This window comes from Pinus tabuliformis, chromosome 5_1 (genome assembly GCF_031772625.1).
Source record: "Pinus tabuliformis cultivar Carrire ecotype Pingquan chromosome 5_1, CPIR1, whole genome shotgun sequence".
Taxonomy (NCBI): Eukaryota; Viridiplantae; Streptophyta; class Pinopsida; order Pinales; family Pinaceae; genus Pinus; species Pinus tabuliformis.
Window position 1 is genome coordinate 36,471,155 of NC_142305.1, and position 144,179 is coordinate 36,615,333.

The window sequence follows — 144,179 nt, forward strand, 5'->3', positions numbered from 1 at the left end:
CCTTTTTTTATTGTGTTTTAAGTAGAGTTTTTAAAATGAGGAGCTCAATATGAGTCTCCTGTAGCAGATGATGCTTAGCAGGGTGGTACTTGGATTCCCCAAGCCACTAGAGTACACAGACTCCCCCTTACCAAGTCTCGACCTCAACTGATCTTAATGGGATGAGTCCAATCTGGTACTCAATTCCTAACCGATATCCTCACAGGGATTTGCTCAAACCTCTCAAGCCTTCTCAATTCTATCTGCTCGATGCTTCCTTAGCTCTACAGGTCAGCTTGACTTCTATTCTCTGCTTCTTGCTCTTCTCTATTCCATCTCTTCTATCCTCCTCATCTGTTCTCCGTCTGTTCATGGCTTAAAGCCAATCTATCCCTTGACTATTCACTTCCTCTCCTGTCCCTTCGGTTTTCCTGCCTCTGTTCTCTTGGAATTCCCTACTTCTGTGTCATCGCCATTGTGTAACATTTCATAGGAGGTGGCCACTTGTCCTCACACAAACTGAGCACCAGCTCTTCCTTGAATGGTTTGTTATTTCAATTACTTTGCGAAATTATTCATCCACCAGCTCAGTGGTCAAATCGAACTTCAAACTTTTATATGCCTTAGCTTATTCTCCCCTCCAAATGCAGTTTCCCATCGGGTGCAATCTCCGCCATTAGATATGGGGACTCCAGATCCGACGGTTATCGCTCTTATCACACTGTTGACTTGCTCAACCGTTAGCCTACAATGAGGGTGTTTTTCTCTCTCATCTACCGGACACGCATCATCCAATGTATGGAATCGCTCATTCTCCTGACAAACCCACTTACCACCCGAAATGCCTCTGATATTCTGTCATTTTTGGAGCGCAGGACCCGCCTTCAGTTTTAGCGCTTCTCCCACGTTCTCCAGCTTCCTTTGTGACTGTACGCTCGGGGATTTTCCTTCCCTAGGGGTTTTACCCAGCGATGCATGATCATAAACGGCCTCCATTTTCTGATCTGGATTTCCCAATTGCCATTTTGTGCCATTGTGTGGTCTCCATGGGCCTCGGTCAGCATTCTTTGACCGAGGTCCTCATCATTCCGTGCCAGCTACAAACTGCCACTACCAGAGATCTTTCTTGGTAGCTCATTGTTCACAAGTTTTCGAAGTCTATCATGATTTGATACAGTCATAGAACTCTCATGATTTTCATGGATCCAATTCGGATCAAGAGCTCTATTATAACTGTGTTGCACACAGGGAAAAATCTCATCCCACGTTTGTGGATGCTTGGAGTTGTACATGCGGAGTATGTGCACTACCATCCTATTGATGACCTACATTTGACCATAAGTCTAGGGGTGGAAGGCAGTCGACTTGGTGAGCTTGGTATCCAACAGTGTCCAGAGGCTTGACCAAAATGTGCTCAAGAACCTTCTATCCTGATCTAATATATTTCCCAACATCCAGTCAGAGTTTGGGCCAATAAAAATACTTTATAGTACAACCATAGTTTTCTCCACACCAAAGTGTCCTACTACCCGACGGTAGTGCGCCTCCAAAATCAGCTTGGGGCGCTCACTTGAAGGAACATAAAGGTGGCCCAAGTAGCATAATAATGCATCCTGGAGGTGGAAATCAAGAACTTTCTTTCCATATACTAGCATTTGGTATGTGGAGGAAAACTTTGGATCATTTTTGTATAGTTGTGACCACTCATAGGTCTCGTGGTCATAAGAGTTGAGAACAGTAGTTAGTGTAGCAACTGGGGGTTAGCTGAGGTAGTCTGCAACATTATTGGTGCTTCCCTTTTTGTATTTAACGTCCAACTAGAATTTTTATAGATATGTAGACCACTTCTGATGGTGATCATTCTGCAACTTCCCTTATGTCTGTATAAACTGAAGAGGTCGGTGATTGGTGTGGATGACCATCTCCTTCCCCAGAATGTAATTATTCCATTGTCAACAAGCTTTCACAATGGAATACATCTCTTTATCATAGGTGGGGTACTTTGTAATTGTATCGAAACGTGTGTCACTATGATAGGCCACTGGATGTCATGCTAGGTGAGGACTTCCCAATAGCATATTTTGAGGCATCTGTCTCAATTTCAAATGGCTACTGCAGGTCTGGCAATGTGAGTATCGGTGCAAAGCAGAGTCGATGATTCAACTCAACGACCGTCTTCTGTTGGGACTCAGACCAGTAAAACGTTTCTTTCACCCTGCCCTTAGTAATATGATTCAAAGGCCAAGTGATATGGGAGAATCCCAACATGAACCTCTGATAAATATTTGCAAGGTCCAAAAAGCTGCGAAGCTCCATTAGAGTGGTTAGGTCTAGCCAATCCTGAATGACTTAGATCTTAGTCGGATCCACATGCACACCACACTCATCAATGATGTAACTCAAATATTGGACCTGGCTCATGCCAAAGGTGCATTTCTCCAAGTTGGCACACAATTTGTGTTGCTGAAGGGTTTGAAGGACCTCCTAAATGTGTTGCAAGTGTTCTTCCCAACTCTTGTTGAAGATGAGGATGTCATCCAGATAAAAAGCCATGAATGAGTTGATGAAGGGCACAAGATGTCATCCATTATCCTCATAAAAGTAGCAGGGGCATTTATCAACTTGAAGGGCATAACCAACCATGCAAGAAGGTCTTCCTTGGATCTGAAGGCAGTCTTTCATACATCTGTGGGCTCTATTAGAACCTGGTGATAGCCAGACTTTAGATCGATCTTGCTAAAATACTTGGCCCCCTTGAGTTGGTCCATAAGGTCATCAATCCATGGGATTGGATACTTGTTCCTGACAGTGATTTTGTTTAGTGCCCGATAATCAATGCAAAGCCTCCAGATCCCATCCTTATTCTATAAAAGTAAAATTGAGCTCCCACAAGGCGAGGAACTTGGTTGGATATGCCCTTTTTGCAGCGACTCCTGGATTTTCTGCTTGATCTCTTCATTTTCCATAATGGATAGAAGATATAATGGCCCATTGGGTAGAGGTGCTTCAGGTGTCAGATTGATCAAATGCTTGACCTGACAGTGCAAGGGTACCCCTGTGGGTGAGGAGAAGATGTACTTGTATTCTTCCATGACCTTATCCACCTTCTTCTACTACGTGGAGGAACCCTTCCTGGGGCCATGGATGTGGTTACAATCTTCCCCTTACTTTAAGAGCGAATCAGAAAGAAAAAAAATCCCAATCTTGGAGATGATCTTACTACATTTCTTAGCAAAGATCAAAGAGATGGTGGTAGGCGGGGATACCTTCGGTACCCTATATAACTTACTACCCAAAGATATAACAACATAGTGGGGTCTAGACTCATATACAACATGCCACTTCCAGAAGTATGGTTGTCCTAATAATACATCATCCATGAAGGAATTGATGTTGTAGGGAAGGCGACAATGCTGGCTGACACGAAAGTCTCGTCCTTAGTGAAGCCACCCGATCATGTACGTCTATGGATGTACGATAGTCGGTAGACCTAGCTACTTCATGACCTCTACTGAAGTGAGGTTCTTTTGGCTCACGTTGTCGACAATGAACTGTAGCGGAGAACCCTACACCCACATCTGTGAGTGGAATAGGCATTCCCCCTCCTCTGGATCTTCAGGCTCAATCTTATGGATCTTGGTTGTGGCCACAGTGGCACTGGAGTCCATGTCAATGATCTTCTTCCCTTTCTGATTCCCCCTGTTGGGTTTTGACTCAGAGTCGGAACATACATCTAACTCGGAAGCCTTCAGCTCGACCAACAGTGACTACTTGGCCAAACACTCAATTGTGTTGTGACTGGAGCTCTTATGCAACTCACACAACTTTCCCATGTCCTTATTTTATTGTGGCTTCGTCGGGTTATTCTGGGTCACACCGCCTTGGATTTTCCCTTTTCTCTGCAGTTTGGGGGCACCTTTCCCTTGCTTCAGATTAACAAATCCAAAGTCTCTCTTTTTTGTTTAAACTTCTGCTCAATCTTGACAACATATTGGTATGTCATTTCAAGTGAGGAGATGTCCAAGAACTCCACCTCATCATGGATGTACCTTTGTATGCAGCCATGGTATTTGAGTACCCAAATGTTTCTCAGAATTTTTTATACCTAAATTCATGCGAAGGGTATGAAAAACATTGGTAAACTTTGGCACGTCTTGGTCCCTTCCCTACCACAGTGTGGTCGACGTTATGTATTTATCCTCATAGCTCCCCACTAGGTAGTACTTCTCCTTGATGGCATCCAGGAAGGAATTCCAAGTGGGTGGGGCCGAAAATAGTGAGGGTGTACTTTCATCCTTCTTCTCGGATAGAGAACTGTAAAAGTAATATTTTCCGAGATGGAAAAATCATGAACAGACAAAATATCCTTCTAGCAGATTTAACCATTTATCTACGGTGTCCACATCTATCTAACCCTCAAATATTGGGATGTAAAAGTTGACTTGTACCTTAAAGGGTGTGACGCTTCTAGAGTAGCTGCTGGAAGGAGATGTGTCGCCCTTGGGTAGTTGTTGAAGGATTTGGGAAAATTTTTCCATCATCATGTTACTCTGTCACTCTAGGGCTTCTTCAAGATGGATTTTGAAATGATATCTTGCTCCCTCATCTTTCTTCTCTTTTGCCATAGGAGGCCATCGAGTTTTGTGAGGCTGCACTTGCAAAGGTTTGACTAGTTCAAGCCCTAACTCCTTATATCTCGACCTCATTGGGTACATGCAAAGAAAAACAAAGAAAGAGAAGACCACTCTGTGGGAATTTACAGGGTAAGTTCCTCAGAAAGAACACCAAAGGACACCGCTCACAACCAGATCGCAGATCAATACACCAGTATTTTTGACGTGGTTAAAACCCTCAAAGAGGGAAACAGTCCACGGCCTGAGCCAACGCGGCCACTTCAGGCAATTTATTAATAAAAGAATGAAAATTTACATATGCTTCTCTCATGCACGGATTACCCTACAAATGACCCTCCATGCGCTTTAAATAGAAATCATGGACCAATCGGGTGTCAAGCCACGAATCAAGTGTCGGTAATACCGAGGAGAGAATGAACCGTCTGATCACTACATATCATGACCGTGGATTGTAAGTTACAAAATGTACAACGGTAAAGAAACACACTTTACCTAACTCTATACCTAACTCTATACTAGACCAAGTTGTACTTAACTATTTCCTATGTGTCGGAATATCCTAACACACTCTAATACCACTAATCCAAACTTAAACAAGAATGAAAGAAATTATAGATATAACCATAAATACAAAGATGCCACAAAAATAACACTTCATTTCATTAATATCAAATATTGAAATATGCTTACAAACAGAATGGAAATAAGACTATCTCAGGTGATCGTAGCTTATTTCTGAGAAGAGATGTGGCGGCTACATGCCTCTAAAATGTGTTACAATGAGGCTCGGAGGCCTATTTATTATTGAGAAGCAATGGAAAACCCTTAACATCCAAAACCTAACCCTAGGAGATGAAGCGCCAAAACTATGGACCCCATTTGGGTAAATTGGTATATCAACTTCCCGAGGACGTAACTTTGGCATAAAATCTTTGTTTGACATGCACAATAGCTCGTTAGAAATATCTATCCAAGGAATACAAATTTTGACTCGTGAACATTGGTTCTGGTTCCATATTGGCCACGTTTTTCACAAAAAAACGTCGTTTAGGGCCTCAAAACGACTTCGAAAGTTCAGGACCTGAAAAACTACCAAAAATAGTAAAGTGTGCTACAATTAAGGAAACTAAAAGAACGAAAGAGACAGTGGTGCCCATCCAAGTGGAATAGGTGGGTGGCCACCAACATCTACCTGTATCAGAGAAACTCATAACGATGAGCAAAGTAATTAGAAATAATGAGAGGCAATGGGAATAATGTACTATCTATGACTTAATGGTGGTAGAGGTTTACCACATGGATACCAGTTGCATGCTTGGTGATGAGGTCCCACTTCAAAATGGAATTGCTCGGTGGGAATAATGACCATTAATTGAGATAAACCCCACATTTCCTTGGAGGGGCAAACTTACATAATAGTCAACTTGGGTTTTATTTAGGTGGAGGATGAGATAGAACAAGAGTTGGTTTGGTTTTTCTAGGATCAATTGAATTTTTGTGAAAATAAAGTGCATTCTGGCATCAGAGGGAGAAGTGCCTGGGTATAAGTGTTGACTTGTTTTCTTGTCTCTCCAACAAAGGTTTTGGATGACACGAAAAGAGACAAGGTTTATTCCTTAGTACAAGGCACAGGCTTTGAATTGACTATTATAATCTTAGGCTAAGGTTTCAAGAGAAGGAAAGCTCAATATTCCTACTAGGGTCAAAGAGCACCCATCTCTCACTTGCCACCCTATTTATAAAGAAGGGCATAGGGGTGGGAATTGATTCGGTTATGTGTGCATATATTTCTTTCCCAATGTTATTACATGTATCAAATGAATGGCTCAAACTTTCTTCTCTAGTATTGAAATACCTTGCATTGATTTGGGTTGAATATGCAATAACAAAAAAATGTTCACATGATATCCCCATTGCTTCTTGTTGATTCTTCTAGGATTTATCAATCCAAATTCCTGTTAATTTTTCTTGTGCATCTTTTTCCTTCGCCGCTCAAATCTCAACAAAGAATCTAGAAATCTATGGATAACATAAATAGCTACAGTTTTAGGTGTCCCTTCTCTATTCAACTATTTTCTATCCTCTTCATAGAATGGAAATGTATAGGTGGTGGATTTGATGTTCACATTAAGAAATAAGTAATTTTTTGTAGATGATGGAAGATAAGTCTATAGCTTGATGCATCATGTTGAGTGGACTAAATTCCATTTTGGTCATTGTTTGTGCATTACCCTCCCCTACAACCTATGACATAGATTCAACTACAATTATGTTGGTAGGCATTTAATTACATAGTTTCAAAACCTTTAAAGTGGCAAAAAAAATTCCCTATTTTTATTTTTAAATGATTGGATATTGGAAATTAGGGAAAATAAATCACATACACTGGGGTAATAAAATCACATCACTTTGTTATCAATCAATCAAAATTCTGATTTTTAAAATTTTATCAATAAAAAAGCATATGAGTTAAAAATGTGTTAGTGTTGTTTGACTCCTCATGGATAGCTATAGTCCATATCTCAACATGGACCAATAATATGAAAGAGGGATTTAATAAAAGCTTCTTATAACATTCACAAACCAAGTTTAATATTGATGTAGCTATCATCATGTGAAGTTAGTCACACGTATAGAATAGCACAACCATATAAGCTAAATAGTCGATATCAATAACCTCTTTAATCCCATGAATTTTTGTCCAATAACAATTAATAATCAGTGGTGGAGTTCACACATTCATAATCAATGGAAAGAAAAAGTGTTGGGTGTGGAGCCTGATTATCTTCTTGATTTAGAGGTATCACCACATTGGAACGCAGTTCGTAATGTGGTAGCAATGCCGCCCGTAAAATGTTTGCCGCAAGGGGGGTCCAGGGGGGGCAGCGCGACGACGATTATTTGGAACCCCCCTTGGTGGGGGATCGGGGCAGCACCCCTGAAGCTAAAAATAGATGTAAACTTTCCTTGTAAAATGTTGTAATTTCGTAGTCAATCTGGGTTGTTTATTAGGCAGAAATCTGACAGTAGAATTTACGTTTAATTTAGGGTTTTTTCCCTAGAAGGCAACCCCTCGCAATATATGAGGGAATTGTATTGCGTCTATGTATATTTATATTCTGAGTGAAAAAAAGATAGGAGATTGTGTAAGAGCGAAGAGGGAATTACAATGGATCTGTTGTAGGTTGTATCTCTTCAGTTTGCTAGATAATATAAAAAGAAAGACTGACTGTTTCTCCGTGGACGTAGCCCAAATTGGGTGAACCACGTATATTTGTGTCTCTTGTTTTATGTGTTTTCTGTGTTTATATTTTTGCAATATATTTTATGTGTTCCATTTCTCTGTAATATATAATTTTCTAACAAAAAGTCCAAATATTTAATTTGTTTTTTTTATTATTATGTTATTTAGATTGACTCTAAATTTTTTTAATCAAAACTATGACTTTTTTTATTAATTTCAAAAAAATAAAACCAATTAATAATTTGTTTTATTTTATTTTTGTTTTATTGAACCCATAAGTTTTTGAATTGATAATCTTTATAAAGGAACATTTTAATAATAGATTTTATCACTAATTATTCTACACTTGAAAAACAGTGAACATTAAAATTTAATATATATAATTTTATTAATTTAAAATATTATTTTCATATTTTAAATCATTTTTTTAATTAGATATAAATAACCATTAAAAAAACAATTTATAACACTGATACACAATTTCAAACCATCCCCCAAAAACACACCACCCTAATAAATTGTCGATCAAATACAATTTTTGAACTTTATATGAAAATATGATAATAATTATTTTTATAGGAAAATACTGTTCATCCCACCCGATAAGCTGCCACATGGACGGTGTGACACCCTAGCGTCTCGGGCAGGGCGTGCACGATGGTTGACACGGAAGTGGAAGGAGCGCGGGTGGACCGGGCGAAGTAATCGTGCACGGTGACCGGGCGGTTGAACGTAAAACAGTTGGGTGGCGAGCCGGGCAGAGGCGCGCCCACCCTTCGGGCGAACAGACGTCGTGCAAAGGCGCGCCCAGGAGTGAACGGCGGGTCGGACAGGCGAACGTCGTGCAGGCGCGCCCGGGTGTGAACGGCGGGTCGGGTAGACGGACGTCGTGCAGAGGCGCGCCCAGGTGCGAACGACGGGTCGGGCAGACGAACGTCGTGCAGGCGCGCCCAGGTGTAAACGGCGGGCCGGGCGAACTGAACGTGCAGATGGTTGGGCGGCGAGCCGGGTAGAGGCGCGCCCACCGGGTGAACAGAAATGAGTGGCGAGTCGGGCAGAAACGCGCCCACCGGATGAACGAACGGAGGGTCGGGCGGCGAGCCGGGCGAAGGCGCGCCCGCCCGCCAGGCAAAAACGAAACAGAAATGAAACGGCGAGCTGGGCAGGGAGCGCCCACACGCCGGGTAAACAAAGGCACAGGGCGACGTGCGAACCGGTTGGCAAACCGGCGGGTCGACCCGAGGGCGCCCAGCACCAACCGGGCGGGCGACCCAAGGGCGAACCCGCCCAGGCGCGAGTGACGAAGAAGACAGCGGGCAGACCATGACGAGTTGGCAGCGAGCTGGGCGAAGGTCGGCACAGGAGCGCGGGCAGCAAGACACAGACACGAAAAATAAGAAGTAAAAGGACCGAAGATTTATAAGGCGTGGTCGGCCTTGCCTTAAAGCAAGGGCCGACCCGCCCATCAAGGAATTTCGGGGTTTCGTAGAACACAAGTATGGGCGTTGGCCGAATTAATGGAAGCTCCTAGAGGATGGAGGATAAACTATAAAGGCGAGCTCATTGTGACATTGGAGGATCATCGAAGAGTCTTGGCGTTCTCTCTATACGCAGAAGACTGTAATAAAGGATGCGCACTCTCTTGTAGTGCGAGGTTGAAAGTGAATGCAAGTTGGGTTATTAAGGAGGCCGAACAAGATTGAAAAGGAGGACTGTCTTAGCCACCAGCAGCAAGCGTCCAAGCCGAGTAGACAGGGAGGCCGAATTGATAACAGCTCTTGGTTCGGGTGAACAGCCATCGGGTGAGGATCGGGTTGAAGGCGGACTCGGGCGAGTCGCCTTAGACGATCTATTGTGCAGAGGCAGCACCGTGTAACAGTCGGGCGGCGAGTGTGAGCTCGGGCGAGCTAACTCGGCCGCAGTCCAAAACTGAACAGGCGCGACCTGTGGTAATTCGGGTGACAGTGAACGAAGTCCCGGGCGAAGATTGCCGCGGGCGGAACAGGCAGAACCGGACGGAGTTCGGGTAAACGACGAGTCGGGCGGGAGCAGACTCGGGTGTGTTGCGGGTAGGCACACACGGACCAGCGAGCCGCGGTTGGGTGAACCGGCTCGGCTGTGTCGTGCGGTGGTAACCGGCGGACAGTGCAAACGGACGACGCGGGTGGGTCGTGCAGCGACAACCGGCGGGCAGTAGTAAACGACCAGCGGTGGTCGTGTGGGAGTAACCGGTCGACAGTGGATCGGACGAATGGTAAACGATCGTGCAGCAGCGAAACGCCGTGCGGGCGGTTGCCCGAGTTGGGTTTTGTGAACGACGGTCGGGTGTTACCCGACGTCCATTGTAAAATTGTCAAGGGTGCGGCCGAGACTTAAGACCGGCGCACGGATTGTAAATCTGGTGATTTGGTTATAATATAAATCGGTTGGGCAGACTTTTGGGAGTTGCCCCTCCCACATATTGTTGTATGGTTTATTATTGTGGCATGTTATATGTTGAATGTTGAATTAATGTTTAACAGAGTTTAAGTGCATAATAATAAGTTGAAGTATAAGTGGAAGGCGTAGTCCATAGGCGCGCACTTGGGAAAAGTGAGCGCCCGTTGGTGCCGCGCGCTGCCCAATTAACAAAAAAAATATTGGGGGCGTGACAGGTGGTATCAGAGCTCGGTCAGCGAGCTGGTTCAAAATTCTAGCACGGACAGGGTTGTCCCAGTTAAGGAATGGAAGGAATGGTAGTCAATGGCCACAACAAGGTTGAGGCCCTCCGACAGGAGATCATGAAGCATATGAAACAGCGAAGTTCTGATTGGGTTGCGATGAGGATGGTGAATGTACAGATCCGAGAGAGCTGCTCGAAGTTACAGAAAGGAATTGAGGAGCTTAAAGGTTCGTACAAGAACACAACCAGCGTCGCCCCCGAAGTACTCAAAGAGGTCCGACAAGACGAACTTGGGATCCAAGGGCTCTTCGACGAGAAGAATCGGCTAAGGGAAGCAAGTGTCAAAATAGAGGACGAGATCAAGCAAATTGAGGAGAGGATACAGGAAAAGCTTCTTGCAAAGAAACCGGTTGTGATTAATCAAGAGGATTTCGACCGCATTGACAGACAAGGAGCTCATTTCCGGGAACATCCGGAAGAGATCCGGAAATTCAATTCAATGGACGTAGTTGGTGAACACTTGGACAGAGCAATGGAGCGAAGCACGGCAGAGGAGAAACTTGAAATTGTTCCAGTTAGACCTGAGCCGAGCGCTTCAAAAGGACCAAGCGAAGAGATCAAATATCTTAAGAAGAATGTCGATATAAGACGGGAAGTTTATGGCCCTTCAGAGATCGAATTCTTGAAACAAATTGCAGAGGTAAGGCACAAAACGAAGCCGGCAGAAGAAGACGGTTCTTTAAAGCTAAGTTTCGTGCAGACTACCGTAAAAGGAAAAAAATTTGCAGCCTTGATCGACACAGGAGCCACTCACAGCTTTGTGAGCAGGAAGGCGGCACGATCGTTTGGGAGAAAGGCGAAGGTAGAAAGTGAATACAGCGCCTTCAAGGCGGTTAACTCTTCCATCAAAGCTGTCGACGGTGTAATAAAAAACACGACAGTGCGGGTTGGATCATGGTTCGGGAAACTCGATCTAAGAGTGGTAGATATGGATGACCACTCCATGGTGTTAGGACTAGATTTCCTAAGGCTCGCGCAAGCCATACCGATGATGACCCGCGACCTCCTCTTAATCACAGTTGGAGGGAAAAACGAGACGGTACCCATGACCAGAAGAAGCTGTTTGGGATACCGACCGAGAATGGCATCTATGACCCTATATCCCAAGGATCCAAATGTGAAGCATGAAGACGCCGAGCTAAGAGGATTTGGGAGTATGGTCCAAACAACAAAAGAAAGGAAGCTTACGGATTTCGTGGCAAAAAACAAAAAGGATGACAGAGGAGGCGGAGAAAAGATGCCGCGAACTTGGAGATGCTTACTGGGAATTCACCCCACTAAAGATCCCCCTCAAGAAAAGATAGAAAAGAGTTCGGACATCACCCCAGAAGTCATGAGTGATGAGAATTATGAGGGCAGGGACCCTGGAGGGATAGTCGACTTTTGCAGATATGCTATGGGCATATATGACTTCCAGTTAACAAGAAATAAACTTGAGGAAATCGGCTGTACAGGCGAAGAAGTTAAAGCTGTGCATAATTACTTAAGAACCCAGCATCGGTCCGATACGTGGGTTGAAGAAAGTCAGGGAGGGAGCTTCCTGGCCTTTCTATCTTCTTAAAAGAGAAAAAAAAAAGAAGGCGGGCTCATTGTTGGCTGTTCAAGGCAATGAGCCCTCACTTGAAATTGAACAGGAGAAGGAATGTGCAGCAGGAAACGAGAAGGGTTCTCATAGACCTGGGCACGAAACAACACAATGCAGTGGAAGTGGACTCCGGGTAGGAGGTGAACAAAACTTGGCCGCGGATGAGTTGTCGGGTCGACAACGTCTTCGGGTGGGGGAGAATGTGACGCCCTAGCGTCTCGGGCAGGGCGTGCACGATGGTTGACACGGAAGTGGAAGGAGCGCGGGTGGACCGGGCGAAGTAATCGTGCACGGTGACCGGGCGGTTGAACGTAAAACAGTTGGGTGGCGAGCCGGGCAGAGGCGCGCCCACCCTTCGGGCGAACAGACGTCGTGCAGAGGCGCGCCCAGGAGTGAACGGCGGGTCGGGCAGACGAACGTCGTGCAGGCGCGCCCGGGTGTGAACGGCGGGTCGGGTAGACAGACGTCGTGCAGAGGCGCGCCCAGGTGCGAACGACGGGTCGGGCAGACGAACGTCGTGCAGGCGCGCCCAGGTGTAAACGGCGGGCCGGGTGAACAGAACGTGCAGATGGTTGGGCGGCGAGCCGGGTAGAGGCGCGCCCACCGGGTGAACAGAAATGAGTGGCGAGTCGGGCAGAGACGCGCCCACCGGATGAACGAACGGAGGGTCGGGCGGCGAGCCGGGCGAAGGCGCGCCCGCCCGCCAGGCGAAGACGAAACAGAAATGAAACGGCGAGTTGGGCAAGGGAGCGCCCACACGCCAGGTAAACAAACACAGGCACGAGGGCGACGTGCGAAAGGTGGACGGTTGACAAACCGGCGGGTCGACCCAAGGGCGCCCCGCACCAACCGGGCGGGCGACACAAGGGCGAACCCGCCCAGGCGCGAGTGACGAAGAAGACAGCGGACAGACCATGATGAGTTGGCAGCGAGCTGGGCGGAGGTCGGCACAGGAGCGCGGGCAGCAAGACGAAGACACGAAAAATAAGAAGTAAAAGGACCGAAGATTTATAAGGCGTGGTCGGCCTTGCCTTAAAGCAAGGGCCGACCCGCCCATCAAGGAATTTCGGGGTTTCGTAGAACACAAGTATGGGCGTCGGCCGAATTGATGGAAGCTCCTAGAGGATGGAGGATAAACTATAAAGGCGAGCTCATTGTGACATTGGAGGATCATCGAAGAGTCTTGGCGTTCTCTCTATACGCAGAAGACTGTAATAAAGGATGCGCACTCTCTTGTAGTGCGAGGTTGAAAGGGAATGCAAGTTGGGTTATTAAGGAGGCCGAACAAGATTGAAAAGGAGGACTGTCTTAGCCACCAGCAGCAAGCGTCCAAGCCGAGTAGACAGGGAGGCCGAATTGATAACAGCTCTTGGTTCGGGTGAACAGCCCTCGGGTAAGGATCGGGTTGAAGGCGGACTCGGGCGAGTCGCCTTAGACGATCTATTGTGCAGAGGCAGTACCGTGTAACAGTCGGGCGGCGAGTGTGAGCTCGGGCGAGCTAACTCTGCCGCAGTCCAAAACTGAACAGGCGCGACCTGTGGTAATTCGGGTGACAGTGAACGAAGTCCCGGGTGAAGATTGCCGCGGGCGGAACAGGCAGAACCGGACGGAGTTCGGGTAAACGACGAGTCGGGCGGGAGCAGACTCGGGTGTGTTGCGGGTAGGCACACACGGACCAGCGAGCCGCGGTTGGGTGAACCGGCTCGGCTGTGTCGTGCGGTGGTAACCGGCGGACAGTGCAAACGGACGACGCGGGTGGGTCGTGCAGCGACAACCGGCGGGCAGTAGTAAACGACCAGCGGTGGTCGTGTGGGAGTAACCGGTCGGCAGTGGATCGGGCGAACGGTGAACGATCGTGCAGCAGCGAAACGCCGTGCGGGCGGTTGCCCGAGTTGGGTTTTGTGAACGACGGTCGGGTGTTACCCGACGTCCATTGTAAAATTGTCAAGGGTGCGGCCGAGACTTAAGACCGGCGCACGGATTGTAAATCTGGTGATTTGGTTATAATATAAATCAGTTGGGCAGACTTTTGGGAGTTGCCCCTCCCACATATTGTTGTATGGTTTATTATTGTGGCATGTTATATGTTGAATGTTGAATTAATGTTTAACAGAGTTTAAGTGCATAATAATAAGTTGAAGTATAAGTGGAAGGCGTAGTCCATAGGCGCGCACTTGGGAAAAGTGAGCGCCCGTTGGTGCCGCGCGCTGCCCAATTAACAAAAAAAATATTGGGGGCGTGACAGACTGCCTCTGCCAGCTCATGGAAAATCTGTCGTCATGCACAACAGTTCCGAAAAGATACTATGGACTCTTCGTCCCCTCGCTTGATAGGGGAGGGATTCCTATTCTTGTGCAGGGACCAGTAGTTGATATAATACTGGTCCCACCAAACCACCAGTGATTAAGACTTGTGAAACCAAATTTTAAACAGAAATAAATAACATTATGTATAAATAAGTTTTAAATTATGTCCAAAAATCACCCATACATTGACTGGGCCCACAACTGTCCATAAATAGTATTTTACTACTTAATATTGCAAAACATATTGACCCAAGTAGAAAACAGCTAGAGCCATAAAGGCTTCCAAACTGGTCTATTCCAGAAGTACAAAACAGCAGTCACTTCAACCCCCACTCATGAGAACTCCAACTTTGCATCCCAAATAAATATGCCTACCTGCACATAACAAAAGGAATGTATGTCAGCCATAACTGCTGTGTTGTTCAACAACTAAGCACCCTATGTTCAATAAATGACACCCAACCCAATAACAATTAAATCCAATTTGTTCAATAAATGACACCCAACCCAATAACAATTAAATCCACTTTGTTCAATAAATGACACCCAGACCCAATAACTGCAATAAATGACACCCAACTCATTGTATTTCTCATTAAAACAAATCAAAGCACATGGATCAACAAATAAACAATTCCCAACCATTAGATCACAGCAAATTAAATCCATACCACACATTCAAAATGAAGCCATTGCAATCCATGTGCATCCATGTCCACCAATTAAAATCAAGTCCCCAAAACTATAAAACAAATCCACCCACTGTTGAAGTTGCATCTTATGCTTTCAAACTATTCAGCAAACTTGAAGACAACATCACAAAACAGTGGCCAATATATTCAAGTTAGTTATATCTTCTTACAGTTCTGTTTTCATTTATCAGATTTTTCTTACATTACAGTTCTGTTACAGTTCTGTTTTCATTGTTTTCATTTATCAGATTTCTTACATTACAGTTCTGTCCATTCATTTATCAGATTTCTTACATTACAGTTCTGTCCATAGGGTGGTGACAGTTAACCTATACAGTTACAATTAACCTTTTTATACAGAGTTTATAGATCATTTTTTCTAGGATTACAAACAAATTAGTGCAGTAAGCTATCAAACATATTGCTCAGAAAGACAACAAATCAAATAAGAGGACAAGATGCTATTAGATTTTAAGTCTGCTTAATAAAACAGGTGTTTTTAAGTTTAAAAATACTTGGGCTAGGGGAGGGACGCCATTACCTGTGCGCCCTCCCCTCCACCTGGCGGACAAGCACGTTGCAGGCACGTGGCCTCGTACGACACCACGCCAACTCAATCCGCCACCTGTTAAGGAACGTGTCAAGGGTTTAGTGTTTATTTAACGACCATGGAGGGGCTCATTTCCGCCTTTACCGCGCGATGTATGCTCCGACTGTGGGTTATTTTTAAGTCTGCTTAATAAAACAGGTGTTTTTAAGTTTAAAAATACTTGGGCTACATTAGTAATCCAGCTCGCTATTAAGCCATAGCTGCAAAACTCAAAACTTTAAAGGTGCCAATTTCAGAAATACTAGTTTAAGTTCAGTTACATTTTACAATGGTCGCGCTTAAGTGGTATACCAGGAAAAACAGATACTGAAGAAACCCGTGAACTTACATGATTACGAGAGAAAATTTCACAAATATATCAAAATATAATGAAAAGTGAGACCTCTCAGCGGAATTTTAAGTTCAGTCACATTTTACAAAGGTCGCGCTTATTTTTGCTCATGCAACAAGCACATGGAACAAACTAAATAGGATTTTAGTGAACTATCGGTGAAGTAATATGAGGAGATGCAAGCCATTTGTTTCAAAAAGCCTAAGGACAAATTAATGGAAAGAAGAGACAGAGTAACTGTAAAGGAAACAATCAAAACAGGGCACTGAATCCAAATTTCCAGTAAGCATGGTAAACACCAATAAAATACTAAGCACTGAAGCAATAATTTCAACGATTCAAATTTCCAGTAAGCATGGTAAACACCAATAAAATACTAAGCACTGAAGCAATAATTTCAACTCTTTTGAAATTATGTAAAGATAGAGAAAAAGACTCATTTAGACATTACATGAAAAACTAAAATCAAACTCACAAATTCCATATCAGTCAAGTGGGAAGCATTTCTAAGTTTTTGTAACCAGATATGCGAAGCAGAGGAAGACATGTCCCAATAATGTAAATAAAAGCACAAGTTTACCTCCATCGTAAAAATCTTGTTTTGACCTTATTTGTTGCTTACCTTACAGGAAGCACTGAAGCAATAATTTCAACTCTTTTGAAATTATGTAAAGATAGAGAAAAAGACTCATTTAGACATTACATGAAGAACTAAAATCAAACTCACAAATTCCATATCAGTCAAGTGGGAAGCATTTCTAAGTTTTTGTAACCAGATATGCGAAGCAGAGGAAGACATGTCCCAATAATGTAAATAAAAGCACAAGTTTACCTCCATCGTAAAAATCTTGTTTTGACCTTATTTGTTGACCTTATTTGTTGCTTACCTTACAGGAATTGAAGGTTAGCTTACAGGAATTATTCGATCATCAGCTTCATAGGGATAATTTTTGCAGAAGTAATAAAGCATAATTTAACATATATTCTAATGTCTAAATGCATGCAATAATTTTATAGGTTGTTGCATCTATGGCAAAAGGAAGTTACTCTGCTCGTACAAGGAGAAGTGGCAGGAGAGTGACAAGGGGTGCGCAGCTGCGATGCACATCGTCCGATGATGACAGGCCAGCTGATGTCGATGCCAGCAATGCACCAGGGAACATTGTTGAAGATGACCATGTGACAGCTGCTGATGTTAACACACCATCAGCCACAGAACCACCATCAACAACAGTCCAAGGGGCAAGCTCAACTAAAAAAATCAGTGCTATAAGAGGATGGACAAAAGAACAAATGTTAGTTGCAATTGACGACATAGAGTTTAATGGATACTCAGTTCGGGCATCTGCAAAAAAACATGGTATTCCTCCCTCATCAATACATTATTGGATAAATGGACTGACTCATACAAAACGTAGAGGGCCTCTTACAGTTATGACTGAGGATGAGGAGGCCGAGGTGGTTGAGTGGTGTAAAGAGATGGCCCAACTGGGACATGGGCTAGAGTTGATACAACTCAAATCAACAGTTGCTCAAATCTGTCAAGGGAGGCCAAACCCATTCAAAGATGGGTTTCCTGGTAAATCATGGTGGTTTGGGTTTAAAAAAAGGCATCCAGAACTTGTATTGCGTACTGCTGAGGGCCTTGACAGAGACAGAGCATTAAATTTGCGCCCTGCAGTTGTGCAAAAATTCTATGACACACTTTCTAGTGCTTATGATAAACATTCTTATGGAGCAGACCATATATGGAACTGTGATGAAACAGGTTTACAGGCAGGGAGGAATTGTGGCATGCGGGTAATTGCCAAGAGAGGGAGCCGAAATGTGCCAAAGATTTTGCCCAAGAGCAGGGAGTGGATAACTATTTTATGTTGTGTTAATGCAATTGGTACTTCAATCCCAGGATTTTATCTATTCAAAGGTAAAAATCAACTGAAAAACTATATACAGAACTGCGAACCAGGTGCATGCATGGCTGCACATCCCCATGCATGGATGACTAAAGAACTGTTTCTAAGTTGGCTTTTTCACTTTGCTGCATCGGTACCAGGTGGCGTCTCGCCTAATAACAGACACCTTTTGATATTAGATGGCCATGGGAGCCACATGGCTGTACAAACAATTGAGGAAGCAAACAATTTAGGCATCGACCTATTGACATTGCCAGCTCATACCACTCATAGACTGCAACCCCTTGATGTTAGTGTGTTTGGCCCTTTCAAGAACTATTTCAGGTCGGAGCGTGCTGCATGGATGGCAAAGAATCCAGGGGTTGAGGTGAAAAGGTTTGAGCTAGCAGAGCTTGCAAGTAAAGCTTTTAAAAGGGCTTTGACACCATCAAATATCAAGGCTGGCTTTAGGAGGACAGGAATCTGGCCACTGAACTATGATGCTCTCATGCATGATACTGGTTGTAGCCAAGCGTTTCATGTGGATGGTCAGGAAGAAGGGAATGCCCAAACAGGTGTTGAAGTGCAAGAAGTAGATGACCAAGATGATGTTGTTGCAGCTGGTAATATGATTTCCTTGTCTCAAGGACACTTATATGCTGAAGATGATGAAACTGTATGTGAAACACAATATAACAATGAACAAATTCGCAGTAACATGGAGATTGTTCCACCAACTCAAGAACATGAAATTCCTGTTGTTGATATTGTTAATGTTATTGCTGAACATGCAGTTGACAATGACCAATTGACATTGCCAAGCCAAGTAACCCCACCTTCATGGCTAGCAGAAGCAATGATCAATATGAATGCACATAGTGTCTCAGCAACCAATGAAGAAAGCATGAACATGCCCTCACAACCAGCAGAATTGAACAGTGAAATTGTTCATTTTTTTGTGGACAATATATCAATGGAAGAAGATGAAGGACATAATGAGGCATCAAATGAAGATAATGATATAGTTCAATCAGTTCCAACAGAAACTGGAAGGGAAGTACCAAGCAATGACATGCAGGTGGGAGGGGTGGAGAAGACACTTGGACAATTCCTAAAGCTACCAGTACAGAGAGTATCAATGAAAAAAAAGCAAGGTGCACCAGGTAGTCTTCGTCTGGGCCGAAGCTCACAGTTACTCACCTCAGAGGACTATATAACCCTGTTAGTTGAGTCTGAAAAAAAGAAATTTGAAATGCAAGAATTAAAACAGAAAAAGAAGGATCTAGTCAAGGAGAAGAAGGCAGCAAGGATTGTTGCCGCACAACATCGAGCAGATGAAAAGATTGAAAGAGATAAAGCAAGGCAAATTAAGGACCAACAAAAGCAAATGGCAAGACAGGAAAAGGAAAAACGAAAGGCACAACAAATGCTTGAAAAGGAACAAGGGATGATCAATATGGTTGACAATGATACAAGAATAGCTAATGAAACCAGAATTATTTTAAACTCATTGGACTCCATTGCAGATAATACACCATTATTCCAAGATCTCATAAACATTCAAGTGCCTCACTATACTACTGAGGGTTTACCCACTTGCCTTATTCCTACCAGAGTTGGTGCCAATTCTATGTATGCTCATTACACACCTCCACTTAATGCAGGGACCAGTAGTGCAAATGTGAGGTATGGGTACTCAATACCTCCATGGTTGGAAGCTGCAAATTGGAGTCAATCATATGGCAGCAATCAACCATTTCCTAATCAACCCTTGACAGGTAGGCCAACCTACTTGGCTCAAGAAGGTAACTCGGGGAGTTTTGGCACTCAAGATTCTCAGGGCCATAAAGAATAGGGGTGTCATATGTTTTTGTTTGTAACCACATTATGATGTGGATTTTGGATGGATTGTGTCTTTTTCTTGTCACAAAAACATTCTGGCTTACAACCTAGGTTGTTTTATTGCTTTGAAACACTAACAACATTATGGTGCTATGCATTCACTACATTGAAAAGCCAACAGCAGCTTGGTTGGTTGTAAAGTAGTTTTATTTGCGAGTTAAGCACAAATGATATCAGTCCACAAAAGACACTACAATGATAACTTAGATACTTATTTCCCTTTTGAAATTGTTATGTCAATTCATATTATGTCTTGGGGCATCTTTTTCCACTGCAAAGATGAACTATATTTCACAAAATAAATCACTTAATACTTCACCATTAGCTTCAAAATGATGCTCCCAACACTGATAAGTGATTTCTTATGGATATTAAACCTTAGCAAATTGATTTCTTCTTACTAAAACAAGTACACCAGATCTCGAAAAGCATATTTCAGATATCAGAAAACATATACCAGACCTTAGATAAACACTTGGAAAGTCACCAACAGAAAAACATATGACTTTATTAGTCTCTTATTGTCAATGTGCAGTGGTCTTGGGCTTATTATTATTGTCTTATGGTATTTATGCAGTCACCGTAGCAATATGCTTTAGATCTAATTATTCATTGCAGTCAACAAGTATCATAGAAAGCAGGCCACTGTAAGCAGTTTTTCAACTTTGAAAGAATAACCTAGATCTAAGTAAGCTTACCTACAAGCACATACTTCTGTAAAATATCCCAACTCTCAAACACATCCATCTTCTATTGAATACAGAAAGAAGTCAATACACAACAATAGCTCAAAACCAAAACTGAACTAAACTTAAAGCCTACACAACATATTTACTCCACAAAGATCATAAAGAGTTACAATTGGAACTACTGGACTCTTTGAAGTCATTTTCTTCATTTTTGAAGTAATTATTATTTAAATTTGTTGAAGAAAACCTGAAACACTGAGATAATAAGACACAGAGCTGCAAATAAATTCTCAACCATAAATAAGTAAATAAATCCAACAAATCTGATTTTAATATAATCAAATATGTAGTCATATATAGTTCTAAAATAATTGAGCTAAGTATTTTTCCAAGGAAACGAACAAAATGCATGTGATAGACAAAATTGAATGGCATAGGCAAACATGGGAGATAGTCTTTAGGAACCTAACCCAAACTACTGCAAGCACTATATCGGTATTCATCAGATTAGTCCCATGGAAGTGAGAAGCTAACACAATGCTTGAATAAGAGTACTCATTGTAATCAATTCAATGGGAATCAGAGCCATATGTGTGAAATAGTTATAGGTATAAATGTATTACAGCTTCTACTAATATGGAGTTTAAGCTTAGTCAATTATATATGGTACATCAATTGATCCCGTGTAAGTGATTAGACTATACGCTTCATATTCCATATCCTTACATTGAGCTTATATCAGTAATATGTAAGAGTTATGATATCACTGTAATCAAGCTATACTAATACAGGAACAAGAGCTTATCGTAATTAAGGCATGTAGATTATGTGAACACTGTCCATAAGGTTATGCATTGTGATTACTAGTAACCAATACAGAGAAACAAGCTATCATAATATATGAATAATACGTAAGCTGCTTACACCATAGGCTCTAGTATCCTTCAAGAAGCAAACCAACATTCCGAAGAAGGACAGAGACAATCTGAAGATGGTCTGAGACATTAGCTTAGAAGGACTGAGGAAGCTAGATCTTTGGAATGAAACACTAGACCTTGAATCCTTACAATACCTGCTTAGGAAGGAATCCGCATACCTTCTTATCTGTATAACTCCCTTCAAACCCTCAGAACAAGACTAGACGTAGTAGAACCCTAGAAACAGCTTAGCCACCTTAAGACAGTCTGACAAACTTCCTACAAGCAAACAACCTTACATCTCATAGAAAACATAAGGTGGAAAAACAAAAAGAAAACATCCTAGAGCATGCGTTAAGGTCCCAAAATATTGTGAAAAAAGAATATAAGAAAGTGAAACAATCTAGTAGTCATAAGTTAGACTACTCGTAAGCTCAACCACGCTTCAAGAAGATCCATGTAATGATAGTGTAACTTTACCCACTATTTATTACTTTATGGTTCCATATAAACATCAATTCAATTCTTGTATTGCGTTATGGCCTTGGGCAACTCCTCCAAAGTCTTTGATATTTCTGTAGACTTTATCCCTATTCAACTCCTAGTAGAGTAAATGTAAGAGAAACAATGTTAGAGCTACTTGTTGTTGGAGATACTTTCCATCTAGCGATACAAACAAAATACCACAACAATCTTTATTGGACAGAACTAGCGATAAGAATAAAATACAACAACAATCATTATTGGACAGAACTAGTGGGGTACTCAATTAACACTGTTCAAAGCTTAGGTATGATAGTGTTAACACATATAAGATGTATTCAAATTAGTAGCAGTAACCTTGTTCAAATCATGATATCAAAGAACTAGTGGTTCAATTCCAATACCTGCTTAGGAAGGAATCCGCATACCATCTTATCTGTATAACTCCCTTCAAACCCTCAGAACAAGACTAGACGCAGTAGAACCCTAGAAACAGCTTAGCCACCTTAAGACAGTCTGACAAACTTCCTACAAGCAAACAACTTAGAACACCACCGGCTTAGGAGTCTTACAATTCATGAAGTATGCCTAAATTATATGGAATGGTACAGAAGCTCGAAAGGCAGTTGAAACATTCTCTGTTCATGCTCCAATATTGAAAGGCAGCCTATAATATGGCAGGGACCTGAAGCCTCACAATCTCCTGGTGGATACGCGAAGAGGTGTAGTAAAAATAGCATATCTTGGCCTCGGAAGAGCATTTACAATTCCTATTAAGAAATATACACATGAGAATCCAAAACCCTAAACCCTTCAACAAAGCAGCTAATAAATTATACCTTCAACAAAACCAGAGGGCTACCATTATATCAGAAAACCATTATATCAGAAAAAAGCACAAGACCTTAACACCGAAAAGCTACAACATCATTTCCGTATGTTCCGAGTCTCACACTAGCTGCAAGCTTTGGAGATGGCAACCAAAACCAAGCTGCCATTAGAATCCAAAACCCTAAACCCTTCAACAAAGCAGCTAATAAATTATACATTCAACAAAACCAGAGGGCTACCATTATATCAGAAAAACCAAGCTGCCATTAGAATCCAAAACCCTAAACCCTTCAACAAAGCAGCTAATAAATTATACATTCAACAAAACCAGAGGGCTACCATTATATCAGAAAAAAGCACAAGACCTTAACACCGAAAAAAGCACAAGACCTTAACACCGAAAAGCTACAACAAAACTTCCAATAAGCGAGGTGAGGTGTTGAGAAACACACGGTGAGAGGTGTTGAAAAACACTTCAGAAAATGGCTGGTAGGATAAAAATCCTATCGGATAGAAGCCATCAGTCCAGAGCTCGCCACACATTCGGCGGACCTTCTCCAGTGCTCGCCGGACCTGCCACACCTGCAACAATTGGAAAAAATTAACAAATGAGCAAATGCAGAAGAAAAAAACCCAAAAAACCAGTCAAATACCACCGAAATTTGCAATTACCTGTAAATTGGTACTGGCTCCTCCCCAAACAGCAAATAGCACGAATTAAACCACCGACGGTCCTGGCTGAACAGCAATTGGCGGACATGAGCTCAACAATGGCGGACCACCCTAAACCACCGACGGTCCTGGCTGAACAGCGATTGGCGGACATGAGCTCAACAATGGCGGACCACCCTAAACCACCGGCGGTCCTGGCTGAACAGCAATGGGCGGACAGGAGCTCAACAATGGCGGACCTCATGCACAGGTAATGGAGCCCTCCCGCGCCATCATCGGCGGAGGGCTTCGAACAACCACCAGACCCGAACAGAAAACCCACAGTCGGAGCATACATCGCGCGGTAAAGGCGGAAATGAGCCCCTCCATGCTCGTTTAATAAACCCTAAACCCTTGACACGTTCGGCAACAGGTGGCGGATTGAGTTGGCGTGGTGTCGTACGAGGCCACGTGCCTGCAACGTGCCCGTCCGCCAGGTGGAGGGGAGGGCGCACAGGTAATGGCGTCCCTCCCCTAGTAGAATCTCGCCTCTGAAGGTAAAAACTAGCCTCACCGAAGACCCCACAAAATTGGCTTGGATGCTTCCTCTCCTGAACATCTCGAAACCATGATACTTGGGGGAACCTGCCCATATATCAATACCAGAGTTGTGTGTAGAGGGGACCTGAAGAGCCGAAGACCGAGGTAGAATTCACCGCGGCAATGCAAGCCATGTTAACAATCTGCAGATGTTGTCGTTAAAGTTTCCGAAGATGGTAAACTTGGTTGATCCCTTCGGAAACCTCCTTATTCTTGTTTCCCTGTCATAGGAGCTCTGCAACGGTAATACATATTAATAAATAACACCTTTACTCCTTTCAATTCAGTTGAAGGTCTCGCTCCAAGATTTTTAGGCGTAGTTTATTTCTATGAGATCTACCGTGAGCATTTTAATAAGCATTCCATCGTTTCATATCAAACGAGATTTTGGAAAAAATCGAGTTGTCTACTGCATCAAGACTTCTGTGAGCAAACGCAACACGCGCACAATCAATTATTTTCTGTAATACCAACGTCTAAATTCCTGAAAGAGTGTAAATTCCTTAGGATCAAAGAATTATATATCATTTACGTCGTCAATTATTTCTTTATGTCCCCATAAGACTTGGGGATAATTATGGAAGTCACTGTTGTCGTTTATCCATGAAAAACAAGAAAAGGTTCTATTAGGTCGTCGTTCATCCGAACATACGCTGGTTCAATCATATATCCTTTGTGTTTTCTGTGATGGTGGGGTTCAATATTGTATCCCATTTGAGGTGGGCATCCAAAATGGTGACTGATCCCAATTTCCAGCGGGTGGGTCGTCCAAGTATACACCAAGTGCTGGCGTATATCACTGATTCATGAACTTGGTAATGTGAAAAGTAGTGACTGATTCAAGTCCACTCGTAGCATTCAAAGTCCGGAAATGCTATAATATAATATTGATTCTATATTGGTAATTTTTAAATAATTTTTTCTGTTCTTATGATTTAGTACTTATTAAGACTCGGACTAGTGCTGTTCATGTTAGGTTGACTTGGTTTGATTTTTTTTTTTTTTTAAATCATTTTGAAGTCCTGGTATAGAATAAAATAAAAGAAAATTGAAGTGGCCTCATTTTAGTTATATATTAAATTTAATAAAATATAAAAATTAAAATAATCAGAACTACTATATTCTGACATTTATTTAATAAAATAATTAAACTATTTATTATAACATTCGTTTAAAATTTAAAAATATCCCAGATTAGGTGACTAGCGATCTGGTAAGAAAGGACGTAGTGGGCAATGATAGCTTCATGCAAGGTCAGGCCATGTAACACCCACTACCAAACTCATGGAATGCATGAACAAGATTTACTTATGGAAAGATTTCGTCTTTGTATATGAGTTTTTCTGTTAGGGTGACACCCTAAATATTTGGTTATTAATGTTAATTTTACGAGAATTATGCAAAGAAATGAGTGAGGCTTGCGTACAAGTTAATAATTCTCGTTGTGGGTGTTGGAAATTGTAATTAGTTTTGGTCTTCATAATTGTATTTGAAGTCAAAATGTAATATATTTTTCAAAAGAAAGCAAAAAGATTTTTTATTATTGATTTAATTGACTTGTTAAAGCATGAGTTTCATGGTTGGGTCAATTGTTATAGGTCAAGCTTCCATTGTAGGCTTTAGGATTATTTATTTGGGTCAAATTCAATATGTTTGTTTGGTCAAAGACTCCTCCATCAAGTCTCCTTCAAGTTAGCTTCAAATAGATTATGTTGAAATCGACTTCACTTAACAGAACTCAAATTAGCGTAACCATAAAATGGAGACACAATTGTTCATAATGATCATGTCAGCTCATTCATTATGGATGAACCACTATATATACTAAATAAAATAGAGAAAAAAAGTTTGGATTCAGAGATCTATTTTGGTAATTTCAGAGGCAATATTTTGGTGATACCACAAGGATGTTTTCGGTGCAATCATAAGAGTTCGCATTACAGAGAGGAGGTCTCAGAAACGATTTTTCAATGTCACTGTAGTGAGTATTTTGGTACAATCTCAGAGAGGATAATTTTAGTATCATTGCAGGAAGGAGCTTGAATAAGTGACCTCAGTTCGATGCTATAGTAGATGCATTTCGGTGATAGGACAGTGGACACGTCTCTGTTGAATTGTAGAAGACAAGATCAGCATACCTCTCTGAGGTAATGCATATTACAATGGAGAATTTATGTGATACATTGTAGTAAAGGTTTCAGTGCTACCACAATGTGAAGGATTCACCATAGTCAAGGTCTTTGTGTTATCAAAATTTTCAAGGATGACTTGATGGAGGATGTCTTGGGTCTAGATTGTAAGGGTCTTGGTCATCTCATCTTTTGAATCTACTGACGGAATAATTTGTGACTGGGTTTTCCCCTCGATAGGGGCTTTTCCGTGGCAACATGCCTACATCTTGTGTTCTCATCTATTTGTTGTTTGGAATTAATATTGATGATAAGAAAAGATAATTAAAAGATATAATACTAATAATTAAAACATCATAAGTTAATTTCATAATAAGCAAAATTGTTTAACTGCCACCTCTTTGGATTTCCCAACATGAGTTCAAAGCTATGGTCAAGGTCAAAGGAAGTTTGAAAAACACTTATACATATTTGAAGCATTCTCAGTATGAAGTTTTGTTTGTATATGTCTTAAAGATCTATTGTAGCAGCTACAACCACCCTCCAAAATTTTTCCTTAGCCTACTTTGGAGTCTCCCTACCATCCTTCACAACAGCTTGCCTTGCTTCGTCAAGTCCTCAAGCTTCAATGTATTTCTTGCTCAAAGGCAACCTGTCGATCACAATTTGATATTTTCCCTTCACAGGCTGCTCACCCAGACTTGGTTCAGTTGCAGGCTAAGCAGCTTCCCCTTGAAAATTGTGCATTTCTGGAGGGCAACCAACCTTCTCTCTAGAAATTGCGCAATCCTCTCTGACACCCTGTTGGACTCGAGGATTGCGCAATCCTGCCAGCCAACCCTCCCAATAGGATTTGCACAAATTTTCCCAACAGCAGGCTATTCAACCCAGGAATTGCGCAAATATGGGTAGCAATTAGCTGCTTTGCCCAGAAATTGCACAAATCTCTTGGGCAGCCAGCGCAGATCCCAGCCAAAAATGCTTATTTTTCTCTAGCAGTCGAGCAGTCTCTTGCATGTGCAATTGAGTTGACCGGTTCCCTTCAGGACTAAGAAAAATAGACTTGCATGCATGGGTTGATTCTCCCAAGGCAGCATGCAAAGGCATGCTTTGTTTTAGGGATCTATTTTTAGTAGTTGGAGGTTACATCCAATGAGCAGTTATGAAACCTCCCACCAAGTGTCGCTTCCCCTAGATTCATGGCATGCGCATCACAACCTCGATGTTATCAAACCTCATCAACCAAATGCTTCAGAGTTCATTCCTCACATTGACCTTGCAACTCTGACATCCCACATCACATCTAGCTGTAGTCAGCACATTTAGCTCAACTATCTTGGGGTAAGCCCACTTCCCATGCCTTGTGCTACATTTCTATCACTTTTTGTGTCTTCTCTTGTGGGAGTATTGTTTGCTTGATTTCTTTTAATGCTTGTTGTTGTTTACATATATGCTAGCTTGTCCTAGCTTTGTTTCAGTTTTCGTTGCTATTTCACTGCTGTGACATGCATGAAACTGTTTTACACGGACATTTTCCCAACCGGTCAACTGCCTCACCCATATGCATGTTGATCTTTTTTATGAATCTTTCATTCATGTTTAACATGCACTGTTAATCACCTCTGCTATCACTTAGTGTCACCACGCATTCACTGACTTACTTTCTTTCAGTTTCCCATCAACGAGTCGGGCATACCTTGTCCCGGACTCTGCCTTCACTAAGGCTGCATTGCGCAATCTAGGGAAGGAAGGCTCACCTTCCTCTCCAAATTTGTGCATTCTTGCCCAGCATTGGCCTTAAGGAATTTTTTGCACATTTCTAGAGGACAGTGGCTGCTTGGCCCAAGAAATTGCCCAAATTTATCCTTGGGCTAGCAGTCCTTCCCAGCTGGCATTGCGCATTGTGGAATCCCAGCAGCTAGCAGCGAGACTAGACTATTAATTGCACAGTTGCAGTAGTCAGTTAGTCTCCCAGCAGCCCAGACTATGCCTTGTGCCGTCTTGGCAGTCGGTCTCCTAACCTCCCAACCGAAATCACGCAACCTTCATGATCATTTACCCAGGTATGTTGCAAGTTAGTTCTCATGTTCATTTTGGTTTTTGACTGATGGATTGCTTGCCATGAGTGTTTCCATGTCTCCAGATATCACAGATATTCATCTGCCTCTCAGCAGTACAGGTACAATGGTTTCTAGGAGAGCAAAGATGAAGACACTGTTCAGAGCATACTTGGGGATGCATTCGATCAAGTGTCTATGGACTTGCCTACCCATGAAGACATTAAGTTGTTTGTAGACAAGGACATCAAGGTATGACAGTAGCAGCATCACAACGAGCCACATCATGAACAACAACTGAAGACATCATACCAAATACAATGAATGAAAGAGGAGGGTTGTTGACAACATGGAGGCAGAACAAGGTTGCAAGCTCAAGCAGATCCATTGATGATGAAAGCAACTTTGAAGACTCCGGCTATGAGGTGATGGCACGACATAAAGATCATGCAAAGAAAGAGAACGAAACAAAGAAGGAGTTGCATGTGTTGAAGCCTCAACTCAAGGAAGAACATGAAGTTGCACAGATAGACGAATGAGTTGCAGCAGGATCAGGAACAACAATGGGCACATTGTTCACTCATGGATGAAACTGTGCCTGTACAAGTAAAATATCCATCCTAGCAGCTAAAATGGAGCATACATGGTGAGCAGTGTTGGTAATCACATGTAAAGGATTCAGCAGCATGCATTTCATTGTGTGCACACATGCAATCCAATCCATTCAACACACTCAACAAGGTGAAGACAAGAAGACCATGTGCATGTTAACAGACGAGTTGGATGAAGGGGCCAAACCAATGCATTGGTTGCAACAAAGGTAAGAGTTCACTTCAGACATATGTCACCATGAGGTGCATGCACACCATCACGGACGACCAAGTTTGGCATCATCTCATGCGGCATGTCAAAGAGTTGGTATCATGCAGCGAACCGAGTGTCAGTGATGTCTTGCATGGCTCGCTCAAGCCATGTTGTCTCACATGAGTACATGTGCATTGTAACATTGAGTCATGTCAAGTGTAATTCAAGTGTCAATAGTTGGATGTAACAGTCATAGAGTAGGTGAAGAGTCATGAGGGTAGTTGAACTGTCACAAAGGGGGAATGTCAAGGGTCACCCCACCCTTTGCTATCAATAGTCCCTCATAACTCATTGAATAGGCTTTTGGTTAGCCAAGCTTCTACTATGACTATCTTGAAGAAGGATTGGACATTATTGTAATGTGCCTTGGCTTCTCCACTGCACGGAGCTAGTATATCTCTTTGGAGGAGCATGCGGATGTGGGTATAACGTTCCACTGTTGGGGCTAGCAGGTTTACATGGTGTATTGTATGATTGTGACTTACACTTCTTTAATAATAAGAGCCAACAAATTTTCATGCATATGTTTTTATTGTAGTTGGACTATTCTAGCTACCTTAATGATATATGTTGTTTAACTTACATACGTGTATATGAACTAATTTGTATGAAATTATATGAATCTTGTTGTTAATATGTTGCATATGTTGTTAATTTTATCACCATTTGTGTCAATTGCTCTGCCAGACATCAGGCAGACCTTTCTCATGAACCTTGCTATGTCAACCGTCACACTCGTCTCGGACTGATCCTTGAGTGTTGTTCATGTTATCTTACCTTGTTGTTGTGATTGCGGCATCCGAGTGGACTGCTCCACTGGAAGCTGTGCATGTCCTTTGTGTGGTGTGTTCCTAGGCGATTTGGGACTGATCCATTTCAACCTGGAACTCAACTTCACCTTTCTCTCCCTTTGAAGTGTTGGGACCTTTCAAAAACATTCCTTGACACTCTGCATCAGCCACACCCTTGCTACTGACATAGTTATCTTACTTGACTATGTGCGACATCACGGTCAAGGCATTACCTTATGACCCACTGCTGGGACTCCTACACCAAACGGTCTGAGGTCTAATTGGGACTTCTTACCGGGGAGATCCCCTTGACATGTTGGCAGGTCCAGCACCATCAACATTTCTGGCACTAGAAGGAGGACTTGATGACAAGCAGTGTCCTCTCATCTAGTTTTAACCTTTGCATCTCTTTCATGGAGTCTTTCATTCTTCTTCCCCCGAGGTGTTTTTCAAATTGTGAAGATGTCTCCATCTCGAGGAAGATTTTCAATCTCTTGTCCACTCACACATATGATGGTGAAGGCGAAGTGGCTTGGCCTGAGCACTTACATAACTTTCTTTCCATGATTTATGAGGAAGATGAGTTTACTAACAAACAAGCCACTCTGTTGCTTGCATTCACACTTCACGAATCTCCATTTCGTTGGGTGGTCAACCTGTTGGCATTATGATGCATGTGTTGTACTTGATGGCAACCCTCTCATAGAAGAATATCTCACTTATGTATAACTGGGTGAATCTTCAGAAGAGATATCAGATGTGACTGATGGAGGACAGCTCAAAGGAATCAGATGATGAATCTTCAGAAGAGATATCAGATGTGACTGATGGAGGACAGCTAAAAGGAATCAGATGATAGTTCTAAGTGTGACAAGTTAGCTTTGCCATCAAGTCCAAAGGGGGAGATTGTTGGCATTATGAGATAAGTGTTGTCCTTGATGGCAAACCTCACTGATGACAAATCATAGTACAGAAGGTCAGCAGCAAGGAATTGATGATCAGACTATAAGAAGAAGAGAAAGTTCATACACGCAGGTTCGTTAAGCCCAAGTCGCGTGTACACGCTGGTTGGCTTCATTAAAAGCGCGTGTATGTGGAAAAGTACCTTTGGTCCATGGCGGTTAGTCCTTGGAAGTTGTGCCTATGGTTTCGGACCATTGTGTCTCGACGGGCGTGTCGATCCCTAGTTTTGAAGTTGATGGTATTGTGTTACTATGGTTTTGGCTCTTGGTATTGAGCAAGGCCTAAGGCTATATAAGGAGAAGGAAATCATTAGGCAAGGGCATCTGAAATGTCTTGAATATCTGATGAAGCATTAGATCCAGTATGCAGGGTTATGGGTTGATGATGCATTGCTTGATCTGAGCTAAGGAGAGATCTCACCGGTTGATGGAGAACTAGATCTAAGGAGAGATCGGGATCAAATGGTTTGAAATGAACTATCTTTATGATGCTTATTCTAGATCTACATACTGACGCATGTATTGTTCTATAAATGTTATGAGTATGACTGATGTCTGGTACAGCTGCAAGTTATGAGAAATTATTTTTAGATCTGTACGCGGGTTGTCTTTGGCAAAAGCGCGTATACACGCGGGTTTTATTCATCGAAGTAGCGTATACATTGTAAATCTTAATATTTGAAGTTGCAGATGGATCTGATGGTTATTACAGAGTTCTGTGTCTACTCTGTGTTCTGGTGACTGTTGTTAACAGGGTTTCAGTGATTCAGGGTTTGATGATTGTTTTGAGCTTCAATGATAGTTATGGGTCCAGTATGAAAATTGGATGAAAAGTGGCCTTACAGATTATGTGTTGTGCTTCAGTGTATCCAGTCTGAAAATTGATGAAACGTGGTACCTGGAGGTGAGAAGATTGTAGGCAAGCACCTACGTACTAGTATCTAAGCTAGTACAAAAGCTAAAGGAGATCTTTGGAGCATTGTAGCAGGTAGTAGCCTGCGTACTAGTAAATGGATCGGCTAGTACAAGAGCAAAAGGGGTTGTAGCTCCCGTACTGGTATAAGACTGCACCAGTACAAATATTGTAAAAGGATTTTCTTATTAAGAAGAAGATTGAGATGACTTGCAGCAGGTGGTTTTCACCCACATTGGGTTTCCACCTTATATCTTTGTGTTCATGTGTGTGGCTTTTGTGTGATGATCTGTTCTATTATACTGCACCTGTTTACTGATAATATGGTTAATAATGTTCTGATGCATTTACTGAAGATAAGCTAACTGAATCATAATATTTCTGGATATACGCTAGTTGCTTTAAACACAGCGGCGTGTACACGCGGGTTCACTTAACTGAAGTAGCGTATATGTTTCTGAGTATGAAATTGAAAAAGTTTTAATGATCTGATAATACTGATTCACCCCCCCCTCTCAGTATTATTTCCAACAATTGGTATCAGAGCAGGTCCTTTGGTAGAAGCTTGTGTCACACGGAATCTGTCAAGGGTGCGGACACGACTGACCTTCCTAGAAGTCTAAGACATTCTAATGACAAACAAGACAAAATGGAATGATCTTTCTCTAAATACACCTTTTACAACATGAAAACTACAAGTGTTTAGGCTTACCTTATTCCAAAACGCTGTTGTTGAAGTCCGTTCTTGACGATCCGGATGAGCTCCTCCTTCAAGTCAATTCCTGCAACCACAAACAATCAAACAATTACCAAGCACTTGCATTTCATATAATAAAACATATATTCAACATGCAGACCAAGGAACACATGAAATAACTCATTAACACAAGCTATTGAGAAAAATAAACCAGTTTGTATTAATAACGAAACAAAGAAACTCTTACAACCTGGCCTTGGTGTTGTGCAAATTCCTCCCAGGGTCCATCAAGGGTTTTCCTCTACTTTGACAAAGCTCACCCTCTCCCAAGTAGAATCAAGTGAAGACAATCTCTCCTCACAAAGGCTCTAATGGAAGACCTAAATCCTGCAGCATTTACCCAAAGAAAATGTATAGCTCCAACCTCCTCTCCTTCTGGCTCAATGCCTTCATTTATAGTGCTGTAAAGAGGTTATTCAGGTCCACTATCAATGGGATCATCCCCCTCTATGGGTGGGATAGCTCCCTTATTGATGGGATAGGTTCCCCCTTAATAGAGATACATGAACCAACTGGAGGCGCATCCATTTCATCAAACCGACCTCTAGAATGTTCTAGAAGTAACCACAAGTAACTTTTTCAAGATAAAACTCGCGCATTTTGCCTTTTACAGAGGGACGCACCTGTCCCTTAACATACAGAGCGTCCATGGACGCATATTTTGTGAACATGGTCAGCGTCCCCGCAGGTAAGGCTAGAGAGAACCTGCGACCCCAGAGATAAACATGATTTTTACAAGACTTTCTCTCTTCTTTGAGTTTGAGATGGATAACAGAGGCATGAGACTTGCCTAAGAGGGTAGCATGACTTGTTGATTGGAGCCATACTAACTGTAAGTAGTCAAGGTGACATTTTTTAGTGTAACAGATTGCCCCCTAAAGTGCGAAGCCTGGAATAGAATAGGGTTTTGTAATTCTAGGAAGGGTGAAGCGCTTTATCATTTCAAGGATTGCCTTGTGGATGGCCTGGTTGGAACCTGCAATTTTCAACACAAAATACATGGATAAGATTATATCATCACTGAGGTAGGCATTCCCATACTCAGATTCAAAACTTTAACTAATGGACTAACTATTCTGATACAGGAATGATCTTGCAGTACATCATTTTTATAGACTTTTGTAGACACAGTATGGACGCAGCCATCTGTTTATGATTAGTCTACATAGATAATGAATACAAAACTCCTCGCAGCCTGGATGGTAGAAACTAGATCCAGGGTCTTCACTTCTACTTCCCGAATTGGTACGATTCTAAGCATGTGATTAAATGATTCGATGTCGAACATGTTAGAAACCACTTGATTACCAGTCAATGATGTAAACTGTTAACAAGCGTGAGAGAAACCACCAGTAATGTCAATGGTCCTCAAAGTACCAAGCACAACCCGTGAAATGTGAATAGATGTTTTGATGTCGAACACTTCACGGAATCCTTTGATCGAAAGTCAATGATGTAAACTGACGTCAAAGGCGAGAAACCTGCCATTGATGCATGCAGACTTCAAGGTACTGTCGATTCCTAAGTCATCTTTCTAGATAATGTGTCGATGTCGATAGAAAGCGACCCGTTGCAGGCAAGCCTGCAACACGAAATCATTGTTCAAGTTGAAGAAATGTTGCTGTAAGGACTGACTCAGGGATGGTCAATGGATGACAAGTATTTTGCAGATGAAAGTTTTGCTTGCAGACCTCTTGAACACATAACGACACAACAGATGGTTTGGTGACGAATAACTCAAAGTTGATCCCTGAACCCGGTTAAAGATTTTCAAAGTGATTTAGTCAACTGTGAGGTAAAAGATTTCCCAACCCAGGTGAATGAAAAGTGTCGTGTTCAAGAGCGGTAATAAAGTTTCTTCTGAGGCAAAAGGTGACAAATAGGTTCATTCTTCTCTTTTTTCCCCCACCATTTCTGGCAAGTACCTCTTTATTTTTAACAAGCTTGAGGAGGATAACATATGCTTGATTATAAGCTCATCCTTCGGACGAGTCCAACCTAGTTTAAATGCGAACCCTAGGAAGGAGTGGTTCGTTCCTGTTTGTAATTGAACAGGTCCTTTACTGTAAAAGTTTAACGAGCCCAGTATAGGAGAAACTCGGCGTTTTTCATTTTTAGAGAGTCTGAAAAACTTAAGGAAACTCCACGTTGAACTTTTTCGTATATTTGTGTCCCTCAAGCCCGAAAAAGTATAAAATAATACCTGGGGGAACCGCTTGATCTTGCGACCAAGGAGTACTTTCATAATAGTATCGTTGACCTGAAAAGTAAAAAGCGATCAAAGACACGTCGTTTTATTTCCTTATCGAGTTTGAAACGACAAAAACCCGGCAATCTTTTCCTGATTTTACGGTCAGAAAAGAGCTAAAAGGGGACCGTCTTTTAATTCCGTTTTAACGAGTGAAAAAGAAACACTCGGCGATCTTTTCATGTTTTAGGAGTCAGAAAAGGGCTTAAAAGATGACTCTGAAATTTTGTTTGTGAAAAATTACAATTTCCCTTGAAATCCCTTCGTCCTGCACAAAAGCGACACATTACTCATACCTGTTTAAAATAGGCAAAAATACATTTGAAAACATCTTTTCATGGTAAAAAATGAACTAATTCATCCAAAAAACCTATAAAAAGACCTTTTACCATGTCATTTTTACCGTTTCACTGTTGAGGTTGAAAAAGGAGCTTTTGACAAGAAACTTCCCGTGGTTGCTGCGGAAAATCTGACCGTCGGAATCGAACGCCGCTTCACCGAGGTATTTTACACATCCCACTCTTCATTTTTATCCGTTTAGTTTTTTGTTTTTGGTCTCTGTTTCATTTTTTGGGGGGGTTTTGGGTTCAAAATGCGCCCCTCGGCGGACGCAGGTGCCCTTCGGGTGAGCCGCGTCCCCCGACTTTTTCTCACACGGGAAAAAGGTCTGGGGACGCAGTCCGCCTTCAGGCGAGCTGCGTCCGGACGCCCTGTGCTAAAAAGCCGGGGTGCGTCTTCCGCAAAGGGCGCATTTCAAAACCCTAACTCTCTCAAAAAACCACCAAATTTTCTCAAATTAATTTCTAATTGACTCTTTTGATGTGCAGGGCCAAAACATGTTAGACTGGAGAGAGAGAGAGCACGTAGAAGACGATGAAGCTGCGATTAACCACCAACCCTCTCTGGATGCCTTAAGAACATGTGGATTGTACAAATATTGGACCATACCGGGCATGAGGGGCCAGGTAAGATTTTTGGAATGGCTAGTTGAGCGATGGAACGTTCAAGATCAATGCTTTTACATTGGAGGGCACCAGCTCGAGATAGAGCCCTCGGATGTATACTTTCTCACTGGCTTGCCAAACAGAGGTGAGCAACTCAACCTTGCGGGGACCAGGCCGGGTGGCCAATCCCTTGATGATCTCCGCGAGGAGTGGTGCAGACCAGGGACTCACCATAAAAAAGGCGTGGAGATAAAGCACATCGCTCTGGCGGAACTTAGAGTTATTGCATTTACGGTCACTAGGATTTGTGGCGCGGCCGCCTTGCACATTGCTTCCGGATCCCAAATGCGGATGGCAGTTGACTGTTACCAAGGCACCATCTTCAACTGGTGCGAAGCTGTGTCGGCTCATATGAAGAGCCAACTAACCAAGGCAAAGAACGGACGACTAAAGACTTTTGGATATGGGCCTCTAGTCGTGAGCTTTGCCTTGGAGAGAGTTCCTATGCTGATCCCTCAGCAACTCACTGTTGATGACTTGGGTCCTCGGGAGCCAAAGCTTGTTCGATGGGTTGCGGTGATGGCCCGGCATCCTGACGAGGGTGCTGCAGTGGTTCGATTCTCAGACAGTTACTTCGACTGGCTAGAGGGCCAGCTTTTTGTGATACAAGACTTTCCATATGCCGGAATGGATTTCAGAGGTGATCCGGACATGGTTCTTCCACAGGGAGAACAATGGGATGACAGAGGTACTTTCATTTTCACAAGTTTTCTAATTATGTATTTTTTATTTTTCATATATATCGTCTCAAAGTAACAGTAAAATTTTAAAAATGCAGATGTTGGACCACAGCGTCCAGCCAATCTCCGGCCTTACGACAGACGACATCCAGCTGCACCGGCACCGGCCTTACAGGATGCGACAGCAGAAGTACTAGCCGATTTGGAGCATGATCTAGAGCGTCTCACGGCAGATATACCTGAGACTACTATGGATGACATTCCAATGAGGCTTCAGCGCTTCGTGGTTGCAGTCCCTGGACCGTTTAGGAGATTTCTGCGCAAGATAGCCCGCGCAGTGGTGTCGTACAGAGAGCACCACCAGTGATTGACTAGTCACTTTTGTAGTCACATGTGACATTTTTGACTTTTTGCACTATCATTTTGCCGATCATAAGGTGTGTTAAACCTATGATCGAAGACGATGTATATATTTTTGGACACACTTCTATCTATATCTATATATCACTATTATCGGCTTATCTTGTTTAACATGTATGATGAAATGTCTTTAAATTTACTTGCATGATTATTATAAATGTCTGTCCAACACTTGAGAAGCAATTGCATCTGCTAATGTATTCAAAGACCTTGGAATATGTTGATATTCAATGTAATCAAATTCACGTTCCAAGAGACGCACTCTCAAAAACAACCTTAATAACACAGGATTTCTAATGGCATAAACTCTATTAAGCTGTAATACAACAAGTTCAGAATCTAACCTCACTATCAAACGTCGAATTCCAAATGAAATAGATTCGGATAATAATTCAACCACTGCACTGTATTCTGCAATGTTATTCGTTGTTTGACCGAGGCTTACCCCATGCATAGAAACTAACTCGTCAGAGGGCGAATAGATAACCCAAGCTGCGGAAGAGATATTCCGTGTACTACGACAAGCACCATCAGCAAATCCAATGTATGTTTGGAGAGGCGTCGACATCTACAATATCAAGAGTAAAACCAAGATGAGCCAAAATAATGACGAAAAACCACACTTGCTAAGCTAAGCACACTGACTAAACTAACACACTTGCTAGCTAGAAAGGAAATCTAACCTATCTAAAAATTTCTCCATCCACCATTTTAAGCATAATACCTCTTTAGGTAAAGTCCATTTCTGGGTTTGCCCAAAGAGTCCCCATCAAAATCAACTAACTCATAAGCCCCTTTTGCTAGCTTTCGCTTTACAATGTAGGGCCCATGCCACATGGGAACGAATTTTCCAGCACCTAGCTTATCGTTAGCTTGATCATATAATAGTACTAGGTCTCCTTCCGAAAAACTTCGAGGGGTTACATTTTTATCGTACTGAGCTTTCATTCGTTTCGCGTGAGTCTCGATAGCTAAAGTAGCGTCACGTCGAGTCTCATCTAATTTAGCTAAGTATAACAACCGTTTCTCCTCTTCGGAAGTAGCTGGAAGTAATTCGACAGCCATTTGAAGTGATGGGATTTCGCACTCAATAGGTAACACAGCTTCTAAGCCATAAACTAGCTGAAAAGGGGTGAAACCTGTTGAATTTTTCACTGAAGTTCGATATGCCCATAGTGCCGAAAATAACATGTTATGCCAATTCGTTCGATGGATACCAATGATCCGTCGAATCATGACGACTAGAACTTTGTTGATTGACTCAACCAAACCGTTGGCTTGCGGATAATAAGGTGTAGAGCTATCGTGGCGCAAACCAAGCTGGCTTGTAAGTTCAGTCATCATGACATTTCGAAAATGGCTTCCATGGTCCGTAATGATTGCTTGTGGGACACCAAACCTAGTTATGATATGATTGAATACGAAAAGTGCAGCTGTCTTGCCGCTTGCGTCGAATGTAGGCATCGCCTCGGCCCACTTAGTAAAATAATCAACCGCAAGGATGATATACGCATGCCCCCCGGCCGAGTGAGGGTTACAAGTAATAAAGTCAATGCCCCATTTGGCGAATGGACCAGCGGCAATTATAGGGTGGAGAGGAGCAGGTGGAGCGCGCATCTTGCGATCAAACACTTGACAGTTGTGGCATTTTCTGACGGCAAGGATACAATCTTTAAACATAGACGGCCAGAAATAGCCAGCGCGCAACACCTTCTGAGCTGTGGCATACCCAGACATATGACCGCCACATGCTCCAGAGTGACAATCATTCAAAACTCTCTCAGCCTCATCGTGAGTTAAACAACGTCGAAAAACTAAGTCTGCCCCCAGGCGATAAAGTGTATCTCCAATAATTCTGTATTGCTGGGATTGAAACCGAATTTTTCGACGGTTTTCCTTGGAAGCTTCAGGCCGAAAGGTTTGGGTTTGGAGATAGATGATTATATCCCCATACCACGGATCTACAGTGCTAATAAGAAACAAAGATTCGTCCGCAATGGACTCCTCTGCCACAGTCTCTGTGTCAGCACTCGGGAAATCACACATCAATTCCGCGAAGACTAAAGATTTCTTAGACTTGGACTTCTCAAACTCCAAGTCGAACTCTTGCAGGATGACGATCCATTTAGAGTACTTGCCCCCTAGCAGTTGTTTTGTCAAGATATAAATCATAGGGTTGCAATCCGAAATAACAGTAGTTTTGCGGAGAAGAATGTAGTGACGAAAACGCTGGACAGCTTGAACGGCTGCCAGGGCCAATTTCTCCACATGCGAATATTTTAACTCAGTTGGATTTAAGGTTCTGCTAAGGTAATATATCACATGCTCTGCCTTGAATTCATCTTCTTGAACTAACACCATTCCAATGGTGGAATGCGAAGCTGCGAGGTATAAGAAGTAGTCCTGGTTGTAGTTGGGAGGATGCAATAACGGTGCATGGGTCAACGCGTGTTTCAGTGCATCAAAAGATTGTTGAGCAATCTCGTCCCAAAAGAATTGTACGTTCTGTTTCAACAACCGTGTAAAACCTTTAGTGACCTCGGCGTAGTTAGGGATGAATCGGCGTAAAAAGTTTGCTTTCCCTTGCAAACTTTGGAGTTGGCGCAAACTCGAAGGAGGAGGCAATTGGATGATAGCCTCGACTTTCGAGGGATCGACGCGAATGCCGGTTTTGGAAACAACAAATCCCAGCAATCGACCTGTTTCTATACAGAAAACACACTTGTGGGGATTCAACCGAATTCGATAATGCCTACACCTCATAAAGATTGCTCGTAGGTGGACAAGGTGATCAGCTCGGTGTAAAGAATGAGCAGGCAAATCATCGAGATAGGGTTGCACAATGTGCTTGATGTCATGAAATGCATAAGACATGGCCCGTTGAAAAGTAGCACCGGCATTCTTAAGGCCAAAAGGTAATTTGCAATAAGCAAATGTCCCCCATGGACAAATGAATGCCGTTTTTGGTTGATCGGCAGGTAGAATATTGATTTGATTATAACCTGAGAAACCATCCATGAAGGAAAACATCTCACTTCCGGCACAATCATCAATAATTTGATCGATATAAGGCGTAGGATAGTTGTCTTTTGGACAAGCTCGATTGATATCCCTATAATCGATACAGATTCTTATTGTTCCTTGTTTTTTATTGACGGGAACAATATTCGATACCCAATCCGTTAACGGGATCGGATAAATGAAACCTGCTTTCAACAGCTTTTCGACTTCGGCTTTGATTGCAGCTGCTTTTCGAGGGTGAATCTGACGCAACCGTTGCCGAATGGGTTTAGCATCCGGGTAGGTTTTGATTTCATGAACAACAATGGCAGGATCGATTCCTGGCATTTCTTCGTAGGACCAGGCAAACACGTCGCGGAATTCTTGGAATAGGGCCTTGTAAGTTTCAATTTCTTCGTCAGTACATGCGGCACCTATATGAATGTTCTCCTTGATTCCGGGCTTCACTGAAATATCAATGGGAATAGTACGAGAAATATTCCCTAAATTCAGCTCTGAATCAGAATGTTTCGTTGGATCCTGAGCGTCTTTGACATATTCAGCGGTAAAGATAGATGAAAAATCATTTTCAAAGCATCATCCTTAGGTAAAAACGAAGATCTGTGATGGAGATCTTCCCATGGTAGATCATCTACACTTAGGATTTCGCGAAGTTGTTCGTCAGATGACACTTCTTCGGGAAACGTTATCCGTTCTAAGGGTGAGGTGAAAAGTGACTCTTCACTGACCACATTCATTTGGTCGGTTGAATGAAAGTCGGTAAAAGACATAAGAGCTTCATAAGCAATCTCATACGGACTCAACGGCATAACATCACCGAGTGAGTCTAGCTCAGAGTCAGAGGGAACATACCAAGGATCATCATAAATAATGTTTTCTGACGTGATCATATGAATTGTTGCGAACGAAGGGTCTGCATTGAGTGGAGGGAGAGGAAAAGTTCCCAGTAAACCGGAATCCTTAACTAAACCTACACCAATGTCCCTATAAGGGATTGTCGTTTTACCAACATGCTGGATAGTTTCTAAAGAGGTTGGGTCGGATGAAAAGTATGTCAGCTGATCAATAGTCACGATCTTACCGTTATGTGGAAACTTAATGACTCTGAAGACCGATGAAACGACCGCTGTCATAGCATATGACCAACTTCGACCCAAAAGAAGGTTGTAGTCTAGAGGGGCATCAACCACTTCCACATCCAGACTAACGGTTTTACCTTCGACCCCTATAGGCAATTCTTGTAGAATACCAAACGGACGGAACCCACGGCCATCAAAGGCCTTAAGGATGGTGGGGGATTGGTTCAACGAAGGAGAACCAAGCGATCTCCAACATTGAATCGACATAATACACGTAGAAGCTCCCTCATCAATCACAGTCCGATGAATAGGCCTGTTTTTGACTATCACTGGAATTTGGAAAGCCATTTGATGGGGGAGACGCGGTGTACTACTTTCTAGATCAAAGATCATTAGGTTCGGGTCCTGAACATCGACAGCTCCAATAGCCGACAAAAGCAATTTTCGTTGCGCTGGACATGATTGCAGCACTTCGAGTGCCGACATTGCTGAAGGTGAAACAGCTAAGTCTTCAACAATGTTGTAATTCTGGGCTGCTCTCGCATGTGGATTGAAAGCAGACCTTCGAAGTACACCCTTGGCGGGCGGCTTAATCACTAAGTCTGGGTTAGGTTTTTCGATCTGTAGTGGATCGGAACCAGGAGCTGAGGTTGATGGGTTAGAGTTAGAAGATTCTGCTTCTTTACCATCAACAGGAGCCTTACTACCATAATCTTGCGATCGAGTCGCAATCCTGACATGAGACATCATCAAAATGGGTTCTTCACTGGCATTCGAAGAAGAACCTATCATCTTATTTTCCTGCTCGGGGAATGGATTCTTTAACACAGCAGGAGTCGGAGAACCTTTAACTATTTTCACTACCTCGGCCCGATGAGGGCAGTCTCTCGTAAAATGATCTTCTTCACAAATGAGACAAGGATAACGAGGTTTGCGCTTTTCGTCATTGGTTTCCGACTTTTCCGTTTTCTCCTTTGGAGCCTTGTCTGCTTTAGCCTTCTTCTTTCCTTTCTTCTTTCCACCGTTTTTGGATTTGGCCGTAGATGACTCTACAGCGTGAATGTCGGCGGTAAGTTCAGGAGGAGAAGACTCTCCTGTCGGAGAATCAGGCAAAGTGATAATTGGAGTATTGGAGGTCTTGGAAGACTTCTTCTTACTCTTCGTAGTCACGATACCGATCATACCATCAGCGGCATGAGATCCCGAAGGAGCAGCAGCGATTTGGTTTGACTTTGGAAGATCCGGAATTTTCTCGTGTAACGTACCCGACTGAGTGTAAACTAAGTCAAGGTATTGTGCCTGAGCAATGACTTGCTCCTCAGTAACTACGCCGGCCTTAGCTACATCTTCAGTAATTCTTGGTAATAATGATTTTACAAACCATTCAGCTAAAATTTGGTCCGGGATAAAAACTTTCACTAATCTCCTTCGACGTCTCCACTCATGGATGTGATCAGAAATGTACGTGGATGTCGATTGTTTTAGCGAAGTTAATAATTCTGTACCATTATCGTATCTGACTGGTAACTGAAAATGAGTTAAGAATGAAGTAGCTAACTGGCTAAAGTTGTAAAAAGAAGCCCGTGGCAACTCAATGTACCACTTGGCTGCGAGACCAATGAGTGTACGCTGGAAAAGACGTAAGCGGATAGAATCATCTGAGATGGAATTTGATGCACACCAGAGGTGGTAAGTCATCACGTGATTAGACGGATCCTCTCCAGACTTACCTTCGAACTTGGGTATATCGCTGGGCAACTTATTTGGCATTGGCGGCCAGAACGGAAGATATTGAATTGGATCGTTCGTTAGGCGCGTCAAGTCGGGTAAATCTAAAGTCGCAATAAATGGTAACTGCCGGTTAGGATCTCTGAAACTCTGAGTCACAATACCAGCCCCAGGAGGAGGATATCCAGGATAACTAGGAACAGGATTCGCATTGGGGATATTATATCCTCCTGGAAAACCAGGATTAACCGGACCGTACTGGGGTTGTTGAGGTGGTTGATAATTGTACCCAGGATACGGTTGATACTGGTAAACCGGTTGTTGGGCAGCTTGACCAGGTTGATACTGTCCCTGGTACGGAGGTTGAACAAATTGAGGTTGAGTAGTAACAACCGTACTTGTACCAGGTTGACCTGCAGGCATCTGGACTGTGGTTTGAACCGTGGGTCCAGACAACGGTACAGATGTCTGAGGAACGGTTACAGGGACAGTAGAAACCGGAGCTGCCGATACTCCAGATGTAAGCATGGTAGATGAAGCGGTAGTTGCTGCAGCCGTGTGAGGTGGAGTACTCGGTGCAATTGGCGGCTGAGTAACTACAGAAGTTACAGGGGTCTGAACACTTGACTGGACAGGTTGCGGTTGCTGGGGTGGACCAGGAACTGCAGGTTGTCCTGCTTGAGGTACCGACTGTATACTTGGTTGCGACATCTGTTGACCCTGTGACGGATCCCATGTTAACATTCCAGGGTATTGACTCGTAACAGGTTGAGGATACTGAGATCCATAGCCGTATTGAGGATAGGGTTGATAACTGTAAGGTGTAGTCCCATATGATTGCCCTTGAGGTGGTTGATAACCTTGACCAGGGTATTGACCCGTAGGTTGATAACCTTGAGGTAAATACGAATACTGGGGTTGACCTTGACCTTGAGGTTGGTATCCTTGAGGTTGATACCCTTGGGGTTGATACCCTTGGGGTTGCCATCCTTGAGGTTGCCATCCTTGAGGTTGCCATCCTTGAGGTTGATACTGATACTGAGGTTGACTTTGGGGTACGTATTGAGGCTGGGGTTGATACCCTTGGGGTTGATACCCTTGAGGTTGCCCCCCAGTCACAAATGAAGTACCTTGAGGTTGCCCCCCAGGCATTAACGAAGGTTGCCCCCCAGGCGGTAATTGGCCACCTTGAGGTTGGTTAATGGGAGTTGAACCTGACATCATATAAACTTCACCTATACTCAATGGTACATTACCACTGTTTCCAACTAATAACCCATGATCAACAGGTTGAGGAGATGCTCCCGCAAAGGTACCAGAAAGTGACTGATACCCAGTAGGAACAGAAGGACCGCCATGTAAAAATGATTCAGGACTTTGCGAAAACACAGACGACTGACCAGACATATTTACAGGAGAATGAATTCCTCTAGGTGGAACCGGAGTACGAGGTGTAGAAAAACCTACTGAGTTGTCTAAAAAATTGGTTAATGCAAGGTACCAAGACTCACTTCTAGGAGGACTGTAAAAGATGGATTCACGCTCCCTTAGATCAAGGGTAATTAGATCTTCAGAATCAGAAACGCCTATTTCTTCCTCTGGAACAAGTTCTTCTATAGCAATTAATCCAACAGGAAGATTTTCGGTGATAATTCTTTCTATTCTTGGTGAATCAGGAACACTAGGAGTTGGAGTAACAGGTTCTGAAATTTCAGGTTCTTCGCCTGTTTCACTGGCAGATGAAAAACTACCAGCAAGCTCGGAAACTGTAACAGCTTCGGGATTGTAACCTGTTTCTAATCTTTGGTAATCTGGATGGACTACCAAAGAAGATTCTCCTTCTTCAGGTGAACCTACTCTACTGCCACTAGGAGTTACAAGGACCTTTAAACCCTCTAAATAACTGGGGTCGTCTCGAGGAGGTGAACCCCTAAGTTCACGGGATCTTCTCAACAATTCGGCCACAGATACAACTTCAGGAGACTGGCCCGCAATACGACGGGACCTTCTCGGTAATTCCGCCACAATTAAAGATTTTAACTACAACACACGAAAACAAAGTAAAAAATTTCAAATCAAACCACCTAAAGTCTTCTAAAGAACCAATCAAATTTGAAGCACACGCCTAAATAATCTAGAGCGTCAAACCACACACAAACAGTAGTCTTCCGGACCAAAAGCGCTAGTTGGTGATTAGGCCCAACCTCGCAGGATTCAGTACAGAAATAGTGGGTGGAACAGTTACCCCGGCAACCTGCTTAATGAATAGACTGGACCAAGTTCCTCCACTTTAACCGTCTCGAAGTGAAGCGAACCCCCCAGAAAATCCAAGTGAGTATAACCGACGTCTGCTCCAGGTACAGTGGGACCTTCCCTCCACCGTCACCTTGGGTAGAATCCTAGATATTATGGCCACTAAGGTTACCAATCACAACAATTACACCTGGGGGAACAGTCTAAACTCCGACAGCACGCAAGGGCAGAGTAGCAAGCTCCAATCCCCTTACCGGCTCCTTGACAACAATCCAAGGTTTACCGATAAGTGACCCCTGGCTCCTCGACAATGGTTAATCCGAGGTTTACCGTTTGTAATACGTACTGCCTGGCGTCGTTCCCAACGAGGGAGGAATGATCCCCTCACTGGTTCGGACACGAGCTCGTGTTTCTCCTTTAAGAGGAGCTTTCCCAGAATGTAACTGAAACAATTGGATTTGTTCTACTCAAGATAGACTATCTGTTTGGTTTTGTAGTCTTGGAGAGTTAAGTACTCACCTACTCCAAGACCCTAGCCTAAGCTATGTTGGTGCTTCAGAGCCCTAGAAAAATAAAGATTACTAGATTGATTTTAATTTAAGCGTTACTTTTAAGGTTGTTTCTTAAGTCAAAAGGTGATGGAAGTGAAACTAGTGGTGTGTTGACTCGACTCGAAACCACTACAAAATGCACCTAAAATGATTTATCCACTACTTTACTTTTTCGATGAATTGCTTAACTAAAAAGTTGAGAGAATGCAATCCTTATAAAAGCAACTTCTTAATTGAAGACAATCAAAGAAACAATTCGTTTTTCTTTTCCAAGCATAAAAACATAACTTCTCTTTACATGCACGAAAAAACTCTTTTCTTCTTTTGAAAACAAAAAGCTACTTGAAACAAGACTTTTAAGAAGATGTTTTTGTATTTTTCTTTTAATAAAGCAAATAAATCTAATATAACCAAAAATCAATCTTAACAACTCTTAAAATCTATGAAAATGCACTCATAAGCAAACTAAAGGCAAATTTACTCTAAGCAATCTTAACGAGGCCAAAACTAACAATGATTATTTCTAAGGTGTTTTACTTGATCACAATCAAATCAAGGACTAGCTTATTGCAGAACCAAAAACTAGTCAAAACAAAATTCTAATCTTTTTGTCCTTTTTGAAAATGGAAATCAATACTTTAAAAACAAGCAATTCGAAATTTGACCCAAAACAACTCAAATGACAAGTTGCTCAAACAAGGAGACTTTACGGCAGGCTCAACTTCTAAGAAGGTTGACTAACCAGAGATATCTAAGGCTGGACAACTTTCTAAGCTCAAAGTCACTACAAAGCCTTTCCAAAAATCAAACCCTAGGTCTAAACTTCGTTGAAAACCACTAAAACACTCAAAGCTCACAAAACCAGTTCAGGTAAGAATTCTTGACAGGGTACTAAAGGATCTGGGCAGAAAACACTAAGAAAAAACAAAATCTAAAAGTAATTTAAGGCAAAAATGGAATTTTCTTAACTTTTACAGGAAGACGCAGGCCAGCAGTTGTCACAGGTGCGGCCCCGCACTGTGCAGTCGACAACAGCGCGTCCAAGGACGCACTGTGCAGCACACAGAGACTGCGTCTTTCTGGAAAAAGGAAGAAAAACTAAAGCCAACTAAAGCTACAGCTAAGCCACCCAAATACTAATTCTCACAGTCAAAAACCAGAAAATAAAAATGATTTTCTCAAAGCAAAGTTCATATAAAGGAAAAGACTCTCTCATTAATGGATTCCCCAGCGGAGTCGCCAATTTGTCACACGGAATCTGTCAAGGGTGCGGACACGACTGACCTTCCTAGAAGTCTAAGACATTCTAATGACAAACAAGACAAAATGGAGTGATCTTTCTCTAAATACACCTTTTACAACATGAAAACTACAAGTGTTTAGGCTTACCTTATTCCAAAACGCTGTTGTTGAAGTCCGTTCTTGACGATCCGGATGAGCTCCTCCTTCAAGTCAATTCCTGCAACCACAAACAATCAAACAATTACCAAGCACTTGCATTTCATATAATAAAACATATATTCAACATGCAGACCAAGGAACACATGAAATAACTCATTAACACAAGCTATTGAGAAAAATAAACCAGTTTGTATTAATAACGAAACAAAGAAACTCTTACAACCTGGCCTTGGTGTTGTGCAAATTCCTCCCAGGGTCCATCAAGGGTTTTCCTCTACTTTGACAAAGCTCACCCTCTCCCAAGTAGAATCAAGTGAAGACAATCTCTCCTCACAAAGGCTCTAATGGAAGACCTAAATCCTGCAGCATTTACCCAAAGAAAATGTATAGCTCCAACCTCCTCTCCTTCTGGCTCAATGCCTTCATTTATAGTGCTGTAAAGAGGTTATTCAGGTCCACTATCAATGGGATCATCCCCCTCTATGGGTGGGATAGCTCCCTTATTGATGGGATAGGTTCCCCCTTAATAGAGATACATGAACCAACTGGAGGCGCATCCATTTCATCAAACCGACCTCTAGAATGTTCTAGAAGTAACCACAAGTAACTTTTTCAAGATAAAACTCGCGCATTTTGCCTTTTACAGAGGGACGCACCTGTCCCTTAACATACAGAGCGTCCATGGACGCATATTTTGTGAACATGGTCAGCGTCCCCGCAGGTAAGGCTAGAGAGAACCTGCGACCCCAGAGATAAACATGATTTTTACAAGACTTTCTCTCTTCTTTGAGTTTGAGATGGATAACAGAGGCATGAGACTTGCCTAAGAGGGTAGCATGACTTGTTGATTGGAGCCATACTAACTGTAAGTAGTCAAGGTGACATTTTTTAGTGTAACAGCTTGATCGCTTGAAGGAGATCCGTGGAACAATGGGAAAGAAGCTTAAGAAGAAAGCTCATAAGAAGAAGAAGACATCTCAGAAGGACTATGACAGTGGGAGAGTCGATTGGGGATTAGGTATAAGAAGCTCCTCAGATTCAGAATCAGATTCAGAATCAGATTCAGAATCATTATCAGGTATGAATGTGTTATCCTCTGATGTTCCTGCTATATTTCCTTGTGAAAGTGATGGAAGTGATAGTGAAACTACTGAACATGCTTTTATGGGTGAGCAAGAAAAGTGTCAAATAGAGGCAGTATTCAGAAGGCTTGCAGACAAAGTTAAAGATCAACAAGATCTATTGAACAAAAGGGAATGTGCTTTCAAAGAAGAAGTTACCAAACTAAAGGCCCAACTAGAAGAAGGAAACAAGGTAAGAAAGCTACTCAAGGACAAGGAAGACCAATGTCAAAAATTGCAGCATGAAGTGACATCATTAAGAAAAGAAGTCAACGAAAGAAGCACAACCATCAAGAAACTCAAAGATAGATCCAGCTACTATGAAAATCTTGAAGCTACAATCCCCTCACTAAAAGGAGATCTTGAAGAATCAAAGAAGCAGAATACAGATCTACTCCAAGCTATTGCAAAACAAGAAAATGAAGTCACCAGCTTAAAATCTCAACTAGAATGTGCCTTCCGAGTTCGTCAAATGCAGCAAGATCTGAATGAAGAACAAGAAAATGAGATTCTCAAATTAAGGCATCAGTTGGAAGAAGGAAGGAGAGATGGAGAAGACATGAAGAAGCAATGTCTAGAAAAGGAGGAACAACTTCAAGTTGAGGTAAATATCTTGAAAGGTAAAATAGAAGAAAAGGATAAGCTTTTACGATTTCAAGATAGTTCTAAAGTCTTGGATGATATTCTTAGTAGTCAAAGGTCTCCTGCTATCAAGACTGGTCTTGGTTTCCATGAATCTGTTGAAGGTGAATCTAGTTCACAAGGTGAGGCAAGGAACTCTACAGACAAATCCAAAATGATCAACAAGGAGATGAATGGACAATCTCATCATCAACCAAGGAAAGAAAGTCTTCAAAGAAAATCTTTTACTCCTCCTATGAATAATGTTGAATGTTATGTATGTCACAATCTTGGACATGTTGCAGCTAGATGTAGAAGAAGAAGAGTTCAAGACTATTATGCGGACAGGTCATCTCAATCAAGGTACTTTAATGGATATTGCTTTGCTTGCAATATGTATGGTCACAAAGCTGCTGATTGCTACAGGAGGAATATGAAACATGTAAGATGTTATACATGTAACAAGCCTGGACATATAGCAAAGGAATGCAGGAACAAAGGATGGACATCACATCAAAAGGAGAAAACCTCATCACACTTGAAGATATGGAGGAAGAAGGAAGTACAGTCAGCACAATGTACTGAGACACAGCACAGCACAGACATATCAAACTCAGGGGGAGCTGAAAGTGTAAAACTTCAGCATTCTGAATCTCATACGCAAGTTCCTTAAAGGGAAGTCGCGTATATACGCGAGTTAGACACTGCAAAGTCGCGTATATGTCAGTCTGAGGAAAAGCAGTGGGAACAGGATCAGAAAAAGGATCTGATATGATTCAGTCTGTTATTTGCTCTATTGGTTACAGTCTGCTGAGGATGTGTGGAAATGTTTTGTTACTTGTATGATGTCTAGAAGTGTTTTTGATCCTAACTTGAGGATGATGATGTTTTGATGCTTATTGCTGATATATGTATGATCAGATCTAACATATGGCACTGGTTGAGGGGGAGCATATGCCTTTAGTAATTCATTGTTGGCATTATGGTTAATAATCCTTGGTGATGATTCTTATATGGCTAAATGATATATCTTGCTATGATGTGGTTGTGAGTTGTCTATGATAAACTCTCATATGATTCTTGAAGATACATAGAAGATGTTCAGATCAGATTTATGGTTGATTCTTTGATGATGCATGTATGGTGCTTACATGGTGATCTTCATAAGAACAAGGAGAAGTACAAAGCTTGAATACACATCTTCCTCACTTGATGATGAGTCACTTATATACTGTTGTTGTCATATGCATAAAGATCATACAATTATAATTCGGGCACTCTTGTGAATAAGGATTGTTGCTGTTGATGATATCAAGAAGTTTTGTCAAATGAGCTTGAGCTCAAGATACATAGTTCTGATACATGGATGACTACTTAAGGTTGCTTTGTTGGAGACATGGTGATGAGTTCTTATCTATATAATGATAGGTTGATATTTGCATGTGTTGATTGATGCAGATGTTCCCAAGTAATGATACTTGGATCATGTAGAGCTTGATGAAATGGCTATGGTGGTTTCACACATGTGAATGACTCTGAATTCTGTTCAAAGGGATGAATTGATGCAGTCATACCTTGTTAAAGGTTGATGACTTATTCTCTACAGGACATTTACAGGTTGCTGATATGGAAATTGGTATACGCGAGTTGGATAAGGACTATCTGCGTATATACGCTTGTTTATGAAGATACAGTCGCGTATATGATAATTTGAAGGAAATCAGTGGGTCAAACTCAGAATGAGAAGATTCTGATATGGGTCTGACAGAGACCATCTGGCACAGGTTCAGAGGGAGCAGATAATCTTCCAATGACGCATTGTTGGCATTATCTTGGAAGCCTTTGGTTCTAGTTCACAAGTTGTTGTTGATTTCAGGTGAAACAAAGTCAGAGGAAGAACAAAAGGATCTCTTGGTTGCTGATCTGAATGATGATTATCAGATGCTGCTGGTGACTTTCATAAGTCTTGGTCTAGTTCTTACGTCTCTATGTCATATATCTCTTTTGTGGTATCTCTTTCATGGTGTCAAGGTCATGTAACGGCCTATTTTGGTTTCCCCACTATGCCTGGGATGATTGATGCAATGTGTTTGGTTGTCATATGTAAATTTTTGATGTATCCCCACTTGGTTGGGTGGATGAGTCATTTTCTTGTTTATCCTCACTTAGTTGAGAGATGGATGTATGTATGAGTCCTAAGTGATAGGAAGGTCTTTTATGATGTATAGAGTCATGTTCTTCTTGAAGAACATCTTTTGTAGACCTTGCTTACAGTCAGGGAGAGCATGATCAACACACTTCAGCAAGAACAGAGATTCAGCATGTACTCAGAGGGAGCATGGACAGATTGGTACACCTTGGCATATACAAAGGGGGAGACTATTCAGAGATTTCAGCAGGTACTCAGGGGGAGTATGGACAGTGGAATGATTCAGCAAAGGAAGAGAATATCTTGGTCCACCCTTTGCCCTTGATGTCAAAGGGGGAGAGTGATTTGGTGTTGTTGCCATCAAGTCCAAAGGGGGAGATTGTTGGCATTATGATGCATGTGTTGTACTTGATGGCAACCCTCTCATAGAAGAATATCTCACTTATGTATAACTGGGTGAATCTTCAGAAGAGATATCAGATGTGACTGATGGAGGACAGCTCAAAGGAATCAGATGATGAATCTTCAGAAGAGATATCAGATGTGACTGATGGAGGACAGCTAAAAGGAATCAGATGATAGTTCTAAGTGTGACAAGTTAGCTTTGCCATCAAGTCCAAAGGGGGAGATTGTTGGCATTATGAGATAAGTGTTGTCCTTGATGGCAAACCTCACTGATGACAAATCATAGTACAGAAGGTCAGCAGCAAGGAATTGATGATCAGACTATAAGAAGAAGAGAAAGTTCATACACGCAGGTTCGTTAAGCCCAAGTCGCGTGTACACGCTGGTTGGCTTCATTAAAAGCGCGTGTATGTGGAAAAGTACCTTTGGTCCATGGCGGTTAGTCCTTGGAAGTTGTGCCTATGGTTTCGGACCATTGTGTCTTGACGGGCGTGTCGATCCCTAGTTTGAAGTTGATGGTATTGTGTTACTATGGTTTTGGCTCTTGGTATTGAGCAAGGCCTAAGGCTATATAAGGAGAAGGAAATCATTAGGCAAGGGCATCTGAAATGTCTTGAATATCTGATGAAGCATTAGATCCAGTATGCAGGGTTATGGGTTGATGATGCATTGCTTGATCTGAGCTAAGGAGAGATCTCACCGGTTGATGGAGAACTAGATCTAAGGAGAGATCGGGATCAAATGGTTTGAAATGAACTATCTTTATGATGCTTATTCTAGATCTACATACTGACGCATGTATTGTTCTATAAATGTTATGAGTATGACTGATGTCTGGTACAGCTGCAAGTTATGAGAAATTATTTTTAGATCTGTACGCGGGTTGTCTTTGGCAAAAGCGCGTATACACGCGGGTTTTATTCATCGAAGTAGCGTATACATTGTAAATCTTAATATTTGAAGTTGCAGATGGATCTGATGGTTATTACAGAGTTCTGTGTCTACTCTGTGTTCTGGTGACTGTTGTTAACAGGGTTTCAGTGATTCAGGGTTTGATGATTGTTTTGAGCTTCAATGATAGTTATGGGTCCAGTATGAAAATTGGATGAAAAGTGGCCTTACAGATTATGTGTTGTGCTTCAGTGTATCCAGTCTGAAAATTGATGAAACGTGGTACCTGGAGGTGAGAAGATTGTAGGCAAGCACCTACGTACTAGTATCTAAGCTAGTACAAAAGCTAAAGGAGATCTTTGGAGCATTGTAGCAGGTAGTAGCCTGCGTACTAGTAAATGGATCGGCTAGTACAAGAGCAAAAGGGGTTGTAGCTCCCGTACTGGTATAAGACTGCACCAGTACAAATATTGTAAAAGGATTTTCTTATTAAGAAGAAGATTGAGATGACTTGCAGCAGGTGGTTTTCACCCACATTGGGTTTCCACCTTATATCTTTGTGTTCATGTGTGTGGCTTTTGTGTGATGATCTGTTCTATTATACTGCACCTGTTTACTGATAATATGGTTAATAATGTTCTGATGCATTTACTGAAGATAAGCTAACTGAATCATAATATTTCTGGATATACGCTAGTTGCTTTAAACACAGCGGCGTGTACACGCGGGTTCACTTAACTGAAGTAGCGTATATGTTTCTGAGTATGAAATTGAAAAAGTTTTAATGATCTGATAATACTGATTCACCCCCCCCTCTCAGTATTATTTCCAACACAACCTACCGGCTGACACCGTGCACTCATTTGAGCACTTCTATGATCATATTGAAGACACATTCTATCATTCTGATTTATATCATCTTGACTGGAAACTGTTATAGCAACAGAGGGATCTGCATGAATCCGTTATTTATTTTTGGAAGCGCTTCCATGACTTGCAGTTTCAAGCTCCGAGGAGCCAAATGAAGTTTGCTTATATTTGGGACCAGTTCAAGTACTGTCTTAAGAAATTTGCCCATTCCAAGAGGAAGCTTGATTTCAAGCCTCACTCAACCTTCTTCGTTAATGGAACTGTGCAATCCCATGTGGGAGGAGGCACTGCCTCAATGGACTGTTTGCCTCCCTCTCATTCAACAATTCCACCATCACCCAGTGATGCTGAGGATCATGTTCACACATTTGTTCATCCTTCCCACCCTTCCAACATCACTCCACTCAATTTTCTCGCAGAGTTGGTTGTGAGTCCTTCGAGTTCCCATATGCATTCCTTTTTTCGACCTTCGTCTTCGCACCTGGGTGTTCCTTCGGATGATGTTTTCTTATGTTCATCCATTCTGGACTCTTCATCCACGGATGCACCCATTGTTGATCTTTCGTAGGATACACTGTATGTTGGCCCATCATCCAACGATGGGGAGGACCAATTATTCATTGAAAATCCACTTGATCTTTCATCTGCTCTTTCTGAAAACGCAAAGGGTGAACATCCTTCCTTCTCATATACCCCTCTATATCATTCATCAAATCATGAGGATGCCGACCAACATCTTGAATTTTCTAATCTTGGTTGTCGTGATCTCTTCACCTCATCATTTAATCATGATGGTGATTCACTCGTTGTTAATCTGTCTAAGTCACTGGTCTACGAAGCTCCATCTGTCAATGAAGTTGAAACCCCACAGACGATCTAGGAACTTTAGCCCGAGCTAATGGTTATATCAGGTCCTCACTTTCCTAACGTTGGTTTCACTGGTTTCACTTCCTATCAGGAAATTGTTCAAACACTCAAGGCTCCTCATCACTTATCTGTATGCACTCAAGATCAATCTAACACTTATATTTTACTTCCTCCACTCGAACTACATGATCCCATTACTTATGCATTGGAGGAGTCTTACATTGCAAGCACTTGTGCACGATGCAAGTTATCTTTCTTTCTGTCGTTTGCTTGCATGTCATAGTCAAGAGTGTGCTTTTGCTTCAAAGTTGCACGTAGTGTCACACAACACCACGATAATTCCACAGACTATCTGTCATGCACAAGCACTCACTTATGTCACGTGGGCACTTTGAAACACGAAGTGTGGTTGTCTTCATTGTTATCTCTTTCTTGTTTGCTGGTCCACACAACTAGGTTACTCGCGGACCATGCCTTCACCAACATGGGTCTACCAATGCGCCAATGGCTACAATGGAAATATCACTTCACGTGATCAGGCCCATGCACCATTAGTGTAGGAGTAGCAGTAGTGTTTGCTTTCAGTTGTTTTCTTACATTCTTGTTTGCTTACATGCTTTGTTTGCTTGTTTTTTTACTTGCTTTGCTTTCAGTTTTGCTTCTCCTCTTGCTTTTCTTTGTTGATTTCTTAGTTCGTTCGCTCATTTCGTTCGTAGGTTAGCTTGCATGAAACCATGTGTAACTCATGAAACGAGATGGTTAAAGTACAAGATGGCTTATACAACTATGACTACTTGGTTATCTGTCATCATGCCTCTGTATGATGAGCTTGTTACTCTTAGTCCATGATACATCAAAGGAAAATATGTACTATTTAAAGTGAACCTTGGTGAAAACACAACGCTTGCATGCTAACTAGTGTCACCTTCTCTTGTCAGTTGTTTTTGGGTTAACTGTTGTCATCTCAGTCAGGTAGAGTAAGGTGAGCAGGAAAACCTTAACAGGCACGTCAGAGATGCAATAAACTACTTCTCTGCTGGAACAACCTCTTCTTCTCTCAATAAGTCGGGATCCCTCTTCCACCTCTGAAATGAATAAGTGCTATGCACAATGAAAAATGAAAAAAATGAAAAGTCAAAAAATTCAAAATGAAAGATGAATAAGGTGAAAGAAGGTAAATGCTTCCTATGCAGGGAGGTGATGCAAGTAACTTTGTCAGGGTACTGACCAGGCTCACTGGCAGCGGAGCCATGCTTTTGTTCCTATGTGACTCCACCGGGGTACTGTCCAAGCTTGCTGGCAATGGAGCAACACCAAAGATGAAACTTAGACTCTGACAACTATACTACTTGTGCACCTATATATCCCTCAACCCCAATTGAAACAACTGTGTTTCCCTGGCTTGGAATGTCTGTCAATCCACCGAGAGTCTTGCAGATGCTACATCTTACAATCAAGCTAGTGTGAAGCCAAGAAGCGCTGAGAGCTAAATAATACTTCCGGAGGTGTTAGACTTGATTTTCATGAACAAGGTCCATTTAGAGAGTTGGAGTTCTACCAGTGTGTCGCCAAGTGTTGTAGCGGCTACAAACACCATCCAAAATTTTTCCTTAGCCTCTTTTGGAGCCTCTTTACCAACCTTCACAACAACTTCAAGTTCTTTCTTTCTCAAAGGAAACCTATCGATCACAGTTTGATCTTTTCCCTTCATAGGTTGATCACCCAGACTTGGTCCAGCTGCAGGCTGATCAGCTTCCCCTTGAAAATTGCACATTTCTGGAAGGCAACCAGCCTTCCCTCCAGAAATTGTGCAATCCTCTCTAACAACTTGCTGGACTCCAGGATTGCGCAATCCTGTCATCCAACCCTCCCAGCAGGATTTCCGCAAATTTTCCTAGTAGCAGGCTATTCAGCCTAGGATTTGTGAAAATCTGGGCAGCAGTCAGCTGCTCTACCCAGAAATTGCACAAATCTCTTGGGAAACCAACCTAGCTCCCATCCATAAATGCACATTTTTCTCCAGCAATCAAGTAGTCTCTTGCATGTGCAATTGAGTTGACCAGTTCCCTTCGGGACTGAGCAAAACAGACTTTCATGCATGGGATGCTTCTCCCAAGGCAGCATGCAAAGGCATCCCTTATTTTAGGGATATATGTTTAACAGTTGGAGGTTACATGCAAGGAGCAATTTCGAAACCTCCCACAATGTGTCGCTTCCCCTAGATTTGTGGCATGTGCGTCACAACCTCGATCTTATCAAAACTCATCAATCGAATGCTGTAGAGTTCATTCCTCACATCAACCTTATAGCTCTAACATCCCACATCACATCTAGGAGCAGTCGACACATTCAACTCAACTGTCTTGGGGTAAGCCCACTTCCCATACCTTGTACTGCATTTTTGTCACTTTTTGTATTTTCTCGTGGGAGTATTGTTTGCTTGATTTCTTTGAACGCTTGTTGTCGATATATGCTAGTTTGTCCTAGCTCTGTTTTAGTTTGTGTTTCTATCTCATTGCTTTCGCATGCATGAAACTGTTTTGCACATATGTTTGCCCAATCAGTGAAATGCCTCATCCACATGCATGTTTATCTATTTGCTAAATATTTCATTCATATTTCGCATGCACCATTAATCGCCTCTATTATCACTTAGTGTCACTATGCATTCACTGACTGACTTGCTTTCATTTGCCCGTCAACGAGTTGGGCCAACCTTGGCCCGGACTCTGCCTTCACCAAGGCTGAATTGTGCAATTTGGGGAACAAAGGCTCACCTTCCTCTACAAATTTGCGTATTCATGCCCAGCACTGGCCTCCAGGACCATTTTGCACATTTCTGGAGGATAGTGGTTGCTTGGCTCAAGAAATTGCGTAAATCTGTCCCTGGGCTAGCAATCCTTCCCAGCTAGAATTGCACATTGCGTAATCCGAGCAGCCAACAGCTAGACTGGACTGTGCATTATGCAGCTCTAGCAGTCAGTCAGTCTCCCAGTAGCCCAGACAGTGCCTTGTGCAACCTTGGCAATCGGTCTCTCAACCTCCCAGTCGAAATGCGCAACCTTCATGATCATTCACCCTGGTATCTTGCATGTTAGTTCTCATGTTCATTTTGGTTTTTGATTGACATATTGCTTGCCATGGGTGTTTCCATGTCTCCAAATATCGCAGGTGTTCATCTACCTCTCAGTAGTACATGTACAATGGTTTCTAGGAGAGCAGAGATGAAGACATAGTTCAAAGCACACTTGGGGATGCATTGAATCAAGTGTCTATGGACTTGCCTACCCTCGAAGACATCAAGTTGTTCGTAGACAAGGAAATCAAGATATGATAGCAGCAGCATCACAGCGAGAAGCATCATGAACAGCAACTGAAGACATCATACCAAATGCAACGAATGCAAGAGGAGGGTTGTTGACAACACGGAGGCAGAACAAGGTTGCAAGCTCAAGTAGATCCATTGATGATGAAAGCAACTTTGGAGACTCTGGCTATGAGGTGACAGCATGACATGAATATCGTGCGAAGATAGAGAATGGAACAAAGAAAGAGTTGCATGTCCTGAAACAAAAACTCAAGGAAGGACATGAAGCTGCATAGATAGAGGAATGAGTTGCAGCAGGATCAGGAACAACAGTGGGTGCATCGTGCACTCGTGGATGAAATTGTGCTCGTACAAGTTAAAGATCCATCTCAACAGCTAACATGGAGCATACATGGTGACAAGTGTTGGTGATCGCATGCAAAGGATTGAGCAGCATGCATTTCATTGTGCGCACGCATGCAATACAACCCATTCAACACACTGACCAAGGCGAAGACAAGAAGACCATGCACAAGTTAGCAGACGAGTTGGATGAAGGGGCCGAACCAATGCACTAGTTGCAATGGAGGCAAGAGTTCACTTCAACAAGATGTCACCATGAGGTGCATGCACACCATCATGGACGACCAAGCTTGGCATCAACTCATCACCTTCACCATCACAAGCATGTCAAAGGGTTGGTCTCATGTAGCGGACCGAGTGTCACTGATGTCTTGCATGGCTTGCTCAAGCCATGTTGTCTCACATGAGTACATGTGCATTGTAACATTGAGTCATGTGAAGTGTAAGTCAAGTGTCAATAGTTCGATGTAACAGTCATAGTGTAGGTGAAGAGTCATGAGCGTAGTTGAACTGTCACAAAGGGGGAATGTCAAGGGTCACCCCACCCTTTTCTATAAATAGTCCCTCATAACTCATTGTATAGGATTTTGGTCAACCAGGCTTCTACTAAGACTATCTTGAAGAAGGCTTGGACAGTATTGCAACGCGCCTTGGCTTCTCCACTACACAGAGCTAGTACATCTCTTTCGAGGAGCAGGCGGATGTGGCTGTAACGTTCCACTATTGGGGCTAGCAGGTTTACATGGTGTATTGTATGATTGTGACTTACACTTCTTTAATAATAAGAGGCATCACATTTTCATGCATATGTTGTTATTGTAGTTGGATTGTTCCGGTTGACTTAATGATATATGTTGTTTAACTTATGTACTTGTATATGAACTGATTTGTATGAAATTATATGAATCTTGTTGTTAATGTGTTGCATATGTTGTTAATGTTGTCACCGTCCATGTCAACTGCTCTGCCGGACATCAGACAAACCTTTCTCATGAACCTTGCTATCTCAACCATCACACTCGTCTCACACTGATCCGTGAGTGTTGTTCGTGTTATCTTACCTTGTTGTTGTGACTATCGCATCCGAGTGGATTGCTCCGCCAGAAGCTATGCATTTCCTTTGTGTGGTGTGTTCCTAATCGAGTTGGGACCGATCCCTTTCAACATAGAACTCATCTTCACCTTCCTCTCCCTTAGAAGTGTTGGAACCTCTCATACACATTGCTTGAATCTATACATCAATCACACCCTTTCTACTGACAGAGTTATCTTATTTGCCTCTGTGCGACATCGCGTTCAAGGCATTACCTTACGACCCACTGTTGGGAATCCTACACCAAACGGTCTGAGGTCTAATTTGGACTTCTTACTGAGGAGATCCCCTTGACATGTTGGCAAGTCAAGTACCGTCAACATTTATGGTGCTAGAGGGAGGGCCTGATGACAAGCAATGTCTGCTCATCTAGTTTGAACCTTTGCATCTCTTTCATGGAGTCTTGCATTCTTCTTTCCCCAAGGTATTTTTCGAATCGTGAAGATGTCTCCATCTCAAGGAAGCTTTTCAATCTCTTGTCCACTCACATGTATGATGGTGAAGGCAAAGTGGCTTGGCCTGAGTACTTACATAACTTTCTTTCCATGATTTATGAGGAAGATGAGTTTACTGATGAACAAGCCGGTCTGCTGCTTGCATTCACACTTCACGAATCTCCATTTCGTTGGGTGCTCAACCAACCGGCTAACACCGTGCACTCATTTGAGAACTTCTATGATCCTATTGAAGACACATTCTAACATTTTGATCCAGACCATCTTGACCGGAAACTGTTATAGCAACAGAGGGCTCCGCATGAATCCATTATTGATTTTTAGCAGCGCTTCCGTGACTTGCAATTTCAAGCTCTGAGGAGCTGGATGAAGTTTGCTTATCTCTAGGACCAGTTCAAGTATTGTATTAAGATATCTTCCAGTCTCAAGAGGAATCTTGATGTCAAGCCTCACTCAACCTTCTTCGTTGATGGAACTGCGCAATCCCATGTGGGAGTAGGCACTATCTCAACAAACTATCCGCCTCCCTCTCATTCAACAGTTCCACCATTACCGAGTGATGCCGAGGATCATGTTCACACATCTGTTCATCATTCCCACCCTCCCAAAATCACTCCACTCAATTTTCACGCAGAGTTGGTTGTGATTCCTTTGAGTTCCCATATTCATTCCATTTTTCAACATCCGTCTTCGCACCGGGGTGTTCCTCTAGATGATGTTGTCTTGTGTTCATCCATTCTGAACTCTTCACTTGTTGTGAATGAGGAACAATCCACTAACAAAGTTGGTGTTGCACAACCAACGTGCACTGTCATTCATGAAGAGTATGAGTGGGAGCTTGAGCATCAACACTCGGCGAAGGATGACTCCCTGCCATTCGAGCCCCCTCTGTTCTTTCCTAACGTCATTGGTGGACCTGCCATCCATGATTTTGCATGTGTGTCTTCATCTGCGGATGCACCCATTGTTGATCTTTCGCAAGACACACCGTATGTTGGCCCATCATCTAACGACAGAGAGGACCAATCATTCATTGAAAATACACTTGATCCTTCCTCTACTCCTTTCGAAAACGTAGAGGGTGAACATCCTTCCTTCTCATCTACCCCTTTGTGTCATTCGTTAAATCATGAGCATGCTGACCAACATCCTAAATTTTCTGATCTTGGTTGTCGTGATCTCTTCACCTCATCATCTAATCACAATGTTGATGCACTTGTTGTTAATCCGTCTAAGCCATTGGTCTATGAAGCTCCATTTGTCAACGAATTCAAAATCCCATAGACCGTCAAGGCACTTCAACCCGAGCTGATGGTTATGTCAAGCCCTCTTTGTCCTGAGGTTGGTTTCACTTCCGATCAATAAATTGTTCAAACACTCAAGGCTCCTCATCACTCATCTCTATGCACTCAAGATCAATCTAAAATTGAGATTTTACTTCCTCCATTCGAACTACATGATCTCATTGATTATGCATTGGAGGAGTCTTACATTGAAAGCACTCGTGCGCGATGCAAGTTATCTTTGTTTCTGTCGTTTGCTTGCATGTCATAGTCAAGAGTGTGCTTTTGCTTCAAAGTTTCACATAGTGTCACACAACACCACGATAATTCCACAGACTACCTATCATGCACATGCACTCACTTATGTCACGTGGGCACTTTGAAACAAGAAGTGTGGTTTTCTTCATTGTTATATCTTTCTTGTTTGCTGGTCCACACAACTGGGTTACTCGTAGACCACGCCTTCACCAACATGGGTCTACCAATGCACCAGTGGCTACATTGGAAATATCACTTTACGTGATCAAGCCCATGCACCGTTAGTGTAGGATTAGGAGTAGTGTTTTCTTTGAGTTGTTTGCTTACATGCTTGTTTGCTTACATTCTTTGTTTGCTTGTTTGTTTGTTTTCTTATTTGTTTACTTTCTTTTCTCATTTTTGCTTCTGCTCTTGCTTTGATTTGCTGATTGATTAGTACGTTCGCTTGTTTCATTCATAGGTTAGCTTGCATGAAACCATGTGTGACTCATGAAACGAGTTGGGTAAAGTACAAGAGGGCTTGTACATCAATGACTACTTGGTTATCTATCATCTTGCCTCTATATGATGAGCTTGTTACTCTTAGTCCATGATACGTCGAAGGAAAATACGTATTTTTCAAAGTGAACCTTGGTGAAAACACAGCACTTCCGTGATAACTAATGTCACCTTCTCTAGTCAATTGTTTTTGGGTTAACCCTTGTCAGCTCAGTCAAGTATAGTAAGGTGAGGGGGAAAACCTTAACAGGTACATCAGAGATGCAATAAACTACTTCTCTATTGGAGAAACCTCTTCTGCTCTCAATAAGGCAGGATCCCTCTTCCACCTCTGAAATGAATAAGTGCTATGCACATTGAAAAATGAAAAAAATAAAAAGTAAAAAAATTCAAAATGAAAGATGAATAAGGTGAAAGAAGAGAAAGGCTTCCTACACAGGGAGGTGATTCAAGTAACTCTATCGGGGTATTGGCCAGGCTTACTAGTAGCAAAGCCATGCTTGTGTTCCTATGTGACTCCAACGGGGTACTGTCCAGGCCTACTGGCAGTGGAGCAACACCAAAGATGAAACTTAGACTCTGATGACTATACTGCTTGTGAACCTATATACCCCTCAACCCCAATCAAAACAAATTTGTTTCCTTGCCTTGGAATGTGTGTCAATTGACCAAGAATCTAGCAGATGCTACATCTTACAATCAAACTAGTGTGAAGCCAAGATGAGCTGAGAGCTGAACAATACTTCTGGAGGTGTTAGACTTGCTGTTACACAGTAATTTATCACTGCCTTCCTGTCAGTCACCCTGCTGTGTCCAAGAAGTCACAATCACTAAGTGTTTGATCCCTGAACTGGCTAAAAACCCATTTTTCCAAAGTTTTGTGCATCAGCGCGTCTGTTCCTAAAATAACCGCGATGACCAGCGCCCCACAGTCTATTTCGTGCGCTGCCATCGCGGAAGAACATCACTTTTCCGCGATGACGCACAGCGCGGCTTTCACGTGTCCTTCCGCGCTGACATGGCTTGTTCAGTTATTGTCATGTGCTGACAGCGCGGCAGTCTCCATATAATCCGCGCTGATCCAGTTTGGGCGAATTTGTTCAAACAACCAGCCTTCCAGATCTCTCCAGGCTTGGTTGTTAGCTTTGTGAATGTCGACTCCCTTCTATGGCATGTCTGTTCGACCCTTTGCAACTACTCCCCTTGAAGATAAGCTCATCCTTCCACCTTTTTAGGAGACTCCTTCTCCTATATAAACTTCCACCATTACCATGAGCAGCTGGTTAGAAACTAGCTAGACTTAGCTTGGATTGTACAGAGCTTGTAGTGCTCAGATTGCTGCTATAAGTGTGGTGTGTTAGGAGTGGAAGTGATTGATTGCTTTGGGAAGTTTGTTTGTGACATTTGTGTGAGAGAGAGAGAGTTGTTTGTCTTGGGAGAACCATCCTCAAAGGTGAATGCTTGAGATACATGCTGACTGATCCCTCCTGAGGAGTTTACCGACGTCAGAACATTTGGTTGTACTCTTCTCTATTCTGATTAATAATAGATGACTGCTATTATTGTTCCATTCTCGTTTGTTTATGCAATGGATAAATGTGAATTATGTCTTTTCTGACTGGCATATAGTTACTTTTACTAGATTTTACGCTTGCGTTTGCCTTCTCTTCGTGTGTGCAGGTGTCCGTTCGCGGGGATCGCGGAGGACTGTGACCAGCTGAAGCGAAGGAGCGAAGGAAACATCTCTTCGTCACACGACAGCGCAGGAATCCAAGTAGGTGCTCTTTCTTCTTGTTTAATTGTAACTAGGAACATGCGTGGCAGCATTGTGTGATTGTTGCTAGACCCCTATTGGGCTAGTAGGGATCGCCTCTACCCGTAGAGGGGATTTACCTTCCCAACAATTTGGCGACTCCGCTGGGGACCAGCCTTTTTGTCTTTTGAGTCCACTTTTGTGTTTGGCTTTGATTGATTTCTTTGTGGGTTTTTGGGATTGTCTTTTGTGGCTTATGAACTTTCTGGGTGTTTCTGGAAAGCGTCTTTATTATTAAAAAGCTCCTGCCTTTGGTTTGGGAAGTTTTTGTTTTGGCTTTCCTTGTTTTTTACTCCCAGCGCGTTTTATTTCGGAACAGTCGCGCTGACATCGCGGCCCTGTTCTTTTGGTTTTCTCTTCATCGCGCCTGTACGTCTAACAGTCGCGCTGACCTCGTTTTCAAGGGCAGCGCGCTTTATTCGTGTTCTTCCGCGCTGACATCGCGCCCCCTCTTCTTTTCGATTTCGGTCATCGCGTCTGTGTGTCTTATATCCGCGCTGACCTCGTTTGTCCTAGGGCAGCGCGCTTTTTCCCTGACTTTCCGCGCTGACGTCGCAAAGTTGCTGAAGGCCTCCCCCTGTCAGCGCGAAGTTGCTGAAGGCTACCCGCGCTGAGCCTGAAAAACTCTTTTTGTCCAAATCGACCTCCTGAACCTCTTGCTGTGACTTTCCCTTCTTCTCCCCGCTTGTCTGATGACTTGTTTTTCACTCTCTGAACTTTGAACTGTTTGATTACGGAGCTCAACTCCATAGGGTTTCGTTTTGCTTGGTTTTAAGTTTGCAAACAACTTCCCTTCTAGCTGCTTGGTTCACGTTTTCATCCTTACTTTTGCGATTACTGGATTGTGTTTGGGTCTCTAATTGACTGGTTGCGACTCTGGTCCGTCGGATGTTTGCTTTTCTCTATTTGATTTCACGCTCTGAACCCTAGGACATCTAGCGGCCGTGTGTGTGTCAAGCCTCCCGCAAGGATCCCTGTTTGCTTGATTGACCAGCTCGTTCTAGACTCGCTTTTCGCATTTTTTCAGTGATTGTTAGAGTGTATTGGTTTGTGCTTCCAAGTGATCTTTTCCGCTTCCTCCTTGCTTGCAATCCTTGCTTGTTTTGCAGAGCTTAGATCACATAGCTCGTGCATTGCCTTGTTTCCCTTTGATTTCGAGACTTTGGTTGAGTGTTTTGGGAACTTCGTGTGCTCTCATTAAGTAGTTTACTTGGTGTTCAAGTTCCTCCAAATTCCTTTAGGTGTGTTATGTCACTAAAAGAAAATGAATTAGTAGCTTATTTTAAAATTCGAGAAGGAAAAGAACATTTCATTGATTTCCATTTTCAAAAGAAAAGTTTCCTTTCCTCGCTTTAGTTGCATTTAGCTACTTGTTTGTTTGTTTTCGTTTTGTTTAAAAAATTCTTTGCCCTCTCGTAGCTAGAATTCATCGAACGAAACGAAATTCTTTTGCATATAGATTGCATCTAAGTAATTGTGAGCGAACATACGATAGAGCTTGAAATCGAAACTTAATCTCAAGATCAACTATAAAATGAACCAAATGAATCTAAAAACGCATTGGAACTAAACGCAAATATTTAGAGGTCTAGGTTAGAGACGTGTTCCGGCGTCTTAAAACATAGTCACTGTTGTTTCACATTAGGTTGGGTGATTCCTCCTTCTGTGACTCGATAGTGGTCTAATACGGACTGCGCTCCCACGTACCGTCGAGTATATAGGGAGACCCCACTAGGTTTTTATCCTTTATCCATAGGAAGCCGAGTCGGCCGCCCTACAATTCGCAATGCAGTGAACACAGCATTCACGAAGATTGACCACCCGTACCCTAAAAAGTATTCTGTGGTTTTGCGAAGAGTTTGGCACACCCTCTACCTAGAGTTCCAGAGCAGTCACTTTTGATCCTTTTCAGACTCCCTAAACGAAAAGGTGCCTGTGAGCGTCTTGTCACTTCGTGCTCATTAAACATTCGAAGGAGACTGGAGTCATCTTTGTCCTTTTCTCGACTCCTGAAATATGAAAAGGTCAAGTTTGGTCCTTGCGTCTTAAAAATTAATTTGGCCACGATAACATCTCCTTTTTTTAGGTCTTGTGTGCGATAGTTTTGAGTAGGCTTTTATCGATAGTTTCCTTTAAGAGTTCTAAGGGGTCTGGTCATCCTGGCTGACCCATCAACTCCCGGTATAAGTGACCAAGGTTCTCAATCCTCTGTTGCTCCCGAGGTACCAGTTGAAGGCGGTACTCTTCCCATTGTTCCGAGTATCCAGCCTATTAACGTACGGTCCCCAGGCAACCCAGATTACTTGGAGGATTGGAATCCCGTCTGGGAAGAAGATTGGGATACCCCCCAAACCCCCCGTACCCCTTTAGGTATGTCATCTCCAATGGAGGGGGCAGCTTCCAGCACGGGTGAGACACCCGCAGTCACAGACATCGAGACACCCGCGGTCACAGACATTGAGACCCCGATCCCGTCTTCATCTCCCCTCCCTCCACGATATCAATCGCTAAGGGATAGGTATGATGCTAGAACAACTTCTACCACTATATGGGATCCTACTCTCGCTGCCTCGATCGGCCCTTTTGTTTCGCAGCCTCTTTTCCCACCCCTCACGTCAGAACTCAACCCGCCCGTCACCTCAGTTCCCGCTCAACCTACTGTTTGTGTAGCACGTTCGACTCCGGTCGTCAGTGCTGTACCGATTCCCTCGTCTGAAGTTCCTCAAGCTGGTTCTTTTCTTGGAGGCATTCCAGGATCAGGACCGTATGATGCTTATGGGGAACCTATAACAGACCCAGATTACGATGGTCCTGTTTTCTTCTTCGATGCAAATGGTGAGTTCCTTGAGGAAATCTCAGGTCTCCCTCGTCACCCCTTCGAAGAGAACGAGGAATCTTTGAATGTCAGGTATGACCACACTACTAAGTACTTTGGAAACCGAGACCCTCCTCGGCAGCCCATAGGACCACCCAATCAGGACCCGTCATTCTACGTGCAGCCCCCTCAAGGGCAACCATTATATGGCCTGCCTGACCCAGGACAATCTGGGCACCCACAAGGTCAACCTTACCAGGAACAACCTATGGACATGGGAGGTCCGCCATACCCATATCAGAATCAACCTACTGGGCAGCCAGAGCAACCGTCTTTTCAAGACCAGCTTGGTTTCCAGCCAGGGTACCCCTCTGGACAAACTGGCTCAGTTTACAATCCCTCAAATCAACCAGCCGTCCAGCAAGGGTATCCTTATGGCCAGGGTGGACAACCCTATGTTCAACAGGGCCCACCTACCCCTCGAAACGCAAATCCTTCTGGGCAAGGGGGGCAACCCTCTGCCCAGCCTATATACCCAAGAGGGCAGCCTGCCGTACAGCAAGCCCAACCCTCTTCCCAACCCGGTTACAGTGGGGGACAAACGGGCCAACCGTCTATACAGCCAAATCAACCCGGGGTCTACCCTCACCGTCAACCTGGACAAGCTGGCCAGCCTCAGCGTCAACCAGCTATCCAACCAATTCGACCACCCGTTCCGCGAAGACAACCCTTGGTGGCACATGGGCCACCTGGCGTTCAGCAAGGCTATCCTGCTGGCCAACCAGGCCCATCTCGAATCCGACCAAGTCAACCTTCGGGACGTGTAGTCCAACCTCAACCGGTTCAAGGACAGTACTCTGGGCCTCAGACTCAAACAGGTTATCAACCTCCATATCAAACGCAGCCTGCCTACCAGGCTCCGTATGCGACCCAGCAGTCACATGGCTACCAGCAACCCCAGGGACAAAATCAGTATGCTCCTTACCAAAATTATCAGCGACCACAGGTCACTCCCTATCAAAATTATCAATATGGTCAACCCGGCGGGCAAGCTGCTAATTCATGGGGAGCTGGGGGGCAAACACAGGGACAGTCGTCCGCACATGGACAAAACTCCTACAGACAAACTCCCTATGTGCCAGGTCCTTTCGGACCAGGTCCATCGGGACAAAATTCCTATGCGGCCGGTCCTTTCGGGCCAGGTCCGTCTGGACAAAGTTCGTGGGGGCAACCCCAATCTGGGTGGAACCCTAATATCGCCTCGAACCCTCAGCCACAGATGTCCTTCAACCCGCAGCTACCATTTTTGGCTACGTTGGAACTACCCGATGTGTCCAAGTTAACAAATGATCCTATTTTGCATAACTCATGGTGGCCACCGGTTCCGACCAAAATACCAGGTGACTGTCCAAAGTTCGACGGCAAAGCCGGAGAGGATCCTCAAGCCCACGTAATGACCTATCACCTTTGGTGTTCATCTAACTCATGGCTTGATGATTCTATCCGACTGCGCCTCTTCCAGAGGACCCTCACTGGTTCAGCCGCAAAATGGTACATCGAACTTCATCGCGGTATGTTTTCAGACTTTAACTCGTTGGCTATGGCCTTTCTTACTCATTTTCAGTTACCCATTCGGTACGAGACTGGGACCCATTTGCTCACGTCTCTAAAACAGGATACGGCAACGCACATCTCTGATCATATACATGAATGGAGAAGGCGCCGTCGTTTGATTAAATTTTGGATTCCCGATCAACTCCTGACCGACTGGTTTACCACGTCCTTTGTTCCTAAAATTGCCAAAGATATTGCAATGGGGGCGTGTGTAACTGAAGAGCAAGCGATTGCGCGAGCTCAATACCTTGACTTAGTATATTCTCAGTCAGGTACTTTGTATGACTATTTGCCAGATGCCCCGAGGCACGAACAAACCAAAGCTCCACCGAAACCGTCTGTGGATGGAGTTATTGGCTCCGTGAATTCACCAAGTAAGAAATCAACCGCAAACTCTGGGAAGCAGAAACAAAACGCCTCTAACGAGAATGCTTCTCAGAGCCCATCTATTCCTGGGAATACCTCCGAGGTAAATGCCGTTCAGTCCACCGCGGCAGACAAATCCTCGAAAGGCAAAAAGAAAGGAAAGGCCAAAGAAAAATCCGGACAACCTAAGCAAAATTCTCCTAAACCTCCCACCGAGGACGGAGCCAAGCGGAAGCCTAAGTATCCCTGCCTCATTTGCGAGGAGGATCACTACACCAAGGACTGCCCTAGGCGGTCCGAGGTTAGTCGGCTTTTAAAAGGTGCTTCAGGGTCCCCCGCCGTGCTTAAAGAGCCTTTCCCATCCCAGCAGACGCATCAGGTGGCAGACCCTTCTCAATCCTCTTCCTCGTTCGGTTCTCAAGTATTCATGGCAGGAACCATCCCCGTCCACGTCACGACTCGAACGAAAGAATATCCATCTTCAGCCGGGAAGGAGCCGGAGGTCCCCTCCAGCGCTCCCGCGTCTAGTTCTGGCCCTCTTCACATTGAACGGCCCAGCACCGAGACGATCCCCCGACCCCCTCCCAAAGGTGTACTCAGGAAGTCATCTTATAACCCCAATGCTCGTGCCGCACAGCATTATAGCATTGTCGAGGACTTAGCTCAGGCTCCGTCTGCTATGTCCGCGTTAGAAGTCCTCCAGAGCTGCCCCTCCCAGAGGAAGTCCCTGCTATCAGCAATTGGTGGCATCGACCCGGCAGATTCGGATCTCATTTCTTTCGACCTCGAAGGTTTCACGCAGAGATTACCTCATCAGGTGGCCTTCCTTATACAAGTTCTCATCAAAGGCAAGACGATTCACCGTACTGTCATTGATGAAGGAGCCTCAACCTGCATCATGTCGGTTGCTTGTTGGAAGGCTCTTGGTTCGCCTGCTCTGAGCCAGTCTCCCACCACCCTAGAGGCGTTCGATGGAAGAGAATCTCGTCCACTTGGTATCCTCCCGCGTTTACCTATCTCTTTAGAAGGGAAAACTGTAGAAGTCGGGGTTGAAGTCGTTGACGCTAATCTCACTTACAACCTCCTTCTAGGACGAAGCTGGACTTATGCCATGCAGGCCGTGGCTTCCTCTTTATTCCGTGTCGTTCGCTTTCCCCATCAAGGAAAAATCGTCACGGTGGACCAGCTGTCCTTTTTTGCTTCCTCTTCTGAAGGGAATGTACCATTCGTGGAGCATACCTTCAAATCGCTCGAGAGTGTGGGTGCCGGATTATTTAAAGATCCCTCCTTGATGGGAGTCTTTCCCCTCCCGCCTCCAAATCTCGCCTCCGTTAACATGATCATGACGCATTCTGATCCATGGGTTCTCCCTCCCGTGAATCAAGAAGACTCATGGGGCGAGATGATGCCGTTGAGCCCAGCCGAGCTCAACTACATCGAAATAGTTGCTGCATCGGCTTCAACCTCCGGACCTGCTATTCCGAGCAGCGTTCCCGATTCACCTCAAACCTTCCCCTGGTCGGGAGAGAAGGCCACCTCGGACCCCCTGAAAGAATCATTCCCATCCGACGAGGCTATTATCGAGACTATGTCTCCCGAAGAGCTCCCATGGTTTGATCACCACCATCGCTCTTCATTCCTCCCTCCTCATTCGGAAATGGCCACGTGTCTCGGAAAGTTTGCTTCATGTCTCCCACATATCCCTCTCCAAACACCTATCCAGTTATATCAAGTGTCCTCGGAAGGGAACATGGGTAACATTACACAAACTTTGGCTATCGACATCTCTGTCAAAACAGGAGTTGTCGAAAATATTCATATTGGAGTCACATGTACTCCCGAGGAAATTCAAATCTACACAGATCTATTTCGTGAATTTCGTGATGTTTTCGCATGGTCTTACGAAGAAATGCCCGGCATTGACCCCAGTATCGTGGAGCACGAAATCCCTACCTATCCTGGGGCTAAGCCTGTTCATCAGCGTTTACGCCCGGTGCACCCTCGAAAGGCTGCAGCCATCAAGGCCGAAGTTGAAAAGCTTTTTCGAGCTGGTTTCATTTATGCCATTCCCCTCACGGAATGGGTATCTAATATAGTTCCTGTCAATAAAAAACAGGGCACTATTCGGGTTTGTGTTGACTATCGCGATATCAATCGCGCCTGTCCAAAAGATAACTTTCCTACGCCTTTTATTGATCAGCTTATCGATGATTGCGCAGGAAGCGAAATTTATTCGTTCATGGACGGCTTTTCTGGTTACAACCAGATCAACATAGCCCCCGCAGACCAGCACAAGACTGCTTTTATTTGTCCTTGGGGCACCTTCGCTTACAAGAAGCTACCTTTCAGTCTTAAAAATGCCGGCGCCACTTTCCAGCGTGCGATGTCGTATGCTTTTCATGATATCCGAAACATCGTACAACCTTACCTGGATGATCTACCCACTCATTCAGCTAAACGTCAAGACCATCCATCTCATTTACGCGAAATCTTCCTTCGCTGTCGACACTATCGTATTCGACTCAATCCGCACAAGTGTGTCTTCTGCGTGGAATCTGGCCGACTACTCGGGTTTATCGTCTCCCGAGAAGGCATCCGTCTGGATCCCCTTAAAGTCGAGGCCATTGTGAATCTTCCTCCCCCTGCTACTCTACAGCAATTACAAAGCTTGCAGGGAAAAGCCAATTTTCTCAGACGATTCATCCCAAATTATGCCGAGGTGGCCAAGGGTTTCACGCGATTACTAAAGCGAGACACGCCCTTTCATTGGGACGCTATCGCTCAGCAATCTTTTGAGCATCTTAAAGACCTTCTGGTCTCAGCTCCGCTCCTAAGACCTCCAAATTACCACCGTGACTACACCCTTTATTTGGCCGCTGCCGATACCACCATCGGCATGGTTTTAGTGCAAGATGATGACGATGGCTCAGAGCACGTTGTATACTATCTTAGTCGCAACCTCCTTGATACAGAGACTCGCTATGCATATGTCGAAAAGTTGGCATTGGCTGCTGTATGTGCCGTCCAACGTTTCCGTCATTACATCCTGTTGCGCACAACGACCGTGATCTCTGACTGCAACCCCATGACCTATATTTTATCACGTCAGTTGCTGGGGGGCAAATACTCGAAGTGGATCGTAATCCTCCAAGAGTTCGACTTGGAATTTACTGCCGCCAAGTCCAAGAAATCACTGGTCTTTGCTGAACTGCTCTGTTCCTTACCATCTCAATCTGCACCATCTCATTCAGAGGAGCAAATTCCGGATGAAACACTCTTTCTCATCAGCACTCTCGACCCATGGTACGGGGACATCATTGTATATTTACAAACGTCTTCGTTTCGTCCCAATACATCAAAGGAAGCCCGACGACGGATACGTCATCAGGCTCAACCGTATCGCATTTTAGGCGACACCCTGTACCGCCTCGGCGTCGATTCCCTTCTTCGCCGATGCTTAACTCTCGAGGAAGCTGAGCGAGTCATGAATGACTGCCACTCCGGCGCTTGTGGAGGCCACATGTCCGGATACGCTACCGCTCAAAAGATCCTCCGCGCTGGTTATTTCTGGCCTTCTATATTCAAGGATTGTATCCTTGCTGTACGCGCATGCCATGAATGCCAGGTTTACCACCGGAAGATGCGTGCACCTGTTGCACCACTGCACCCTGTTGTAACCGTAGGTCCATTTGCCAAATGGGGCATCGATTATACGTCCTGTAACCCTCGTTCGGCCGGGGGGCATGGGTACATTATCGTTGCCGTGGATTATTTCACCAAGTGGGCCGAAGCAATGCCTACATTAAACGAAGACGGTCACACAGCGGCGCAGTTTTTATTCAATCATATCATCACTCGCTTCGGAGTCCCTCAGGCTATCGTTACAGATCATGGAAAGCATTTCCGAAATCATATGATGACAGAATTAACGAACCAGTTAGGCTTGCGTCAAGATAGTTCGTCACCCTACTATCCTCAATCTAACGGTCAAGTTGAAGCTGTGAACAAAGTTTTGATCACCATGCTTCAACGCACCGTCAATACGCACAAGTCGAACTGGCATCTAATGCTTTTCCCAGCCTTGTGGGCCTACCGGACTTCTGTGAAGGATGCCACCGGTTTCACCCCGTTTCAACTGGTCTATGGACTGGAGGCTACCCTTCCTGTCGAATGTGAAATTCCTTCATTAAAATTAGCTGTCGAGTTGCTTCCCAACACCACTTCGGTGGAGGAACGACTTCTTTACCTAGAACGGTTAGACGAGACTCGTCGTTTGGCCTCTCTGGCTATTGAAGCGCAGAAGAAGAGAGTCAAGGCTCACTTCGATCAGAATATTCATCCTCGTTCCTTTGTTGAGGGAGATTTAGTACTGCTCTACGATCAAGCTAAGGATAAGCTGGGGGCAGGAAAACTCGAATCCATGTGGTTAGGCCCCTACATCGTGAAACGTGTTTTACAAAAGGGCGCATATGAGTTGATTGATTATGAAGGGAATCCTCTTGACAAGCCCCGAAATGGGCTCTATCTGAAGAAGTACTATGCATAACTGCTCACAGTCACTTTGTATATACGTGTGTTTTTGAGTTTTTACTGCATGAGTTTCTTTTGCTTTGGTGTGAAGGCGTGTTTTTGCCCCTTATTATGCTTTCTCTTTCCTGCGCAGATGTCTCGTACTCCTTATCTTGGTTTCGCTGATGGTGCCTGCCGTAGTACTTGTAATTTGTCTTCGGCAGCGTGGGTGATCTACGATCCTCACGGGGAGTTGATAAACCTGCAGGGTGTGTGCCTAGGTTGTACCACTAACAACGTTGCCGAGTACAGTGCTGTAATAGAATTACTTGCCGAAGCAGTTGACCTCGGCATCCGAGAGCTAGTGGTGAACCTGGACTCCCAGTTGGTGGTCCATCAACTAAACAGGCGATATTCCGTCAGAGACCAGCGCATATTAAGGTTATACCTACGTGTGAGATTGTTAGAACGAAGTTTTGATTACATTACTTATCAGCATATTCCGAGACGATTAAATACGTTGACTGATGCATTGGCAAATCGTGTATTAGACAGACATTTGCGAAACAGATAAACATCATACAAGGAAGGAAAGAACAGCATAGTAAGACCATAAGCATCTGTAAATAAATCATTCCAAGCATAGTTTGCACGTGTGTTTTTAAGCTTGCATTAAACATATAAAATCCATGAGTCAAGTGTCATGCAAATCCATACATAAGATCACAAATTGTACTGAACAAACGCATAACACAAGATAACACATCATCACATGTAACAACGACTCATCCAAAAACCGGTATGTATATATATATATATCGTGTGGCGCACTGAGGCGCTCAAAAATAGAAGTACGTGTCCAAAAATCTCAGTACATCCGAGTCATAATGTCTCAAAATAAACAGTGGAAATAAAACCTAGGTGACTAATCGGCTGGGTGGTGCTCTCTGTAGTACACGGCCGCTCGTGCCACCCGCCTCAGAAGGCGGTGCACTCTGGGTTCCACACCCACTGTGTGGATCTGATGCTCCACAGGGACCTCCTCAACCCCCTGGAAATCCGGCACCCCCTCCAGCAACCCCTCAAGGTTGCGAGCCACAGCCTCTGGTGTGTTGGCCCCTGGAGGGGCTAAGGCCAAAGCTCCGGCTCCTGGGCCCTCTCTCCGTGCCGTGACAGCCAGGCCAATCGGTCTAGTAGGCCCCACATCTGCATGACAAGACATTTATTAGGACATGTACATAATAAATAAAAAAAATATACAAAACTCAAAAAGACAAAAAGTGTCATACCTGCATCATCCCACTGTTCACCCGGAGGCAGCACCAAGTCAGGATCATTGCGGAAATCCATCCCCGCATATGGCCAATCCTGTACGAAGATCTCCTGTTGGTCCAACCAGTCTCTGAAGTATACCCCCCAGCTATGTGGTCGGCCGCCACCCCCACGTGGCATAATCCGAGCCCATCGAGTGGCCCTCGTCTCTCGAGGATCTCTGGGGGCATCCACAGCCATAGACTGCAGCCGCATGGCTGGTACTCGCTCCAGAATGAGCGGGACCAGGATCGATCCATACCCGAACTGCTTCGTCTCTCCGCGACGGCAGTTGCTCAACTGCCTTTTCATATTGTTGCACACTGCAGTGCACCAGTCGAACACGATAGGCTCGAGGCACTCGAGGGCTAGTAGGAGATGAGTCTTGGACACCTCATGGTTCGCCATGCTGCCCGCTGCCCGGGTCACCATGAACAGGATGGTGCGCAGCACTATGTCTCTCACTGTGGGGATCGAGCACTTCCCACTCCGCGTCTTTACCGCCCCTGGGCAAACCTCGGCCATCAAGTCGTCCAGGGTACCACCGCTAGGTCGCTGCCCCTCTAAGATGGGCCTCCCACCTCGACGCGACAGCCCAGTCAAAAAGAAGATATCCATATGATCAAACTCGATGTCGTGACCGCGGATGGTGAATTTTTGGTCCACCGGGTTCCATGCCCTGATCAGCAGCTCCAGCAGATCATGTTGGGCCCTCAGACGCGGCGTAAGGAAGAATTTCATGAATCCACACGCCCGCATGGCGTTGCAACAATTTACGTCCCCCCAAGCAGCCACATCCTCTACATCGTGAACTCTCTCTTGCCATTGAAAGGCCATGGTGTCCTGCATGAATAATAAAACCGATCAGAAGTGCTTCCAGGTAAAAATTCACGTTCATTTTCAAAAACAAAATTTTTTCCGCGCCAGCGCGGCTGTTTTAGAAACAGCCGCGCTGACAATGGCAGCTCTTTGTAAAAAATGCGAGGTCAGCGCGGAAGAACACGCCTTTTCCGCGCTGACCCGAAGTTGGTTACATTGACTATTTTTCGATCAGCGCGACCCCGTGGGCAATTTCCGCGCTGACCGAGGGCGCACCCATGCAAATAAAAAGTGCCCAATTGGGCCTATTCGACCGTTAAAAAACTCCTCAAATAAACCAGAATGCAGGGCAACGGAATGGGAACCTACCTGGAGGAAGCAGATCTGAAAATGGTCTCCGGATGGGCTGAAAATCGCTCCGTCAACTTTTTGGTTTCTCCACGTTCTTCGCACTCCAAATAGTAAAATGGTAAAAATGACTTATTACCTTCCTCTATTTATAGTAAAATTCCTAAATTATCATATTTTTTGGGTTTTTACCATTTTTAGCCATAAAACTAGCCTTGGTTCTGTTTTTTAAGCATGTTTTTTTTTTACGCATATCGAATGGATTTATGCGGGTAATGCCCTTGTGCAGGTACAGGTATCGCAGCTTGGTCATGACCATTCACGATTCATGTGATTCCCAAAGTGTCGTCTCTAAGCTCTTTTCCGACGTTAAACAAGAGAAGATGGCCGAGCTCCCTTTCAGCTCGTTAAAGGGAACGAAAGGCGGTCGTTTTTAAGCTCTTTTTCCGACCGTGAAACCAAAAAGATCGCCGGGTGTTTGTCGTTTCGCACTCGATATTGGCTCTAAAACGACGTGTCTTCGACCACTTTTTTACTTTTTCCGGTCGGCGACACTATTTATGAAAAGTACTCCTCGGTTGTAATGACCGGGCGGTTCTTTCGAGCACAGTTTTATACTTTTTCGGGCTCGAGAGACACAACTGTACGAAAAAGGACCCCCCTGGAGTCTCCTTTTCCGCATTCTTTTCAGACTCTCTAAATAAGAAAAGACGCCGAGTTTTTCCTTTGTCAGGCTCGTTAAACACTTGATGACATCGGACACCGTCGACATGACACTCTTCAAGCATATGCTATCCCCGTCAAGCTTGTCACCCAAAAATAATCGGGGTACCTGCCTGCAAAGGTGGGGAAAATGGAACTTTGATTACAGTCGTCTCGGCAGTACGTCACTTTTGAACATGGCACTCCGCTGTTTCGTGTCTGGGTGGGGTCATCTCATCCCGTTTTCACTAGCCTCCATGGGTTTGGGACATCCTATTTGACCTCTCATCTGTTCATTGCCGTCATCATCCTACCCGCTGCTCGTTTGATGTCAAGTACTGCCAAATCCGTTACAGTGCCATTATGTGTTCAAGAGAAGTTGTCCTCTGCCACAAAGCAACCTCGTTCGCTATCTCATCACAAATTATTATACCTCTGTCTCGTGTCGCTGATGTGGGAATCATCATGGCCCACCTTCGATCAAGGCCACTTCTCGTCGACTTCAACTCATTATCCGAGAAAGTGACTTAGAGACTCCTTCCAGGTGCCTTGGAGCCTGCATGCCTCAATGGCAGGTTCCTCGTGTTCGACGCGAGGTTTACATCATTGACCTACGATCGAATGATTCCGTGGGTGTTCGACACCAGCTCATTGATTCACACGCTACGGATTGTACCTATAGTACCTTGAGGGCCATTGTCATTATTGGTGGTACCTCTCGCGTCTGTTAACGGTTCTCATCATTGACCGGTAATCAGGCGATGTTCATACATGTTCGACTCCAACCCCTGTATTCACATGTGTGGACTTGTACTCTGTTCGGGTCGAGATGGAGCGCAAGACCCTGGATCCTTACTCACTGTGGTCCAGGTTGCGATTTTGTGGATAATCATTACATGACTCATTGATGGATGGCTGCGCCCATACCTGAGTCTTCATGGATGGCTGCGACCATACCTTATCATTATTATGGTCTCTTTAGCTGGGTGGCTGCGTCCATACCATAGACCAGTCTTGCATGTCTTTTGGATGGCTGCGCCCATGCCTAGACTGCGTGTACATGATTGTCAGAGATTTTTCGGTACTTCCGGGTGGTGTTCCAGTTCGGCGTGTGTTGTAAAGCATTTCACCCCTCCCACTCTCTCGGTCTTCATGCTTTAGGGGGCATCTGTTACACAGTAATTTATCACTGCCTTCCTGTCAGTCACCCTGCTGTGTCCAAGAAGTCACAATCACTAAGTGTTTGATCCCTGAACTGGCTAAAAACCCATTTTTCCAAAGTTTTGTGCATCAGCGCGTCTGTTCCTAAAATAACCGCGATGACCAGCGCCCCACAGTCTATTTCGTGCGCTGCCATCGCGGAAGAACATCACTTTTCCGCGATGACGCACAGCGCGGCTTTCACGTGTCCTTCCGCGCTGACATGGCTTGTTCAGTTATTGTCATGTGCTGACAGCGCGGCAGTCTCCATATAATCCGCGCTGATCCAGTTTGGGCGAATTTGTTCAAACAACCAGCCTTCCAGATCTCTCCAGGCTTGGTTGTTAGCTTTGTGAATGTCGACTCCCTTCTATGGCATGTCTGTTCGACCCTTTGCAACTACTCCCCTTGAAGATAAGCTCATCCTTCCACCTTTTTAGGAGACTCCTTCTCCTATATAAACTTCCACCATTACCATGAGCAGCTGGTTAGAAACTAGCTAGACTTAGCTTGGATTGTACAGAGCTTGTAGTGCTCAGATTGCTGCTATAAGTGTGGTGTGTTAGGAGTGGAAGTGATTGATTGCTTTGGGAAGTTTGTTTGTGACATTTGTGTGAGAGAGAGAGAGTTGTTTGTCTTGGGAGAACCATCCTCAAAGGTGAATGCTTGAGATACATGCTGACTGATCCCTCCTGAGGAGTTTACCGACGTCAGAACATTTGGTTGTACTCTTCTCTATTCTGATTAATAATAGATGACTGCTATTATTGTTCCATTCTCGTTTGTTTATGCAATGGATAAATGTGAATTATGTCTTTTCTGACTGGCATATAGTTACTTTTACTAGATTTTACGCTTGCGTTTGCCTTCTCTTCGTGTGTGCAGGTGTCCGTTCGCGGGGATCGCGGAGGACTGTGACCACCTGAAGCGAAGGAGCGAAGGAAACATCTCTTCGTCACACGACAGCGCAGGAATCCAAGTAGGTGCTCTTTCTTCTTGTTTAATTGTAACTAGGAACATGCGTGGCAGCATTGTGTGATTGTTGCTAGACCCCTATTGGGCTAGTAGGGATCGCCTCTACCCGTAGAGGGGATTTACCTTCCCAACACTTGCTTTTCATGAACAAGGTCCATTTAGAGAGATGGAGTTCTACCAGTCTGTCACCAAGTGTTGTAGCGGCTACAACCACCCTCCAAAATTTTGCCTTACCTTGTTTTGGAGCCTCCCTACCAACCTTCACAACAGCTTGCCTTGCTTCATCTAGTTGTCAAGCTTAAGTGTCTTTCTTGCTCAAAGGAAACCTATCGATCACAGCTTGATCTTTTCCCTTCATAGGCTGCTCACCTGGACTTGGTTCAGCTATAGGCTGAGGAGCTCTCCCTTGAAAATTGTACATTTATGGAGGGAAACTAGCCTTCCCTCCAGAAATTGCGCACTCCTCTCTGACAGCCTGCTGGACTCCAGGATTGCACAATCCTGCCAGCCAATCCTCCCAGTAGGATTTGTGCAAATTTTCCCAGCAGTAGGTTGTTCAACCTAGGATTTGCACAAATCTGGGCAGCAGTCAGCTGCTCTGCCTAGAAATTACACAAATCTCCTGGGCAGCCAGCCTAGTTCCTAGCCATAAATGTGCATTTTTCTCCAGAAGTCAAGCAATATCTTGCATGTGCAGCTCAGTTGACCAGTTCCCTCTGGGACTGAGAAAAATAGACTTGCATGCATGGGTTTCTTTTCCCAAGGCATCATTCAAAGGCATCCCTTATTTCAGGGATCTATGTTTATCAGTTGGAGGTTACATGCAAAGAGAAATTCTGAAACCTCCCACCAAGTGTCACTTCCCCTAGATTCGTGGCATGCGCATCACAACCTCAATGTTTTTAAAACTCATCAACTAGACACTATATAGCTCATTCCTCAAATCAACCTTGCAGCTCTGACATCCCTCATCACATCTAGGAGCAGTCGGCACATTCAACTCAATTGTCTTGGGGTTAGCCCACTTCCCATACCTTATGCTACATTTCTGTCGCTTTTTGTGTTTTCTCTTGTGGGAGTACTGTTTGCTTGATTTCTTTGAATGCTTGCTGTCATTTACATATATTCTAGCTTGTCCTAGCTCTATTTCAGTTTTCGTTGCTATCTCACTATTGTCGCATCCATGAAACTGTTTTGCACGGACGTTTTCCCAACCGGAGAACTGCCTCACCTACATGCATGTTGATCTATTTGCTGAATCTTCTATTCATGTTTCACATGCATTGTTAATCACCTCTATTATCACTCAGTGTAACCATGCATTCACTGACTTACTTGCTTTCAGTTGCCCATCAATGAGTCAGGCCAACCATGGCCCAGACTCTACATTCACTAAGGTTTCATTGTGCAATCTGGGGAAGGAAGGCTCACCTTCCTCTCCATATTTGCACATTCCTGCCTAGAACTAGCCTCCAGGACTGTTTTTCTCATTTCTAGAGGATAGTGGTTGCTTGGCCCAAGAAATTACACAAATTTGTCACTAGGCCAGAAGTCCTTCCCAACTGGAATTGTGCATTGCGCAATCTCAACAGCTAGCAGCCGTAATGGACTGTGCATTGCACAGTTCCAGCAGCCATTCAGTCTCCCACCAGCCCAGATTGTGCCTTGTGTAGACTTGGCAGTCGGTCTACCGACCTCCTGACCCAAATTGTGCAACCTTCATGATCATTCACCCAGGTATATTGTAAGTCAGTTCTTATGTTCATTTTGGTTTTTAACTAATAGATTGCTAGCCATGATTGTTTTGATGTCTCCAGATATCGCAGGTGTTCATCTGCCTTTCAGCAGTACAAGTACAATGGTTTTGAAGAGAGCAGAGACGAAGACACCGTTCAAAGCACACTTGGGGATGTAGTCGATCAAGGGTCTATGGACTTGCCTACCCACGAAGACATCAAGTTGTTCATAGACAAGGACATCAAGATATGACAGTAACAACATCACAGTGAGTAGCATCATGAACAATAGCTGAAGACAACATACCAAATGCAATGAATGCAAGAGGAGGGTTGTTGACAACACAGAGGTGGAACAATGTTGCAAGCTCAAGCAAATCCATTGATGATGAAAGAAACTTTGGAGACTCTGGCTATGAGGTGACAACGTGACATGAAGATCGTGCGAAGATAGAGAATGTAACAAGGAAGTTGTTGCATGTGCTGAAGCAGCAATTGAAGGAAGAACATGGAGCTGCATAGATAGATGAATGAGTTGCGGCAGGATCAGGAACAACAGTGGGTGCATTGCGCACTCACGGATGAAACTGTGCCCGTACAAGTTAAAGGTCCATCTCAGTAGCTAACACAAAGCATACATGGCGAGCAGTGTTGGTGATCGCATGCAAAGGATTCAACAGCATGCATGCGATTGTGCGCACGCATGCAATCCAACTCATTCAACACACTCACCAAGGTGAAGACAAAAATACCATGAGCATGTTAGCAGACGAGTTGGATGAAGGGGCTAAATCAATGCACCGGTTGCAACGGAGGCAAGAGTTCAATTCGGCAAGATGTCACCATGAGGTTCATGCACACCATCACGGATGACCAAGCTTGGAATCAACTCATCACCTTCACCATCACAAGCATGTCAAAGAGTTCGTCTCATGCAATGGACTGAGTGTCAGTTATGTCTTACATGGCTTTCTCAAGCCATGTTGTCTAACATGAGTACAAGTGCATTGTAACATTCAATCATTTCAAGTGTAAGTCAAGTGTCAATAGTTGGATGTAACAGTCATAGAGTAGGTGAAGAGTCATGAGGGTAGTTGAATTATCACAAAGGGGGAATGTCAAGGGTCACCCCACCCTTTGCTATAAATAGTCCCTCATAACTCATTGTATAGGATTTTTGTCAGCCAAGCTTCTACTAAGACTATCTTGAAGAAGGCTTGGACAATATTGCAATGCGCCTTGTCTTCTCCACTGCATGGAGCTAGTACATCTCTTTGGAGGAGTAGGTGGATGTGGCTGTAATGTTCCACTGTTGGGGCTAGCAGCTTTACATGGTGTATTGTATGATTGTGACTTACACTTATTTAATAATAAGAGGCATCACATTTTCATGCATATGCTGTTATTGTAGTTGGACTGTTCTGGTTGCCTTAATGATATATGTTGTTTAATTTACGTACTTGTATATGAATTGATTTGTATGCAATTATATGAATCTTGTTGTTAATGTGTTGCATATGTTGTTCATGTTGTCACTGTCCATGTCGACTGCTCTGCCAGACATCAGACAGACCTTTCTCATGAACCTTTCTATATCAACCATCGCACTCGTCTTGGACTGATCCATGAGTGTTGTTCATGTTATCTTACCTTGTTGTTGTGACTGACATATCCAAGTGGATTTCTCTGCTAGAAGCTCTGCATGTCCTTTGTGTGGTGTGTTCCTAGCCGAGTTGGGACTAATCCCTTTCAACCTGGAACTCACCATCACCTTCATCACCATCACCACCCTTGCTGCTGATAGAGTTATCTTACTTGCCTCTGTGCGATATCGTTGTCAAGCCGTTACCTTGCGACCCACTGCTAGGACTCCTACACCAAATGGTCTGAGGTCTAATTGGGACTTCTTACCGGGGAGATCCCCTTGACATGTTGGCAGGTCAAACACCGTCAACAATATCATGATAGTTAAATCAAGATCCCTCAAGGTGACAACACAGTGATATTTCAGTGCTGCCATAGAGAGAGATTTTCAGTACCTACACAACGAGACAGTGTGGATCCTTCCAGAGATTGGGTTCTTAGTATTTTGGTGAAGATATAGTATCATTATTTCAGTGGAGGAACATTTTAATCAAGATACCAGTTCGCTATATATTACAGAGATGATTTTAGTGAAAAAATAAGCTTGCATAATAATAAATGAGAAGAAGTTCTATATCTCTAAAACGAAACTCGGATGAAGTTCAGATACCATAGAAATGCAATACGGATTAGGGTTTGGTGTGATAATATTAAATGTCTTGATTCTCATTACAATTTTGATGCTACTTTTGTCTCGGTATAATTATAGTGATAAGGCCTCAGTGTTACATCAGTGTAGGTCTCAATGCCTCACACATTTTTGATGCAATCTTTGTCCCGATGTAATTAGAGTGATGAGGGTTCACAACAATGAGAAGGATTCAGTGTCTTCATAGCAAGATGGTCTAGGTGTCACCATAGAAAATGAAGTCTTGGTGTTATAACTATGATGAGGTCTCAGTACTATCACAGTGGTAGGATCTTAGTGTTGGTGGCATTGTAGTGATGATATATCGATGAAACTGAGAGACAAATATTCGATGCAAACTCAGTTACAAGAATTCATTGACATGGATCTGTTGAAAAGTGTGCAACAAGAAATGCTTGTTGAGATTGCAACAAGATGATGGAGCTTAGTGAAAAGAGTCGCCTTCACTAAGTGGGCCCGCAGGCTATTTTTGGCGCAAGTCTATTTTTAGACTATGTCTATTTTTAGACATATGGATCATGTCTATGGATGATTGATCAAGTTGGGAAAAATAGATGGACTTCTATTTTTGATGAAAGTGTGAGTGATCACAGTGTGAGTGATTACAGTGTGAGTGATCACAGTGTGAGTGATCAAAGTCAAAAATAGAAAAGTCAAATATTATTATCTCACAATAATATTTGGACTATAAACTTAATCTTATTCTCTTGGAGCACTTCAGTTTGAGCTACGGAAGTGGCACATGCAGCTGTCAGAAGGAAATTCGTTTTTCTTATGAGTTAGTTGAGTTGTTGCATGCATGACTTCAGTTAGAACTCAAGTGAGTTGAGTTTAGTGGACTGGAGGTACAGTTGATGGAGTTGTGTTCAGTTTAGCTTTGTTAAACTGGTTGTATTTAGTCTAACTGATCAATAGACTAAAGATGAGTTGGGTGAATTAGTTATTAATTAATTCACAAGTTATTAACTCATAATGCAACTATAGAATACATCAGTTAACTCAGTTGCATGTCAGTGCATGTTCAGTTCAGCAGGGACAGGTGTTAGAGGATCAGATTGCTATCAGTTGTGACTATAGTTGTGCATGATGATTTGCACAATCAAAGGATTGAGTATGCCAATGAGTTTGCTCACGTATCTTCATGATATTATAGCTGTTGCTCACGTCCAACATAGTGTGGGTGACTATTTTGCAGTGTAAAATCGAGTTTGGGAAGCAATTCTCATCAGTTCTCGAGCGGGTTTGAGCAGTGGAGGCAGGCAAGCAGTGGAAGAGATTTGGAGATCAAATCTGAGTTGTATTGTGTGTAACAGGTGGAGATACTTGTGAGAAGTATTATGCTTTGTATTGTTACATGATTCAATCAATATAATATACAGATAGTGTGGGGTTTTTAGTGAGATGCTTTCCCCGGGATACATACTGTGTTTATGAGTTTGATTGATGCTTCTATGTGTGCCTGTGGATGTTTCTGCTTCTGTAAATTGATGATCAACGTAGAGGAGATTATGTATTATACATGTTCCGCTTATAATTGTATGATCAGGATAATCTCTGTGAATATGTGTTAAATTATTCAAAATTTCTACATGGTATCGGAGCTAGATAATTGTAGAAAAAGTTTCTACATGGTATTGGAGCAGCTTGATTTGTAGAAGAGATTTTTACAGGATATCAAGCGAGGATTGATCATCAGATCTACTATTCTCACGAATTCTAGATCGGAAGCAGTTGAGTTTTGTGCTGGTGGAATTCGAATTTAATTCCAAAGCGAGAGATAAAACTCAGAAACATTCAGTTCGAGAATGGAGATAGTATGCCCCAGTATCTCACGAGGTTCACTCAGTGTCGAGATGAGCTGGGAAGTGTGGGGGTTACTGTTGATGATGAGGATGGTGAGTCTAGGACTCCTTGACCTTCCTAAGAGTTGGCATAGCTACCAGGACTCGGTGAATGGAAGGGAGAAACTGCTAAATTTGGAACGACCATGGTCGGATTTGATGCAGGAGGAGATTAGACGGAGCATCAGAGACGGTTCTTCATCCATGCAGGATGAGGAGAACTGTGCCTTAGCGAGTAAGGCGAAGAAGGGGAAGGAGAAGGTTTCTCTTTTCGAATCTTGTTCTTCCAGTGATGGGAAGAAGGTTGACAAGTCGAAGGTGAGATGCTTTCGTTGTCACGATATTGGTTCACGGGTCAGGAACTTGTATGCTCTTGAGGTTCAAGATGCATGCAAAGCCTTGAGCAGCGAGGCAACTGATGGAGACTTGGTTGTTGAGAGGGAGCGTATATTACCTGTCAACATGCAGAGCCAGAAGAAGTCTCAGACGATTGTGGAGGAGCCATGATTGGTGCAGCAGCTTCAGGAGGTTGTGGAGGAGCCACAACAAGGGAAGCTGAGAGGAGATAGAGTAGAGACATCTACTCATCCAGAGACCTCCAGTAGGGGGAAACTTCAAGCCAGGTGGGCTGAGGGATCGCATGCATCCATACCTCCAGGTAGGAGGTGGGGTGATGTGGATTGATTGTCCCAAGGAGGAGGGGCAAGATCCTTGAGGTACCCAACCTCTTGGATGAGACCTTGCTATGGGAGCCCCGATGTGTAGTAGCAGGAACTGACTGATTGGGTAGAGACAGATGCGGATGGAGCGGCAGAGAGAGCGACAGTGCAGGGAATCCCAGGACAGCGCATAGCTAGCAGGCTGTAGCAATGCGAGAGGCACAAGTGTTTTGCACAGTGTTAGGTGGCACAGAGAGGTGTGCAATGGTGCGAGATGCATGGAGATGTTGCAGTAGCACAGATGTCAGAGAGGGAGCACTTGTCAGCAGCAGGTAGAGCTTCAGCATCAGAGGATGTTTCTATCCCAACAGGGAGGTCAGTTGGGAGGTGCAGTGCGGATGCAATGCTGGGAGATAGAACCAGCAGCAGCACGGATGCAGTCAGAGATCAAAGTGACAGAGGCTAGAGCAGTCAGATACTGAAGAGCACAGAGATGCAGAGTTTCAGTTGACAGAGGCAATAGCAGTCAGAGACTTTGATGACAGAGCAAGTGGACCGGCCAAATGTGTTGCATGGAGAACATTCCAGAGTTACAGGATCGGGTTTGAGAGGAAGCCTTTCTTGTTGAGAGGGAGTGTTGAAAACTGTGCAACAAGAAATGATTGTTGAGATTGCAACAAGATGATGGAGCTTAGTGAAAAGAGTCGCCTTCACTAAGTGGGCCCGCAGGCTATTTTTGGCGCAAGTCTATTTTTAGACTATGTCTATTTTTAGACATATGGATCATGTCTATGGATGATTGATCAAGTTGGGAAAAATAGATGGACTTCTATTTTTGATGAAAGTGTGAGTGATCACAGTGTGAGTGATTACAGTGTGAGTGATCACAGTGTGAGTGATCAAAGTCAAAAATAGAAAAGTCAAATATTATTATCTCACAATAATATTTGGACTATAAACTTAATCTTATTCTCTTGGAGCACTTCAGTTTGAGCTACGGAAGTGGCACATGCAGCTGTCAGAAGGAAATTCGTTTTTCTTATGAGTCAGTTGAGTTGTTGCATGCATGACTTCAGTTAGAACTCAAGTGAGTTGAGTTTAGTGGACTGGAGGTACAGTTGATGGAGTTGTGTTCAGTTTAGCTTTGTTAAACTGGTTGTATTTAGTCTAACTGATCAATAGACTAAAGATGAGTTGGGTGAATTAGTTATTAATTAATTCACAAGTTATTAACTCATAATGCAACTATAGAATACATCAGTTAACTCAGTTGCATGTCAGTGCATGTTCAGTTCAGCAGGGACAGGTGTTAGAGGATCAGATTGCTATCAGTTGTGACTATAGTTGTGCATGATGATTTGCACAATCAAAGGATTGAGTATGCCAATGAGTTTGCTCACGTATCTTCATGATATTATAGCTGTTGCTCACGTCCAACATAGTGTGGGTGACCATTTTGCAGTGTAAAATCGAGTTTGGGAAGCAATTCTCATCAGTTCTCGAGCGGGTTTGAGCAGTGGAGGCAGGCAAGCAGTGGAAGAGATTTGGAGATCAAATCTGAGTTGTATTGTGTGTAACAGGTGGAGATACTTGTGAGAAGTATTATGCTTTGTATTGTTACATGATTCAATCAATATAATATACAGATAGTGTGGGGTTTTTAGCGAGATGCTTTCCCCGGGATACATACTGTGTTTATGAGTTTGATTGATGCTTCTATGTGTGCCTGTGGATGTTTCTGCTTCTGTAAATTGATGATCAACGTAGAGGAGATTATGTATTATACATGTTCCGCTTATAATTGTATGATCAGGATAATCTCTGTGAATATGTGTTAAATTATTCAAAATTTCTACATGGTATCGGAGCTAGATAATTGTAGAAAAAGTTTCTACATGGTATCGGAGCAGCTTGATTTGTAGAAGAGATTTTTACAGGATATCAAGCGAGGATTGATCATCAGATCTACTATTCTCACGAATTCTAGATCGGAAGCAGTTGAGTTTTGTGCTGGTGGAATTCGAATTTAATTCCAAAGCGAGAGATAAAACTCAGAAACATTCAGTTCGAGAATGGAGATAGTATGCCCCAGTATCTCACGAGGTTCACTCAGTGTCGAGATGAGCTGGGAAGTGTGGGGGTTACTGTTGATGATGAGGATGGTGAGTCTAGGACTCCTTGACCTTCCTAAGAGTTGGCATAGCTACCAGGACTCGGTGAATGGAAGGGAGAAACTGCTAAATTTGGAACGACCATGGTCGGATTTGATGCAGGAGGAGATTAGACGGAGCATCAGAGATGGTTCTTCATCCATGCAGGATGAGGAGAACTGTGCCTTAGCGAGTAAGGCGAAGAAGGGGAAGGAGAAGGTTTCTCTTTTCGAATCTTGTTCTTCCAGTGATGGGAAGAAGGTTGACAAGTCGAAGGTGAGATGCTTTCGTTGTCACGATATTGGTTCACGGGTCAGGAACCTGTATGCTCTTGAGGTTCAAGATGCATGCAAAGCCTTGAGCAGCGAGGCAACTGATGGAGACTTGGTTGTTGAGAGGGAGCGTATATTACCTGTCAACATGCAGAGCCAGAAGAAGTCTCAGACGATTGTGGAGGAGCCACGATTGGTGCAGCAGCTTCAGGAGGTTGTGGAGGAGCCACAACAAGGGAAGCTGAGAGGAGATAGAGTAGAGACATCTACTCATCCAGAGACCTCCAGTAGGGGGAAACTTCAAGCCAGGTGGGCTGAGGGATCGCATGCATCCATACCTCCAGGTAGGAGGTGGGGTGATGTGGATTGATTGTCCCAAGGAGGAGGGGCAAGATCCTTGAGGTACCCAACCTCTTGGATGAGACCTTGCTACGGGAGCCCCGATGTGTAGTAGCAGGAACTGACTGATTGGGTAGAGACAGATGCGGATGGAGCGGCAGAGAGAGCGATAGTGCAGGGAATCCCAGGACAGCGCATAGCTAGCAGGCTGTAGCAATGCGAGAGGCACAAGTGTTTTGCACAGTGTTAGGTGGCACAGAGAGGTGTGCAATGGTGCGAGATGCATGGAGATGTTGCAGTAGCGCAGATGTCAGAGAGGGAGCACTTGTCAGCAGCAGGTAGAGCTTCAGCATCAGAGGATGTTTCTATCCCAACAGGGAGGTCAGTTGGGAGGTGCAGTGCGGATGCAATGCTGGGAGATAGAACCAGCAGCAGCACGGATGCAGTCAGAGATCAAAGTGACAGAGACTAGAGCAGTCAGATACTGAAGAGCACAGAGATGCAGAGTTTCAGTTGACAGAGGCAATAGCAGTCAGAGACTTTGATGACAGAGCAAGTGGACCGGCCAAATGTGTTGCATGGAGAACATTCCAGAGTTACAGGATCGGGTTTGAGAGGAAGCCTTTCTTGTTGAGAGGGAGTGTTGAAAACTGTGCAACAAGAAATGATTGTTGAGATTGCAACAAGATGATGGAGCTTAGTGAAAAGAGTCGCCTTCACTAAGTGGGCCCGCAGGCTATTTTTGGCGCAAGTCTATTTTTAGACTATGTCTATTTTTAGACATATGGATCATGTCTATGGATGATTGATCAAGTTGGGAAAAATAGATGGACTTCTATTTTTGATGAAAGTGTGAGTGATCACAGTGTGAGTGATTACAGTGTGAGTGATCACAGTGTGAGTGATCAAAGTCAAAAATAGAAAAGTCAAATATTATTATCTCACAATAATATTTGGACTATAAACTTAATCTTATTCTCTTGGAGCACTTCAGTTTGAGCTACGGAAGTGGCACATGCAGCTGTCAGAAGGAAATTCGTTTTTCTTATGAGTCAGTTGAGTTGTTGCATGCATGACTTCAGTTAGAACTCAAGTGAGTTGAGTTTAGTGGACTGGAGGTACAGTTGATGGAGTTGTGTTCAGTTTAGCTTTGTTAAACTGGTTGTATTTAGTCTAACTGATCAATAGACTAAAGATGAGTTGGGTGAATTAGTTATTAATTAATTCACAAGTTATTAACTCATAATGCAACTATAGAATACATCAGTTAACTCAGTTGCATGTCAGTGCATGTTCAGTTCAGCAGGGACAGGTGTTAGAGGATCAGATTGCTATCAGTTGTGACTATAGTTGTGCATGATGATTTGCACAATCAAAGGATTGAGTATGCCAATGAGTTTGCTCACGTATCTTCATGATATTATAGCTGTTGCTCACGTCCAACATAGTGTGGGTGACTATTTTGCAGTGTAAAATCGAGTTTGGGAAGCAATTCTCATCAGTTCTCGAGCAGGTTTGAGCAGTGGAGGCAGGCAAGCAGTGGAAGAGATTTGGAGATCAAATCTGAGCTGTATTGTGTGTAACAGGTGGAGATACTTGTGAGAAGTATTATGCTTTGTATTGTTACATGATTCAATCAATATAATATACAGACAGTGTGGGGTTTTTAGCGAGATGCTTTCCCCGGGATACATACTGTGTTTATGAGTTTGATTGATGCTTCTATGTGTGCCTGTGGATGTTTCTGCTTCTGTAAATTGATGATCAACGTAGAGGAGATTATGTATTATACATGTTCCGCTTATAATTGTATGATCAGGATAATCTCTGTGAATATGTGTTAAATTATTCAAAATTTCTACAGGATCTTGGTATGTAAACACTGCGAAAGGAGGATTTCATCCGAAGTCTGTTCTATGAAAGAATAAAATTCAAATCTTGTGTGAGCTCAAGTACAAGGTACAAAATCTAGGAGTTCAAGTAAGTATTGTCAAGATGCACATGCTATTCTAATAAGTCATTAAATCAAAGGTATGAAATCACAAGGTACATAAGCTTGTAGATTTTCAATTGATCCTTGTTTATAACTAGTCCAGGATAAATATTGTACTCTCTAAAATAACATACTAGAACCTTAATCCCTATCCTCTAGGGTTTATACATAACCTAGGATTTCAAATAAAAGGCCCTACTTTTGATTGAAAAGAATGAACAACTTCATCTCCAGATTCCAACCTCCATGATTATGTAGAAGATCTAACTTGAGAAATTAAATTATGTCCTTGGTATCACATGTGCTTGTAAGTATGTACTACAGGTATAAAATATGATGGCCTATATACAAAGAGAACACTTCAAGGAATCATTACCAGGTTTGCCATGGAACATCTCCACTTATGTATCAAACTATACTCCTTACAAGATTCTCTTAAAAGTAAGATCATATTATTTTTGAAGATTGCATTACATTATTAGCATCATTATGTCTAGCTATCTTGAATCATAATGATTCTTTTTTCGGGTGTTTCATCACTTGATAAATATACCCTCCTCATATTCTTAGTTGACCTTATAAAACCCTAGATAGGTCCTCTAGAAAAACACTAACCTAAGGTTATGTTGAAAATGAATGAAACCCTAATCTACTTAGGGTTATTGATGGAGTCTAAATAAATTGCTATTATGTTTGATATATTGATGGTGTCATGTTTGGGGTTTTGGTGTAATCATGAAAACCCTAACTTGTTAGGGTTGAATGTTGTTGTCTGACATCCTGAACCTTTGAAATTTTGGTAAAGTAGGGTTTGCTATGTTATGAACTAAAACCATAGATCCTTAGGGTTTGGTTGGGTCTATAAGAAAAACCCTTGTTAGAGTCCTAGGAATGAAACCCTAGGTATGTGTCCATTTGGTTGAAATCCTAGCTTGTTCTAGGTCATGTCTAAAATATTAATATTGCCTAACATGTGATTGATAATGAGTTCCTAGATATATGTGTTGACCTAATTATTGATGGCCATGAGTCTTAGGGTTTGGAAACAAGCCCTAGTAAAAGTTTGATGTTTTAGGAAGATGTTGTTTGATAAATCTAGGGTTTTACAACTAAACCCTAGTGGTATTTAATTCTCTAGTATATGTGATATCAAAATTTGGAATCTATCTATATAGTAATCGTTGAGATTGTGTAATTAAGAAATCTAGGGTTTACATCAAATTTAGTAGATTCTAGTCATAATGTTGATTAAGTCATGATTGTTTTTTATTGTTGGAGCTCATGTATAAAATCTAGGGTTTATCCTAGTAGAAAGTCTAACATATGAAAATTGAAAATTGTTAGATGCATTAATATGATTTGTTTCTAGGGTTTCTTATATGAAATATTGTGTCATGTCATTAAAAGAATATTGAAACCCTAGATATAATGAGTTTAATATCTTGATGAGCTATGGATGTGATTTAAAGTTTGGCCTGGGAAATAATTTGAAGTATTGAAGTATAGTCTCTTGTTGATTATGGTTGTAAAATGCTTCAGTTATTATAAGATTTTGGTATGGCTAACTTCATAGTTTTGGTTGTACTTGTTATCTAAGTTTTCCAGGTGCACAATCTTCAAGCTGGTGAAGATGGTCGAAAGAAAAGTTAATGTGACAAGAATGATATGAATGGTGATTGTAATGATAACTATCATGAGATTAATGAAATCCATGAAAGATTCTCCGTTATCGAAAGAAGAAGAGATCTCCCTTAGTTTAAGAGGGATACTTGATAGAGAAAATCTCCCTGGTTGAGAGGGAGAGCATAGTTATAATTGGAGAATGAATTTAGGGAAATATTTGGTTGATAGGCCTACCGTGTTGAGAAACAACATCAGGAAAACCCCGAAGGATTGTGTTTATTTATGAATCATGAGATTAATGAAATCCATGAAAGATTCTCCGTTATCGAAAGAAGAAGAGATCTCCCTTAGTTTAAGAGGGATACTTGATAGAGAAAATCTCCCTGGTTGAGAGGGAGAGCATAGTTATAATTGGAGAATGAATTTAGGGAAATATTTGGTTGATAGGCCTACCGTGTTGAGAAACAACATCAGGAAAACCCCGAAGGATTGTGTTTATTTATGAATATGTGAAAGTATATTATTGATTAGGGTTGTAAATATCTTGTTATCACTCAGATGTTTTCCCTGGAAGTTATCAAAGAAAGAATAGTCTGAGGTAACCACAAACCTAATCTTTTAGACTCAGGTTTTAGCCAACCTAAGTCCAGAGAGGGCTCTCTATTTATAATTTAACTTTGTTTTAAGTAGGATTTCAGGCTAGTTCTTAGTGATCGTGATGTTTTGGTTTTGATTGGGTGGTGGAATTAAGAAAACTAATGGGCAGAACAAGTATTCAGGCCATTGGGTTATGGAGTCAATCAAAGAGTGGCTTAATTGGATCTGATCAATAACTAAAGTAAGAGTTCACAGGGCAGGCTAGCACAACAAAAAGAAAATCTGCAGGTTCAAATAGATGAGGTAGTCCTAACCAAGGCAAAGGGCAATGAAGAATCCTTTACTATGGACCAAAGGGGGGGAAACTACAAAAGTAAGGGAGCAATTAAGAATTCTGAGACCAAGATAGTTTAGTAGAAAACATATAGAAAGTAAATAGTTAAAACAGAGAGCATTTAAGCTAATTTTGAGATATCATTCCTTGTTTACTTTTCAGATTTCATAAGAGACACATATGAATATTTATAACATGAAGAAAAAACAATATTTAAACATGAAGAGATAATACTTATTTGTTCCAACTGTGCACAAGAATCCAGTGAAATGTCCTTAGCTTTATTTCATGATCCAGCAAAACTAGTCCAGTCTTGAATACAATAGCTCCTTAGCTCAATATAAAATGTCTACAGAAATGTATTTTAATCCACCCTAACTACTTCAATTTGTGAAGTATTTATACAAAAAAAATGTTACAAAATGTCTCATAACAATACGAGAATTATTCTAGGAAACCGAAAATATCTTCAAGCATGAAGATAGAGACAGATGGAGAATTGTCTTCCTACTGTCCCTTTTATTATGACTGTGTTGGTTGTTGTAATTCGGATTTGGCTCGTTCAGTTGCTTTATAGTTGTGTGCTGGAATCAATTTCTGTCTTCTACCTACTGATACTCTTTACCTGCTGTACTTTGACTCTGTTTTACCTATTTTAACTGGCAGCCACATAGATTTACTACAGTAACTTTATAGTAAATATGTTAGTTTCATCCACCATTCACTGTCAGGTAATTTCATCCTTATCATCTTTCTATATATCTCGTCAGCTTCGATATACTTAGCAAAATTTGGCCTGTTGACGAACAAGTGCTTTACCTCATGCTCTATGAAAAACATATTTTCCAAACTATCATATAATACCTTTCCAGTGGGCAGAGCTTTTACCCCTGAAGCACTAGCTTGGCTACTGGCCAACTTGTTTAGTATTTTAATGTAATCCTCCTGAGTCATTAACTTATCATGGATTACCATAGGACTAGGGAGTCCTTTTTCCCTCAAAATACCAGACGTTGTCATAAATCTATCAATGTCTGCTTGGATACTTTGGCACCTTTTCTCCAGATTGAGCATAAGGTTCCTTTTGGTGAGAACCTTCTTTATTTCTATGATAGTTCCTGTTCTATCTTCTATTTCTAGTTCATCAAGCTGATACCTATTTCTGCTGTTCAAAAATTCTATCAATTGGTTGGCTTCTTCAGGCTTATCTCCCAACTCTTCCATTGTCTTGTGGATTGCTTCTGTAGCCACTTTTACCAATTCAGTTTGTTCAAAAATTACTTGAATAGATGGCCAAACATCATTGATAGAATCAATGATGTTGGCCCAAAGAATTTCCTTCATGTCTCCAAGTGGTTGTTGCATTATCAAGTCCTTTTCAAGGACTTTTATTCTTTCTCCTATTCTTTGGTTCTTTTGAACTTCTTCCTTTTGCTGTATCTGTGCAAGTTTGCAATCAGTCTCCAAACTTGACACTTTTTCTCTAAGCTTCTTAAGCTCAGTAGCCTAGATGCTCATTTCTTCCATGGCTTTTACCAATTCAACTGTCTTTTCTGTGGATGTCCCTGTGCTTGTTGATGTACCTGTAACTGGCAGAGCTGTAGCTGGTGGAACTGTGGGTGCTAATGAAGCAACCAATGTGGAGGGTACTGTTATAGAGACTGTAGGAATTACAGTCTGAGGAGTGGTGGCCAACTCACTCTGTTTAGACTGTATCAAGTTATCCAGCTCTTTCTCTGTTTCTTTTAGTTGTTCATTCAGCTTAAGGACTAAGTCCATAAGCTCTTCCTCCTTTTGAGTTTCCAATACTTCAGCTATCTAAGGATGATGCAGAGGAGGAATTTTGAGCTGCTTTTTCAGTGCAGCTATGTCATCATTTTTCTTTTTAATAAGCTTTTCTGCAGCTTTCACATCTTTGGGATCATGGCCCAATTCTATGACTAAGTCCTCTAAGGACTTTATTCTAGTATCCTTGGCCTATGAAGAAGCCTTCTCTAATTGGAATTGTGCTGACATATTATTCAACAAATTTTGGAGTTGGTGAGCTACAATTGCCTTGCTGGTCAAGGTGGAGTAGACCATTTCCCCAGTCTGCTTGTGTAATTCTATTTGGTCAATAGGATGGATATCCTTTTCCAATACTTCAAAGTATGTTTTCAAGTAATCTGCAATTGACCTGGGCTGTTGTGTAGTTGGCTTCATGAAAGTCATCTGCATTTTACCCTCTTTCACATCAAAGGCTGACATTAGCCTTGTTTGATTAGTAGGAGCCATTTTTAGGTAATGTGCATAGCTTTGGGCCTTCAATCTTTCATTCCTAGCCTTTATTTATTTATATTTCTCTCTGATGTCTTGGCTTTGGCTAGTAGGAGCCCTGAAGGAGGATACTTCCACGCTCTGTTGTCTTTCTAGCATTTGAGCCTGTGAGGTGGAAGGTTCTTGTGTACCTCCTGAGGGAGTGGTATGCCTGCTTTCTACTCTTTTTGCACCTGTAGTTCCTGTTGTTTCTTTAGTAAACTCCTTTTCTGAAAATGGATTCAACCTTTGCCTCTTGACATAAGTTTGGGCAATAGGTTTGCTAGAAGGAGTGGCCTCCTATCTGTCTCTCTGAGGATTTCTCTCGTCAATTAGAGGAGTCTATAAAATAGGTGGATTACTCATGATATGTTATGGCTGAGCAAGTTCTTCTGATATCTCTGCCTATTCTGATTCCTCTAGCTGCTCTGATGGCTCTTGCTCTTAAGGTCTTTCTTCTGATATTTTCCCACTGTGTTCCTGTGATTGCCTTTGAGATTGAGATTCTCCTGGCGCCTATACAAATGAATCTTCATCAAGTATTCTTTCTAAATCAATCAATGCATTATTGACATCAACTTCTGTGCTCTCTCGGTCTACCAAAGTGTTTTCCACCCATTCTAGCTGATTTGCATACTGTTCAATTTCAGGAATTCTATGGTGGATATAAGGAGATAATTTGTTCTTTTGTCTCCTATTGCAAATGAACTCTAAAGGGTCATAATTCCAGATAAAAATTTGTTTCAATTTCAACCTTTGGAGGATTTCTTCTGCTTCCTTTCCTACTTCCCTACTGTTACATATGAATGGGCCAAGCTAATCTTTTATCCTAAGTTGAGCTTTCTTCTTGGCCCACACAAAATTCACCTCATCTGAGGTAATCATTTGCCTGTGGTACTCCAGAGAAAACAATCTCATGGGGAGGTATTTGGGCAATTTGTAGGGAGCTAACTAACATCCATATATTTTGGTTTCAGTGTGGCTTTGGTACAAGTACCAATCTCCCACTCTATATTGTTTGGACAACTGTAGGACCCTCCTGATATCTGCACTAATTCTCGGGAGAGGACTTCCTAATAGCATAGTTGCCACTGGGTGCACAAAGACATCTATGAAATTAGTATAAGAATATTGAGAGTCATATAGGTGGCTTAATGAAGTCCAGAAGACCACAGATCTAGGGTTGCCTTTGGTATCAAGTTTTTGGAGTGTGATTGGGAATTTGTCAGCTTGATAATACAAGAAAAGATGATATAAAACTTAATAATATTTGAACACTCTTTCATTATCCATCCTCATGAATTGATCATGCATTTTATCAGCAATGAACTTAGCATAGTCAAACATGATGGTTGGGGGCTGCCCAGGAGAGTAGATGGACATAAAGGCTATAATAATTTCATGAACAAATTCACTTGTAGTCTGGTCTAACACACTGGATATCATTTCTATGATGTCTCGGCCAAGATCAGAGAATATAGTCCACATGTAAGGGGGAGGGTCCTTTGGAATGTATTGTTGTTCTCTGATGAAGGTTTGGAATAACTGAACATGTTTGATGGAGGTGAGTGTGGGGAATCTGTTAAGAAAATCTCCAACAAAGAGAGGGGTTAGGCTTTGGCTTGGCTATAATTGTAGCATTTCATTTGTGGACTTAGCAGTGATGGTAAATAATATAGAATGATCAATGGTCATTACTGCCCTTTGGTTTGGATTATAGTTCATATGGTAGTAATGGATAATCTTTGGGAAGATATGAACTCTTGGGAATTGGTACTTGGGTAAACCTGACTCCCAAAGCCCTATGTAGTTTTCATGGTTCAGGTACTGGTCTTTGTACCTGTAGTATAGTTTCAAAGGGGATTCTTGGACAGAGGTATCTTTAATATGAAAATCTTTATCTGCCAATGGGAGATGGTCTAAATCCTTGTGGGTAGTAGAAATTGGCAGGACGTTTAATGCAATGGGAGCAACCATCCTTGGTTCTTGTGGATTCAAGGATGGGGGCGAAGGGTTTTTAGTGAAATTGAGGAAAACTAGTCAAATTCAGAGTATTTTGGAGTCATTGGGCAACTATCTTACTGAATTACTTAGTAATCTAAAGCAATTGAGTAAAGGTTCGGGAATAAAATAGGGTTTCTCAGTGAATTTGGGTAAATACCTAGTTTTGGCTTTGAACAGAGTGATGGGTGACTGTGCATAGTTTGTATGAAGCGTACATGACTGAAAGGTGGTCTGGAGTTTCAGCAGCTTTAGCAGGTTGGCAGTTCGACGTGGGTTGATAGTTGCATGTACTCTAGTGCTTGCATGGAGGTCTGGGTGGTATTTTTTGCGATAAAACTAAAAAAAATGAGTTTTTTTGGTTTTATTCGCAAAGTCAACTATTTTGGCGGGTACATGGAGAAAGGGACATTTTGCGTTAAGCGGGGGATGCGACGTTTTGTTGTTTAGCGGGAGGCGGTAAGCGGGATCATATCACACTACTTTTGGGCTTGAGCGGTTTTGGGGGGAGGCCACCTGATGCCATTCATCAGGCGCCACGTAGTAGCAGGGTGAATAGTGAAACCACCCATATCGGGCAGGTAAAGGTTGGCCTTCAGAGGCCGCCCGATATGAGCGTCGACCATTGGATCAAAAGGGATCAGATCGTACGGTGATCGGGGTGATGATTTGATATGAAGTTTAATGGAGGGGCCCGGCGGGGTTTTAATGTGGTGGGATTTAATTAATGAAGGATTATGGAGGTTTAATGACGTCGAGAGTGATTTCATTGGTGGGGTCGATTATTAATTAACTGCAGATTGGTTAATTAATATTTTTATTGGATGGTTATTAATTAGCCGCTGATCAACTTAATTAACCCATTAATTATTTATTAATAAAGTTTATGTTTCAAACTTTCGGGGATGGGATATTAAAGTTAAAGGGGTTTAATAAAATATATGTGGAAGGGTTTATTTTTGGGATTTAATAAATAAATAAAATTAGAAGTTAATATGGAAAAAAGGCGGAAAAATGGATTTGCGCTAAGTATAATGTGTTTGAAATTTATTTACTTTTCACATGGAAACATTATAACTTAGGCTAAGTACATTTTTGTGGGTTTTCGGAAAAAAGGGGTTTTACATGGGGGTGATTACTTTCCCTAGGAAAAAGGGGTTTTTACCTTAGGAAAAGGGATTTTTTAGGGGAAAATGAATGAATTGAAGGGGGTGAATGTTTATGAGGGGATTTTAGTACTTAGAACCTATAAGTTATTGGGCCGAGGGTCCGGTCCCTCCAGAAGTCAGAGAAATGCTCTGAGCCCCTTTAACTTAAGGTTTTAGGTACTTTAAGATTTTCCTTGGAAATTAGTTAAGTGAAAAATGTAGTGAATGAGGGAGGTTAATCTATTTGACTTTGTGTGCTTTGGTAAACACTCAATTATCATCCATACTTTAGAAATTTGATGATGAAAGTAAATGATATGATTTAATCTAATCAATCATCATAATTCTGCAACCATTCAACTACTTACCCATCTACTCATCCTACCATTTTTTCTACTCTTTATTAGGGTGCACTTAAGCTGGCAAACCCTTTATCAAAACTTTTCTTTTCTTTTACAATAGAAATCTATCTAAGTCTATCCTTATTACATCCAAGGGCTCATATTAAACAGTTGAGCTCCTTTTATTTTCTCTACCTATCTACTTATCTGCCAAGATTAAACAGTTTGGTCAAATTTTATTCTCTATTTCTAAGCATAAAATTGAAAACATGAAATAGCAAAGTTTAAACATGTTGACTATCCATGGATTGTGGCAAAAGTAACAAGCTGCACACAATCTTCTTATTCTTCATCAAAGTAAATGGTAGTGGCATTTTGACTTGCACACTTTCATGGTCTTTTTTCTTTCTTGGGGTTCATTTTTCATCTTTTTTGACCTTTTTCATTCTTTTTGTCCTTTGATTTTTCTTTTAGGACATACCCTCTTTACATTTTTTTATTTTTAATTTTTTAATTTTTTTAATATGGAAAACATTTGCAGAAAGCAAAGGTATGTACATATTACAAATTTGACCTCAGCCATTCAAAAATTATGACACCTATTGGTATAGGAAACATAACAGTGGCTCCACTTGGGGATGGCATTTCCTGGTGAAATGTCAAGAAATGGAATTTTCTGAATTACTATGATTTTACTCTGCAACTTTTTCCCTTTTACTTTGCTACTTTACTGATATTTATGATAGTGAAACTTTTGAAGCTTAGGGCCTTCTCTTCGGGCTTCAACTCCAAAATTACCATCCAATCAACACTAAACTTTGTGAAAAAAAATATGTACAAGTGATTAGTGTAATCAGTGACTGGGATCGATATAGTGCTTAAGCATTCCACCATTAACGGGTCCTCCTCTACTTCTGCACCATCCAATTCTTTGAGGAAATAAGCATTATTACCCCTGAAAGCATAAATGATGTAAGGGCCTTTCCATAGGAAGTCAAACTTCCCATGTTTACCTTTTCCTTCCCTTCTTGAGTCCCATTTCAAAACTTTATCTCCTAGATATAAATCTTCTACCTTAGTCCTTTTGTCAAAAGCTTTCTTGATTCTCTCCTGCACAACTTGGGATCTGATATACACTTCTTCCCTGGCTTGTTGCAAGTAAATTGTCTGGTTGATCCTCCTTTCAATATCGTTTGGCTCAACCTGTGCTTCTTGGAGCAATTTCATCACTAGTGTTCCCAAGGAAGATGGGAAAATAGCCTCCATTCCATAGACTAGCTGATAAGGACTGGTACCAGTGGATTTCTTAGTGGTCAGCCTATCTACCCACAAGGCATTTACTAGCTTCTTATTCCAAGTTTTCTTGTTATCTTCCAACAATTTTTTGATGATATTTACTAAAATTTTGTTGGAAGACTCTGCTAGTCCATTTCCTTGGGGATAGTAGGTTGTGGAGTGACCCACAGTTATGTGATATTTGTTGCAAAAATCAATCATCCTCTTTGATTTAAAAGTTGTTGCATTTTCTGTGATGATTTTGGTTGGACAACCGAATCTGGACAGAATCTGGCAGTCAAGATCCATCTATGTTGGGCAGAGGAAGGGGGATGAATTTCACAAATGAAGTCAAGACCCCATTTTTAAAATGGTGTTTCAGTAGATATAGGTTTCAAAGGTAATGGTAGTAGTTTTATTTTTCCTTCAAAAATCTAACATTTGTGGCATGAGGTTACAAATTTCTTTACATCAGAAAACAGAGTGGGCTAGTAAAAACCAGCTCTTAAGATCTTATCAGCTATTGTCTTCTAGTAAAGATGTCCCCCACAGTCACCTGCATGAAACTCCTGTAATATTTTGTCAGATTCTTCCTTTAACAAACAATTGAGAAGAATTCCTTCATGATTTTTCCAAAATAAAGCATTGTCAATTATGCAAAACTTCAAAGATTTCATTTTTAAGAACCTACTTTTAGTTCTGGACAACTCAGGAGGAGCTTGAAGATTTTGTAGAACGTATATAATGTCAGCATACCATGGTGAATCTGTAAAGGCCTACGGATCTGTGGAGTAGCCATCTCCTCTTCATTATCCAATTCTGCAATGAAATTTATGTCTAGGGCCTAACAATTCGATTCAGCCATGAGCTTGGATAAACCTTGGCCTTTAATCAATTTTGTAGGTTTAATTTCTAAGTCATATTCTAATATGGTAGTTATCCACTTCCCTCTCTTTCCATCTAGTCCATCCTGTGTTAGAATGTCTTTGACTACAACATTGGGAACATAAGCTACTATATGAGAATACAAGATATAAACTCTGAAATCTTTAATAGCTTTGACTAGAGCAAAAGCTTTCTTTTCCATTATATTATATTTTAAAGGTGCATCTCTCAGGGCTTTACTAAAGAAGGCTATTGGTTGTTCAAAACCCTGATCATTTTTCTGTAGTAGGACTACAACAATTGTATGTTCTGAGGCGAAAGAAAAAATGATGAAATCCCTATCAAACATTGGACTGATGAGAACTGGTGTTTGTGTTAAGGCTCGCTTTATATCTTCAAAAGAAATTTTAGCCTCTAAAGTCAATTTAATAGTCGAATATTTCTTTAACATGTTGTTTAGTAATCTAATTAGTTCAACTAAATTAGAGATAAATCTCCTCAAAAAGTTTATTTTTCCTAAAAATGCTTGTAGTTCTCTGATGTTCCTAGGATGTGGTATCTGTAAAATGGCTTCAATTCTTGTTGGGTCAATCTGGATACCATCTTTGGAGATAATGTGGCCTAGTAATTTTCCCTCTTCCAACCCAAATAAAGATTTTTTAGGATTCAGAGAAATTCCATACTTCCTACACTTGGTGAAGACCTGCCTGAGATGATCCAGGTGTTGCTGATCTAATTTAGAGAATATTGTGATATCATCTAGGTATATTACCAGGAAGTCATGGATTTCCTTAACAAAGGCTATGTCCATTGCTCTTTGAAAGGTGGCCCTTGAATTTTTTAACCCAAAAGGCATTTTCACATACATGAAAGTGCCCCATGGAGTAGTGAATGCAATTTTTTCCTGATCATCTGGGTGGACTAGAATCTGGTTATAACCAGAAAACCCATCTAGTAGTGAGATTCTGGTTGAACCTACTACCCTCTATAATATGTGATCCATTTTAGGAAGAGGGTAGTTATCCTTGAGTGAAACTTTATTTAAATTCCTAAGGTCAACACACAGTCTAATTTCTCCATTTTTCTTTCTTGTAGGTACCAAATTAGAGACCCAATCTGAGAATCTAATTGGTGCAATAATCTTAGCTTCATACATTCTTTTGATCTCTTTTTCAATGGAAGGCAATAGAACGGGTTAATCCTTCTAAGCTTCTGTCTAAAAGGCTTCTGATTTTCTTTTAAGGGAATGGTGTGTTGTATTATGCTGGTATCATAGGACTTAAGGTCCTCATAATTCCAAGCAAAAACGTCCTGGAATTCCTTTAGCAGTTCTATGTATTTCACTTTTTCATTGGGAGGTAAAGACTTTGAAAGTTTTATCATTTTGGGATCTTCTTCAGAGCCTATGTTACATTCCTCAATGTCTGATTTTAAAGGTTCCATTTTCAGCTTTTTAGGGACATCGTTTGAATCAAATAAGTCCTCCAAAGGAGTTAATCCTTTCGGCAAAAATTTTTCTTTAAGATTGATGACTTCAGATTCTTCATCGATTGCTTCATCAATTTCCATTTGTTTTAGGTTTCGAATATATGATTTTGTAAACTTTGTGGGATGGAAACTATCTATCTTTTCATCTTCTACTTCGTTAATTTCTACTTTATCAGTGTAATCAAAATCTAATGTTATGTCTGTGTCTATGTTGCTATTTACAAATTCATCATCTAAAGTTAGAAAATTGTTAATTTGTTGATCATTATCGAACACTTGCCAGTTCTTTAAGTTGTCAGGAATAGTAGGTCTATGCCTAACCTCAATAGTGTACTGATGGTTGGGCTAAAATGGCAACTTGCAAGTACTAGCAAACATCGCTAGACTGTGAGCTTGCATATTGTATTTTCTTGGAATAACAACAAGCTTGGTTTCTAGAAAAGTATTAAGTATTTCTACAACTGTTCCTCTATAAAATCCTAACCTAGGATCCCTAGTCATATAAACAACGTTAATTTTTTTTATTACCAACTCTGAATCTCCCATAATAGAGACTCTTATGGCTCCTAACCTTTTGACCAATTTTAGACCTAATAGAATTGCTTCATATTCAGCCATGATGTGTGGACATTTAAAGTTCAATTTGTAGGTGTGACCCTCTGAATGATCATTTTCTAAGTTGTAAATCCATACTCCTGCTCCTGCACCTAGTTTGTTTACTGACCCATCGAATTCAAGATGCCATAGAATTTCGTGTTCATAATTCTTACTGTCTGGGGGAATAAAATCTTCTTTGACTAAAGTATCTAGGTCATCTTTTTTATCTGAAATCTCATGAATTTGGACACTTTGATTTTCTTCTGTTACTATAATTTCTTTTGGTTCTGCCATGATGTTGTCTGAAGTATTTTCTTGGTTAGATTTAATGTCAGGCTAGGCAGTAACTCCTCAAAGCAAAATTGATTCATATATTTTATTCCTTCAGGTTAGTCTTCATTATATACATGAGTGAGAGACTGTTCACTTCATCTCCCAATGACTGTTCACATTACTTATTTATTTATTTACATTATGTTCACCCAATCCTGATGATTAGGTGTCAACATTCCCCCCCTTATTCTGAAGGGATGTTGGTGAGTCCAAGCATCATTCTAAATCGTTCAAGTTTTTCTCTTCCAAGCCCTTTGGTGAAGATGTCTACAATTTGCTCATTAGTGGAACAATGATGGAGATGGATTGTTTTGGCCTCAACATGATGTCAAATCAGATGATATTTAGTATTGATGTGCTTCGTTCGATCATGAAACTTTGGGTTCTTGGCCAACTTTATTGCAGAGGTATTGTCAATCATGAGTGGAGTTGATTGTACTTGTTTTACCTGCAAATCTTCAAGAATTTTCCTGAGCCACACAATTTCTTTTCTTGCTTCAGCTGTTGCCACGTATTCTGCTTCTATTGTGGAATCTGCTAGAACTGATTTTTTGTGTGATCTCCAGGAGACAACTCCTGATCCAAGACTCATAGCATATCCTAAAGTAGATACCCCAGTTTCTTTGTCTCCATTGAAGTTTGAATCAGAGTATCCAATCAAGCGGAAGTCGTCCACCTGTGTATACTTGATTCCAAAGTTTTGAGTTCCCTTCAAGTACCTTAGAACTCTTTTTGCAGCAGACCAATGTCCGTCACAAGGCTTTTGCATAAACCTAGAGAGGATTCCAACAGCAAACGAAATGTCTAGTCTGGTAGTAGTTAGGTAGTTGAGACTTCCTACAAGCTGTCTATACTTTGTTGCATCCTCAAATTCTTTTCCTTCAATAGATGTGAGCTTTAAGTTTTATTCCATTGGAGTAGTAAGAGGATTGCATTCTCTCATGCCAAACCTGTTCAACAGATCTCCAATGTATTTCTTTTGAGAAAGAAATATGGACTTCAGATGTTGGGTTACTTCAATACCAAGATAGTAATGAACATAGCCCAAATCAGTCATTTCAAAACATTTCCCCAATTCCTTATTTATGGATGCAATGTAGCTTTCATTGTTCCCTATCATTAAAATATCATCTACATATACAACAAGATATACAACTATTTTGCAAACTTTCTTGATAAATAAAGTTGCTTAATCAAGATCATAATGTTTGAAATTGAGTTTCAGAAGATGCTCAGTTAGTTTTTCATACCAAGCTCGTAGTGCTTGTTTGAGGCCATACAAGGACTTCACCAGTTTGCATACTTTATGTTCATGTCCTTTCACAGTGAATCCTTTAGGCTGGGACATAAAAACATTCTCTTTTAGATCTCCATCCAAGAAAGCAGTTTTTACATCCATTTGATGGACTTTCCAACCGTTCTGAGCTGCTAGGGCAAAGAGTGTCCGGATGGTAGCCCATTTTGCTGTGGGGGAAAAAGTCTCCTCATAATCGACCCCTTCCTTCTATTCAAAACCTTTTTCCACAAGCCTAGCTTTGTGCTTGTCAAGTGAGCCATCAACTTTATACTTGTTTTTGTAGACCCACTTGCAGCCAATTGGTTTGGTTCCTAATGGAGGATCAACCAGCTTCCAAGTGTCGTTCTTTATGAGGGCATCATACTCCTTTTGCATCACTTCTTTCCATTCATCATGAGAAGTAGCTTCTTTGAAGGAATTTGGTTCAAAATCTGTAGACAAGTTCAATTCACAATCATAAGAAACATCCATATCAACAGGTGAATTAGAGTCATCTACATCACCTCCATTTTGCCAGTTTGAATTTCTAGTTCCTATCTTTCCAACCTCATCATGATGAATACTTTCAAGTGTCTTTGTCAGCCACTTTGGGGGACCTTTCTCAGATGGTCTAGGCTGCTCCGTTGATTGAGTTGGGAATGAATCAAGATTGAGTCTCCCAATTCTATCAATCACATCACTTAAAGAATCATCTGTTGTTGGAGTTTCATGCGGGGGAGAGTGTTCTTCAGAAGAAGATTCCACATGTTGATCTAGTATAGGAATCCCCCCTTCAAGAAGTGGAATCTGATTATCAAATTCTTGAAATGATTTTTCTTTTGTGAATCTATCCAAGCAATCAAGTTGTCGCTCAACAACATTGTCAGTTTTGGATGATTCAAGAAAAATTACATCTCTAGATATAACAAACTTTTTATTTACTTCATCATAAAGACGGTATGCTTTGGAGGTGTTTGAACACCCCAGGAAGATACACTTACGACTTCTTGCACCAAGTTTTTTTCTATGTACCTTTGGTATCAAGGCATAACAGGTGGAACCAAAGACCCTGAGATGCTTTATCGAAGGAACATGTCCATACCACATTTCATATGGGGTTTTGTTTCTGATAGCATTAGATGGACATCTATTCTTTACATATGCAACACATAGAACAACATCATCCCAAAACATTATCTTTACATTTTTGAAGAAGAGCATGGATTGTACCATATTTAAGGTTGTCCTACTCATTCTTTTAGTTACACCATTCTGTTGGGGATTATAAGATACAGTTGTTTGATGTTTGATCCCATGTTAGTGAAGATAGTTTTCAAATTCATTTGATGTGTATTCTTTTCCATTATTAGTGCGAATAGACCCAATATGAGATTGTGCATCATTTTCAATCCATTTATGAAAGTTCTTGAATGTTTGAAAAGCATCAGATTTGTTCTTCAATAAATAAACCCAACACATTCTGGTGTAGTCATCAATAAATGTCATCATATATTTATTTCCATTTGCAGAAGGAATAGGCATTGGACCACATAAATCTGAATGAATGAGTTCAAGTTTTCTATGTGCTCTTGAATGTGAATCATGAAAATACTATTTGCTACGCTTTCCTAGAATACAAGCATCACATTGCTTAAATTTCCTAGGAATTGTAAGCAAACCAGCAACACCATTTTTGTTCAGCAAGCAGAGGCTGTCATAGTTCAAATGTCCAAGTCTAGCATGCCATAATAAACTGTTGGAAATAATACTGAGAGGGGGGGGGGGGGGGGGGGGGGTGAATCAGTATTATCATATCAGTAAAACCTTTTCAATTTCATACTCAGAAACATATACGCTACTTCAGTTAAGTGAGCCCGCGTGTACACGCTACTGTGTCTAAAGCAACTAGCGTATATCCAGAGATCTTATGATTCAGTTAGCTTATCTTCAGTAAATGAATCAGAACATTATTAACCATATTAACAGTAAACAGGTGCAGTATAATAGAACAGATCATCACACAAAAGCCACACACATGAACACCATGATATAAGGTGGAAACCCAATGTGGGTGAAAACCACCTGCTGCAATTCGTCTCTTTCTTCTTTAATAAGAAACTTCTTTTACAATGTACTGGTGCAGTCCTTTACCAGTACGCAGGCTACAACCTGCAGAGGGCTACAACCCTCTCTCGTTTTCCAGCTACTTCTGGAAGGGAGCTACAACCCCCTCAGCTCTTATACTAGCCGATCCATTTACTAGTACATAGGTGCTGACCCTACAGAAGGCTACAACCTTCAGGGACCACGTTTCATCAATTTTCAGACTAGATCCAAGAGTACAAAACAAACATTACTGCAATACAATCATCAACTTATACTTGCATCATAATTCTCTAAACCACCCAATACTGAATCACTGAAACCCTGTCATCAAGAACACAGAACACAAACCAGAGCCCAGAACTCTGCAACAACCACCAGAATCAACAGCAACCTGAAATATCAAATCTTATTATGCATACGCCACTTCTCTATACCAAAACCGCGTGTATACGCGCTTTCTCCAAAGGCAACCCGCGTGCAGATCTAGAAATAATTACTTATACCTTCGCTGTCAGATCCAACCCTTGCCAAGCGTCCCGAACAGATAACCAGCAATACCAGATCTTCTCACTTCATCAGGCACCCTTTGCTTGATGCCTTTTGCCTAATGATCTCCTCCTTATATAGCCTTAGGCCCTTCACAATACCACGGTCCAAAACCATAGTAACACAATACCATCAACTTCAAAACTAGGGATCAACACGCCTGTCGAGACACCATGGTCCAAAACCATAGGCACAACTTCCAAGGACTAACCGCCACGGACCAAAGGTACGTTTTCACATGTACGCGCTTTTACTGAAGCCAACCTGCGTGTATACGCTGATTTTCCTTAATGAACCTGCATATATCTCTTTCTTGTCCTGTTGTACTAAGATCTATCCTCTGATTAAGTTGCCATCACTTGTACCTGCTTCTGAGTGAGTTGCCATCAAGGACAACACTTGTATCATAATGCCAACAATCTCCCCCTTTGGACTTGATGGCAACCACCACACCAAGTCACTCTCCCCCTTTGACATCAAGGGCAAAGGGCGGACCAAGATATTCTCTTCTTTGGTATACCTTCTGTTGTCCATACTCCCCCTGAGTACATGCTGAAGTTTCTGATTTGGCTCCCCTTTGTATATGCCAAATTGTATCAATCCATCCATGCTCCCCCTGAGCAGATGCAGATTCTAAGACCAGCAATAACTATCATTTATCATAAATGATCTATACCATACGCATAAGCCTGCAATACCATTCCTTTGATCAAACAACAAGATGTATCAGCAACTTCTAACCATAATGCCAACAATGAATTATTTGAAGTATATGCTCCCCCTGAGCGTGAGCCAACCATGACTGAACCATTTCCTGAGTCTGTTCTGCTGCCCTTTATGCTCCCCCTGAGCCTGAGCCAACCATGACTGAACCATTTCCTGGGTCTGTTCTGCTGCCCTTTCTACATATACGCGACTTTGCAGCCTATAACTCGCGTATATACGCGACTTGTCTTCATTATATCAGCGTATGCAAGATGGAATACTGAAATTCATCACTTTCAGATTCCCCTGTGTCTATTATGTCAGCTGACTGAGTCATGCCACACTTTTCTGTCTCTGTCTTCTTCAATTCCTGGAACTGTGATGATGTATGGTCCTCTTGTTTTGAATTTTGAAATCTGCTCCTGCATTCCCTTACTTTATGCCCATATTTGTTGCATGTATAACATCTTACATATTTCATGTTCCTTCTATCGCAATCAATTGCTTTGTGTCCATATGCATTGCAGGCAAAGCAATATCCTCTGAAATATCTGGGATGCGATGATATTTTGTAATGGTCTTGAACCATTCTACTTCTACATCTGGCTGCAACATGTCCAAGATTATGACATACATAACATTCAACATTATTCAGTGGAGGAAATAATCGTCTATCACGTCCATAGTTAGGAGTAAAGGATCTTCCTTGAGGAATTTCTTTCCTTGGTTGTTCCTTGTTGAGCATTTCAGATTTCTCATTAGAGTTTCTTGCCTCACCTTGTGAACTAGATTCACCTTCAACATATTCATGAAAACCAAGACCAGTTTTGATAGCAGGAGACCTTTGACTATTAAGAATATCATCCAAGACTTTAGTACTATCTTGAAATCGTAAAAGCTTATCCTTTTCTTCTAGTTTACCTTTCAAGATATTTACCTCAACTTGATGTTGTTCTTCCTTTTTCAGATACTGATTCCTTAGGTCTTCTTCAGCTTTTCTTGCTTCTTCCACTTGTCGCTTTAGTTTGATCACTTCATGTTCTTGATCTTCAAGAGCTTCTCTGTTCTGTTCTCTTGATTTTTTAAGATCTTCTTTTAGAGAGAGGATCTTTGATTCAAGTCTCTGAATTGTTATGCTCTGCTCCTTTACTATATCCTGCAATTGCTCTCTTACCCTAGTTTCTTTCTCCAATTGTTCGTTTAATTTGGTAACTTCTTCAGTTTCTGCATTCTTCTTTTCATGTGCCATGAGACTTCTAATATCTTCACTATTATTGGATGAAGCATTCTTCTTTTCATGTGCCATGAGACTTCTAATATCTTCACTATCATTGAATGAACTTTTAATATGGGTATAATAGCTTCTACCATCTTCTTCAGACATCTTTCCTTTGTTATGAGGGCATCTAGCAGCATAGTGACCAACTCTACCACATAGAAAACATTTGAAAGGTAGCTTACCTTTGAACCGTCCAGTTCCCCGTTCAAGATTCTTGACAAAATTTACCTCATCTTCTTCCTCTGACGCTTCGAATGCGGCTTCCGATGGTACCTCTATTTGCATTTCAAAAGCAGTTAAGATCCCGTGAAGCTGTGACATGGTGATTTTCTGCACGTTCTCTTTTTCTTCTATGGCAGACACTTTGGAATCAAATTTAGAAGACAAAGATCTCAAAACCTTTTCAACTAAGACAACTTCCTTAAATTCTTCACCCAGATCCCTCATACAATTTACAATCTCATCCATACGCAGGAAATAATTAGCTATGCTTTCATTACTATGCATCTTAAGATTTTCATACCGGATTCTGAGAGTTTGAAGCTTTGCTCTTTTTACCTGATCATCTCCTTCGTAGCTTGTAACGATTTTGTCCCATATTTCCTTAGCTGATTTGAAATGCATGACCTTCATAAATTCTGATTGTGTCAAACTACTCAATAAGACAGTAACAGCTTTGGCATTGAGCTCATATTGCTTTTTCTCTGCTGGATCTGTAGGAGTTGCTGATGGAAATTTGTATCCTCCTTCTACGATTCCCCAAACTTCTGCTCCAAGTGATTGTAGATATGCAGTGGTTCTTATCTTCTAGTGAGTAAAATTGTTCCCGTCAAAGACTGGTGGCCTGATGTGTGCCTCTCTTTCTGGATTAGCCATTCTGATGGATCTTCTCCTTCAAGCGATCAAGCTTCCTCTGAAGGACCTGCTCTGATACCAATTGTTGGAAATAATACTGAGAGGCGGGGGGGTGAATCAGTATTATCAGATCAGTAAAACCTTTTCAATTTCATACTCAGAAACATATACGCTACTTCAGTTAAGTGAACCCGCGTGTACACGCTACTGTGTCTAAAGCAACTAGCGTATATCCAGAGATCTTATGATTCAGTTAGCTTATCTTCAGTAAATGCATCAGAACATTATTAACCATATTAACAGTAAACAGGTGCAGTATAACAGAACAGATCATCACACAAAAGCCACACACATGAACACCATGATATAAGGTGGAAACCCAATGTGGGTGAAAACCACCTGCTGCAATTCGTCTCTTTCTTCTTTAATAAGAAACTTCTTTTACAATGTACTGGTGCAGTCCTTTACCAGTACGCAGGCTACAACCTGCAGAGGGCTACAACCCTCTCTCGTTTTCCAGCTACTTCTGGAAGGGAGCTACAACCCCCTCAGCTCTTGTACTAGCCGATCCATTTACTAGTACGTAGGTGCTGACCCTACAGAAGGCTACAACCTTCAGGGACCACGTTTCATCAATTTTCAGACTGGATCCAAGAGTACAAAACAAACATTACTGCAATACAATCATCAACTTATACTTGCATCATAATTCTCTAAACCACCCAATACTGAATCACTGAAACCCTGTCATCAAGAACACAGAACACAAACCAGAGCCCAGAACTCTGCAACAACCACCAGAATCAACAGCAACCTGAAATATCAAATCTTATTATGCATACGCTACTTCGCTATACCAAAACCGCGTGTATACGCGCTTTCTCCAAAGGCAACTCGCGTGCAGATCTAGAAATAATTACTTATACCTTCGCTGTCAGATCCGACCCTTGCCAAGCGTCCCGAACAGATAACCAGCAATACCAGATCTTCTCACTTCATCAGACACCCTTTGCTTGCTGCCTTTTGCCTAATGATCTCCTCCTTATATAGCCTTAGGCCCTTCACAATACCACGGTCCAAAACCATAGTAACACAATACCATCAACTTCAAAACTAGGGATCGACACGCCCGTCGAGACACCATGGTCCAAAACCATAGGCACAACTTCCAAGGACTAACCGCCACGGACCAAAGGTACGTTTTCACATGTACGTGCTTTTACTGAAGCCAACCTGCGTGTATACGCTGATTTTCCTTAATGAACCTACATATATCTCTTTCTTGTCCTGCTATACTAAGATCTATCCTCTGATTAAGTTGCCATCACTTGTACCTGCTTCTGAGTGAGTTGCCATCAAGGACAACAATTGTATCATAATGCCAACATAAACTTGATGGAAGTGCACCTTCTTCATGATGAGAATTGTATGAGAACTGTTGTGCGCTAGCAAAGGTACCTTGCAGCTTTAGAAGCCTTTCTTCTTCTATTCCCCTCATGACAAGTGAGTGGTCAGATGCTTTTATTATCTCAAGCTTGCCATAAAACATATGAATGGAGTGACCTTGCTAGTGGATGTGGACCAAGGACAACAAGTTTCTCTTGAGCTATGGGAGATATAGAACATGATGCAGAAGAAAGTATGGAAGACTAGGCAGTTTAACCCTGATTGTGCCAAGCCCTGATGGCTTGATTTTTGATTGGTCTGCAAAGTATACTACTCCATAAACATTGTCAGTAAATTCTTCAAAAAATATTTTCTATGAGTCATGTGGCAGGTTGCTCCTAAATCAAGCAACCAATCATTTTTCCAAGAAGCAATTGAAGCATTAAATAAATCTTCATTTACTCCAATATTACATTGTGCCACAACATAGTGAGCGGATTCAAGTGCTTTACCTTTTTCTGTATCATCAATTTTACCTTTATGTTGGTTTCTTTGCTGCTCAATTTTGTCCCATGGTAACTTGCATGTAGAGGCATCATGTGATCCATTTCTTTTGCAGTGTATGCAGTGCAAATCTGCCTTTTCTCCTTGAGAGTGTCTGCCCCCCCTGCCTCTGAAATATCTTCCTCTTCCTCTTCGACCACCTCTTCCTCTGGAAGAATCTTTAGCAGGATTCTTTTCTTTATGAGCAAGGCACACAGCCTCTTCAGAAGATTCAGGGGCTGTCTTCTTTCCAAAAGCTTTCTCTCTTTCAACAAACTTTTTCACAAGATTGTCAAAGGTGATATCTTTGAGCTTTCCATTTGCTTGCAATGACTCAAGATAATTGGAGTAAGTAGGATAAAGTGCCTTGAAAAAAGTGATAAGAGGAATATCCAATTCAACCTTAGTGGATTTGATACCATGCATTATAGACTTTACTTCAGATGCAAGAGCAAGAGGATCATTATTTTGCAGTTCAAGAGTGAAGAGTTTTATCATGAGTTGAACAACTTCAAGTGCAAAATGTGAGTCATAGAGTTCTTTCAGCTTTTGCGAGGCTTCAAAAGCAGTTGAAAATGGTGAAATATGGCAACTCACCTCTTCATTTACAAATTCTACAATTAATTCATAAGCTTTGATGTTCTTGTTTTCCCAATTGACGAGCTCTTTGTCTGATGTAGGCTGTTTTGGCTCTTTGTCTCTGTCTCCTACACACACTCCTTACCACAGCTCATTGAAAATGAGCACGTGTTTTATCGTTCGGGACCACTCAGGATAGTACTCTTTGCCATTGAGAACTATTCCCATGATGGATATGATTGAATGCATACTGTAAAAAAAAACTTCTGCTACAAAACTTTTACTCTTAATGGGAAAAAATAATTCTGATATGACGGGACAACAAATTCAAATGTCAATTGGCATTCATCTGGACAATGTTAAAGTATAGAATATATATGGGTGAGACAGCCGAAATATATGGTGAGTGACTGTGTATATATATATGGCAGCCTAAATATACCATAAATATATAAAAAAAACTGTAAATTGCTGAACAAAAAACTTTACAACACATACAACAGAGGTATATATCAGGGTTCCAATAGCGTGATACCAACAAGAATCAGTACTGAATCATCTTCCTTTACTCCATCAATTTTTTCACATTCTCTGAATGCCAAAATCAAATCCACTTCTCCTCCTTTCGTATCCAGAATGGTCCCAAAATTATTTACTAGACACAGTCAGACAAGAGTAAATATTTTCTTTTGTTATTATGCCACAGTGAATGAGAAAATATTTTCAGGAAATCTCAAACGCAGTCACATAATGGAATCATTGGACAAATAGAAAATCCTATTCAAGCCAAAAATACACTTGCCTCGACTCGAAGACGTGTTCAAAATCGGAATATACAAAGGGAGGTTTCTACAGGTCAAACGTTATCTTGCTAAGGCACCAATGCAACAATCATTTCATCCCTGCCCAATCTTGGGACCGTAGTCTTCAACCTCTGAAAAACTCGAGAACCTGCAGATGAAGCCAAAGCGAACCCAAGCGAAGCCGTCAACAAACACTTCTTAAGCCGTGAATCATCCTCAACAAATGATACTAGCTCTCAAAACATTCAGGTACATAGAAGGAACAGGTAAATAAACCAAAAGATAGAGCTGTTATGAGAGCCAAGTGCTCAGGGGTAGATGTCATGCGGAAAGAGTCGTTAGTGCGGACACAACCGACCTCCCTAGAAGCAAAAGCTTTCTAGTGACAAACAAGACAAATAAATCCTACCTTTCTCTAAACATGCATTGCAAATACAAGTAATCAGGAGATCTTTAACATACCTTTAGTCCAACGCTTTGTAGTAGTCCAGCCTCGCCGATCCGGATGAGCTCCTCCTTCTCTTCGAAACCTGCATTCACTAACAAGCCAAAAGATTAAATAGCACCTGATAAACTCATAAAACAATACATATCCATCATACAGACCAAGGAGTATATGAAACAAACCATGAATAACAATCTCTTGAGAAAAATAAGTTCATTTGCATTAAAAGGTAACAAAAGGAACCATTACAACCTAAGCCTTGGTGTTGTGCAAGTCCCTTCCAGGGTCCAACAAGAGTTTTCCTTTACTTTGATCAGCTCACCCACTTCCAAATGAAGTAAGCAAGGATGGGAATCTCTCCTCACAAGCTTCTACAAGGAAGTCCTAATTCCAGCAGCATCTACCCTTAGGAATGTTCAGCTTTCCACCTCTCCTCCCTCTGGCCCAATGCCTGTATTTATAGTGCTTTGGAGGAAGTTAATTAGTTCCACCATGAATGGGATAAGCCCCTCTTTCAATGGGATAACTCCCCTCTTCATGGGATAAGTTCCTCTATCTTTGGGTGCATGAACCATCTGGAGGCGCTCAATACACGTCAAACCATCTTCTAGAATGCTCTAGATTTGACCACAAGTAACTTTTTTAAGATGAAACTCGCACCTTTTGACCTTTACAGGGGTACGCACCCACCCCTTTACATACAGAGCGTACAAGTACGCAGGTACTGTGAACTTGGGTTGCGTACACGCAGGTAAGGCTAAGAGAAACTGCGTACCAGAGATAATTGACTTTAAATGACTTTTCTCTCTTTCTTGAAGTTTGACATGAAGAGCAGAGGCATGAGACTTGCCAAGGAGGATAGTATGACAATGGATGGAGCCATACTAACTGTAAATAGTCATGGTGACATTTTTTAGTGTAACAGATTGCCCCCTAAAGTGCGAAGCCTGTAGTAGATTAGGGTTTTATATCATCTAGGAAGGGTGAAGTACTTTATCATTTCAAGGATTATCTTGCGGAGAGCCTGGTCAGAACCTGCAAATATTCAACACAAAATACATATATAAGATGATATCATCGCTGAGGTAGGCATTCCCATACTCAGATTGAAAACTTTAACTAACAATCTAACTAGTGCTCTGACACAGGAATGATTTTGTAGTACATCACAATCATAGACTCATGTAGACACAGTATGGACGCAGCCATCTGTTTATGATTAGTCTACTATATAATGAATACAAAACTCCTCACAGCCTGGATGGTGGAAACTAGATCCAGGGTCTTCATCTCTACTTCCCGAATTGGTACGATTCTATCCATGCGAATAAATGAGTTGATGTCGAACATGGTAGAAACCACTTGATTACCAGTCAATGATCTAAACTGTTAACAAGTGTGAGAGAGACCACCAGTGATGTCAATGGTTCTCAAAGTACCCAGTACAATCCATGAGATGTGAATGAATGGGTTGATGTTGAACACGTCACGGAATCCTTTGATCGAAAGTCAATGATGTAAACTGTCGACAAAGGCGAGAAACCTGCCATTGATGCATGCAGACTTCAACGTACTGACGATTTCTAAGTCATCTTTCTAGATAATGTGCTGATGTCGATAGAAAGCGACCCGTTGCAGGCAAGCCCACAACACGAAATCATAGTTCAAGTTGAAGAAATGTTGCTGTTAGGACTGACTCAGGGATGGTCAAAATGGATGACAAGTATTTCGCACATGAATGGTTTATTTGCAGTGACCTCTTGAACACATAACGACACAACAGATGGCTTGGTGACATTTGACCCAAAGTTAATACCCGGAAACGGTTGAAGACTTTCAAAGTGGTTTGATCAAATTTAAGGCAAAGGATTTCCCAACCCAGGTGAATGAAAATTCGTGTTCAAGAGCGGTGATAAGGTTCTTCTGTAACAAAGGATAACAAATAGGTTCATTCTTCTCTCTTTTCCCCCACCATTTCTGGTAAGTACCTCTTTATTTTTTACAAGCTTGAGGAGGATAACATATGCTTGATTATAAGCTCATCCTTCGGATGAGTCCAACTTAGTTTAGATTCGGACCCTAAGAAGGAGTGGTCCGTTCCTGTTTGTAATCGAACAGGTCCTTTACTGTGAAATTTTAACGAGTCCAGTATAGGAGAAACTCGGCGTTTTTCAATTTTAGAGAGTCTGAAAAAACTAAAGAAGACTCCAGGGTTGAACTTTTTCGTAAATTTGTGTCTCCCAAGCCCGAAAAAGTATAAAATAATACCTAAGAGAACCGCTTGATCTTGCGACCAAGGAGTACTTTCATGATTAGTGCCTTTGACCTGAAAAGTAAAAAGCGATCAAGGGCACGTCGTTTTATTTCCAGTATCGAATTTGAAACGACAAAAATCCGGCAATCTTTTCTTGTTTTTCCGGTCAGAAAAGGGCTATAAGAGGACCGTCTTTTAATTCCGTTTTGACGAGTGTAAAAGAAAAGCTCAGCAATCTTTTCATGTTTTAGGAGTCTGAAAAGGGCTTAAAAGAGAACTCCAAGGTGTCACTTTTTCGTAAGTTTTAACGAGTTCGAAAAAATGATAAAAATGTACTCATGGTTTTCACTTTTTCGTAAGTTTTAATGAGTTTGAAAAAATGATAAAAATGTACTCATATGGCCGACTTTCAATTTAATTTACGAGCAGGAAAAGATGGAAAGAACTCGGCATTTTCATTTGTTTTACGAGAATGAAAGATAGCAAAATAATCTCGAGATTTTGATGAGTTTAACGAGTCTTGAAAATAACTGAAATTGACTCAGGATAGGTTTCATTTTTACAAAATCTTGAAACAGAGAAAAACTATGCTTCAAAGTAGTTTCATTTTTTCACAAGCTTGAAACAGAGAAAAACTGTGCTTGATGCCCCCTAAGCATAACTGCTAGAGCACATGCCCCCTTAGCTTCATTTCATTCAACTAAGTACAAGCTGGATGGAATGAAGGTTCATGTACGAGATCATTTGAAAGACTCGACCTAAAATAAGAAAATTATGCAAAAACTGAAATAACTAACCTAAATATACAACTTAACATTTATGAGATCTAGTCAAACTCTCGACTCAATTAGAGGAGGATTTGTTTCATTTTTTAACGAGCTTGACACAGGAAAAGAACTATGCTCGGATTTGGTTTCATGTTTACGCAAGCTTGAAACGAAAAACCATGCTTGTTACAAGTTCGCATGCCCCCAGCATAATGATGCAAATCAAGGTACATGCCCCCCAAGCTTCATTGCATTCAACCAGGTGGATGAAATGAAGTTTTACTTTCAAGATCTTGGAAAGACTTGTGGGAGTTGTTTCATTTTTTAGTGAGGTTGACACAGGAAAAGAACTATCCTCAAAATCCTTGTTTCATTTTTTAAATGAGCTTGACACAAGACAAGGAACTATGCTCATAACTACTCGCTACAATCTACCTACTTAACCTACCCTTGTTTCATTTTTTAACGAGCTTGACACAAGACAAGGAACTATGCTCAAAAAGTTCGCATGCCCCCAGTATAATGATGCAAAACGAGGTACATGCCCCCCAAGCTTCATTGCATTCAACCAGATGGATGGAATGAAGGTTTACTTTCAATATTTACCTTGAAAAGGGAGTTGTTTCATTTTTAAGGAGGTTGACACAAGAAAAGAACTATCCTCATACCTGATTCATTTTTTAACGAAGTTGACTCAGTGATAGGAACTATCCTCTAACCTGATTCATTTTTTAACGAGGTTGACTCAGTAACAGGAACTGTCCTCACAAAATCCTACTTTCTACAATCTACCTACATAACCTAAAACCTACCTGATTCATTTTTGAATGAGGTTGACTCAATAAAAGGAACTGTCCTCATACCAACTGATTCATTTTTTAATGAGGTTGACACAGGAAAAGAACTATCCTCATACTAGCCTGTTTCATTTTTTAACGAGGTTGGCACAGGAAAAGGAACTTTCCTCGTACCCACTGATCATGGCTTCCAACTGGAAGAAAGACATGTCAATGGACACACCTTGATCATGGCTTCCAAGAGGTCTTCATCAGAAGGAAGAATACTTCTCTGGAAGGAACACATGTCAAGGGACTCAAAAGGGATAAGAACATTGTGTTCAAGTAATCCCATAGAGTTTTCCATGTCAATTACCGGATCTAAATCAAAGGAAGATGAGCAAACAGTGAGAGGCTCACTTACATCGGTAACTGAAAACATGGGACTAGTTGCCACATAATTAACCCGTGGCGGGGTAGATACCACTTTAGAATCAGGAACATTTAGGGGTGTCATATTATTGGTAGTTGAGACAGGACTAGGGAACGAAAGCTGATCCACGGTCACAATACTGCCATTGTGAGGGAAAGACATCACGCGAAAGAGTGTCGATACGACAGCTTTCATTGCATAAACATAGTCTCGCCCAAGGAGTAAATTGAAATCCAAGGGACCTCGAACTACCATAAGATCAATACAAACAGTTTTACCTTCCAAGGTAATAGAAAACTTAGGAAGGATCCCTAAAGGTTCACTAATGGTTCTGTTAAAAGCTTTCAGATTCTGCGTAATAGGCGCAAGCTGAGGGGAACCCAAAGCTTTCCAAACAGTTGAGGATAAAATACTGACAAAAGCACCTTCATCTACCTGAGTACGATGTATGTCCCTACCACCAGCCTTGACAATGATTTGGAAAGGATGGAGGAAGGAAGACGAGGTTCTGTTAGTCTATTCCAATCAAAGGAAAAGACCTCAGTGCTTGGAGGGGGTTCTGTAGAAACAGGTGAAATGCCCCCCGGCATAGAAGAATCTGATGTAACAAGAAGAACCTGAGCGGTATGAAGTTCACTCTCTAAATGGAAAGTGGGATCGACCAAATGTTAAATTGAATCGACCACTTGATCAACTAATGGATCATCAACCTGAGTGACATGAGTTTCACTCTCCAATGGAAGAGTGTGATCGACTGTACTTGAATTTAGATCAATCACTCTGTCAGTAGACGTTAGGTTGGGAGAAAGTTTACGGTAACCAGTTGGAAATTCTTGTTGTGGGATAGTAAGGTTTTCCAACAATGTTGAGGCTTCATCCATGTGAGGGCAAATGTGAGTTTGATGACTCCCTTTGCATAACTTACAAGGAAACCTAACTTTACCCTTTTTCCCAGGGACCTGACTATCACTGGTTGATGGATCAATGGAAAGTTGATGAGATTTTTCTGACCATACTTCCAAGACCTTTGGTATACCAGGACAATTGACAAGGAAGTGGTCACCCTTACAAAGCCTGCAAGGGTATTTGGGTTTACGATGCATGTCGGAGTTTTCCTCAACACAACTAACACTTACACTTGGTTGGTTGACTTCTTTCTTATCTTGCTTCTTCTTCTTCTTCTTCTTCTTCCCTTTCTTCTTCTTCTTAGACTCCTGGTTACTAGCATCAAGGCTTTTACCAAGCGAAGAGGAAGAAATGGAGGAAGAAAAATTAGGCGAAGAAGGTAAAGGGTCAACAGAAGGTTGGTGATGTTGAGATGGTGAACGCTGTTGAGGTGAAGCATTCGGTTGAGGTGGAACAATTGGAGTATTTTGGGCCAACAAAGTTGAAAATAACCATATTGGTAAACCTATTGTAAATCTAGGTAATGACAAAGTAGCCATGTAAGGAGGACCAACATTTCCAAAGTAAGGAAAAGTACTAGGATTCTCGTTAGGAGGGGTTCCTAGGTTGATAAATTCCGGAACATTTGCCATTATATTCAACTCCTGTGAATTTTATTAACAATTTAAAACTAAAATTAACAATTCACAATTCACACTTAACAATTAAAATTCACAATTCACACCTATGGTCTCTAAAAGTAAAAACAAACAAATTAACACGCGCTATCAAATCTAGGAGTCAAACCACACACAAACAGTAACTTTCCGGACCGAAAACACTAGTTGGTGATGAAATCCAACATCGCAGAATTCAGTACAGAAATGGCGGGTGGAACAGTTACCCCGGCAACCTGCTTAATGAATAGACTGGACCAAGTTCCTCCACTTTAACCGTCTCGAGTGAAGTGAACCCCCCAGAAAATCCAAGTGAGTCTAGCCGACGTCTGCTCTAGGTATAGTGGGATCTTCCCTCCACCGTCACCTTGGGTAGAATCCTAAAGATAATGGTCACTAAGGTTACCAACAGCAACAAATATACCTGGGGGAACAGTCTACGACCCGATAGCACGCAAGGGCAGAGTAACAAGCTCAATCCCCTTGCCGGTTCCTTGACAATAATCCAAGGATTACCGACAAGTGACCCCAGGCTCCTCGACAATAATCCGAGGTTTACCGTTTGTAGTACGTGCGTATCTGGCATCTTTCCCAATGAAGGAGGATTGATCCCCTCACTGGTTCGGACACGGTCTCGTGCTTCTCCTTTAAGAGGAGCTTTCCCAGAGTACAAATGAAACAGTTGGATTTATCCTACCACAAGATAAGCTACTTGTTTGGTTTTACTGTCTTGGAGAGTTAATTACTCTCCTACTCCAAGACACTAGCCTAAGCTATGTTGGTGTTTCAGAGCCCTAGAAATGTAAAAATTACTAGATGAATTTTAATTAAGCGCTGTGTTATTTAGGCTGTTATTACTCAAAGGGATAAATGGATACGAAACCAATGGTGTTATGACCCGACTCAACTGAATGCAATCGAATATGATAATGTAATCTTTTCAATTCGATGAATCCTAACTAAAGTAAGGAGAGAGTTTCCATTCACTTCCAACAATGCAAAAATTGATCACTAAGAGAAAATATAACAAATTCTCTAATGCACTAATTTCATCAAGAAAAACTAATGCAAATCAATTCCAAAATTTTTTTTTTTATTTTTATTTTTGTGTAAATTCAAATCAAAGAAAACTGATCTAAATTTACGATTGATTTTTCAGAATGTAAACTATGCAATTGTAATCTATGCACAATTCACTTGAAAAGTATGCAAATGTAATCTATGCACATTTTTCATTAATATTCTGAAAATGAGAACTCTAATTATGCAAATGTGATCTATGCAAGAGAATTCTCAAACACAAGACGATTCTAATGTGATCTAAGAACCAATCAAGTGCAAGTCGAGAAAATTGGGTGAGAGTTCCAAAGATCATAAAATAAAAAGACTCAAAGGCGATTAACACTCATACACAATTTAGCAAAAACACAAGCAAAAAGATGCAAAATTGTGAAAGGACTGAGAGAAACCTCCAAGTAATGACCAAAGGAAATCAAATTAAGAATTTCTCAAAAAAGAGACTCAAAACACCCAATTGATAAAAGCTGAGAGCAAGAATGCCAATGAAACAAGCTTAGGTGAAGATTTATGGCAGATAACCAGTGGATCTGGGCAGCAAAAACAAATTAAAAACAAAATCTAAAAGGCAAAAAGGAGAAAATTGAAATTTTCTCAATTTTGACAGGGTACGCAGGCAACCTGTTTGCACAGGTGCGGGTACGCTCTGTGCGCAAAGCCGCAGTGCGTACAGGTACGCACTGTGCTGAACTCAGAGGCTGCGTACTTCTAGCAAAACTAAGAAAAAGTAAAATCTAATTTAACCCTAAGCTAAGCCACCCAAACACACAGTCAGACAACCAAAAACCAGAAAGAAAAAGACTTTTCTCAGATCAAAGTTTCAGAAAAAGGAAAAATCATTCACATCAATGGATTCCCCAGTGGAGTCGCCATTTTGTCATGCGGAAAGAGTTGTTAGTGCGGACACAACCGACCTCCCTAGAAGCAAAAGCTTTCTAGTGACAAACAAGACAAATAAATCCTACCTTTCTCTAAACATGCATTGCAAATACAAGTAATCAGGAGATCTTTAACATACCTTTAGTCCAACGCTTTGTAGTAGTCCAGCCTCGCCGATCCGGATGAGCTCCTCCTTCTCTTCGAAACCTGCATTCACTAACAAGCCAAAAGATTAAATAGCACCTGATAAACTCATAAAACAATACATATCCATCATACAGACCAAGGAGTATATGAAACAAACCATGAATAACAATCTGTTGAGAAAAATAAGTTCATTTGCATTAAAAGGTAACAAAAGGAACCATTACAACCTGAGCCTTGGTGTTGTGCAAGTCCCTTCCATGGTCCAGAAAGAGTTTTCCTTTACTTTGATCAGCTCACCCACTTCCAAATGAAGTAAGCAAGGATGGGAATCTCTCCTCACAAGCTTCTACAAGGAAGTCCTAATTCCAGCAGCATCTACCCTTAGGAATGTTCAGCTTTCCACCTCTCCTCCCTCTGGCCCAATGCCTGTATTTATAGTGCTTTGGAGGAAGTTAATTAGTTCCACCATGAATGGGATAAGCCCCTCTTTCAATGGGATAACTCCCCTCTTCATGGGATAAGTTCCTCTATCTTTGGGTGCATGAACCATCTGGAGGCGCTCAATACACGTCAAACCATCTTCTAGAATGCTCTAGATTTGACCACAAGTAACTTTTTAAGATGAAACTCGCGCCTTTTGACCTTTACAGGGGTACGCACCCACCCCTTTACATACAGAGCATACAAGTACGCAGGTACTGTGAACTTGGGTTGCGTACATGCAGGTAAGGCTAAGAGAAACTGCGTACTAGAGATAATTGACTTTAAATGACTTTTCTCTCTTTCTTGAAGTTTGACATGAAGAGCAGAGGCATGAGACTTGCTAAGGAGGATAGTATGACAGTGGATGGAGCCATACTAACTGCAAATAGTCATGGTGACATTTTTTAGTGTAACAGATTGCCCCCTAAAGTGCGAAGCCTGTAGTAGATTAGGGTTTTATATCATCTAGGAAGGGTGAAGTACTTTATCATTTCAAGGATTATCTTGTGGAGAGCCTGGTCAGAACCTGCAAATATTCAACACAAAATACATATATAAGATGATATCATCGCTGAGGTAGGCATTCCCATACTCAGATTGAAAACTTTAACTAACAATCTAACTAGTGCTCTGATATAGGAATGATTTTGTAGTACATCACAATCATAGACTCATGTAGACACAGTATGGACGCAGCCATCTGTTTGTGATTAGTCTACTATATAATGAATACAAAACTCCTCGCAGCCTGGATGGTGGAAACTAGATCCAGGGACTTCATCTCTACTTCCTGAATTGGTACGATTCTATCCATGCGAATAAATGAGTTGATGTCGAACATGGTAGAAACCACTTGATTACCAGACAATGATGTAAACTGTTAACAAGTGTGAGAGAGACCACCAGTGATGTCAATGGTTCTCAAAGTACCCAGTACAATCCATGAGATGTGAATGAATGGGTTGATGTCGAACACGTCACGGAATCCTTTGATCGAAAGTCAATGATGTAAACTGTCGACAAAGGCGAAAAACCTGCCATTGATGCATGCATACTTCAAGGTACTAACGATTTCTAAGTCATCTTTCTAGATAATGTGCTGATGTCGATAGAAAGCGACCCGTTGCAGGCAAGCCCACAACACGAAATCATAGTTCAAGTTGAAGAAATGTTGTTGTAAGGACTGACTCAGGGATGGTCAAAATGGATGACAAGTATTTCGCACATGAATGGTTTATTTGCAGTGACCTCTTGAACACATTACGACACAACAGATGGCTTGGTGACATTTGACCCAAAGTTAATACCCGGAAACGGTTGAAGACTTTCAAAGTGGTTTGATCAACTTTAAGGCAAAGGATTTCCCAACCCAGGTGAATGAAAAGTGTCGTGTTCAAGAGCGGTGATAAGGTTCTTCTGTAACAAAGGATAACAAATAGGTTCATTCTTCTCTCTTTTCCCCCACCATTTCTGGCAAGTACCTCTTTATTTTTTACAAGCTTGAGGAGGATAACATATGCTTGATTATAAGCTCATCCTTCGGATGAGTCCAACTTAGTTTAGATTCGGACCCTAAGAAGGAGTGGTCCGTTCCTGTTTGTAATCGAACAGGTCCTTTACTGTGAAATTTTAACGAGTCCAGTATAGGAGAAACTCGGTGTTTTTCAATTTTAGAGAGTCTGAAAAAACTAAAGAAGACTCCAGGGTTGAACTTTTTCGTAAATTTGTGTCTCCCAAGCCCGAAAAAGTATAAAATAATACCTAAGAGAACCGCTTGATCTTGCGACCAAGGAGTACTTTCATGATTAGTGCCTTTGACCTGAAAAGTAAAAAGCGATCAAGGGCACGTCGTTTTATTTCCAGTATCGAATTTGAAACGACAAAAATCCGGCAATCTTTTCTTGTTTTTCCGGTCAGAAAAGGGCTATAAGAGGACCGTCTTTTAATTCCGTTTTAACGAGTGTAAAAGAAATGCTCAGCAATCTTTTCATGTTTTAGGAGTCTGAAAAGGGCTTAAAAGATAACTCCAAGGTGTCACTTTTTCGTAAGTTTTAACGAGTTCGAAAAAATGATAAAAATGTACTCATGGTTTTCACTTTTTCATAAGTTTTAATGAGTTTGAAAAAATGATAAAAATGTACTCATATGGCCGACTTTCAATTTAATTTACGAGCAGGAAAAGACGGAAAGAACTCGCCATTTTCGTTTGTTTTACGAGAATGAAAGATAGCAAAATAATCTCGAGATTTTCATGAGTTTAACGAGTCTTGAAAATAACTGAAATTGACTCAGGATAGGTTTCATTTTTACAAAAGCTTGAAACAGAGAAAAACTATGCTTCAAAGTAGTTTCATTTTTTCACAAGCTTGAAACAGAGAAAAACTGTGCTTGATGCCCCCTAAGCATAACCGCTAGAGCGCATGCCCCCTTAGCTTCATTTCATTCAACTAAGTACAAGCTGGATGGAATGAAGGTTCATGTACGAGATCATTTGAAAGACTCGACCTAAAATAAGAAAATTATGCAAAAACTGAAATAACTAACCTAAATATACAACTTAACATTTATGAGATCTAGTCAAACTCTCGACTCAATTAGAGGAGGATTTGTTTCATTTTTTAACGAGCTTGACACAGGAAAAGAACTATGCTCAGATTTGGTTTCATGTTTACGCAAGCTTGAAACGAAAAACCATGCTTGTTACAAGTTCGCATGCCCCCAGCATAATGATGCAAATCAAGGTACATGCCCCCCAAGCTTCATTGCATTCAACCAGGTGGATGAAATGAAGTTTTAGTTTCAAGATCTTGGAAAGACTTGTGGGAGTTGTTTCATTTTTTAGTGAGGTTGACACAGGAAAAGAACTATCCTCAAAATCCTTGTTTCATTTTGTCATGCGGAAAGAGTCGTTAGTGCGGACACAACCGACCTCCCTAGAAGCAAAAGCTTTCTAGTTACAAACAAGACAAATAAATCCTACCTTTCTCTAAACATGCATTGCAAATACAAGTAATCAGGAGATCTTTAACATACCTTTAGTCCAACGCTTTGTAGTAGTCCAGCCTCGCCGATCCGGATGAGCTCCTCCTTCTCTTCGAAACCTGCATTCACTAACAAGCCAAAAGATTAAATAGCACCTGATAAACTCATAAAACAATACATATCCATCATACAGACCAAGGACTATATGAAACAAACCATGAATAACAATCTGTTGAGAAAAATAAGTTCATTTGCATTAAAAGGTAACAGAAGGAACCATTACAACCTGAGCCTTGGTGTTGTGCAAGTCCCTTCCAGGGTCCAGCAAGAGTTTTCCTTTACTTTGATCAGCTCACCCACTTCCAAATGAAGTAAGCAAGGATGGGAATCTCTCCTCACAAGCTTCTACAAGGAAGTCCTAATTCCAGCAGCATCTACCCTTAGGAATGTTCAGCGTTCCACCTCTCCTCCCTCTGGCCCAATGCATGTATTTATAGTGCTTTGGAGGAAGTTAATTAGTTCCACCATGAATGGGATAAGCCCCTCTTTCAATGGGATAGCTCCCCTCTTCATGGGATAAGTTCCTCTATCTTTGGGTGCATGAACCATCTGGAGGCGCTCAATACACGTCAAACCATCTTCTAGAATGCTCTAGATTTGACCACAAGTAACTTTTTTAAGATGAAACTCGCGCCTTTTGACCTTTACAGGGGTACGCACCCACCCCTTTACATACAGAGCGTACAAGTACGCAGGTACTGTGAACTTGGGTTGCGTACACGCAGGTAAGGCTAAGAGAAACTGCGTACCAGAGATAATTGACTTTAAATGACTTTTCTCTCTTTCTTGAAGTTTGACATGAAGAGCAGAGGCATGAGACTTGCCATGGAGGATAGTATGACAGTGGATGGAGCCATACTAACTGCAAATAGTCATGGTGACATTTTTTAGTGTAACAGTAGAGGCTATAAGCAGCAGAACGAAAGGTATACACACAATAGCACTAAAGCTGAGATATCAGTGGCACGACATGTAACCAGATGAATGGAAAACAATGAGATAGCTATGGATGACTATGAGCACCAAAGCAGCAACGACCTTCAAATCTCAATGCACAGAGAAACCGACCAGGAGTTTCAACACGCAGAGATGTAGAGATTCATGCTCCTCTTCTAGAAAACTGAGAGATGGAAGTGGGTAAGGAAACATTACACCTATACAGGAAAACCATGCCAACAGTGATTATGGAAGAGAGGACAATTATGAACAACCCAGGCAATGTAGAGGATGCAGATATTGTCAGAGATTTGTAGCAGCGACTATGGAGGAGGTAGTAGATAGACTTCGCAGGGCCAGCGGACAGACTGCAAGAAAATGGCAGAAGGGAGTTACAACTCATTTGGGAGTTGGCTTTGATACCATGTCAGGCCAGGCAGTAACTCCTCAAAGAAAAATCGATTCATATATTTTATTCCTTCAGGTTGGTCTTCATTATATACATGAGGGAGAGACTATTCACTTCATCTCCCGATGACTGTTCACATTACTTATTTATTTATTTACATTATGTTCACCCAATCCTGATGATTAGGTGTCAACATTCAGCATTGTAAAGAATGAAAGAACCAATATCAGAATGCATTGAATATATAGGAAAGTTTAGGGCCTCTCTTGGGTACTCACTACATACTTCATCAGAGTCTCTCTATACAATTTCTTCGGATGTCCAAAGACTAATATGGTAGCATACGACATATCAAGTTGCAGAGATCCCTGCAGTTTAAAACCCCAAGATCTAGACAATAGCATACCATACTTAGGTGGTATGTCAGCAACCACTATGTCCATAAGAATGGTCTTAGTAGGGTACTGCACTAGGGAAACACACAGGTCTTTTATAAGTCCTAGGCACTTAACTTGGCTTGAATCAAATGAAAATGGATCTTTTTAGGGTCTAGTGATATCCAAGTTTAGCTTCTCCATAGCAGATTTAGGCATAAGATTGTGTGAAGCCCTAGAGTCTAGCATGGCATTATGTAGGATTTTATGGTGGATGTTAAGGCTAATGTAGAAGGGTGGTATCCCTCCTTCCACTGGTTTTCCATTAACATCAAGACCAAAAATTAATTCAGGTTGATCATCAAATAGGTTAACAGAGTCTTCATTTTCAACGAAGTTTAAATATTTGCTTATTTGAGATCTGTAAGTTTCATGTTTAACCAGTTCTGTTAAAGGGACTGAGATTTTAAGTTTGGCCACCTCTGCTCCCAAATTGAAAGGAAGAGGGGATTTATCTATTTGAACATTTGAAATCTTAGCAATAGGGTTCAGAGTAGTTTGTTCTTCTTTTTCAGTGTTTGGAGTCTTTTTAATTGGATTTTCTAATATAATTTCTGGAGATTGTTCCACTGTTTCCTTGAGGGGAACTGAAGTGGAAGGTTTCTCATTAGAAGGTTGGTCATCGGTTACATCTTCAATGGTGGGACTGGGAGGGTTCTGATTTGATCTAGAAAGGATTTGTAGAGTTTTTGTAATTGGAGGATTCTGATTTGCAGCTTTTACTTTCTTAGGTTGATTAGGTACTGCTTTCTTGTTTTGGTCTAGAACATCAGTGTTCTTTTTGCTCCTCAAATTGTACTGTTTATGCACTTCAAAGATAGCAAAGTCATACCCTTGCTTGTAATCAAAAGATTCTCTAGTTTGGGTTTGTAACTGTTGAAGCATGTATAATTCCTGATCATCCTGAGTCAGAAAGACAGTTTCTTCATCATCTAATCCCATTAAGTTGATTTGGGTGTCTAGCTTAGGGTCTTCTTGATGGGAAGTTTCAACATAATTCTCTTGGAAAGGAAGTCTAATGTTCTGATCATGCCCATTTTTACCAGTTTTTTGGTTCTGGTTCTTCCTAAAATTTGGATTCCTTACTGGAGGTGCCTGTTGGCTATCCTAGTGAGGTTTCCTTTCAATGTTTTCTATTCTGTCCATCAATTTTTCCATTCCTTTAGCTAAAGCATCCATTTTTTTATCAAAGGGTGAATTTTCATCTTTCAGGGGTGTTCTTCTTTCATTTCTAACCCTAGCTCTTTTGGATAGCAAATTAGCTTCTACACTAATAGCAACATTTTGCATGTCTTCTAGTGTAGGGGGATTCCTTTCTCTAAGTTTAAAAGCCATATCTGTATCAAATCCATCTAGAAACTTAATCAGGGCTAAGCTAGGTGGAGGTCTAAGGTCAAGTGGTATTGCATTATATACATTGTTAAACCTAGTACAGTAGTCCTGAACGGTTTCGTTTGGTCCCCTCTTGAGGTTTTCATATTCAGAAAGAATTTGAAGAGGGTTCTTTTTCTTCTCCCACCTATGTAAAAATTGCTGGTAAAAAACTTCTAAACTATCTATACTATTAGGAGGCAAAGATCTAAACCATGTTCTCACTTCTCCAGCTAGAGTTTGGGCAAAAATTCTCATTTGAACATCTCCTATGTCAATTTCATGTAGTTCAAAATAATCTGTCATTTTCTTTGTGTGCTGTTGTGCTGTGTAAGATCCAGTGCCATCGAATAAGACAATTTTACTCTGATAATCTGCTGGTAAGGCTCCTTGAGGAGCAGGCATCATAAGAGGGGCATATCTGAGTGCCATAGCTCTAAGTTGGATAGGATTGAGAACAGGAGTTGGGGTAACAAGAGGATTTGGGACAACAGGGGGATTTGTAGTAACAGGGGTAATGGGTATTTGAAGGGTAGTGATAGGCTGATGGGGAAGTGAAGGTATGAACAGAGATGAGGAATGAACTTCAGAAGTGTGGGGAAATGATGGTGAGCTAAAAGAAGTTGAAGCTATTTCAGAAAGTTCAGGGATTCTATCAGTAGTAAGGGATGATTAAGGGGAATTCAAAAGGTACCGATCAATTGACAAGTTTGCCCTTTGGACTTCAAGTTATGCTATAAATTTTGGATCTAGAACTGTGTCCTCAAGTTCACTCTCAGACTTGGTTCTAAATAGAGAATGGTCAAAATACTCATCAAAAGGGAGGTCTTCTATGAAAAACCACTCACTAGGACATGAATTGGATCTAAATAAAGGTCTTGGGCTTACTGAACTTTCTTGCCTTCTGATTATTCTTGAAATAAGGTTGGGATTGTCAAATACAGGGGGAGGATTTGGATCAGGGTTGGCCCTAGTATAGTGAGTTATCCCTAAAGCCATATTTCGAGCTTTTTCTAATTATTTTTCCTTTTAACAATGTAAACTTTGAAACGGGAACTGATACTGTTACCCATTTCGTAGAGATAGCAAAAAAGTGACCTGATTTTGAAAAGGGGTGATGCAGAGCACACATGTTTTTTTTAGAGCATAGTTTTTGGCACTTTAATTTTTTTTATGTACATTACGTTTTAGAATGGTAGTGATTTTCATGCTAATTTTTAAAAGTGGGTATTCTACATCAGACCCTTTTATTAAAAGACCTATTTTTTGGCTTTAAATTTTCTAATGTATGAAATGTAAATAATTATTTTGTAAATTTGATAATTTTTGAAGTGGTCGTTTTCTTCATATTTTCTTGTTTTTTATTTTTATTTTGATTTTTTTGTAGTGAGATTTTTATTGATTGCATTTTTAAATTAGAAGGTCAATATTTTGAATTTTCGATATTCTACATATTTATACATCCTTAATTAATTTTTCAATCCACATGAAATAATTGTTTCTAAAAAACAATATTTTTTAACAATGGACATAAAAATAACCATTTTTAACATAAATATAACTAAAAAACTACACATTTTGATAATTTTTTGCTAGAATTGACATGTCAAAATCACAATTTTTATACGAAAATTTTAACTAAAAATGGTTAAATAATAGTTTTTTTAACGAACTTCATGTCAAAAAATAATAATAATCACTTTTTTTTTCAAAAAATAATGATTAACTTAAAAATCAATGCAAAAATCACATATTACAAATATTGAACGCATAACAACCTTAATTGAGTGTTTATTCTTCTCATAAAATGTCAAAGTCAAAACATTGCAAAGCTTGATTTCCAAGCATAACTTAAATTTAATCAACAATGTCACGTAATCCAAACTCTTCATCCTCTAGAGTTTTATCATTGTCTTCTTCCACAATATTTTCTGCTTCTTTTTGCTCATTTTCCTCTTCTAATGGATCTTTGATGTCTGCGAATATCCCAATGTATGTCTTTCCAAACATTCCATGTAATGGTGGTTGGGGTTCCTTTGCCTTTTTTGCCACACATGATTCACTAAAGTCCCCTTTCTTCAACCCAATTTCTTGCATTGCATCTGGAAGAAATTGAAGAGCATTAATTCTTTGCTAAATGAAATTGCACTGTACTGGATCTTTTTCAATTGCAATGCAATTTCTTCCTTTTTGAAGGCAACATGCTAGTGTTGTACCTAATTATCAAGCACAAAAGAAATAATGAACTAAATTAGTACAATGACATATTAATTAAAAAATAACATATTGAAATTCAATTCCATATAATAAAACTTACCTGAGCCAGAAAATAAATCCAGAACCCAATCTCCTTCATTTGAACATATGTCTATAAGATAGTTAATCAATAATTGTGGTTTTTGATAAATGTTAACTATCTCTCCTTTTGCTTCTTTGTCTTCATATGTTAGTTTTCTCACAACAACATCATAAGTCAGTATTTTTCTATGACTCTTTCTGTCTACTGATTAAAAATCATAGACATATGGCTATCATATTTTTCCCAACTATCAATATGAATGAACTCACAATCATTTATAAATTGTTGTTCTTCATTGTTAAGAAGATTTGACTTTTGCCAGTAACATGAAATAATAAAAGTTCAATTAACTTGTACATAAATGAATTTTTCAACATTAATCAAATATACATTTTAAACGTCTTACCATGTAAGCTGCATCCTTGAATTTGTTTTCCCCTTGAAACTTGACAATATCATTGCCAATTGTGTGTCTGAATGAAATGTCACAAATCTCCATAATGGTGATGACGTGACTTCTACAAATCCCGCAACCACTTTACTAAGAGCTTGATAAGTACAAGGGTCACTATCATAGTCAATGTTTGGAATATTGAAACCATGGGGAATATCTGCAATGACTAGGGCATAATCCCTTTTAGGTGTGAGTTTAGCAATGTCTTCACAGTCACCTTGCATTACTTGATATTGAATAGTGTCTAGCCCATTCCAAATGAAATGATTAAGAGTTGGATCAAGTTCAACATTCTTAATATGTTGCTTCCTCAGTCTTTCGATCTTTATTTTTTCAATAAAGGTTTTGAAACTATCTGGTGCTCATTTATCATCCTTCCTCATCTTTTATAAAATAAACAAATATATGTGTAAGTTATAAATTAGAAATAGTACATAGGTGAATAAAAAGGAATTATAAATCAAGATACCTTTTTAAATGCAAGATAAAAAGTTTTTAATGTTGATGTAGAACTTGAATCTGGATAGTTGCATACAACATCATCCCAACTATCTTCATTCAACAATCTAACCATTTGTTCTTGAATTTTCATGTAAACTTTGTGACTGCATAGATAAAGTAACAAAAAGTTAATATAATGATATGTATAACAAATACTACATAGAACAACATGTTTTAAATATAATTATAATCTAGAAATAAATAAAAATAATTCAGCAAACTTACTTTTGAAATTCTTCAGACATTTCCTCCAATGATAATTTCCCTGACCTCACATGAGATAATATTGTTTTGACAATTTTTTCATCTTTCACTCCTTGCATTGCCCTCCAGGGTGTGATAGTCATATCGTCTAAAAGTTGCTTCATTTCAAGAGCTAATTTACTGTTGCTACATATCAATGGCTTAGATTTTTTGACCCTCTTGTTTTTAATGGTAATGTCTTCCCACATGCTAAAAATTTCATCAATCAACTTCCAAACATCTCCAGTTCTAAATGCCAATTGGAAAATGTTATCAACACCTCTGAATAAATCATTATTTTTGTTTCCTTTTCCACCTTTTGAATTGGTTTTATCTTCAATTTGATAACCTATTTCCATACAACATTCCTTTCAGAAATCTGCAGTAACATTTATCCTATCACCTCCACATTTTTCTTGAAATTCACTATTAATAAATCTAACCCTTTGGATGAAAGTCATAGACATCCTATATTCATTATCTAAATTATGATCCCATGCCACTGATTTTGCTTATGTATCTGATAAACCAGCGTAAATGATACATTTCATTGTTTCAAAATGTGGGTTATTAGGATATTCCTCCATCAATTGTCTTTGAGCTTCTATAGAATGGTTCCCCTCAAACACATAATAATTGTATTCAAAACATTTTGACTTATCAAATGCTTCTTTGTTAGGAACTTGAAGTGGATCAACAAGAAGCACATAACTAACCACATGAGCATATGGATTGTACCTCATCAATGTCTTCAAGTTGTGAACATGCAGATGATGTGGCTTTCTGACTTGATATTGACATTGTCCTTCACTTGCCTTATAAGTTTGCCTGACATTAAGCTGAAATGTACGACCACCATCAATTAAGTTTCTCTTTGTCAAATTCTATCGAATGGCATTTTGTTTTGTTTTTATAATGCCATCCTCTAAATCAACTCCTGGTGTAATGATTTCTCTGTTTTCTTTTGAAGTTTCACTAGGTTCTTGACTGCTGGTAATGACTACTTCAAAATTTTCAACTTTATTTTTCTTCGTCATAACATTCCTAACAGATTTATTCTTGGGCATTGTTACTTTTGATCTTTTACGGCTCTTCTCAGTTCCAATGTCATTTTTAGTAATGGAAACATATGCTTCACTGTCATTTTCAACTTCATCATCCTCAAAAGTAACTTGTTTACCCTTGTTAGATTTATCCACCAGAGGCCTTTTTTCCTGATTCTTTGGATGTAGTTTTGTAGCATCATCAATTACTACATTTTGCTTGTTTTCCATATCTTCTTCTGACATTGAGTAAAAACTGCTGACAACTTTCATGATATCATGCTCTATGAAATGAATGCCTCCCAACCTAATTGAACAACTTTCAACAAAATTCTGCCAAACAAAATATCATATGTCAATAAAAAACAAAGTTAAAAAAATATAGCGAGACACTTTCAAGAACGCAAAATACAAATATAAATAACAATACTTATGATGTTTTGTGTCATCTCATTTACAATTTGTTTACACAACTTTGTAGATACCTCTCTCGTGTCATACAATGAATATGATAGTCGGTATTTAATCCTTTCATGTGACTTGGGAGCTTTTGTAAGTATGTAAACAACTTCAGTGTCCGGTACCGAACACATATCTATGACTCTTCCCATCAACTCAAAAATTCCATTACCATTCGGTATATCAAGATATAGATATATATTGACATTTTTGCTTTCTCTTTCTTTCACATACCAGATTCTTGATTGAAATTTCATCTCTTTTGAATTCTTCCAGTCTGAAATCATCTTCTTATCACTTGAGGCACTTGAAAGATTTGTAGCCATGAGCTCAGGTGGAGTTCGTTTACCAATGTTTCTTGAAGATGCACCTTTAAGAATCTTTGCTCCAGAAAGATTCACATAAATCTTCTTTGATGCCATTTTCCTGAAAAATAGAAACACATAAATCAATAAATAACAAAAACATATTAACTTAAATTAACAATGAAAATATATCATAAATTTTTTATTTGTGGGTGGGCAGATGAGGGCGGAAGCGGGCAGGCAGGCGGGCGTGGGCGGGTGGGTGGGCGGGTGGGTGGTGGGCGGGGTGGGCTGAGTGAGGGCGGGCAGGTGTGGGCAGGTGGGCGAGGGCGGGTCGGGTCGGGCGGGCGAGGACGGCCATGGGTGGGCGTGGGTGGACGTGGAAGGGCGGGCATGGGAGGCTAGGCGGGTGAGGGCAGGGGTGGCAAGGGCGAGGGTAGCAGGTCGGGCAAGGGTGGGCGAGGGCGGGGTGGGTGGGGCAGGCGAGGGTAGGTGGGGCAGGCGAGGGTGGGCCGAGTGGAGATGGGCGGGCGGGGCAGACCGCGCAGGCACGAGAGGGTAGGTGGGCGTGCGGGCGAGGTGCGTCGGTCGGGCAAGGGCAAGTGGGTGGGTGGGTGGGTGGGCAGGGCAGGGCAAGGTGGGCTAGGTGAGGGTGGGCGGGTGGGTGGGTGGGTAGGCAAGGTAGGCCAGGTGGGGGTTGGTGGGCGAGTGAGGGCGGGTGGGCGGGTAGGTGGGCAGGGCGGGCCGGGCGGGGAAGAGCGGGTGGGCGGGCAGGCGAGGGCGGGTGGGTGGGCAAGGCAGGTCAGGTGGGCGAGGGTGGGCGTGGGCAAGCAGGCAAGGGCGGGCGTAGGCGGGTGGGCAGGGCGGGCCAGGTGAGGATGAGTAAGCGGGTGGGTGGGCGAGGGTGGGGCAAGTCGAGCGGGTGAGGGCGGGTGCGTGAGTGGGGTGGGCTAGGTGAGGGCAGGCAGGTGCAGGGTGGTGGGTGGGCGGGCGAGTGAGCAAGGGCGGGTGGGCGGGCGGGTGTGCGGGAGAAGGCAGGCGGGCGGGCGGGGCAGGGCGAGGCGGGCCGAGTGAGGGTGGGCGGGCCGGCGAGCAGGGCGAGGTGGGCAGGCCGAGTGAGGGTGGGCGGCCGGGTGGGTGAGGGCGAGTGAGGGCGGGTGGGCGGGTGGGTGGGCCGGCGGGCACGGCTGGTGGCTGGGCAATTCGCGGAATCGCCTAGCCACCAGCCGGGTGGGCGGGCGGGTCGCAGAGGTGCCGCCAGCCGTGGATGTGCCACCCCGGCGGCCCGCCCGCCCGCTTGGATGGTGGCTGGGTGATTCCCGGAATCGCCCAGCCACCAGCCGAGCGGGTGAGCGGGTCGTCGGGGTGGCACTAGCCCTGGCCACGCCACCCCGACGGCCCGCCCGCCCACCCGGCTGGTGGCTAGGTGATTCCAGGAATCGCCCAACCACCACCCGAGCGGGTTGGCACGCCGCCGAGGTGGCGCTAGCCTAGGTCGTGCCACCCCGGCAGCCCACCTGCCCGCCCGGCTGGTGGCTGGGCAATTCCGGGAATCACCCAACCACTAGTCGGGCGGGCGGGAGGCCCGCTAGGGTGGCGTGGCCCCGGAATCGCCCAGCCACAAGCTGGGCGGGCGAGAGGGCTGCCAGGGTGGCGCGGCCTAGGCTGGTGCCACCCCAGCAGCACGCCCACCCCCCTGGCTGGTGGCTGGGCAATTCCGGGAATCACCCAGCCAGCAGCCAGGCTGGTGGGCGGGCCGCCGGGGTGGCATGGCTAGGGCTGGCGCGCCGCTAAGGTGGCACGGCCAGGGCTGGCACCACCCCAGTGGCTTGTCCACCCGCCTGGCTAGTGGCTGGGCGATTCCCATATTCGCCCAGCCACCAGCCGAGTGGGTGGACGAGCCGCCGGGGTGGCGCCGCTAGGGCTGGCACCACCCTGGCAACCCACCTGCCCGCTCAACTGGTGGCTGGGTGATTCCTAGAATTGCCTAGCCACTAGCTGGGTGGGCAAACGGGCCACCGAGGTGTGGCGCCCCAGGCATGGGCGTGAGCGGGAGAGGGGGTGGTAGCAGTTTTGAAGAGCATGAGGGCGAATTTCAAAACAATGGAGTGTCACGGTGTCCACTTAGTCCTAATTCTAAGGACTATGAGAGCAGCAGTGATGAAGAGCATGATAACGGATTTCAAGAGAATGGAGTGTCAAAGTGTCCACTTAGTCCTAATTCTAAGGATGATGAGAGCAGTAGTGATGAAGAGCATGATGATGAATTTCAAAACTATGGAGTGTCACGGTGTCCAGTTAGTCCTAATTCTAAGGACTATGAGAGCAGCAGTGATGAAGAGCGAGATGATGAATTTCAAAATATTGGAGTGTCATGGTGTCCACTTAGTCCTAATTCGAAGGACTATGGGAGCAACAGTTATGAAGATTGTGATGATGAATTTCAAAAGAATGGAGTGTCACAGTGTCTTCTTAGTCCTAATTCTAAGGACTATGAGAGCAGCAGTGATGAAGGACAAGATGATGCACTTAGTCCTAATTCTAATGGGTATAAAGCTAGCAGTGACAAAGGACAAGATGTAGCATCTTTAATAAGTAAGCAGTCACATTTTTGATGTAGTCCTAATTCTATGGACTATGAGAGCAGCACTGACAATGCACATGAGGAAGAATATCCATTAAACATCGAGTCAAATTTTCCATTCAGTCCGAATTCTAAGGACTATGATAGTAGCACTGAAGAAGGGGAAGATGAAGAATATCCTCCAAGTCAATATTTGAAAAGCAGAGCTGATCATAGTGTGGATAACATTCCTCTTGATGATGATGAAAATCCTTATACAAATGATAATCCAATGATGGATATGTTGCCAAGAAATATTGTATCGAGGAGTAGGAGTAGACATTTTCATATCATTGCAAGCTGTTCTAGTTATACAAGGGGTAGAGCAGAATATTTGATGAGAAGAAGTTCTATCAACGCTCTCATTTCAAGTGAATGTTGCCAAAAAGCTTGCTTGAAACATATGGATTTCTAATTTTCATTAGAAAGCAGGAAGAGATATTTGTCAATGAATAAAAGCATGAAAAATTCATATTTAGTTGGGTGCATGCAATCTACATTGTCAAGTTATGATTATCATATTAGGACTTTATTTATCTGTAGAAAAGCTTTCAAAATGTTTCATTTGTTTGGGAATTTTCGTCTCTCGAGAATTCAAGAAAATTTGGAAAAGGATACCACATTTTATTCAGAAGTACGTCATAAAAGACAGTTTGGGCCATTATCAAATATTGCAATGTCATGGATGAAAGATTTCTTTTCAAAGCATGGAGAGTGTATGCCAAATAGAGAGACAATACATATTCCAGATAATTTTTCAAGACAAGAAATCTACAACTTATATAAAGAATATGCAGAAGGTGCTAAGGGATATGGCCGGTTTATTACATATCAATATTTTGTGAAGGTATGGAAGAAAGAATTCAACAATGTCCGTATTCCTAAGAAGACAAGGATGGGGATTTGCAGTACATGTGCTTCTCTTAAATAAAAAAGGGACAAATGTGAAGGGTCAGAAAGAGGTAAGCATTCATAACTTTAACTTTTAAAATTGTATAGTCATCAACTATGAAAACATATTTCTTAATGAATTTCTTTTATGTCGTGTAGATTTAATTGTCAAAGAACTTTAGGAGCATCGTGAACAATAAAAAAATGAAAGGAAGAAGTTCTACAAGCATCAAAAGAAGTGTTACGATAATTTGAATAAATATTTGGGTTTGATAATTGATGGTATGGACCAGAAGAAAACACTTTTACCACATTTTGTTCGCACACCCAAAAATTTACAGGAGGAAAATTTTATTCAGTTTCACTTGGTCGGTTGTATGGTCTTCAATGGGAAAATGTTGCCAAGGGTGTACTTCATAGCCCCAAATATTCATAATGATGCAAATCTGACCATAACCATAATTCATGATGTGATTTCTCATTGGTATGGTAATCTTCCTGAAGTTTTGTATCTACAATTGGACAACACTTTCCGTGAAAACAAAAATCAAGTTGTTTTTGGATATCTAAACATGCTTGTTGAATTGAGAATTTTTCAAAAGGTAAAGGTTGGTTTCCTTCTTGTTGGGCACACTCATGACCATATTGATCAGATGTTCAGTTGTTTTTCAGTCACATTGAGGAGGAAGGAAGTTGGGAGCTTGCCATCACTAATTGAATGCATTAAGAAATCATACATGCCAGAGCGTACTTTTGATGTGCTGGAAGAAACTGTTGACATGCGAAGGTTTATTCTGGGATCATATGGTGAGGGGAAATGCATTGAAAAACTTAATGACATTAGCTTCCAACATCAATTTCATATCAAAAAAATTGATGGGAAAACACTAATATGGGGCAAGAAGTATTCAACTACTGCAGAATGGGCACCATCATCAGGTTTGCAATTTTTGAAGTTCATTCCAGATCATCCAATATTTGCATCAAAAATATTGTTATTACAATCAGTTGGTGAGTTTCAGAATGCACGTAGACAAAATAGAGATATAAATTATTCTGATTGCCTGGAAGAAATTAAAAAATGTATTAGATATACATATGAGTACTTTGACATTGCTGATTTAGTTTGGTGGGAGTCATTTTTCAATACTCAAAGTGATATCATTTCAACAACAACAAATGAAGATATACCTTTGAAAAATCCATTTATTTGGCCACAAAATGTGTCGAATGAACATGAGAAAATAAACATTGTTGAACAACAACAATCTCAAGGTATTATTAATTCTTCACATGCAGAGGAAAGAGAGATGTATATTGGTTCCAGAAGATCTCGTGCACAATGTGAAGCCATGGAAGACCTTTACAGGGGTTCAGTACAAGATATTAAGGACGGTTGCATGATTGCAGTGCTAGCAGATGGAGATCCCAATGGCTATCCATTCTGGGTTGCTAAAGTTATAAAGGTCTTTACAGAAAAAGAGGATGTTACAAGTGTTGAAGTACATTGGTATGCCACAAATACACACCCATTCAATGGTGTGTATAAGCCAGAGATGGTAGTTGACAAAACAAATGACGGAAAGAGAAAAGGAAAGGGTACAAATATAAATCATCGCCGCACAAACATATTAAAATTGGAGGATGTTGACATACTTGTTTATGACTTCAATTTAACAAAGAGGGGAACTCTTTGCTTCAAGATGATAGAGATTCTGAAAAGGTTGTTACGAGAAGGAACAGTGTTGAGATGGGAGTCTGCTGAAACCAGTCGTAGATCTAGAAGAATTTTGAAACCTGAAATGTTGGGCATGCATGTGAACTCAAATGGGGCACTAGTTGATGAAAGAGAAGAATATGGAACATCTTCGGCAGCATCGAGTCACTCATCTGAAGATGTGAATTCTGATGGTGTGCAAGAAAATATAAGTGATTTTGAATAATTTTTTAAGACAATTTATATAACTAATGTATGCATCGTATCTTGAAATAAAATTAATGATTTACATATGGTGTTAAATGAGAAGTTATGAGGCATTTTTATGTTGTTGGATTATATGTCTTAATTATAATAATTTTTATTGTTTAAAACATCTACAATGCAATATTAAATTAGAGATATAATGTATGTTTTATTCAATATACAAATAATGACTTTTGAATTCATTTAGTGATGTAATTTGTTCATAATGTTATGGTTGAAAACATGTTGAATTTATACTTAGGAAAGAAAAATGATATTCTACCAAAAACATTAATGTGTTTTGTCCTCATAAACAACTTTGTTTGACACATAAAAATTTGGTTTTACTAGCAGTTTTTAAAAAGTTTGAAAATTGACCCTAAAAAAAAAAAATCATTGTTCCAGTATCATCACTTTCGTTTTGAAGATATATTTTGCACGAAAATTTCGTAGTCACTGCCATTTTTAAAACATGTTCAAAATTGACCCCTAAAAAATAAAATCATCGTTCCAGTATACACACTTTTCATTTTTAGCACTTTTTTTGATGTTTTTTCAGGGTTTTTTGGCCAAAGTTCCCGTTTTGATTTATAGTTCCCGTTTCAAAGTTTACATTGTTTTTTATGAAATTTTGAAATAACTTCTAATAAACCCTTTAAGAGGCTTAAAAATAAAAATTTGAATTTCTCAAAGGTTTATTAAGACTGGGGGTTTGAGTCCCTAGTATGGTCGCCGCTATGTTATCACTCAGATTTATCAAAGAAAGAATAGTACGAGGTAACCACAAACCTAATCTTTTAGACTCAGGTTCTAGCCAACCTAAGTCCAGAGATGTCTCTCCCTCTATAATTTAACTTTGTTTTAAGTAGAATTTCAGGCTAGTTCTTAGTGCTCATGATGTTTTGGTTTTTATTGGGTGGTGGAATTAAGAAAAAAAATGGGAAAAACAAGTATTCAGGCCATTGGGCTATGGAGTCAATCAAAGAGTGGATTAACTGGATCTGATCAATCACTAAAGTAAGAGTTCACAGGGCAGGCTAGCATAGTAAAAAGCAAATCGACAGGTTCAAATGGATGAGGTAGTCCTAACCAGGGCAAAGGGCAATGAAGAATCCTTAACTAGGATTAAGATGAAGAAAATAAGGATGATCAGTAGCAAAGGGCAATGAAGAATCCTTTACTATGGACCAAAGGGGGGAAAACTACGGAAGTAAGGGAGCAATTAAGAATTCCGAGACCAAGATAGTTTAGTAGAAAACATATAGAAAGTAAACAATTAAAACATAGAGCATTTAAGCTAATTCTGAGATATCATTCCTTGTTTACTTTTCATATTTCATAAGAGACACATATGAATATTTATAACATGAAGAGAAAACAATATTTAAACATGAAGAGATAATACTTATTTGTTCCAACTGTGCAAAAGAATCCAGTGAAATGTCCTTATATTTATTTCATGATCCAACAAAACCAGTCCAGTCTTGAATACAATAACTCCTTAGCTCGATATAAAATGTCTACAGAAATGTATTTTAATCCACCCTAATTACTTCAATTTGTGAAGTATTTATACAAAAAATGTTACAAAATATCTCATAACAATACGAGAATTATTCTAGGAAACCAAAAATATCTTCAAGCATGAAGATAGAAACAGATGGAGAACTGTCCTCATGTTGTCCCTTTTATTATGACTGTGCTGGCTGTTGTAATTTGGATTTGGCTGTTTCAGTTGCTTTATAGTTGTGTGTTGGAATCACTTTCTGTCTTCTACCTACTGATACTCTTTCCCTGTTGTACTTTGACTCTATTTTACCTGTTTTAACTCGCAGCCACATAGATTTACTGCAGTACTTTATAGTAAATCTGTTAGTTTCATCCACCATTCACTGTTAGGTAATCTCATCCTTATCATCTTTCTATATATCTTGTCAGCTTAGGTATACTTAGAAAAATTTGGTCTGTTGATGAACAAGTGCTTTACCTCATGCTCTATGAAAAATAGATTTTCCAAACTATCATATAGTACCTTTCTAGTGGGCAGAGCTTTTACCCCTGAAGTACTAGCTTGGCTGCTGGCCAACTTGTTTAGTCTTTCAATGTAATCCTCCTGAGTCATTAGCTTATCATGGATTACCATAGGACTAGGGAGTCCTTTTTCCCTCAAAATACCAAACTTTGTCATAAATCTATCAATGTCTACTTGGATGCTTTGGCACCTTTTCTCCAGATTGAGCATAAGGTTCCTTTTGGTGAGAACCTTCTTTATTTCTATGATAGTTCCTATTCTATCTTCTATTTCTAGTTCATCAAGCTAGTACCTATTTCTGCTGTTCAAAAATTCTATCAATTGGTTGGCTTCTTCAGGCTTATCTCCCAACTCTTCCATTGTCTTGTGGATTGCTTCTGTAGCCACTTTTACCAGTTCAGTTTGTTCAAAAATTACTTGAATAGATGGCCAAACATCATTGATAGAATCAATGATGTTGGCCCAAATAATTTCCTTCATGTCTCCAAGTGGTTGTTGCAATGTCAAGTCCTTTTCAAGGACTTTTATTCTTTCTCCCATTCTTTGGTTCTTCTGAACTTCTTCCTTCTGCTGTATCTGTGCAAGTTTGCAATCAGTCTCCAAACTTGATACTTTTTCTCTAAGCTTCTTAAGCTCAGTAGCCTGGATGCTCATTTCTTCCATGGCTTTTACCAATTCAACTATCTTTTCTGTGGATGTCCTTGTGCTTGTTGATGTACCTGTAACTAGCAGAGCTGTAGCTGGTGGAACTGTGGGTGCTAATGAAGCAGCCAATGTGGAGGGTACTGCTATAGAGACTGTAGGAATTACAGTCTGAGGAGTGGTGGCCAACTCACTCTGTTTAGACTGTATCAAGTTATCCAGCTCTTTCTCTATTTCTTTTAGTTGTTCATTCAACTTAAGGACTAAGTCCATAAGCTCTTCCTCCTTCTGAGTTTCCAATACTTCAGCTGTCTGAGGATGATGTAGAGGAGGAATTTTGAGCTGCTTTTTCAGTGCAGCTATGTCATCATTTTTCTTTTTAATAAGCTTTTCTGCAGCTTTCACATCTTTGGGATCATGGCCCAGTTCTATGACTAAGTCCTCTAAGGACTTTATTTTGGTATCCTTGGCCTGTGAAGAAGCCTTCTCTAACTAGAATTGCGCTGACATATTATTCAATGAATTTTGGAGTTGGTGAGCTATAATTGTCTTGCTAGTCAAGGTGGAGTAGACCATTTCCCCAGTCTGCTTGTGTAATTCTATTTGGTCAATAGGATGGATATCCTTTGCCAATACTTCAAAGTCTATTTTCAAGTAATCTGCAATTGACCTGGGCTGCTGTGTTGTTGGCTTCATGAAAGTCATCTACATTTTACCCTCTTTCACATCAAAGGTTGACATTAGCCTTGTCTAATTAATAGGAGCCATTTTTAAGCAATGTTCATAGCTTTGGGCCTTCAATATTTCATTCCTGGCCTTTATTTCTTTATATTTCTCTCTTATGTCTTGGCCCTAGCCAGTAGGAGCCCTAAAGGAGGATACTTCCACGCTCTGTTGTCTTTCTAGCATTTGAGCCTATGAGGTGGAAGGTTCTTGTGTACATCCTGAGGGAGTGGTATGCCTGCTTTCTACTCTTTTTGCACCTGTAGTTCCTGCTATTTCTTTAGTAAACTTCTATTCTAAAAATGGATTCAACCTTTGCCTCTTAACATAAGTTTGGGCAACAGGTTTTCTAGAAGGAGTGGCCTCCTCTCTGTCTCTTTTAGGATTTATCTCCTCATTTAGAGGAGTCTGTAAAATAGGTGGATTACTCATGATATGTTATGGCTGAGCAAGTTCTTCTAATATCTCTGGCTGTTCTGATTCCTCTGGCTACTCTAATGGCTCTTGCTCTTGAGGTCTTTCTTCTGCTATTTGCCCACTATGTTCCTATGATTGCCTTTGAGATTGAGATTCTCCTGGCACCTGTACAAATGAATCTTCATCAAGTCTTCTTTCTAAATCAATCAATACATTATTGACAGCAACTTCTGTGCTATCTCGGTCTACCAAAGTGTTTTCCACCCATTCTAGTTGATTTGCATACTGTTCAATTTCAGGAATTCTATGGTGGATATAAGGAGATAATTTGTTCTTTTGTCTCCTATTGCAAATGAACTCTAAAGGGTCATAATTCTAGATAAAACTTTGTTTCAGTTTCAGCCTTTAGAGGATTTCTTCTGCTTCCTTTCCTGCTTCCCTACTGTTACATATGAATGGGCCAAGCTGATCTTTTATCCTAAGTTGAGCTTTCTTCTTGGCCTTCACAAAATGCACCTCATCTGAATTAATCATTTGCCTGTAGTACTCCAGAGCAAACAATCTCATGGGGAGGTATTTGGGCAATTTGTAGGGAGCCAACTCACATCCATATATTCTGATTTCAGTGTGGTTTTGGTACAAGTACCAATCCCCCACTCTATATTGTTTGGACAACTATAGGACCCTCCTGATATCTACATTGATTCTGGGGGTAGGACTTCCTAATAGCATAGTTGCCACTGGGTGCACAAAGAGATCTATGAAATCAGTATAAGAATATTGAGAGTTATATAGGTGGATTAATGAAGTCCAGAAGACCACATGATCTGATATTCACCCTATGAGTGACACCAGTTAAATATTTATTAAACTAAGGTATTACAGACTCATGTGCTAGTGTGTGTTCTATGTTATTGAAACAACGGATCAATCATATTGTTAATACACAGACAATAGAATGGAAAGACAGCAAAGAAATACAGTAAGCAAACACAAAGACACAAGCAATTTTTAATAAGGAGTTCACCCTATACTCCAGGGCTACGTCTCTAGTCTAGCTTTCAGTGGTGGCCTTGTTTAGATCTCTGTGTAGAAGAGTGCTTGGCTCTGTTGTAAGCATGTTGCACATAACACAAGTGTTCATCCCAAAGCTTAGGATGTTTACTGCAATAACCTCACAGTAACTGGATCACAGTCTTGTTTACTACTTCTGCCTGGCCATCTGTTTGCGGATGAAAAGCTATGCTTTTCTTTAACTTGGTGTCCATCAGTTCCCACAAACTAGACCAAAACTTCCCCACAAATCGGGTGTCTTGATCAGATACAATGGAAGTGGGTAATCCAAAATGAACCCATACATGTTCAAAGAACAATTTTGCAGTCTGTTCAGCTATGATTTGTTTACTACAAGGTATCAAAATACACATTTTACTGAACCTATCCACAACAACATATAGATAATCATGACCTTTCCTAGATTTAGGCAGTCCTCCAACAAAATCCATGGAAACACTTTCCCAAGGGTGAGAAGGAACTGGCAATGGAGTGTACAAGCCTAGTTTTCTATTGCTGGGCTTGCTTTTAGCACACATGGCACACCCTCTTACATATCTAGAAACTGTCTCATTCATTTTCAGCCAATAGCAAAATATTTGCAGCTATGCAACTGTTTTGCTTACTCCAAAGTGACCTGATATCAGAGAAGTGTGTGCTTCCCTAATTATCTTTATCCTCTCAGTTTGTGGAATGCAAAGTTTCCCACAATGGTATAAGAGTCGGTCCTTTATATGATAGTCCAATTCTTCTACTCTTTTGCCTTGACTCAAATTTGCATATACATCTTTAAAATCCATATCCTGAGCATATTGTTTTATGTAGCTTTCATGTGGCACAGAATTATGCTTAAGTATGGTAGATGCATTTATAATGGGTCTAGATAACATGTCTGCAACCTTGTTATGTATGCCCTTTTTATATCTGACAACTAAGTGAAACTGTTGTAGAAAACCCATCCATCTGTAATGTCTTGATTGTTGCAACCTAGTTTGGGAGTGTAGATATTGAAGTGGCTGATGATCAGTATGTATTACTGTCTCTTTGCCCATTAAGTAATGTTTCCACTTTTTCACACTCTGCATGCAATTCTTTATCATATGTAGGATAGTTAACTACTATAGGATTAAAAGTCTCAGAATGATAACATATGGGTTTGCTGTGCTGTGTCAACACTACTCCCATGGCATAGTCACTAGCATTAGTTTGGATCTCAAATGGTCTTTGTAAATTTGGCAGTGCTAATGCAGGTGTTGTACTTATTTTCTCTTTCAAGGTGTCGAAGGCTTTCTGATGTTTGCCTCCCCACTGAAACACCTTATTCAATCTTGTTAAAGCATGTAAGGGAGCTGCAATCGAGGAGAAGTTAGAAATGAACTTCCTCCAATATTGTGCTACTCCTAGGAAGCTTCTCACTTTTGTAGCAGACCTGGGTTTAGGCCAGTTCACAATGACTGCCACTTTAGAGGGATCTATTTTCAATTCACCTCCCCCTACCATATGACCCAAGTAGTTTAGATATTTTTTGCCAAATTCACATTTTGAGAGTTTAACATAAAGTTTTTCTCTTTTCAAAACATCTAATGTCTGCTTAACATGTTTTAAATGTTCTTCCCACATTTTACTAAAAATCAGAATGTCATCCAAATATACAATAAC